General features: G+C 38.7%; 1 protein-coding gene across 9 annotated transcripts; it reads left to right on the top strand.

Annotated features, from left to right (window-relative positions):
• The first annotated feature begins 16,773 nt into the window (after positions 1-16,773).
• On the top strand, positions 16,774-111,195 carry RNF111 (ring finger protein 111). Of its 9 annotated transcripts, none has more exons than XM_036440431.2 (14): positions 16,777-17,176; positions 66,202-67,094; positions 72,692-72,818; positions 73,710-73,873; positions 77,167-77,361; positions 81,413-81,732; positions 86,419-86,674; positions 91,287-91,629; positions 93,502-93,627; positions 94,505-94,631; positions 98,522-98,614; positions 106,202-106,297; positions 107,374-107,477; positions 109,564-111,195. In XM_036440431.2, exons 2-14 carry the CDS (start codon positions 66,221-66,223, stop codon positions 109,679-109,681), a joined length of 2,943 nt encoding a protein of 980 aa, XP_036296324.1. In that variant the 5' UTR covers positions 16,777-17,176; positions 66,202-66,220; the 3' UTR covers positions 109,682-111,195. The 9 variants fall into 9 exon arrangements, with proteins under 9 accessions (XP_036296342.1, XP_036296324.1, XP_036296288.1 ...); XM_036440395.2 differs by having other exon boundaries at positions 93,475-93,627; positions 107,350-107,477; XM_036440423.2 differs by having other exon boundaries at positions 16,779-17,176; positions 86,416-86,674.
• Positions 111,196-113,252: the final 2,057 nt, after the last annotated feature.

The following is a 113,252-nucleotide window of genomic DNA, read 5'->3' as shown; positions in this document are numbered from 1 at the left end:
CTGTGGTGGGTGGGCAGGGCCTTTCCTCTGCAGAGTAGGGGGGGAGGTGCGGGTAGATGGCAGGGCTTGGGACTGTGAGAGGGCACACCCCCCACCCCCCCAGTGCACAAATTGTCATACACTGGGCCTCTCTAGTCAGTGTTTCCCAAACTTTTGACATGTGTACCCCTTCTATAGTTTTCATAATGCTGAGTACCCCTCGTACTCATGAGAACGTAGAATTAGGCACAGCTAAGCATGATGCAGTGCATATCCCCACCAAACTCTTCCCGTACCCCTGGGGGCATGCGTACCACAGTTTGGGAAACACTGGTCTATATTAATAAAAGAGAGATGCAAATTGACCATATATTCATGACATCTATCAGCCAATCAGGAGTGAGTATGAAAATCAACCCAACAACAAAAAAAAACTGGTGGGTTGATTTGAATACACAGAAGTAGAGCTGCCAGGGGTGGGACACTTGCCATGGCAATAACGCAGGTGTTACACACACACACACACACACACACACACACACACACAGCCACTGCAGGCCTCTGGGCAGTGTGGGGTGGAGGAAAAGCAGGCAAACAAGGTGCCAGCAGCTAGGGGAAGGAAGGCATCAGGCCTCTAGTAAGAACATAAAAATCATAAAAGGGTTATAAGAAAATTAAGGGCTGGCTGGTGTGAATTGCTCCACCAACTGTCTCAGGGAATGCATGCCTTCACTCGCAAGGAGGCATAGTTTATTCTACAGCTGCCCTGCTCACTGAAGAACAGGATCACGTTCCTGTGTGCTGGCTCAGTTTGCCATCCTCTTTGGCAGACCTGATGGCTCAAAACGAATGAGGAAATTATTGTTGGTGTGTGCTGTGTTCACTGTTTTGCCCTCCCAAAGTTTGGGATACCAAGAACAACCATCTTCTTACAGGCCACTGGCCTATGCAAGTGGGTACTTATTTGTAACTTTAGCCAGTATTATTAATCACCAAAGCATAAGCATTTATAGAATGAAACTAGAAATTCCATAAACTGAGTATACTGGCACTTTCCTGGTTTTATAAAATTTAAATTGCTGAGTCTCACTTGAGAATGCTTTTTCTGATTAACTAATTAGATCAAAATAATAGAAACTGGACATTATAACCTGAGGTAGTTTTTTGAAGTTTATACTGCACTTTGACATACAACTCACTTAATCCTTCCGGACTCTGTGAGGTCAAGTTCTGTGAAGCTTAGAGAGATTAAATAGCTTGTTCACGTAGCTGGTATGTAGCCAAACTGGTACTCAAATCCAGTTCTCTTGATCGCAAATCTAGCTTTGTCTCAACTACAACATTATTCACAGTCATAGACTTTTAGAATTCAAAGGATCTTCAGAAATTTTCTGACCCAATCCTCCTTTTAAAAAAAAATTAATAAGATTTTAATAAATTAATCTAGGGATCCACAACTTGTCACTAAATCTCATATCATTTATCTTATTTCAATGTCTTTTCCACTGAGCCATGGTCCTACCTCCTATGGAGCTTGTAAAGAAAGGTTATAAAAAGCTAATGTTGCCCTAGCTTGTTGATAGAGTGTTGGCTTGGGGACTGATGCGTCCCAGGTTTGATTCCAGTCAAGGGCATATGATTCTCTCTCATCATTGATGTTTCTATTTCTCTTTCTCCCCTTCCTCTCTGGAATCAATAAAAGTATATTTTTTAAAAGCTAATGTTATACTTAAAGTGAATGAGTTTTTGTTTCTCTAAAAATAATCTACTAATGGAATTACATCAAAATGAAGATCTGTGCCTTCTGATCTGGTGTGCTGACAAAGAACTCATCACCTACCAAAAATGCCAAGAATGTTTACCCTGAATCTCATGAGCAAATAGTCAGACAAGTCCAATCGTAGAACATTCTACAAAATAACTGCTCTGGATTCTTTAAAAATAAAAAAGTGTTAAAGAACAAAAATTCAATCAAGTAATTGAAGATCTGATTGGCTTTATTGTTCGATCACAAATCTGGCAGCATCCCATCTAGCACGTAGAGATGTGCTGAGAAACTGTGCAAATGGAAGGATTTTGTAGGCAGAAACAGGGTGAAACTAGAAAGCTATTAGCAGAAGAAAAGAAAGGATTGTTTCCACAAGATTGCCTTCCCGAAAGGTGGCTTTATCAAACAGATTACCTCAGCTTCCTTGAGGGATGAAAAGAGCCCATATGACAGATTACCTCATTGCCACTGAGCAGAAAATCCAGATTTACCAATTAAGATTACATTCCCAGAGAAGGTTGAAACTGCAATTAGGTCAGGTATCAAGCCTAGGTTTGCACTTTAGCATAAGTGACTCCATTTTGGACCTGGGTTTTGCAGACTTAAGTCATTTTTCTTGGACAAATACCCAGGAGTGTGAATGCTTTGTGAAAAACAAAAGTTTAATATCCCTAATATAAAAAGAGGGATATTAAATAGAGGAGAAAAAGTGGCATGTATATTTTATTTTTTAATAAACTGCCAAACTTTCCCAGTGTGGCTGTACCATTTTATATTCCCAGTAGCAATTTCTAAGCTATCTAGCTTTGCTACATTCTAACCAGCTGTTGGTATTGTCTATTTTTAAAATTTCAGCTGTCTTAACAGGCATGTTATGGTATCTCATCAAAAGTTGGGATTTTTTTTTGTTTTGTTAGTTTGTTTTTTTAGAGAGAGGGAGGGAAGGAGGAAGGTGTGTGTGTGGGGAGAGAGAGAGAGAGAGAGAGAGAGAGAGAGAGAGAGAGAGAGAAAGAGAGTCATAGATGTAAAAGAGAAACATGGGTCTGCTGTTTCATCTACTGAGGATGTGCCCTGACGGGGAATTGAACCAACTGAGCCATTGAGCCATACTGGCCAGCTCAAAAAAAAAATTTTTTTAATGTCTTTTTATTGCTTTCAGGGAGGACGGGAGAGGGAGAAAGAGATAAAATCATTGATTGGCTTCCTCCTGCACACCTTCTACTGGGATTGAGGCACAACCTGGGGACGGGGACGTGCCCTGACCAGGAATCAAAGTGGAAACCACTTGATCCATGGGTGGAAGCTCAACCACTGAATCACTCCAGCTGGGCAAGGATTTCTTAATCTATGTTTATAGGGCATTAATTTTTCGTTTTTTTTTTTTTTAAGATGCATTTTTATTTATTTCAGAGAGGAAGGGAGAGAGAGAGAGAGAGAGAGAGAGAGAGAGAGAGAGAGAGAGAGAGAGAGAAGGGACGGTCAGCTGTGCCGCGGGATTGCCCTGACGGGAAGGAGACTGGGGCTCCAGACTGCTCTGAACACCACCTCCAACTCCACTTCCAACTGAACTGAACCCCAATACCGGGCTCATTGGGGGAGAGCATAGACTGTTTGGCAGCAGGCGAAAATCGAGGGCACCTTTCTCTCAGAGGTGCCGGCAGTGAGCACTGAAGGACCCGTATAGGGTGGGGCTGATGGAAGCCAAAGCTGCAGGCTCCACCCTGAAACCCCGCCCCATCTGTAACTGCGAAATGCGACAACAAAATAGATCACAAACGAAAGAAATGGAGGACAAAAAGCGTCTGGATATAGAGTTCAAATCTACGCTTATAAGGTTTTTTCAAGAATTTCCTAGAAAAGATGGATAAGGCCTATGAGGATATGAAAAGAGATCAACTAGAATTAATGAGTCATCGAGAAATGATAAGGGATCAACAAGAAATAAAGAATACATTGTCTGAAATAAAAAATATTTTACAGAGTCCTAAAAACAGAAGGGAAGATCACAAGAATCAAGTCAAAGATTTGGAACATAAAGAGCCAGAAGACACTCCTCCACAGAAGCTAGAAGGCAAGAGAATCCAGAAAATTGAAGATAATGTAAGAAACCTCTGAGACAACTTCAAGCAAACCAACATCAGAATTATGGGGGTCCCAGAAGATGAGAGAGAGCAAGATATCGAAAACATACTGACAGAAATAGTGACAGAAAACTTCCCCCACCTGGTGAAAGAATTAGACTTACAAGACCAGGAAGCGCGCAGAACTCCAAACAAAAGGAATCCAAAGAGGACCACCCCAAGACACATCATAATTAAAATTCCAAGAGCAAAAGACAAAGAGAGAATATTAAAAGAAGCAAGAGCAAAGAAGGTAGTAATCTATTGGGTCGGCAGCTAAGTAATTGCGGGTTTCACACATATATGGCTTCAGTTGAATTTTTAGGTTTGCAGACGTAGTACAAATGTAAAACACATTTTGTTATTTGATAGTTGGCTATTCAGCTGTTAATCAGTAAAAAAAGTTTTTTGATCTGTTTTGTAGTTTTTGTTTGGCGTTCGTTGAAAAATGGAAAATCAAAAGGAACATTTTCGTCATATTTTGCTTTTTTATTTCCTCAAAGGGAAAAACGCATCGCAAGCTCATAAAAAGTTATGTGCTGTTTATGGTGACGAAGCCTTAAAAGAACGGCAGTGTCAAAATTGGTTTGCCAAATTTCGTTCTGGTGATTTTTCACTCAAAGATGAAAAACGCTCTGGTCGTCCAGTTGAAGTTGATGACTCCCTAATCAAAGCAATAATCAATTTGGACTGTCACAGTACAACACGTGAGATTGCAGAGAAGCTTCATGTATCACATACATGCATTGAAAATCACTTAAAACAACTTGGCTATGTTCAAAACCTCGATACATGGGTTCCTCACGAACTGAAAGAATCACAGTTAACGCAACGCATTAGCAGCTGCGATTTGCTAAAGAAACCTAATGAAAATGATCCATTTTTAAAACGATTGATAACTGGCGATGAAAAATGGGTTGTTTACAACAATATCAAGCGGAAAAGATCGTGGAGCAGGCCAGGTGAACCAACTCAAACAACATCAAAAGCTGATATTCATCAAAAGAAGGTTTTGTTATCAGTTTGGTGGGATTACAAAGGAATTGTCTACTTTGAACTCTTACCACCCAACCGAACGATCAATTCTGATGTCTACATTGAACAACTAACGAAATTAAACAATGCACTTGAAGAAAAGCGGCCCGAATTGACAAATCGAAAAGGTGTTGTATTCCATCATGACAATGCAAGGCCACACACATCTTTGGTCACTTGGCAAAAATTAATGGAGCTTGGTTGGGATGTTTTGCCACATCCACCATATAGTCCTGACCTTGCACCATCTGATTACTTTTTGTTTCAATCTTTACAAAACTCCTTGAATGGTAAAAATTTCAATAATGATGATGATGTCAAATCGTACCTGATTCAGTTTTTTGCTAATAAAAACCAGAAGTTTTTTGAACGTGTGATTATGATGCTGCCTGAAAGATGGCAAAAGGTCATTGATCAAAATGGGCAATACATTACAGAATAAAGTTATTTAGTTCCATGAAAAAATTGTCTTTGATTTTCTTTAAAAAATCCGCAATTACTTAGCTGCCGACCCAATATAAAGGAGCACCTATACGATTGTCAGCTGACTTCTCAACAGAAACCATGCAGGCCAGAAGGGAATGGCAAGAAATATTCAAGGTGATGAATAGCAAGAACCTACAGCCAAAAATAATCTACCCAGCAAAGCTATCACTCAGAATCGAAGGCCAGTTAAAGAGCTTCACTAATAAAAAAAAGCTAAAGGAGTTTATCACCGCCAAACCAGAATTATATGAATTGCTGAAGGGGGTTCTTTCAGAAGAGAAAGTAAACAAAGATAAAAATTATGAACAACAAATACATAACTATCAACAAGTGAATCTAAAAACCAAGGAAATTAAAAAATCTGACGAACAATATTAACTGTTGAATATAATAGAATCAGAGGTATGGAAGGGGAGTGAACTGATGATCCTTGGGGAAAAGGGGAGAGGGGGGTGTGGGAAGAGACTGAACATAAACTGTGCACCTATGGATGAGGACAATGGGGAGAGGGGAAAGGGCTGAGGGTGGGGTGGGAACCTGGTGGAGGAGAGCAATGGTGGGGGGAAAAAAAGGAACATTTGTAATAATATGAACAATAAAAACTTATTATTAAAAAAAAATAGATCACAAACGAAAGAAATGGAGGACAAAAAGCGTCTGGATATAGAGTTCAAATCTACACTTATAAGGTTTTTCAAGAATTTCCTAGAAAAGATGGATAAGACCTCTGAGGATATGAAAAGAGATCAACTAGAATTAATAAGGAGTCATCAAGAAATGATAAGGGATCAACAAGAAATAAAGAATACATTGTCTGAAATAAAAAATATTTTACAGAGTCCTAAAAACAGAAGGGAAGATCACAAGAATCAAGTCAAAGATTTGGAACATAAAGAGCCAGAGGACACTCCTCCACAGAAGCTAGAAGGCAAGAGAATCCAGAAAATTGAAGATAATGTAAGAAACCTCTGAGACAACTTCAAGCGAACCAACATCAGAATTATGGGAGTCCCAGAAGATGAGAGAGAGCAAGATATTGAAAACATACTGAAAGAAATAGTGACAGAAAACTTACCCCACCTGGTGAAAGAATTAGACTTACAAGTCCAGGAAGCGCGCAGAACTCCAAACAAAAGAAATCCAAAGAGGACCACCCCAAGACACATCATAATTAAAATTCCAAGAGCAAAAGACAAAGAGAGAATATTAAAAGAAGCAAGAGCAAAGAAGGTAGTTACCTATAAAGAAGCACCTATATGATTGTCAGCTGACTTCTCAACAGAAACCATGCAGGCCAGATGGGAATGGCAAGAAATATTCAAGGTGATGAATAGTAAGAACCTACAGCCAAAGATTATCTATCCAGCAAAGCTATCACTCAGAATTGAAGGTCAGATAAAGAGCTTCACTAATAAAAAAAAGCTAAAGGAGTTCATCAACACCAAACCAGAATTATATGAACTGCTGAAGGGGGTTCTTTCAGAAGAGAAAGTAAACAAAGATAAAAATTATGAACAACAAATATGTAACTATCAACAAGTGAATCTAAAAACCAAGGAAATTAAAAAAAAATCTGATGAACAATAGTAACTGTTGAATATAATAGAATCTGAGGTATGGAAGGGGAGTGAATTGATGATTCTTGGGGAAAAGGGGAAAGGGGGGCGTGGGAAGAGACTGAACATATACTGTGCACCTATGGATGAGGACAATGGGGAGTGGGGAAAGGGCAGAGGGTGGGGTGGGAACCTGGTGGAGGAGAGCAATGGTGTGGGGGGGAGAGGAACATGTGTAATAATATGAACAATAAAAACTTATTTAAAAAATAATAAAATAAAATATTTTTTCCTGTTTACTAAATTATCTCTACTCTTTATAGTAATTTTAAAATGTTCATCTTTGTCTCTTTCACATTACAGGTTTTCCTCAAATATCTGGCATATCTCTTTAGTCAATAAGTATTTTCATTTTTAAACAGACTGGATTTTTAAAAGTTTATTTCATAGAGGTAGAGAGAGGAATAGAGAGATAGAAACATCAATGATGAGAGAGAATCATTGATTGGCTGCCTCCTGCACACCCCAAACTGGAAATCAAGCCCACAACCTGGGCATGTGGCTGACCAGGAATTGAACCATGACATCCTGGTTCATAGGCCAATGCTTAAACACTGAGCCACACCAGCCAGGCTCAATAAATATTTATAAATGATGTAATGTAAAACTAAATGTAAAGTCTGTGTAAAAGGGTTTAGGCAGGTGGAGCCTATAAGTATTCAAATATGAAATTTTTAGTGTAGGTTGTCACACCAGCTGCTCTAGTCTGGAAAACTATTGTAGTTCAGTGTTTCTTTTCAGAACTCCCTGGCCTTGTCTGTAGCCCAGGACTTCAAAGCCTATTTGTCATATGTTCTTTACATGCTAAAGACAGGTATGCAGAGGTCTGACAATGCCACATATAGACTTACAGTTGCACAAATCTCTTCCTTTTTTATTTCTACATCAGAGGCCTGGTGCGTGAAATTGGTGCATGGGGTGGTGGTCCCCTTCGCTCAGTCTCATCCCTCTCCACTCTGGGACCCTTCAGGGGATGTTCCAAACTGGCAATCGGACATTCCTCTCACAATCCTGGACCGCTGGCTCCTAATTGCTCACCTGCCTGCTTGCCTGGTGCCCCTTACTGCCTCTGTGTGCCAACCTAATCGCCCCCAACTGCCCCCCTGCCAACCAGGTTGCCCCTAACTGTCCCCCCCATGATGACCTGGTCACCCCTTACAGCCCTCCCTCCCCACTGGCCTGGTCACACCATGTAACCTGCTGTTCAGTTGTTCATCCCACACCAACACCCCTGCCAGCCTGGTTGTAACGCCATCTTGTGAGGGTGTGATGGTCAGTTTGCATATCACTTCTTTACTACATAGGATTTTTTTTCTTGGCCTTCCTTGTCTTTGGTCCAAGTTCCTAGACTTTGGGGCATATTCCATAAGGCCTATGGGCTCCTTCATTGGTACAGCCCTTTTGGTAGTAATTTTTTTTTACTCTGCAACAACAATCACTAGTTCTCTATCTGATTTCTACCTTTCAGATATTTGGTGGAATAACTTCCTTGTTGACGATATCCCATTTTCTTGTTGTTTTGCGTTTGTACCTTTTTTTATTCTTTTATCATTTGTTGCAGTGGCTTTAGGGATGATAAACATATATGACCAGACTGCTGTCTTCTCCCAGATGGGAACATTTAGTGGAATACTTTTTAAAGAATATTAAATGTGCATCTTTGAAAAAATAATGCTAGAACTTTAGATGTTCTGAAACACTAACCTAATGTTGAGAGGTTTAAGTAATTTTGATTCAGTAGGTGGCACTCTTTCCTAGTTTAACTCAGTCCTAAATTAATGTTTGATCGATTCACGGTAGAAAGGCTTTGTTTATTCATATAACCCAAATAAATAAGGTTTCAGAGTTTGGTCATCATCAGCTTTGACCTATTTATATTTTTAGTACTTAAAAATTTGCCCTAGTTACGGGACCGGTTTGGCACAGTGGATAGAGTGTCGGCCTGCGGACTGAAAGGTCCTGGGTTCGATTCTGGGCAAGGGCCTGTACCTTGGTTGCGGGCACACCCCCTACTGCAAGAGGCAGCTGATTGATGATTCTCTCTCGTCGATGTTTCTAACTCTCTATCCTTCTCTCTTCCTCTCTGTGAAAAATCAATAAAATATATTTTAAAAAAAAAAATTTGCCCTAGTTGGTTAGAGCATTATCTCGATACATCAAGCTGCGGGTTTGATCTCCAGTCAGGGCACATATGAAAAGCAACCAATTACTGCATCTATAAGTGGCACAAACAATCATTGTTTCTCTCTCTCTCTCTCTCTCTCGATCTCTTTTTCTCTCTCATTTCCTCTCTCAAATTAATAAAAACAAAATTAAAAAAAACAATTTGAGCATATTTTAAAATAAAGATTAAATTAAAATCTCTAAATAATCTCTACAAATTTCTGAAACAGTAATACAATAGTGACTTATGCTCTCTCAAAAGTTAAAAATAATTAAAGTTTTACCAGAAGCCCTGAGTAAAAAGCATTCATAGTCGAGTTATTAAATATTTTTAAGGTTTTTTAATAAATATATTTTATTGATTTTTTTTATAGAGAAGAAGAGAGAAGGATAGAGAGTTAGAAACATCGATGAGAGAGAATCATTGATCAGCTGCCTCTTGCACACCCCCTACTGGGGATGTGCCCGCAACCAAGGTACATGCCCTTGACCAGAATCGAACCCAGGACCCTTCAGTCCTCAGGCCGACACTCTATCCGCTGAGCCAAACTGGTTTTGGTGAGTTATTAAATATTTTTAAAATATCCTTTTATGACGGGCAATTTAATTTTATTCCTTTTTTTTCTTCTTCCATAGCCTTACATCTAAATATTCCCCAAAAGCCAAGACCAGTTTGGCTCAGTGGATAGAGCGTCGGTCTGCGGGCTGAAAGGTCCCAGGTTTGATTCCGGTCAAGGGCATGTACATTGGTTGCAGGCACATCCCCGGTGGGGGGTGTGCAGGAAGCAGCTGGTCCATGTTTCTCTCTCATAGACATTTCTAGCTCTCTATCCCTCTCCCTTCCTCTCTGTGGAAAATCAATAAAATATATATTTTTAAAAAATAATAAAAATAAATAAATAAATATTCCCCAAATATATCAGTATTTTATTTATTAAAATATTTTCATTGATTTCAGAGAAAGGAAGAGAGAAGCGAGAGATAGAAACACCAATGTTGAGAAAGAATCATTGATCAGCTGCCCCCTGCACGCCCCCTACTGGGGATCGAGCCCATAACCCGGGCAATCTCTTGACTGGAATCGAACCTGGCCAATGCTCTATCCATTGAGCCAAACCAGCTAGGGCTCAGTATTTTAAATGTACTTTGAAATCTATAAACTAAACAAAGCACAGTATCTGTTTGCAACTCTGTAACGCAAAATTATCATCAAGATACATTTTAGGCAATTAGAGAAATACTAATATAATTTAAAGAAACAATATTTTGGGAACCTTTACATGATTTATAAATAATAAACAAGTACATAGAAATCCCTCTACTTCATGTTATGAATTTGCAAATAATTTACCAATATGTGAATCACAATTAAAATTGTAATATTCACAGGGTTTGCATTGAGCCCACAACCCAGGCATGTACCCTAACCAGGAATTAGACCTTGTCCTCTCGGTTCATAGGCACAACCGCTGAGCCACACCAGTCGGGCCTCTGCTATATTCTGCTAGTGGTTAAGGTTGACTTGGGGACGGTATGTTGATAGTGTTGGGAGCAGAAGCATAGAAATCAGGAAACTATTGTATGTAATTCAGGTAAAAGATATCTCCCAGCTGAATAATCTATCCTTGTTCCCCTAAATGCAACCTTGTAGCACCTGTTTTCTCAGTCTCACGCCTTTTCTGCACTGGAATTCCTGCCTTTGATTTGTTGCTCATCTAATATCCACCCTGCCATCATGTTAGTGACTGTTCTGATTTTTTTCAATCCCTCTCTCCTAATTACTTTCCAAACAGCCATGTCAAAAACCAGTATCTTAGTCAATGGCCTTACCTCACGCTTCACAGAGAAATCAAGGTCATTGATTTAGCAAGCCCTCAATATTCCCTCTGAAGCTAATAAACTTAATTCATTTGTTTGAATTAAATCACTTCCAAGTCAGCATCATGTGTTTCTGTGAAAGGACTTTCCTTCTGTCCAAGGCTAATTCTTCTATCTGAGCTTTGAATCCCATTCCCTCTGTCTCCATTGAGCACTCCTTTATTTCCACTACCTTTCACCTCTTTCTTTTTCTGCTAGCTCTTTTCCCTTCAGCATAACTTGTTGGACTCTATAAACTTGTAGATATGTGTCTATCTTTCTTTTTACATTTACTACTAGTTTCATTGAAAAATATATATTGTTTTTTCTCCCTCTGAGGACAGCTTTCCCACCCAGCCCCAACTCTTCCCTTCTATCTCTGTGTCTCTCTCTTCCTTTCATTTTCTCAATCCCCAGAAGTCCCTACTCAGGAACCAGACCACTGTCTAGCTGTACCGGCCACAGAAAAGAGAAATATTTACAACTTTCAAAAACTTCCATGTGCTAATGTGCACCAGTGGAAAAGTGGTGATGAAAGAATCCACCATATCGCCAGGACCGGTTTGGCTCAATGGATAGAGCGTCCACTTGGGGACTGAAAGGTCCCGGGTTCAATTCCGGTCAAGGGCATGTACCTTGGTTTCGGGCATATCCCCAGTAGGGGATGTGCAAGAGGCAGCTGATCGATAACTCTCTCTCTCATCGATGTTTCTAACTATCTCTCCCTTCCTCTCTGTATAAAATCAATAAAATATATTTAAAAAAGAAAAAAATATATATATTGTTTTTTTAAATCTAATTTCATTGTTCATTCCTTTCTATTTTTAAAAAAATACATTTTATTGATTTTTTACACAGAAAGGAATTGAGAGGGATAGAGAGTTAGAAACGTTGATGAGAGAGAAACATCAACTAGATGCCTCTTGCACACCCCACACTGGGGATGTGCCTGCAACCAAGGTATGTCCCCTTGACCGGAATTGAACCCTGGACCCTTCAGTCCGCAGGCCGATGCTCTATCCACTGAGCCAAACCGGTTTCGGCTCATTCCTTTCTAAACCAGATTCCTCAATTGGAATGTTATTGGCATTTTGGGCCGGCCGGACTATTCTTTCTGGTGGAGGCTGTTCTGTTCACTGTAGGATGGTTAGCAGCATCTCTGGCCTTTATCCACTAGATGCCAGTAGCATCTCCCCAGATGTAGCAACACAAAGTACCTCCAGACATTGTCAAATAACCCCTGCTGGTCAAAGTCAACCCCATACAAGAGCCTTTAGCATTTGCTAAAGCTGCTCTTACTCACAGATCTTATTGCCAAACTAACAGACATTTCATATTCTTGATTACCCATTTTGATACTGAAACTTTTTCTTACTTGTCCTGTTACCTACCTCTCTAGTTTTCTTTTCTCCTTTGCTCTGGCCCATCAGTATCTTTTTGGAACTTTGTTTCATTCTTCAACTCTTAAAATATCACACATCCCCAGTTGTCTGTCTCTTCTCACTTATGCTCTGGGTGAACTCATTCAAAATTTTTGTGTCAGCTATCACATTTAAGTTAATGAGTCCAAATCTCTGCCTTCAGTCCAGATCTCTCTTATGAACTCCAGACCCATATATCCAACAGTTTACTGGAATTTCCACTTTAGGTAAATGCTAGACACCTCAAACGCAACTTGCCCAATAAAGAAGTAATCATTTCCTTTCTTTCAACTTCCTCCCTCATGCTGCCCTAACCAAAAGTCCCAAACCAAAAAAGTTGGGTTTTGCAAAATATCTTTTTTCTTGAATGGCACCAACACCCCCTCTATCCAATTAGTTATTCAATTTTCTTATCTTTGGAATCCATCCCTTCTCATTTCTATTCTTGCCCCTCTACATTCCACCCTCCGTTTTGCTTATATAATGGGATCTCTAATAATCAAATCTGATTGTTAGTTTCCTGATTGGTCTCAGTATAAAATAGGCCAAACTCCTTATCCTAGCAAAAGCAATCTTACTTAATGCTTTCTGTCTACTTTTCTTCCCTTGTTTCTTGATAATTTCCCTGCATGACACGTTCAGTAGCTTCCAGTAGAGAGTTTGCTTCATGCTGTTTCAAGTACAGGATTCTGTACCTTAGCATGTGCTGATACTACTGCCTGGAATGCCCTCTCCTTTTGCTTTATTTAACGGTGTTTGTTAATGTTGCTAAATTTAGTTTAAATATCACCTACTCTTGGCTTGACTACAGTATTCCATCTTTGTGTTCTCAGCACACTAGTACACCATCCTACCCCTCCCATATTATAGAGTAAATAATGAATTTGCTTTCTTCGTCTCATAAAGCACTGCCAGTAAGGCAATGATTATATATTTAGTACTCACAGTGCCCAACACAACATCTAGCATATTGTAACTATTTGATAAGTGTTTGTTGTTAAACAAATGAATACTAAAGACACTTGAGATATTTGAGATTTTCAATATTTTAGATATTTCAGAGATTTATAGATTGATTAGAGATAGGGAATGAGGAAGAGGGAGTAGTCAAAGATGACCTTTAGGTTTCTAGTTAGATAACTTGGTCCTATTGACTGAGGCAGAACAGACTGAGTTGAATTGGGTGTAAATACAATCCCTCCTTTCCTCCTTCCCTCCCTCTCCTCTTCTCCCCAAAGACTGAGATGAATTGGGTATAAATACAACCTCTTCCTCCCTCTCTCCCTTCCTCCCTCCCTCCCTTCCTTCCTTCTTTTCAGACATTTTGGGTTAGAGATGCCTGGCAGGATTAAAGTGGAAGTGACATATATAATATGAGCCAATAGATATATTATGTGAGCTACAAAAGTAATTTCTAGTATATATATATATATGTGTGTGTGTGTGTGTGTGTGTGTATATATATATATATATATATATATATATATATATATATATATATATATAATTGATTTTTTACAGAGAGGAAGGGAGAGATATAGAAAGCCAGAAACATCGATGAGAAAGAAACATCGACCAGCTGCCTCTTGCACATCCCCTACTGGGGATGTATCTGCAACCCAGGTACATGCCCTTGACCGGAATCGAACCTGGGACCTTTCAGTCCGCAGACCTACGCTCTACCACTGAGCCAAACCGGTTTCGGCTATAAGTATATTTTTTGTTTATTTACATTTTTATTTTTGTTAATCCTCATATGAGGTTTTTTTTTTCCTATTGCTTTTCAGAGATAGTGGAAGTGAGGGAGGAGAGAGAGAATCATCATGTGATTGCCTCCCTCACACACCTCCACTCAGGGGAGAGAGCAAACCTGAAACTTGGAATAGAACTGTATGTATGTGTGTTTGGGAGTGGGGTGGGGGAATAACCAATGAGACACTGGCCAAGGCTCTACTAGCAATATTTTAAAAAGTAAAAGAAATAGTTAAAATTAATTTTAATAGTATATATATATATGTTTTTTTTAAAGTATATTTTATTGATATTTTACAGAGAGGGAGGAAGAGATAGAGAGTTACATTGATGAGAGAGAATTATCGATCAGCTGCCTCTTGCACACCCTCTACTGGAATCGAATGGGAATCGAACATGGGACCTTTTAGTCCACAGGTCGATGCTCTCTATCCACTGAGCCAAACCGGTTTCGGCTTAATAGTATATTTTATTTAACATTTTACCTCAAGCTTTCTCAACTGTATTATTAATATTTGGGGCTGGGCAATACTTCGTTGTGTTGTGGAGGGCTATCATGAGCATTGTAAAATGTTTAGCAACATCCTTGGCCTCTTTGTTAGTAAATGCCAGTAGCTACACACACCCTGATCCAAACTGTGACAACCAAAATATCTGTAGAATTTGCTGAATGTCCTGAGGTAGAGGGATGGGGGAGCAAAATCATCCCTGCTTGAGAACCACTGATTTAACTCAATATAGCCAAGATATTATTTCCATATCTAATCAATATTGGAAATAATTGAGATTTTTGACAATTTTTTGTATTATATCTTTGAAATTGAGTGTACATTTTTCACTTACAGCATTTTTGTTTTTATTTATTTATTTATTTTTGTTTTTATTTTTTAAAAGAATTTTAAATTTATTTTTGAGAGAGAGCAGAGGGAGTGTGAGAGAAACATCAATTGACTGTATTCTGCATGTCCCCCCAATGGGGATGGAGCCTGCAATCAGAGCATGTGCCCTGACCAGAATTGAACTTGTTTCCTTTAGGTGCATGGGACAATGTTCAACCAACTGAGCCACAGTGGACGGGGCTTCAGTTACAGTATTTTTCATTTTACTAGCTACATTTCAAGCACTCAATAGCTACATGTATCTAGTGCCTATCCTGTTAAGGAGGACTGGTCAAGAGCTTTTGAAAAGGTTAGGTCTAGAAATATAGAAAAAGTAAGTCTGGAAATATATGACTTAGAAAATTATGAGCAGATAACAGTTAAAGCATGGCAGTAAATAAGACAGTCCGGGCAGAACTTTATATTCAGAGGGAGAAAGAAGAATGGAGGAAAAATCTTAGTCTAATGCTCTTCCAATTTCCCCATATGATCTGATACTCATTTTATTATTTTTATTTATTTATTTATTTATTTATTTTATAAAATATATCTTTATTGATTTCAGAAAGAAAAGGAGAGGGAGAGAGAGATAGAAACATCAATGATGAGACTCATTGATCGGCAGCCTCCTGCACACCCCGTACTGGGGATCAAGCCAGTAACCTGGGCATGTGCCCTTGATTGGAATTGAACCTGGGACCCTTCAGTCAAAGGTCTCTCTCTCTACTGAGCCAAACTTCATCTTATTATTTTTAAATATTTTCTTTACTGAACAAAAAGGAGAGTATGAGTGAACAAAAGAAAGGGAATTGAGGAAAATTTGATGACAAAAGGAAGGAATTAATGTTTATTGAACACTTCATTGATAAGTAATGTTCAAAGCATTAAACTGTCTTATTTAATCTCATAAGAACCTTTTGAGATAAATAATGTTATGTCTATTTATTGGGAAGGACACAGATCTTTTATTCTAGATATGCTTTTATTTTTTTAAAACATATAATCGACATTTTATTTATTTTAAACAGATTTATAAACGTGTAATATATCAGACAGCTACAATAGTTGGCATCACTGGGATTTGAAAAGAAGTTTGATCCTGAAGCCTACATCCTCCTAATATACATAATGAAGCATTTGCTATCTACTCATCTTTAGAAAATAACTACGAAGGAGTGTATGATTGTACAGCCAGCTCCCAGGATATCTATGACTGCTTCTGATCTGATCTGGATGCAAATTCGTCTTAATAGTGAGGTGCCACGATCTTTGTCATTAGCGGGTGTAACTTGGGTTATCATTTGTTGTGAAAGACACTAAAACTAAACCCCATTTTTTTTTTTTTGTTGTTAAACCCTATTTTTTTTTTTAATTGTGCCGTAAATATGGTCAATAATTCCGTGGTCAGTTGTCATTTTTAGTTACGAAAAACTAGCTACGATGGAGTCAGTATGTTGCTTAGGCATTGCACAAGCACCAAGGAAAATGAACTACTAGTGTAAGGAGCTTCCCGACACCGCTCGGCTTCAGGGACAGACTGGTAAAGCGAGTACAAAGGGGAGGGCCGGGGAGGCAGGGGCGGGACCAGGAGAAGCCAGACTCTGAGCATGCGCAGAAACAAACCGAAGCTAAGAGAGGCGTGAAGGCTACAGCGACCTCACTTTCCGAACTGTCGTAAAGCCGCGGAGTGTCGCGCTCGTCGGGCAGAGGAGGGATTGGTAAGGCGGCGGCGGCGGCGGCGGCGGCGGCAGCGGCAGCGGCAGTAGCAGCAGAACAGCAGCAGTGGTGGCGGCGGCGGCGAGGTGTGAGGTCGGTGCAGCCTAGAAACGCCCACAGCTTGTGCGAAGGAGTTCCCGTGAGTCCCCATTAGGCACTCTGAACCCGGACTGGGTGAGCTGGGCCGAACCAGGCGTTGCCGCTCGTCCAGTTTTGGTGGCGGTGACAGACGCTGCTCCTGACCATAGGGGGCCTATTTAAGGCCGAGATCTGAATCGCAGACTGCTGGACTCTCGACCTAGCCGCCTCCGCCCGGGTATCCCCCGTCTTCCTTCCCGGGCCGGCGGTCCCAGGGACCCTGGGAAGAGGGTGGCTAATGACTAAGGTGAGGGGCCCGGGGGGAGGGGATCCGCGGAGGCCGCGCGTGCGCAGCGGGGGAGGGGCCGGCCCGGAGGGGAGAAAGAGGAAGGGCTGCGGCCGCGGAAGGCCGGGGTCGGCGGCCGCCGGCTCGCGGCTGGCTGGCTGGCTGGCTGGCGGCGTCGTGACTTGGGGGTCCGGGTCTCCTTGTAGATTTGTGTTGGAGCGGGGCGTTCTGTCTGCAGACACACCCACACTCCGCACAGCGAGGAAGTGTGGGTGAGGGGGTTTCTTCTCTGACTCTCCCTGGAGTCTTAGGATGGGGGCTGTGGACCCAGGCGTGGGAGCGCGATGTGACAATGGAGGGATGAGGAAGGTAACCCGCACCCGGGCTGTCGGAGGGCGCCGAGTCGGCCCTGGCGGTTGGGGAGTTGCCTTCTTCTGGATCAAGGAAACGCCGTCCGCGGGGCCGCAGAAATACAGACGCGTCCGATTTTGTAGAGAGTTGGCTTGTTCATGAAAAGAAAAAAAAGAAAAAAAGAAAGGAGAAGCTTGATATTTTTGTTGTCCTTAGATAATTTGTCAGTGGCATTTGCCATAGTGGAAGTAGCTGCTCTCTGCTGCAGAAATGGAAGGTTTTTCACCATAGTCGTTAAGTAGGTTACAGTAAACCTTTACGGATACTTTTTAACGCGTCTTAAGTTTTAACGTTTAAAAACATACCAGGAAGTGTAGGGTATTCATTGACTGTGTTTTTCTGTTCCTAGTGTGGAATGACTTAGTTGTATTTTATGCTCTCCTGTTTCTTGATTTATATATGCAGTATGAATTGAGGACCCTGAAGGGTTAAAGATGCCAGCTGACATAGACTTCATAGTTCCTGTCCTTTATGAATTTGTCAATCCAAACTTAATTCCATTGGTACTATATGTCTAATTTTCTTGTGTTAGGGAACTCTGAAACCAAAAAAAGAACAGACTGGGGAAAATAGTTTCATTTTCTTTCCCATTTTTGTTTGTCATTGCTTTTTCAAATAATAGAAGGTAATGTCATTATTACATAGGAGTCCTATAGTAATGGTTTTAACTTAGTTTTATTAGGGTAATCTACATTTTGATAGTTTGTTACTGTATTTTTTAGAAAAAATTTCATATAATTATAAACCATGTTGTTTTTCCATACTAAACAGTAGTTGGTTTTTGTTGGACAAAACAGGTGAGAAAGGAGCCCTTTTACTCTGAAAATAATTTTAAATCTTTTTTTTTTTAAAGCCTTGAATTATTTTACTTTAGTTTGTTTCTTGTCATTTAACCTTGGACAAATGACATCTCTCTTCTGCTTGTTTTGTTTGTTATCTAAGATTTAATAGTTTTTAAAGAACTAGTGAGGGTATTTGTGAATTTGTCTGATAAGTATTATATGAAAAACTACTAAAATCTCTCCCTATTCTTCAGAGCTGCTATATCTTGTGTGTGTGTATTTTCCTATCACTTTTTTCCTTTTGTTCGGTGTCTTTTGGTCACTTTCATGTTAGATCTTTCACTAGACCTGGTTTTTAAAGAAAGATAAAATCAAAATTCCATTTTGGTGAAAAATACATTATGGTGGAGCTTATATCTTAACAGATTTCACTGCAGTACTTTATTTCCATGGGTAATTGAAAAATATCTATACAGGTGTTTAAAATAAGAGATCAGCAACTTTACATGTGTAAAGCAAGGATTACACATCAATAAATATTCCTAAATAGTTATTTTGTACTTTAAAATGTGGAGTAAAAATAATTGAATTAAACAAGTTGGATTTTTAAGTTTATTTTATTTAAAAAATATATTTTATTGATTTTTTTTACAGAGAGGAAGGGAGAGGGTTAGAGAGTTAGAAACATTGATGAGAGAGAAACATCCATCAGCTGCCTCCTGCACACCCCTTACTGGAGATGTACCAGTAACCTAGGTACATCCCCTTGACTGGAATCGAACCTGAGACCCTTCAGTGTGTAGGCTGCGTTTTATTCACTGAGCCAAACTGGCCAAATCTAGTTGGATTTTTTTTTTAGATGTTTCTTTTATTATTTTGCCAAAGAAGTGTTTCTGTAACATGCTTTATTTAGAAAATAATTATATGTGCTGATGACATTTTCCCCCCTATGAGCCAGGACTTCAAATAGGGGGCGGAAATGACAGTACTAAAAAATGATAGTAATTAAAGTATGTTATAACACAACATTAACATTTTATGCGGGAACATTATCTTATGAAAGAATGCTGGGCTAGCGACAGGAGATCCGGATTTAAGATCTAGCTTTGCTTGCTATTCATTAGATCTGTGACTTTATTGATAACCACTCTAGACTTCAGATTTCTCAACTGTTAAAGAACTAGTGTGGGATAGATAAGTTTTGTCTAGGTCCCAAATTTAATGGTTTTTGGTATTCACTGTGATCCAGTCTCCAGAAAGAACGCTATACTGAGACTATGAATACATTCATGATACAAACTGGTACTGTATCTTAGAAAAAATCTGGTGAGGAAGCCATGTTTATTTTTCTAGGTAATGCTTCTGTCACATTGTAGCTATTTCTCATGATTTAAGAGCTCTCATGTGATACTAAAAATGGAACTTTGTTTTAAATCCTGGTAATGCTTTTGAAATCATCCTGAATAATTTTTCTTTCAGGAAACTATGATCACAATTCACTAAAAGTCCAGTATTAAAATGGCATACCCCTCTGTTCTTTCTTTCCTGTATGCCACAGATTCTTGGTAACAGCTGGCCCAGGTTTCTACAGATACTCGATTTAAACCATTACACAAGGAGTGAGCGACAAATGTTTAAAAACAAATACTACTGAGCTTACATTTTAAAATATATATTTTATTGATTTTTTACAGAGAGGAAGAGAGGGATAGAGAATTAAAAACATCCATGAGAGAGAATCATCGACCAGCTGCCTCTTGCACACCCCCCACTGGGGATGTGCCTGCAACCAAGGTACATGCCCTTGACCTGAATCGAACCTGGGACCTTTCAGTCCGCAGGCTGACGCTCTATCCACTGAGCCAAACTGGTTTTGGCTGAGCTTACGTTTTAAATAGAGGTACTTGCCTTATTACTTGGTCATTTGGTAAGTATTTATTGAATGCCTCATATTTTTGGCATTGTTCTTGGTCTTCAGTGAAGAAGGCACTTTGCTCTCATGGGGTTGACAATCTGTGGGGAAAACATCTAATAAACAGAATAGTTTTAGCCGGGACCGGTTTGGCTCAGTGGATAGAGCGTCGGCCTGCGGACTGAAAAGTCCTGGGTTCGATTCTGGTCAAGGGCATGTACCTTGGTTGCGGGCACATCCCAAGTGGGGAATGTGCAAGAGGCAGCTGGTCGATGTTTCTCTCTCATCGACGTTTCTAACTCTGTCCCTCTCAATTCCTCTCTGTCTAAAATCAATAAAATATATTAAAAAAACCAAAAAAAACCCCCAAAACAGAATAGTTTTAGGTAGTTGTGAGTGCCATGAATAAAATAGGACCATGTAATGGAGAATGAATGGAAGTGGAGCCCTACTATGGGTCGAGTGGTTAAAGAGGGCCTCTCTCTTTTTTTATATATATAATTGATTTTTTACAGAGAGTGAGGGAGAGGGATAGAGAGCTAGAAACATTGATAAGAGAGAAACATCAACTAGCTGCCTCCAGCACACCCCCTACTGGGGATGTGCCAGCAACCAATGTACATGCCCTTGACCGGAATTAAACCTGGGATCCTTCAGTCCACAGACCGACACTCTATCCACTGATCCAAACTGGTTTCAGCGAAGAGGACCTCTTTTTATTTGATTTCTGATCAATGACTGGAAAGAATCAGCCATAGTGACAATCTGGAGGAAGAGTACTGTAGAGAAAGAACAGCAAAAGCATTATATTGGGTTTGATTCTGGAGAATCTATAAGTGAAAACTGGTTTGTCTGTTAGGCTTTTTCATAATTGCTGAAAAACAATTTAAAAAAGAAGGTTGGAGATATTTTATGTGTAACAATTAAATGTAATATGTTGACATTGTTTAAATCCTGACTCAAATCAATAAAAATATTTTTAAAACACTTCGAAAGAAACTTGAATGGGAATGAGTATTAGATGATATTAAGGAATTGCTAATTTTGTTAGGGATGATAATGGAATTATGTTTATGTAAGAATATACCCATATTTTTCAGAGATGGAAACTGAAGAATGAGGAGGACAAATAAGATGTCTGGTATTTGTTTAAAAATATTTCCAAGCTTAACTGGCATTGCTCAGTAGTTGATCTTACATCTGTGAACCAGGAGGTCATGGTCCATTTCTGGTCAAGGCACATACCTGAATTGTTGGCTTGATCCCCAGTAGGGGGCATGCAGGAGGCAGCCCATCAGTGATTCTCATCATTGTTGTTTCTATCTCTCTTCCTCTCCCTTCCTCTCTGAAGTCAATAAAAAATTTAAAAAAAAAAATACTTCCAAGCAGACAAGGGGAAGAGAAGAGCTAAATGAAGCAAGTATGGTGTAATTTTGACATTTGTTGGGTTGGAGTATATATAATAGGTATGTGGATATTAATAATATCCTCTGCTTTTGTGATTTTTGAAAATGTCTACGTTTAGCAATGTATTTAAAATAATTTATACCAGCATTTATTCAACAAATATGACTGCTATATTTCAGACACTGTGTCAGTGCTTGAGTTAAAACAAAGAGCCAGGACCTTTAGGCCTCTGCCTCTGAGGAGTTTCTGGTTTGCTGGAGGAAAGAAAAGCCCCTCAGTGTGTACTGTGTTAGCGTGAAATCATAGATTTTTGTGGAGGTATACAGGATCAGCATCTTAGTGTTTATGTGGTTCCTTGAAAAGTCTTTCTCTTTATTTAGAAAATTAAAAATTTAAGAAATTCTATATGGAACTAGCTATATGCCAGTCTGAGTCACTGTTGTAGTCATTTCCCTTATTTGTATGTATTGATACTATATAGGACATCAGAATAAATTACTTCATTTCACTATCTCTTCATATCCTAATTTGCCTTTATTAAAATTTTTTATTTTGAAATAATTTCATAAGTACAGAAAAATATAAAATAGTACTGAAAACTCTTAAATACCCTGTACTCAGATTTACCAATTTTTAACACTTGTCACATTTGCTTTCTAATTCTCTTTTCTGACCATTTATCTCTAAACTAGAGGCCTGGTGTATGAAAATTCATGCCCTGGAATGGGGTGAGTCCCTCAGCCTGGCCTGCCCTCTTCTCCCCCAGTCCAGGAGCCCTCAGGGGCAGGAGGTGACCCAGCAATCAAGGGAAGGTGATGCCCCATCACACCTCTACTGCTGCCACTGCCAGCTGTGCAAGCCTTGGGTGGTCCTTGGGGGCTGGGCAGCTGCCATCTGAGTGTTGTCTGCACCTCGGGCTGGCCCTGGGTGGCTGGGGAGCTTAGGAAATTGGGGGGCTACGGAGGTAGGCCTTGCCTTTTTTCTGCTGCCCAGCAGGGCTGAGGGGACTGGACGCTGCCATCTTGTGGGCTCTGCCATCTTTGAGGGTGGGGAAGTCAATTAGCATATTCCCTCTTTATTAGATAGGACTAGTGGCCCAGTGCACAAAATTGGTGCACTCGTTGGGGGGGGATTCCCTCAGCCGAGCCTGTGCCCTTTTTAAGAAAATATTTTATTTTATTGATTTTAGAGAGGAAGGGAGAGGAACAGATAGAAACATCAATGATGAGAGAGAATCATTGATGGGCTGCCTCCTGCATGCCCCTTACTGGGGATTGAGCCTGCAACCCAACCCAGGCATGTGCTGAAATCGAACCTGAGATTGAAGGAGTCTGCAGGCCGACATTCTATCCACTGAGCCAAACCAGCTAGGGCCCAGCCTGTGCCCTCTTGCAGTATTGTAGCTCTTGGGAGATGTTTGACTGACAGCTAGCGGGCCTAAGGTGCTGCCACAGAAGCGGGAGTTGTGAGCCTGGCTTCTGACGCACTGACCACCAGGGGGCAGCTCCTGTGTTGATTGTCAGCCCCCTGGTGGTCAGTGCATGTCCTAGCCACCAGTTGTTCCACAGTCTGGTCGATTTGCATATTAGCCTTTTATTATATAGGAATAATCACTGTATGTTGCATCCTCTTGCATTATTACAGTAGTTACTAAACTCAGGAAATTTAACATTGATAATATAAAACCTTTTTCTTTTTTTAAATATATTTTATTGATTTTGTACAGAGAGGAAGGGAGGGAGATAGAGAGTCAGAAACATCGATGAGAGAGAGTCATCGATCAGCTGCCTCTTGCACACCCCCTACTGGGGATATGCCCGCAACCAAGGTACATGCCCTTAACTGGAATTGAACCCGGGACCTTTCAGTCCCCAAGCCGACGCTCTATCCATTGAGCCAAACCGGTTTCGGCTGATAATATAAAACCTTTATCTAATCTATATACCCTATTCCAGTTTAGTCAATTTGTCCCAATAATAGGATTAAAAAAAAATGTTTTATTGATTTTTTAGAGAGGAAGGAAGAGGGATAGCTAGCTAGAAACATCAATGAGAGAGAATCATCGACCAGCTGCCTCCTGCACACCCCCTACTGGGATGTGCTTGCAACCAATGTACATGCCCTTGACCAGAATCGAACCTGGGACCTTTCCCAGGCCAACGCTCTATCCACTGAGCCAAACTGGTTTCGGCATCCCAACTTTTAAAAAAAATTTTTTTAATTGAATTTGTTGGGTGTCGTTGGTTAATAAAATTATATAGGTTTCATGTATACAATTCTATAATACATCTGTATATTGTATTGTGTGTTCACCATCTCAAGTCAAGTCTCTTTTAGAAAGCAACTATTCTTTTCAAGTTCAGTGTTTCCCAAACTTTTGACATATATGTATCCCTTCTATAATTTTCGTAACGCTGAGTACCCTTCGTACTCATGAGAACATAGAATTAGGTGCAGCTAAGCACGGTGCAGTGCATATCCCCACCAAACTCCAGTGCAACGCGTACCCCCACCAAACTTCCTGTATCCCTGGGGGTATGCGTACCGCACTTTGGGAAACACTGAAGTAAGTGATTGATTTGATCTTAATTGTGATAAAATGAAATAGAAGGAATAAAATAAAAGATTATCTTTACTTTGTGTATGTGTGGAGGTGTGTGTATAGGGGAGGGTTTAAACACTTGACTTTAAAAAAAAAAGACTTAAGCCGGAACCGGTTTGGCTCAGTGGATAGAGCGTTGGCTTGGGGACTGAAGGGTCCCGGGTTCGATTCCGGTCAAGGGCATGTACCTTGGCTGCGGGCATATCCCCAGTGGGGGGTGTGCAAGAGGCAGCTGATTGATGACTCTCATCGATGTTTCTAGCTCTCTCTCTCTCTCCCTTCCTCTCTGTACAAAATCAATAAAATATATATTTTTTAAAAAATAAAAAAAAATAAAAATAAAAAATAAAAAATAAAGACTTAAGATTTATATACTGCCCAAACCGGTTTGGCTCAGTGGATAGAGATCGGCCTGCGGACTTCGGTCAAAGCCATGAACCTTGGTTGCAGGCACATCCCCAGTAGGGAGTGTGCAAGAGGCAGCTGATCGTTGTCTCTCTCTCATCGATGTTTCTAACTCTCTATCCCTCTGTCTTCCTCTCTGTAAAAAAATAAGTAAAATATATTAAAAAAAGATTTATATACTTTAAACTTTATAAGTTATAAGACCTTCTGGTCTGAAGGCAATTGTTTTTTGTTTTTTGTTTTTTAAATGAAAATGCTTATTATAATCCTATATAATAGAAGGCTAATATGCAAATTTTTCCCTCCACTGGGATTTTGACCAGGGGGTGGGGCTGGCTGACCAACTGCTTGTGGATGAATTTGTGCACAGGTGGGGTCTGGTCGGTCTGCCCTGTTCGGGGCCAGTTGTGCCAAGCCAGCCTGGGGGAGAGGCCACAGGTGGTTGGTTGGCTGGCGTCCCCCCACCCCCATCAGGGTGGTGGGGGCTAATCGGAGGCAGGGCTGGCCAGGGTGAGGGGCTGCAGGTGGTTGGCCAGCCGGCCATGCCCCCTGGTCAAAATCCCGGTTGAGGAGACAATTTGCATATTAGTCTTTTATTATATAGGATCTTGTCAAAGTTTACATATCTTCTCTCCTCTATGCATGAGTATGCCCCTGGTTTATTTATCTTTTAAATCTAACATGTTTTTCCAGATAATATTTTGAATGATTTTTATTGTTGAACCAGTTAATCTGCACATGGTTTAAAAAGTTGATTCGAAAAGGCTTATACTGAAAAACAGCAGTCCTACTTCATTGCCCCCTAGTTCTACTTTCTAAGCAGAAACATTCAGCTCTTAAAATTTTTTTTCTGGTATTTACTTCCATATTTCTGAGTAGTATATATCTAGCCAGTTTTGATGTTTTTGTTTTTTAAAAATTATTTACTTTTTTTAAATACATAAGTAATACATGCAAATATTACCAACTTCAGAAGGTATAAAGGGTGTACAAGGATAAATAAGTAGTCTTGCTATCCCTGTCTTCCTACTATCCAGTCCTTTTTCTTGGAGATATATCTTCTTTTACTATTTTATATGTACAGCAGTTTTCAGTGTGCTGTCCAGATTCTTAAGGGTGACTTCAAATGTTTTAGAAGGTCTGCTAGGTTGAAACTACTTAATAATACAGTAATATTAAGTTCTTCTTTGCTGCTTAACTATGTTGACATTTGCATTGATGGTGCAAATACAGTGGTGGTAAAACTGCTGGACTGCAGTGTATATCAGGACAGTGGTAAAATTGTACTTGTAATCATTATATTCTTTTTTTTAAAAAATATATTTTATTGATTTCTTACAGAGAGGAAGGGAGATAGAGAGCTAGAAATGTTGATGAGAGAGAAACATCGACCAGCTGCCTCTTGCACACCCCCTACCGGGGATGTGCCCGCAACCGCTATACATGCCCTTAACCGGAATCGAACCTGGGACCTTTCAGTCTGCAGACCGACGCTCTACCACTGAGCCAAACCAGTTTCGGCATAATCATTATATTCTTCACCTCCACACATTTACGGGAGGAAAAAGGTTTCATTTAAGAATGACCTTTAAGCAGTCAAACTTGTTAATTTGATTAATCTTGGCACTTTAATACATGCCTTTTTAATATTTCATGTGACAAAATAGGAAGAATGTTATAAAGTGCTACGGCTACATACCAAAGTATGATCCTTGTCTCGAAGAAAAATACTTGTGTGATTGACTTGTGAGCTGGACTAGCAAACTATTGTAGTTGCTTTTTCATGAAACACTATTTTTACTTGAAAGAATGATAACTATAGTCATTTAAATGGGTATTTGTACATATTTTCTCAAAAACAAATGAAGTGAGCCTGTCACTTCAGGGAAAACAACTGTCAATTTATTGCCAAGATAAAATTCAGGCTTTCAAGCAAAAATTAGAATTTTGGAAAACATATCTGCCTCTTTGAGCTTGGCAGCTTCTCAGCACCTTTCTGATGATAATGATGGTGATATTAAACAATGAGATTTTTTTTTTTTTTTTTTTGCTATTGTATAATGAAATGTTTCCGTTTTTGGAAAGATGTATAAAACTTGGTGGGCCCACTTTTTTCAAATGACCAATGTATGATATTACAAAATTATTCTGTGGGTGAAAGGAAGATCTACTTAAGTAAATATATTTTTAATGAATGGTATAAAACATTTCATTGATAAGGTTTCCGATTCCATATTTATAAAATTACACTTTGTTAAAATTTGACATAGTGTCAAAGAAGAGTAATATCCACATTTATCTGAAAGGTTATTAAAAATATTCCTTCCTTTTTCAACTACATATTTGTATGGAGCTGGGTTTCCTTATTAGATTGAATACAGAAGCAGATATAAGAATCCAGTTTTCTCTTAGTAAGTCAGACAATAAAGAATAAAACTTTATAGCAATGCCATGTTCTCAATCTTGGGGGGAAAGTATATTCATAAATGTTACTTATATTAACATGTTTGGTTTACTGTAGCTGCTCAATTTTCCTAATTTTAAAAAAATATTTTTTATTAATTTTTTACAGAGAGGAAGGGAGAGGGATAGAGAGTTAGAAACATCGATGAGAGAGAATCATCAATCAGCTGCCTCCTGCACTCCTCCCACTGGGGATGTGCCTGCAACCAAGGTACATGCCCTTGACCGGAATCGAACCCGGGACCTTTCAGTTCACAGGCCGATGCTCTATTCACTGAGCCAAACCGGTTTCGGCTAATTTTCCTAATTTTTAATGGTAAAATATTTAAATAGTACACTTATATGTGCGGTGAATAGGTTCACTTTATAAATTCTAAGTTTTGTTAAGAAAATCACATGATACAGCATTTTTAGTACAAAACATCTATAGAACGTGATTTATAATCATGGATTAGATTGTATTTTCTATGAAGTCACATTTCTTTAAAGAACTACATATAGTACTGGATAAAACTTGCCATTTTATTTTCATAACTGTTGTCCTGCCTTTCATTCCTCTGATAGGCCTTTATTCTTTTTTTTTTTTTTAATTCTTTATTGTTGAAAGTTTTACATATGTCTCCTTTTTCTACCTACTCCAGCCCCTGCCCCCCAGCACGTGCCCCCAAACCCCCTGCTGTCTATGTCAATTGGTCATGCTGATATGCCTTTATTCTTTTTTTTTTTCTAATATATTTTATTGATTTTGTACCGAGAGGAAGGGAGAGAGATAGAGAGTTAGAAACATCGATGAGAGAGAGTCATCGATCAGCTGCCTCTTGCACACCCCCCACTGGGGATATGCCCGCAACCAAGGTACATGCCCTTGACCGGAATCGAACCCGGGACCTTTCAGTCCCCAAGTCGACGCTCTATCCATTGAGCCAAACCTGTCTTGGCTTTTCTTAAACTCACTTTTAAGCACTAACTTAGAACTTCTGTGAGGTTTCTTCTCCATAATCAGTTCTTCTGTTTAGTATTTGGTTCTTATCTTGTTGTAGTTATTACATTTTATTAGAACTTGAGCATTCTCCCACTGTGGCGGTTAAGTTCTGAAAATTTCCATGGTAAATAGAAGAAATTTTATGTAAAAATAAGATCATGGGAACTGAAGTCATGACTGAACAGATGAACAGTCTTTTCATTTAGTTTTAAAAAAAGAGATCAAAACCAACAATTTATATGGGAATTAAGATTTAGATGTTTGTGCCAGACCTTAGTCAAGTCACTAAACTTCTATAAATCTCAGTTCTGTGGAGATAATAGTTTTTGGTGAGGATAAGATTGCCTGATCTGGCCCTTGACCACCTTTTCTCCCACTCTCCTTTTTCTGTTCTTTGCACATGTTAGGCCTATTCCTGTTTCATGATCTTTCCTTACTGCTTCCTTTACCAGGAATTCTCTTCCTCTTAGAACTGTGTGGCTTGGCTGACTGGTGACTGGTTCCTTCTTATGATTCAGGACTTTAGTTTCTTAGCAAAGAACTTGTTGATGGTCAGCCTTTACCATTTGCTTTATTTCCTTGATATCACATATTTCTCCCTAAAATTAACTTCATTGTCTGTGTATGCCTTGTTTGACCTCATTTACATGTAATTTCAATGAGAGCAAGGAAATTACATATTTCTTGTTCATGGCTGATCCCAGTGTCTACAAATAGTACCTAGCTTGTCATAGGCTCACAATAAATATTGAGTGAAAATAATAAGTAATAAATGTTAGCTAATATATTATCAGTGATATTGTATTTTCTAAAATATTAATAAGCTGCCCTGCCTGGTGTGGCTTGGTTGGAGCGTTGTCCTGTGCACTTTTTGGTCCTTTTGGTTTGCAGGTTTGATTTTGGTCAGAGCGCATATGTAGGTTGCAAGTTCAATTCCGAGTCGGGGTGCATACAGGAGGCAATTGATAGGTGTATTTCTCTCACTTCAATGTTTCTCTCTTTCTTCCTCTCCCCCTTCCTCCCTCTTTAAAATAAAAAACTATAAATAAATAAATAACTAAAAGTAAAATATTAATGAGCTACTATAAAATTAACTTCTGCTACCTGGGTGACATTTTCAGATTCTGGTTTGATTCCAGATGCTTGGCATAGAGGAAGTTTGGATAACCTAACTTGGCTTTATTCTGTTTACCATAACTGAGTTGATCTTTCTCTTGGACTTACCCATTTTATTCTAGTGTGAATGAATGTTTTTCTTCAGATAGCAGTTCTGAGTAGCAGTTCTAAGGCCTGGACTTATTTTTCACTAGTCTTCCTTGGTCTTGAACAAGCTTCAGTTTAAAATATTTTTTCTTTTTTACTCATCATCTTTACTAACCCTGATTTGCCTCTTTTTCGGATTATTTGGAAGAACTCACAGTTTATGTATATCAAATTCTGAAGATTGCCCAAAAAAGTTTTTGAGTAAATGCATGCATCACATTATTAGGGTTGGGATTACGGTCATTTTCTAGAGTCTAGAATCTAGAATCTAGACTATGACATTTTTGGGGGCAGTATGGCATATTACTTACCTTAATTATCACCATGAGCAATGACTGGTAGCCAAGAAAAACAACCCCCCCCCCACAAGAAAAGTTTGAATAAACCGATGATATTAGCATTTAGAATAATAAATCCTTGACTTCCCCAATCCAGTATCCTAGAATTGTTTAATAGCTTTGCTGTTTTTTGTTTTCTTGCCACAAAGATTTAAAAAAATATATATATATATTTTATTGATTTTTACAGAGAGGAAGAGAGAAGGATAGAGAGTTAGAAACATCGATGAAAGAGAATCATCGATCAGCTGCCTCTTGCACACCCCACTGGGGATGTGCCCGTAACCAAGGTACATGCCCCCGGCTGGAATCGAACCCGGGACCTTTCATTCCACAGGCTGACGCTCTATCCACTGAGCCAAACCGGTTTCAGCGCCACAAAGATTTTAACTTTGCTATTTGAATACACAGTTCTACAGAAGAAAAAAATATTATTTAGTCAGAATAATCTTGGAAGTCTCTAAAGTTGCCCATAAAAATATATACATAATATCTCTCAAAATCCAACATACTGTTGTTTCTTTAGTATTGTAAGAAATCACATTTTATTGTTAAACACCAGATGAAGTAGTAGTTTGTTTATGGTCCATTTTGTGGGAAGAATAAATGGCTCTAACCATTTGGATCTGACAGAACAGCAAGATGCTCATATCTTGAGAGGCACATGGGAAGTGAGATCAACTACAGAACAGTAAAATTTTGTCATTTTGTGTTAATTCTGGGCATATAATCATTGAGCAGAATATCAAGCATAATCTGTCTGGTTTAACTTAAATATATTTTATTGATTTTATTTTGTTTTATTTTTTTACAGAGAGGAAGGGAGAGGGATAGAGAGTTAGAAACATCAATGAGAGAGAAACATTTATTCAGCTGCCTCCTGCACACTCCCTACTGGGGATATACCCGCAACCAAGGTACATGCCCCTTTACTGGATTCGAACCTGGAGGCTATCTACTGAGCCAAACCTGTTAGGGCTGGTTTAACTTCTTTTTTTCTTGACTTCATATAGTTAAATTCACATTGTGGGTGTGCTCTCTTTCCAGAAGTGTTTTATTTAATTTAGTTTTCAGTATGCCTTTGCCTTTAATCTTTAAAATGTCAGTCACTCTTCCTGGCTTTTCTCTTATGACTCTTATTCTCATTCTTTCGAACAGACTCTTCAGCTGATGCTCTTAGGTTACATATTTTGACCTAAATCATATAGGTTGAGCAAAAACAACTTCTATCTAAAACTTGTTGGACTTCATTCAAGGAGAAATTGTTTCCCTGGGCTCTTAGGCTCACCATGTTAGATTCTCCATTCTCAGGGCAGCTGCCAGCTTTCCAAACTAGTTTTATGTTTCATTTTTATTTATTTTGTTCTTTCAACCTTTGCTTTGGGTCTTTAACAATTCAGGGTCAAGAAGTTCACTCAAATAAGATAGACTAGCTTGAGGTACATGTACCTAGAGAATTGAAGGCCTGTTTAAAAAAAATAAATTCAAAGGAGAGCCAGTGGGCTGCTTCCCCCCCACCCCCCCGGATGATTTTTAAAAGCTAGTTGACACTTCAACTTTAAAAATAATAATAAAAGCTAGAATCTACATACATTATTTTTGCTTAAAATATTTAACAACCCTTTGAGGTACTAAAGATTTTTCAGATGAGTACATTTAGGTACATAATGGTTAATAACTTGCTAAAGACTTAGCACTGATGGGTTAAAGAGATTTACATTAGTAGGCTTTGAGTCACCTAAGAAAGGAAGTCCAAAATTTAGGGGCTTAACCAGTATTTCTGCACTGCCTTTAAGAAAAACAGTAAGGTGTAATTTAAAAATATATATATATCTATTTTATTGACTTTTTTTACAGAGAGGATAGAGAGTCAGAAACACATCGAGGGAAACATCGACCAGCTGCCTCCTGCACCCCCCACACTGGGGATGTGCCCGCAACCAAGGCACATGCCCTTGACCAGAATCGAACCTGGGACCTTTCAGTCTGCAGGCTGATGTTCTATCTACTTGAGCCAAACTGGTCTTGGCAGTAAGGTGTAATTTTTTAAAATACACATTTTATTGATTTCAGTAAGGAAGAGAGAGAGATAGAAACATCAGTGATGAGAGAGAATCATTGATCAGTTACCTCCTACATGCCCCCTACTGAGGATTGAGCCTGCAATTTGGCATGTGCCCTCATCTGGAATTGAACTGTAACCACATGTGTATATCTCAGTAGGCATTGCCTTTGTCAAAAGAGAGGAAAGGATGGTGATGTTTTATTTGGATGGCATGATTAGGCATAGGGGATCACAATTTCTCTGTGTATTCCAGATTTTCTATAGTGAACATTTTATTTTTAAATTTATATATTTTTTAAAATATATTTTTGACTTTTTACAGAGGGAGATATAGTGAATATATATATATATATATATATATATATTTTTTTTTTTTTTTTTGTACGGAGAGGAAGGGAGAGAGATAGAGAGTTAGAAACATCGATGAGAGAGAGTCATCGATTAGCTGCCTCTTGCCCGCAACCAAGGTACATGCCCTTGACCGGAATCGAACCCGGGACCCTTCAGTCCCCAAGCCGACGCTCTATCCATTGAGCCAAACCGGTTTCAGCATAGTGAACATATTTTAAAAAGCAATTTAATTGAGGTATAATTTATATACAATTGAAGCCACACATTTTACTGTACAGTTAAATGAGTTTGGGCAAAAGTATATATTCATGTAGCTAATACCCCAATCAGGATAGGAAAATTCCACACCCTAGAAAGTTCTTTCTTGTTCCTTTGCTGCAAGTTGCCGCATCTCCTTCCCCAGGCAAACACTGATCTGATTTTTAACCTTATGGATTAGTTTTATTTGTTCTAGAACTTCTTATATTATAAATAGAATTATATAGCATCATTCTTTTGTATACAACTTCTTCTGGTCTGCAAATATTTTCCGTCTAGCATTTTAATTTTTATTTAGTATTAAAGTATTGTTGGAAGCTGCCCATTGCCTTCACTAGCATAAAGGGGTGGACAAGGAGTTAGAAAGGCTGGTCAACCTTGAGGCTCTGGCAAGGGTCAGAGTCATACACCCTCTGTCAAGTTGAGACAGAGGTAGCTGAAGCAACTTCCACCTTTTAGTCTTATGTAAATCCTTGCTGATCACCGAGTCATTACTGGAATTGCCTGCCTAAGGGTTATGGCTGTATTCCAAACCTGAATAAAAGGGATGGCAATGCCAGAGCAAAGCAGAGTCCTCCCTTGGGCTTCCTCCTGGCCCCCAATTCTCAAATTAGCATTTCTTGTCTCCTTCATTTAGTGCGGCCTCCTTCAGACCTGAACCCTGAACCCTGAACCCAAACCCCAAACCATGCTGGATGAAGGACACTCGAAAAGTATAGTTGGCATACCATAGTATATTAGTTTCAGGTGTAAATTTATATATCTTATGACGTGATCTCAAACATATAAAAGTTAAGGGAATTGCACAGTGAACACCCATCTCCCTAGCACCTAGATTCTGCAATTAACAATTTGCTATTTTTGCTTGATCACATGTCTTTTCATATATTTGTTTCTTTAACCATCCATCAGTCAAGCTTATTGGTGTTTTTGTTTGCATTTTATTTATTTATTTTTAATTATTTATTGCATAAAGCATTACATATGTCTCCTTTCCCCCCATTGACCTCTCCCTGGCCACCCAACCCTCCAGCACATCCCCCCCCCCCCCGCCTCCCCCCCCCCTGTTTGTGTGTCTTGGTTATGTTTACATGCACACATACAAGTCTTTTGGTTGATCTCTTATCCTCCCCCCCGCCCCCCCTGCCTTCCCACTGAAGTTTGACAGTCTGTTTGATGCTTCTGTCTCTATATCTATTTTTGTTCATCAGTTTTATGTTGTTCATTATATTCCACACATTTCTCAGACTGGCTTATTTTGCTAAGCATAATGCTCTCCAGGTCCATCCATGTGATGTGAATGGTAAGATTTCTCTATTTTTTACAGCAGTGTTCCATTATGTAGATGTACCACAGTTTTTTAATCCACTCATCTGCTGATGGGCACTTAGGCTGTTTCCAAATCTTAGCTATGGTAAATTGTGCTGCTATGAATATAGGGGTGCATATATCCTTTCTGATCGGTGTTTCTGGTTTCTTGGGATAGGGGAAGTTTTCAGTCATTATTTCTTCAAATAAGTTTTTATTATCTTGCTCTCTTCTTCTGGCACCCCTATAATTTTTTTTAAAAATATATTTTTTTATTGACTTTTTACAGAGAGGAAGGGAAGAGTGATAGAGAGAGAAACATCGATCAGCTGCCTCTTGCACACCTCCTCCTGGGGATGTGCCCGCAACCAAGGTACATGCCCTTGACCGGAATCGAACCTGGGACTTTTCAATCCACAGGCTGATGCCAAACTGGTCAGGGCAACCCCTATAATTCTGATGTTGTTAGGCTTGAAGTCCCAGAGGCTCCTTATGCTATCTTCATATTTTTGGATTCTTTTTGCTTTTTGCTTTGCGGTTGAGTGTTTTTTGCTTCTTTGTATTTCAAATCTTTGACTTGATTCTTGGGGACCTGTAGTCCAGTTGTTGGCAAACTCATTAGTCAGCAGAGTGGCAAACCATGGCTCCTGAGCCAGTTTGCCAACCACTGCTCGAGTCTGCTGTTGTATCTCTGTATATTATTCTTTTTTTTTTTAAATAAATTTTTATTCATATTATTACACATGTTCCTCTCCCCCCCCACCATTGCTCTCCTCCACCAGGTTCCCACCCCACCTTCTGCCCTTTCCCCACCCTCCATTGTCCTCATCCATAGGTGCACAGTTTATGTTCAGACTCTTCCCACATCCCCCTCTCCCCTTTTCCCCAAGTATCGTCAGTTCACTCCCCTTCCATACCACTGATTCTATTATATTCAACAGTTACTATTGTTCATCAGATTTTTAAAAAAAATTTCCTTGGTTTTTAGATTCACTTGTTGATAGTTACGTATTTGTTGTTCATAATTTTTATCTTTATTTACTTTCTCTTCTGAAAGAACCCCCTTCAGCAATTCATATAATTCTGGTTTGGTGGTGATGAACTCCTTTAGCTTTTTTTTTTTTTTATCAGCGAAGCTCTTTATCTGACCTTCGATTCTGAGTGATAGCTTTGCTGGATAGATAATCTTTGGCTGTAGGTTCTTACTATTCATCACCTTGAATATTTCTTGCCATTCCCTTCTGGCCTGCATGGTTTCTGTTGAGAAATCAGCTGACAATTGTATAGGTGCTCCTTTATAGGTAACTACCTTCTTTTCTCTTGCTGCTTTTAATATTCTCTCTTTGTCTTTTACTCTTGGAATTTTAATTATGATATGTCTTGGTGTGGTCCTCTTTAGATTCCTTTTGTTTGGAGTTCTGTGCGCTTCCTGGACTTGTAAGTCTAATTCTTTCACCAGGTGGGGGAAGTTTTCTGTAACTATTTCTTTCAGTATGTTTTCGATATCTTGCTCTCTCTCATCTTCTGGGACCCCCATAATTCTGATGTTGGTTTGCTTGAAGTTGTCCCAGAGGTTTCTTACATTATCTTCAATTTTCTGGATTCTCTTGCCTTCTACAATAGCTTCTGTGGAGGAGTGTTTTCTGGCTCTTTATGTTCCAAATCTTTGACTTGATTCTTGTGATCTTCCATTCTGTTTTTAGGACTCTGTATAATATTTTTTAATTCAGACAATGTATTCTTTATTTCTTGTTGATTCCTCATTAATTCTAGTTGATATTATCTCTATATTCTTTTTAAAAAAATAAATTTTTATTCATATTATTACAAATGTTCAAAACCCCCCCCCCCATTGCTCTCCTCCACCAGGTTCCCACCCCACCCTCTGCCCTTTCTTTTCATATCCTCATAAGTCTTATCGATCTTTTTTTTTTTTTAATATATTTTATTGATTTTTCACAGAGAGGAAGAGAGTGGGATAGAGAGTTAGAAACATCGATGAGAGAGAATCATCGATCAGCTGCCTCTTGCACACCCCCCACTGGGGATGTGCCCGCAACCAAGGTACATGCCCTTAACCGGGATCGAACCCGGGACCTTTTGGTCCGCAGGCCGACGCTCTTATCCACTGAGCCAAACCGGTCCCGGCTTATCGGTCTTTTTTAGGAAATTCTTGAAAAACCTTATAAGCGTAGATTTGAACTCTATATCCAGTCGCTTTTTGTCCTCCATTTCTTTCGTTTATGATCTATTTAGTTGTCGCATTTCGCAGCTACAGATGGGGCAGGGTTTCAGGGTGGAGCCTACAGCCTTGGCTTTCGTCAGCCCTGCCCTATGCGGCTCCTGGGTCTCAGGGTCCTTCAGTACTCGCTGCAAGCTCCTCTAAGAGAAAGGTGCCCTCGATTTTCGCCTGCTACCAAACAGTCTAGGCTTTCCCCCATTGAGCCAGGTATTGGGGTTCGGTTCAGTTGGAAGTGGAGTTGGAGGTGGCCTTCAGAGCAGTCTGGAGCCCCCGTCTCCTTCCTACCAGGGCAATCCCACGGCACAGCCAACCGTCCCTTCTCTGCGTGCAATGTGCGCGCCTCCGGGACCTCCTTTCGCCGCTCCCCCGGGGTTCCGCTTTACAGCCCAGCTCCCTATGGATGAGCCTGGGTCCCCGGGGTCTGGCCTAGAACTGGGGTTCAGAGCAGTCGGAACTAGGGCCCAGCACAGTCTGAGCTTTTATCTCCTTCCCGCTAGGGAATGTCAGCTAGGCACTCAGCCCCTCCTCTCTGGCTCTGTCCTCTCCGAGTGTCGCGTGTCTCCGTACCTTAAGCTTTTACACCCCCGCGCTTCCTTCTGGTTTTCTCCTTGCTTCTCGTTGTAGAATTTCCAGTCAGTCAACTTTCCTGTAGTTCTGGGTAATGTCCATTTTATATTTTAGTTGTATTTTATTGAAATTGTTGTGTGCGGCTGTGACTAGGTGTTTACCTGGGCAGCCATCTTGGATTCTCTCTCCTGTATATTATTCTTTATTTCAGTCTGTGTATGCTTAATTTCTAATTGGTCCTTTTGCATATCCTTAAAGGTCTTACTGAGTACCTCAGAAGTTTCTAGAAGATTCTTGAATAACCTTGTAACTGTGGTTTTGAACTTATATCCAGTAGCTTGCTTTTCTCAATTTCTTTCATTTGTGACTTTGTCTCTGCATTTTTTGCTGCTTCCCTGTGTTGATAGGGTGGCTTTGTGTGCTCGGTGTCCTATAGGGCTCAGTGCCTCAGCCTTCCTAATTACCTTTTGGTGCACTCCTTTGTGGGCTGTGTGCACAGTCTTGTTGCAGTTAAGCCTTGATTGCTGTTGGTACCACTGGGAGGAATTGACCTCCAGACCGATTGGCTGTGAGGATCAAATATGTCTACAATGGGAGAACCTTTGTGCTGGAAACACCATTATAGGGCAGGACTTGCTTCAGTGGAGCTTTGGCACTCACTGAATCTGCTCCCTGAGTGTGTGTCTCATGGATCTGAAGAGTTATAATCTGGTGTGGTCTCACTCTGACCACTGGATATACTGGCTCTTAGATCTCCAAGGAGGTGCAAAATCAGCCACTGCCTGAGGCCACCCAGCCGAGCTCCAGAGAGATTTGCAGATTCCTCTTCTTTGGGGTTGGGAGGTGCCCAGATGAGGCCCAGCTGTGAAGCTATGCAGGACTTTGGAGCTTCAGGACTTTTGGAAGCTTTGGGGCTCTTTGACCCAACTGCAGTTTGTTACTGTTTTAAATCACAAAGGGCCAGGCCATTTATATGCAAAAGTCTCCTGTAAATTGGGTGGGGCAGGATCTGAGGGGAAGGGGGAATCTTGGGGCAGAGCAAATAGCAATGGTTGCCTGTCAGACCTGCCCTGGAGAGGTCCCTGGGTCTCTGTGTCCCGTGGCTCTGTGCAGGAACAGTGATTGCTGTGAGCAACTCACAGAAGTAGCCCTCGTGTTTTGGCCCAATGCCAGATAGTCCAGTTTCACCCTGTATGAGTCTGAACCTGAGGCTGTGCCCTTCCCTGTCCCATAGGGCTTGACAGGGGACCTCAGGCTGTGTCCCCCAGCCGGCAGGGCTTGACAGGACACCTCAAGTTGTGCTTCCTGTCCTGGTGCTGAGCTAGGAGATCTCAGGCTACTCCCCCTGCTCCAGCACCAGGCCAGGGGACTTCAAGTCACCCGCCCCACCTGGTGGGATTTGTCAGGGGACCTCAAGGTGTGCTTCCCGTCATGGTACTTGGCTAGGGGACCTCAGGCTCCCCCCCCCCCCCCCCCCTCCAGGCTGGGGGACCTCAGACCGCATCCTTCCCCCCACCTGGGTAGGGTTTGATGGGACCTCAGGCCTCGCCCCCCACCCGCTTCCTGGCCAGGCTTGATGGGGGCCCTGAAAGTGCGCTTCCTGTCCTGGTGCTGAGCTAGGGGTCCTCAGGCTGCTCCCTTCATCCCAGTGCCAGGCCAGGGGACCTGAAGCTGTGCACCCCTGCCTGGCTGGGCTTGACACGGTACCTCAGGCTGTGCCCTTCCACTCAGTGGGGTTTGATGGGTGCACCCCCCAGTGCAGGGTTGGGGGAACTCAGGTTGTGCTCCCGCCCAGTGGGGCTTGACAAGGGATCTGAGGCTGCACCCCCCCATCCCCCCGCCTTGGTGCTGGGCTGGGTTACCTGAGGGTGCACCCCAGCCCCCCCCCCCACACCCACATCCCCGGGGATCCTCAGGCCATGCCCCCCACCCAGAGGGGCTTGACAGGGGATCTCAGGCTGTGTCCCCTACCTGGCAAGGCTTGGCTGAGGATCTCAAGGCATGGTCCCCTCCCTCCCCCCTTGCCCTGGAGGACCTCAGGCCACGCCTCCCGTCCTGGTGCCAGGCCATGGGACCCGAAGCTACACCCACTGCCTGAAGCACACCCACTGCTTGACATGGGTGGGACTGGCTGGGTCTAGATCTAGCCCAATGCGGGAGTGGGGAGATACGGGGGTGGGGGAGTCGGCCGGGTCTGGATCTCAGTGATTTTGAGGTGCATGTGGGTGGGCGGAGACTTGACTCTGGGTCCCATGGTGAGCCCCAGACTCTGACAGGAGGAAGATTTTCATATACATTTTACTAATTTTCTTTCATCTCTGACACTTCTATTATAAAGGATAAAAAGCAATATTAAATTATTTTCTCTAATTAATCCCCTTTTAATGTGCACAAAATTCGTGCACCAGGTCACTAGTAGATTCATATTTTGCAAGATCTGTATAGTATTTTAAATTTTTTTCTTCTACAGTTTTTTAAGAATTTTAATTCAGTTTTCTTGTACTATTGAAATTTTTTATTTTGTACATTTTCAATGAAAACATATTGTTTGTCACAACTGGCATGTTACCATTTTAAGCTGGTAAGCAATTAAAAATTATTATCCATATGTTACATGCCTACACATGCTGTATTCATGTTTTTGTTACGGTGGTTTTGTTTTGTTTTTACCTGAGAACAGTGTGTTTTTTGGATGTCTCAGAATTATGATTCTGAACATAAGCTTTAATTCTGTGCTATATTACAGTGGTGCCCTTAGAATATGTTCATGTAAATTATGGATTTTAATCTAGATAAATGGTTGACTTTTTAGTTATTGGGACAAGTGCCTTAGTTCTTCTGACTCTTATTTGTTAAGTGCTGTCTGTTGTGCCTAGAATCCAGACAACTAAACTTACTAGAATTACATATAAAATAAAATAGTCTCTGAGTATTGAACTGCATGTGGCCTTTCTGACAATTATTTTGACCTTCAGAGAATCATTTTCCTTTAGGCTGTGTTCCCAAGAGTTGAAGTTGCTGGAAATCTGACTTCCAAATAAACGAAGTATTTATTACTGCCTTACAGAAGGAGAAAATGGGAGTTACTTGAACATGATAAGACCAAAGAGTACTTTATGCAAGGAAATTAGAAGTAACTGAATTATGACTATATATGTATTTTTAAAATATATTGATTTTTTTTTTTTTTTTTTACAGAGAGGAAAAAAGAGGGGGAGAGAGCTAGAAACATGGGTGAGAGAGAAACATCGATCAGCTGCCTCCTGCAAACCCCCTACTGGGGATGTGCCCGCAACCAAGGTACATGCCCTTGACTGGAATCGAACCCAGGACCTTTCAGTCTGCAGGCCGACACTCTATCCACTGAGCCACACCAGCCAGGGCTATGACTATATTTTAACATGAATACTTACTTGGGTGGGAGAATGAGGTTTAAGTCCAAGGATGGTATCAACAACAACAAAAAACTAAACAAAAAACACCTAGCATTTATTCCAAAATAACATAATTCTGTAATGTTTTGCAGGTTGTAGTTCTAGCTTACTTGTTGAGGTTGTTTTGAAAAAATGTTGAAGACTTCAAGGTTATATTTTGGCATTTTGGCTTGTTTGGTCAATTCTAAGGATGCAGACCTTGATTTAGTAAATCAGCTTACTTCCCCTCCCTCTTTTCCTCTCATGGGAGACTATGAAATTTATGTCAATCTACTTAATAGCACATTGTTGGTTTTGGTTTGGCTGCTTTCACAGTCTAAAGTTGCCAGTTCGAGTTCTTTTTTGAGTAGAGAAGCTTTTATCTAACATGTGGCATATTTGATATGGATGAATCCTGATATAAATTGAAAAGTTAGTGATTGGGTAAAGAGAAGAAAGATGTTGGGGTTTATTTTTGATAGCCTGTATTTTCTTTGCCATAAGAGGCAGAGTTAGTCATTTACTTAAGGTGAGGGGATGTAAAAAGATGTTGAGGTCTTGAAGAAATAAAAAAATATTTGGGCCGAAACCGGTTTGACTCAGTGGTAGAGCGTCGTAGGTTTGATTCTGGTCAGGGGCATGTACGTTGGTTGCGGGCACATCCCCCGGTAGGGGGTGTGCAAGAGGCAGCTGGTCGATGTTTCTCTCTCATTGATGTTTCTAGCTCTCTATCTCTTTCCCTTCCTCTCTGTAAAAAATCAATAAAGCATATTTAAAAATATATATTTGGGTTCTGTACTAGGAGGAATGGGCAGATAGATATAAGAAAGAATTGCCAGGTAGTTATTATTGGCCTAGTTGAGATTAAAGAAAAAAATTTTTCAATAAGAAATATTTGGAACTGGTCAGATGATTTAAAGAGCATAGCAGTGGTCTTAAAGCAAGGCAGGTGGTTTGATTGGTATAAAGGTATTTATTGTTTGAAAGAGTACAGAAGAAAGTGATGAGGAATTGAGAGCAGAACTGTTCAGCTAGTGTACCTTGTTAGGGTTGAAGGTATGTGGAGCTATAGATCCCCTTATTCCCGAAGGATCAAGGGAGAATTCTGGGGTAGCTAGAGCAGCCCCAGGGCTATGCCATCCTATAGAGAGCCACTTTATCCTAAATGCACAACAAATATAAGATTCTATTTGTATCACAACAAATATAAGATTCTATTTGTACCATGATACCAGAGTTGTTGGGAAGCACTTATTCATAGAGCTGGTAACAATAGTACTGATAGGTTTTACTGGTTAGTCAAAATGTGAAAAAAGGAGGGAGAATGGCTTCCAGGACTTTGCCTTCTCAGATTTCCTCCTCTCAGACTTTGTTATACTGTTTCCTAGTGTGTTTTTTTTCTTTTTTCTTTTTTTTTTTTTTCTTTTCTTTTCTTATTGTGTTACTTATGGTCAATATCCTCCAATATGCTTTTAGCTATTTATTCTCTATATTCAAAACTTCACTTTGATGAAAGTAGATAACTTACTGACTCTAGTGATTTTGTTTTCCTCTAAGTATAGATAATGCTAAAATCTATTGTTTAAAATCTGATATTATAGGCATATTTCCATCTGTTTATCTTTTTTTAAAAATTTTTTTAAATTTTATTTTTTTAAATCAATCTTTATTGTTCATATTGTTACAAAGCTTCCTCATTTCTTCCCCCCTCCACCAGGTTCCCACCCCACCCTCTGCCCCCTCCCCATCCCCCATTGTCCTCATTTATAGGTGCACAGTTTATGTTCAGTTTCTTCCTCCCTCCCTTTCCCCGATAGTAAATCCCTTTTCTGATAGTAAATCTGTTACTTAGCATTTTCTCATTAATAATACCACCACATGCCCAGTGATACATTTCACACAAAAGACATTTCCAAATAGGTCAACCAGCCTCATCCAGGCCCCACCCATGGCACTCACAGATCAAAACCCCAGCCCTAAACTAACTCAACACATCCAGATCTAAGCCTTCATCACTTGATTCAGCAGACCCTCAAGTTCCCACAAAAGTTTCCAGCCATGTCTGAGAGGCCGCCGTGGGGCAGGGGCAGGCGAGAAGCGAGCTGTTCCGGGCCTGGCTGCTTCGGGCCTGGCCTCTGTTGCTCTGGTTCATTCCACAACCAGCTGCTCCAGGTCTGGTCACCGCCGCTCCCGACCTAGTTGCTCTGGACCTGGCTGCTGCTGCTCTGGGCCTGGCCGCACCCGACCTGGCTGCTCTGGGCCCGGCTGCTCTGGGCCTGGCCGCTCCCAGCCTGGCAGCCGCTGCTCCGGGCCCGGCCGCACCAGACCCGGCTGCTCCGGGCCTGGCCGCTCCCAGCCTGGCAGCCGCTGCTCCGGGCCCGGCCGCACCAGACCCGGCTGCTCCGGGCCTGGCCGCTCCCAGCCTGGCAGCCGCTGCTCCGGGCCCGGCCGCACCAGACCCGGCTGCTCCGGGCCTGGCCGCTCCCAGCCTGGCAGCTGCTGCTCCGGGCCTGGCTGCACCAGACCCGGCTGCTCTGGGCCCGGCTGCCGCGGGCCCGGCCGCTCCAAGTCTGGCCGCTCCCAGCCTGGATGCTCTGGGCTTGGCTACTGCTCTTCTGGACCTGGCTGCTCCCAACCTGGCTGCTCTGGGCCCGGCTTCTCCGGGTCCGGCCACTCCGGTTCTGGGTATTCCTGGACTGGCCACCCTGGTCTTGGCTGCCTCCGCCTCAGGTCTGGCTGCTCTAGTGCTGGCTGTTGTTGCTCTGGTTCTGGCTGCTGCTGCTCTGGGGCCTGGCCGTTGCTGCTCCAGGCCTGGTTGCCATTGCTTTGTGCCTGGGCACTCTAGGCCTGGCCGCCACTGTTCCAACATTCTGTCCTTTTTTTTTTTTTTTTAAACGCATTTATGTTGCAATGTTGGCTGGTGAGTTGAGTTCTGACTTAGTCTTTGATTTTTCAAGATCATCTTTGCATTCTTTCTTAAGTAATTTTACTATCTTTTGCTCTCACTTGATTTCTTCACATTGAGAACTTTGGTTTCTTCCTCCTTGCCCTGAGAGCTCAGCAGGTTGGCCTGTGGCACCCCTTTGTTCTCCGCGGGCTCCCGCGCTGCTCCAGCCTGTTGCCGGGGTTGGCGCCGCCCAGGAAGCAGCCCCCGGCCTTGGCTCCGTTGCCCGCGCTCAGAGGTCGATGGCTCGGGGGCACCCCCCCCTGGTGGCCCCATCGCCTGGCTCCCTGCCGGCGCCCGGCTGGCTGGTGTCCTGGCTGGTGTCCGGCAGGGGCTCCTGCTCCCTGTCGCATTCCTCCAGTCTGGAGCTTTTTTTTTTTTCTCCTTCCCGATAGGGGAGTTTAGGATCAGAGTCAACAGACTGTCCTCTGCGCGCAGTGCGTGCGACTCTGGGGGCTCCGCTTTTTGCCACTCCCCTGGGATTCCGCCTCACAGCCCTGTCTCCCCCTGCCTGAGCCTGGGTCCCCAGGGTCTGGTCCAGGACTGGGGTTCAGGCTCAGCGCCGCCGGAGGCTTTGTTTCTTCACGTTAGGGTAATCCAGCATCAGAGTCAACATTCAGTCCTCTGCGCGCAAAGTGCGCGCGACTCCGGGGGCCCTGCTTTTCGCTGCTCGCTTGGGATTCCGCCTCACAGCCCCGTCTCCCCCGCCAGAGCCTGGGTCCCCAGGGTCTGGCTCATAACTGGGGCTCAGCGCTGCTGGTTTGGGGGTTTAGCCCAGGCTGGGGGTTTTATTTCCTTCCTGTTAGGGAACGCCAGGCAGCACCCAGCCCTCTCCTCCTCTCCGGCTGCGACCTCTCCGCGCGCGCGCACCATGTCTCCGTACCTTAGGCTGTTTTTCAGCCTCTCTGATTTTCCTTCTGGTTTTCTCTTTCCTTCTTATTGTGGAATTTTCAGTCAGTCGACTACCTGTAGCTCTGGGCGATGTCCACTCTACATTTTAGTTGTATTCCATTGAAATTGTTGTGTGCTGCTGCGGTTAGGTGTCTACCCGAGCAGCCATCTTGGATCCTCTCCATCTGTTTATCTTAATATTATTTCAAAATCAAAATATCCAAAACTGAAAGTCTATATTCTCTTTTTGATTAGGTAACCTTATTTCTGACAAGTGACTTCGTTTTTTTCAGATACCCAATCAAGAGGCCTCAGACTAGTCATTGGCTTTTTTCTTCATTCCTGTTTTTGTTTTCTTTCTTTCTCTTAAATAACTCACACATTTGCTTATCCTGCCTCATACTTTGCTCCACCATTCGTCCTTAAAACTGTCCTTTGCCTCCACCCCACCCTGCAACACTGGAAAGCTTTTTGGTTTCTCTGACTGTCCATCCAGTCTATTCCTGTCAACAGCTGCTCAGTTAAATCTTTCTACACTGTGTTAAGCAGAAACATAGAACTCCTCACTTCATGTTTATTTGACTCTAGCTTATTTTCTTTCACTAAAAAAATAAAAACAAAACCCCATACTCAACACATGAGCCTGCCATTCCTTTTTTTTTTTCCTTTGAAAATATGTTTTTACTGAATTTTTTAGAGAGAGGGGAAGAGAGAGAAATAGGAACATCACCGTTGTTTGGAAACCTGTGCATGTGCTCTGATTAGGAATCCAACTGGCGACCTCCTGGTGCATGGTCAGTGCTCAACCATCGAACCAAACCAGCTAAGCAAGTCTGCCAATTGCTTTATCTTGCCATTATAATGTTTAGCTTCTTGTAGATTAGGATCCTATATCTTATTTGTCTCTGCTCACAGATCCAGCATACAAATAGTTATTTTGTAATTATTTGAATAACCGGGCATATACCATATCAATCAAAATTTGTCATCTTGACTTTGCCTGTCATAATTTGATTCCACTCTACTTATTTCAAATAGTATTTCCTGCTTTATATGCTCATTAAAGTGATTCTCTTCAACTAGTCTTGTGTAAGACACAATATTTTTTAATTTTGTATTTTTTATTTTGATTTCTCTTTTAGCATCATTCAACATATCTGAGTGCTTGTTCAGAAGAAAAAGACCAAGTTACTTAAAATTATTGACAAAAATTAGTTCAAAATATGAATTGTGCTGCTGTAAAGATTTAAGATGGTTTAATTCTACATTAAGCTTGTGCAGATTATTAAATTTTGATAACATAATGAACATGTTAAAGCAGATACCTTTCCCAATTTAAAAATATTAATCATGTTTAAGTTGGCTTCTGTCACTTTAAAAAAAAGAGAACTCAATTCATGGAGTTCCAATTTCCAAGGAAACCTGGAGACTTCTTAAAGCTCAGTTTTGGAAACTGGATGTTTAAACAACAATCTCTAAGACTAATTTGTAAACTTGAAGCCTTGAAAGTTGGGCAGATTGTTTGAAGGAGTATCAACAGTGAAAGATTGTGGAGGTTTGTTTACCTTGCACATTATTTTTTTGCTTATTGACAATTTTTAGTTAACACAACAATACTTAACATACTTTTTAAAAGTCATCATTTATTAGTTGTCATATATTATTAATTTCAGGTGTATACCCCAGTGATTAGACATTACACAACTTACTAAGTGATCATCTCTATAAATCCCACACTCATTTGATATCATATGAAGTTATTCAGATATTGTTGACTTTATTCCCAATGCTGTACTTTACATCCCATGACTGTTCTATAAAATATCTGTATTACTTAATCCTGTCACCTTTTTCACCCATTCCCTAACCTCCCTTCCATCTGTGTTTGTTTCTGTTCTCCTTGTTAGTAACATGTACACTCTCCTGTTGTAGTTGAGCCCTGATTGCTGTTGGCACATCACTGGGAGGGATTTACCCCTAGGCTGATCAGCTGAGACCATGGACCTCTAGACCTCTGACAACTGTGGAGGATCAGCTGTGCAGGGGCCTATTGCACAGAGCAGGACTTAACTTCAGTGGGGCTCTGTTACCTGTTGAATCCACTCCTTGAATGTGTTGCTTGTGTAGTGGTGCTTTGACATAGTCTGAAGCTGTCCACTGGATGCACTGGGACCTCCCAGGAGGTTTAGGCAAAGTTCAGCCACTGCCTGCTCTTCCACCCAGCATGAACTACAGAGCAGTCTGCAGTGACTGTTACTTGTGCTGCGCTAGGAGGTGACCAGGAGAGGCCAAGCTGCAAAGCAAGGCTGACTGCTGCTAGTGGGGGCCCTGGGACCACTTAATGAGAGGTACAGGGTCTAGCAAAGGTCAGATGCTGCTTGTTTGAGAGATTTTAGGAAAATCTGAAGCATGAGCTAAGAGAGGCCATTCATACGGAAAAACCACTGGAAATCACTTGGTTGGACCCCAAAGTTGGGTAGAGCAGGGCTTCAGAATCGCCAGGGTGGGGCAAACAGTGTAAACCAGATTGATGGAATCTCAGATATGTTGCCTACTTGCTGGCTCTGTGGGGGAATGGTTCATCTTTTATTAATTCTGTCTGGGGGAAGCTGCTCCCCCTAGCTCTCTCCCTAATGTCAAGTAACTTAGTCCTTCCCATATGTCTATGGTGCCTTTCAAGCTGCTGCTCAGTTCTGGAGCATAGAGCAAGTGAGCCCAAGTAAATTTGTGTGTGGACCCTTTAAGAGGAATATCTGGGACTTGAACAGGCCCCCACCTCACTCAGCCACAATCCCTGTTAGTTTTTACCACCATAAGTTAAGGGGATTTCTCTTCTTGGCACAGGAACCCTGGGCTTGTGTGGGCCTGGGACCATTCTTTCCTCAGGGGTGACGTCTGCAACAGAGATATCCCTCCCTATTTTTTTAAAAAAATTCTTTATTGATTAAGGTATTACATATGTGACCTTATTTCCCCATTACCCCCACCTCCCATTCATGTCCCCATCCTCCTGTTGTCTGTGTCCATTGATTAGGCTTACATGCATGCATTATAATGATTTATTCTGCCATTATAATGATTAGCTTCTTGTAGATTAGAATCCTATATCTTATTTGTCTCTGCTTATATAAGTCCTTTGATTGATCTCTCCCCTTTAGCTCCACTGTCTGCTATCTTCCTGAGGTTTGATGTTTTGATTGATGTTTCTCTGGCACTAGATCTTTTTTTGTTCATAAGTTTATGTTGTTCATTATATTCCACAAATGAGTGAGACCATGTGATATTAATCTTTTTCTGCCTGGCTTATTTTAGCATAATGCTCTCCATCTCTATCCATGTTGTTGCAAATGGTAATAACTCCTTTTTTACTGCAGCATAGTATTCCATTGTGTAGATGTATCACAGTTTTTTAATCCACTCATCTGCTGATGGGCACTTAGGCTGTTTCCAAATCTTATCTATGGTGAATTGTGCTGCTATGAACAGAGGGGTGCATATATCCTTTCTGGTTGTTTCTAATTTCTTGCTATATATTCCTAGAAGTGGGATTATTGGGTCAAATGGGAGTTCCATTTTTAATTTTTGAGGAAACTTCATACTATTCTCCTCAATGGTTGCACCAGTCTGCATTCCCACCAGCAGTACACGAGGGTTCCTTTTACTCCTCATCCTCCCCAGGAATTGTGATTTGTTGACTTGTTGATAATAACCATTCTGACAGGTGTGAAATGGTCCTGCATTGTTGTTTTGATTTGCATCTCCCTGATGATTAGTGACTGAGCATGTTTTCATATGTCTCTTGGCCTTCTGTCTTCTTTTGAAAATTGTCTATTTTGATCAGTTGCCCATTTTTTGATTGGGTTGTTAATCTTTTTATTTATTTTTTATTTTATTTTATTTTTTAAAAATATATATATTTTATTGATTTTGTACAGAGAGGAAGGGAGAGAGACAGAGAGTTAGAAATATCGATGAGAGAGAGTCATCAATCAGCTGCCTCTTGCACACCCCCTACTGGGGATATGCCTGCAACCAAGGTACATGCCCTTGACCGGAATCGAACCTGGGACCCTTCAATCCCCAAGCCTACGCTCTATCCATTGAGCCAAACTGGTCTCTGCTGTTAATCTTTTTATTAAGCTGCATCAGTTCCCTGTAAATGTTGGAGATTAAACCCCTACTTTTTTTAAATTTTTATTAATTTCTTCATTGATTAAGGTATCACATATTTGTTCTCAACCCCCCATTTTAATTCCACCCCCACTGATGCTTCCACCCCCCTATTGTCCTTAACCACTGGTTAGCCCCATATGTGTGCATATAAGTTTTTTGGTTGATCTCCTGTTGTTGATATTATTGGCAAATATGTTCTCTCATGCAGTGGCTTTCTTGTTGTTTTATTGTTTCCTTTGCAAAAGCTTTTTATTCTGAGGTAGTCCCATTTGTTTATTTTCTCTTTAGTTTCCATTCCCTCCCTATTTTTATCTGCCACAGGTGGGCGTGTAATCAGCCCAAGGGTCTCCACACCTCCTTCCAGCCTCCCTATGTCTTCTTTAATTCTCTAGTTTAGGGGTGTCGAACTCAATCAGAGAAGGGGCCAAAATCTAAAATCCAGCCTAAATCGCGGGCCGAATGGTTTACTGAACAGTCATAAACTGTCATTGTGATGGAAACGCAGCGGAGTGCAGTGATGACAGCAGGTGCGGGCCACATTGCAAGGCCTGGCGGGACGGATTTGGCCCACGGGCCTTGTGTTTGACACGTGTGCTCTAGTTGTAGGACTTCCATTCAGTCAGATTTCTGAATGATGGTTGTTCTACAGTTTAGTTGTAATTTTGATGTCTAATTAACTATACTTTAATGATGAAAGATTTTGTGAAATAGTTTGATGATAAATTATTACTTTTCAAGCATTAACATAAATATATATATTTATTTTTAAAAAATATATTTTATTGATTTTTTACAGAGAAGAAGGGAGAGGGATAGAGAGTGAGAAACATCGATGAGAGAGAATCATCAATCAATTGCCTCCTGCACACCCCCCACTGGGGATGTGCCCGCAACCAAGGTACATGCCCTTGACCAGAATCGAACCTGGGACCCTTCAGTCCGCAGGCCGACGCTCTATCCACTGAGCCACACCAGTTTCCGCTCAATAAAATATATTTAAAAAAAAAACCCAAAAACATAATCAACTTTCACCTTTGACAACTCCATTCAACTTTGATAACAATCAGATGTCATTTTTTAGTTCTGTCCAGTCATTAAGCTTTCTAGGATTGGTGGTCATTTCTGGTTACTAAGGAGACAGGGAGGAATTTTATCCCTAGTCAAGATTTCCATAAAAATCATAGGCATATATTTGATTTATTTTGTTGTTATTGTTGTTAATTCTCACTGGACAACATTTTCTCCATTAATTTTTTTTTTTTTAAAGAGAATGGGAGGCAGGGAGGGAGGGAAGGAGAGAACAGAAGGAGAGAGAGAAACTGAGATGTTTAGAAATACATCATTTGGTTGCCTTCCACATAGGCCTCAACTGGGGCCAGGAATCAAACCTGCAATTTGGGTGCATGCCCTTGACTGGATATTTAACCCATGACCATTCAGTGTACCAGCCAGCATAACTACTGAGCCAGGGCCATGAATTTGCTTTTTATTGCAATCTGCTTTTAACAAAGTTAAGTCCTCCTCCAGTGAAAAGAAACTATATTATCTTCTAATTATTCTTTTAAAAATCCTTATACTTTGATTTCAGAAGTGGCAAATAGTTTATAAAATACTCAAACCATATAGAAAAATTTTAAAAAATATATGTATTTTTTATTTTTTACAGAGAGAAAGAGAGGAGGACAGAGAGTTACAAACATCTTTCCCATGGGTCTGGTTGATAAGACAGTTTGTCCTTTAGTTGTAGTTTTGAAATTGTTGTGTGAGGCAGCAGATTAGTTTACCTACGCCGCCATCTTGGTTTTTCTGTATGTTTATATTTTTAAAAAGGATGGCTTTCTTCTAATTTTTAATCAGAGCTAATTTGGAGTCTTTGCTCATTCAGAAATGAGGTGTCTTTCTCTCTTTTTAAAAAAATTCTCACCTGGGGATACGTTTTCACTGATTTTAGAGAGGAAGTGATCAAACCCACATGTGATTTGATTGGGAATTGAATCCACCACCCTTTGGTGTATGGGTCGATGCCCCAATCAATTGAGCTACTGGGCCCCAGCACAAATTAAGTGTCTTTTAATGTATGCGGATTGTACAGTTTTATAGTTTTTGCATATTGGTGGGGTTTTTTTTGTTGATTCTTTTTTTTCTTCATTTTTTTTATTAAGATATATGTGTACATATCTTACCATTGCCCCCTCCCAACCCACTCCCATACATGCCCTCGCCCCCCTTTGTTGATTGTTTTAGATTTTCTTTATAGACTATATTTTATGATAATTAGCAATATCTTTATATCTCATATTTCACATTGCAGTATACATTTCAGAGTCCAGAAATATTTTCATACCAGAAATATTAGACATTTTTAGGACTGTCTTTCTAACTAGTTGTAACTGATTCCCAGTTACTCTTCAGGCTTGCCAGGATAGATACACCCTTCATTTTGCTACTGGCCCTGATAATAACAAACATGGCCAGGGCAGTACACAGTGTAATAAATTGAACTCCACCCAGTTTGTACTGATAGAAGACCTAAATAGATGTTAGATATGCTTTTCTTTGATGACTAATACTTAGTAGGAACTTTAAAATATTTTTAAACAAGATAATTAAGTTCATTGAGCAATAAAACCTGTTATTTGAGATGTATTTATCTTTTTCTAAAAGTAGACTGTCTAGTATTAGAAATTAAGGAGCTGAAACGTCTACCTCCTCAAACTTGAATCCTCTATAGTATTGTAGAAGAGAATCTGTAAGAATGATTTGCTTTCACGGGTTTTATACCAAAGAACTTAGCCCTTTATTTCTGTACTTTAAGGTTTGGTAGGAGCATTGTATTTTATGCCCCTCTTTGACTCTAAGGATTTCATTTATTACTTGATATAAAGGAAGATCTTAAACATTCTATGTTTTACGTACGTAACTGCTCCTCTAGAAAAGACAATAATAGGCATTTTACTAGGTGCTCTCATTAATCCATTTAAGCAATTGTACAGGTAGATACTATTATCATCCCTATTTTATAGATGAGAAATAGTTATTAGAGACTTTAAGTACTCTGTCCAAGGTTATACAGCTAGTCAGGGTCAGAGTTAAGACTTGAACCCAGATCTTTTTAGTGTACAAATGATTGGCACTTAACTTTGCTTGACTATTTTTACTCCTTTTTGTCAGTGATCCTGCTTGAACATGGAAAATCACCATCCCTGTTTATGGTGCAATATCCTTTGAATGTTTTATTTTCCATAATGTTTTCCCATAGTTCTTAGATTTGCACTAGCCATTTTTGGTTCATTTCTTCTAGCTTCCTAGAATATTTTGAAATTATCTTATAAGATTTTTTAGGCTTTAAATCTCCCTCTTGGTTTGGTTAATCAACTAGTTTTTTTACCCTAAGTTATTTGAGGTCAAATTTGTACACAGCCCGGACAAAAACTCTTTATTTGCAAAGTACCAGGTATACCGGTTAAAATTGTGGATTGTTTTCAATAGATGGAGTTACACATATATTGATATACACGTGATTTGTTACATATTGTATTGACAGCAAGCTTCAAAACTTCATATGTCAAATTTGGTGAAGGTGTTAATATCAGGTTTTTTTACCCTTAAAAATGTCGAATTGTGTGCCAAAAAAAAGAGCATTTGAGAGAAGTTTTAATTCATTATTTTATTTTGAAGAAAAGTGCCACTGAAAGTTATTGTATACTTTGGGAAGCTATCGTGAACATTCTCCATCTAAAGATACTTGTGAATGCTGGTTTAAATGCTTCAAAAGTGATGATTTTGATGTGAAAGACAAAGAACGTTTAGGTCAATAGAAAAAGTTTGAAGACCAATAATTACAAGCATTATTGAATGAATATGCATGTCAAACTCAAAAACAACTTGCAGAAAGATTAAAAGTTGCGCAGCAAACAATTTCCAATTGTTTACAAACAATGGGAAAGATTTTAAAGGACGGAAATGGGTGCCACATCAACTGAAAAAAAGACAAATGGAAAACCAAAAAGTCATCATCAAAATGTTGCTTCAACGTCATGAAAGGTCTTTTTTTTCTTTTTAAAAAAATATATTTTTTATTGATTTTGTACAGAGAGGAAGGGAGAGAGAGAGTTAGAAACATCGATGAGAGAGAGTCATCGATCAGCTGCCTCCTGCACACCCCCTATTGGGGATATGCCCGCAACCAAGGTACATGCCTTTGACCGGAATCGAACCTGGGACCCTTCAGTCCCCAAGCCGACGCTCTATCGGTTGAGCAAAACCGGTTTCGGCAAGAAGGTGTTTTTTTTTTGCATTGAATTGTGGATGGTGATGAAAAGTGGATTTATTTTGAGAATCCCAAATGCACAAAATCATGGGTTGGTCCAGGTCAACCATCAATATTCAATGCAAGGCCACATCCATTAGAAATGAAGACAATGCTCTGCATTTGGTGGGATCGGGAAGGTGTGGTGTATTATGAGCGTCTAAAACCAGTTGAAATCGTTAATACTGATCACTACTGACAACAAATAATCAATTTGAACCACGCTTTGTAAAATGACCAGAATGTGATAGAAGTCATGGCAACGTAATTTTGCTTCATGATGATAGAACATCACACACTTTAAAACCAGTTAAAGACACGTTAAAAGATCTTGCCTGGGAAGTATTAACCCACCTGCAGTATTCACCAGACATTGCTCCTTCAGATTACCACTTGATTTTTGTTCCAATAGATGGCACACACATTTTCTGAGCAGCAATTCAAAATGTACAAAGTGGAAAATTGGGTCTCTGAATGGTTTGTCTCAAAACAAGGAAAGTTCTATTGGGGCAGTATCCACAAATTACCTGAAAGATGGGGGAAATGTGTAGCTAGCAATGGACATTACTTTGAATAAAGCACTTTTGATGTTTCTCTTTACTGTGTTTTCTTTGATTACAAAATCTGCATTATTAACCGGTACACCTGTTTAGCCTTAGCTGAGGATAGACAACCCATGTGAAAGTCTCAGAATGTAAACATGGTCCTCTCTTTGCTCTTTAGTTCTCCTATATCTTCTCAGAGGAGATAATGATCCTGGCCAGACCTCTCGTAAGGCAACTTTCAGAGTTGGACAGTTTTAAGCTCTATTGAACTATATACCATTATTCCTTTTAATACTATAAGCCAGGGGTGTCGAACTCAATCAGAGAAGGGGCCAAAATCTAAAATCCAGCCTAAATCGTGGGCCGAATGGTTTACTGAACAGTCATAAACTGACAATGTTAACCAGAAATGTGAATTTAAAATGAGTGGAACAATCTTTTCCTTAACAGTGCTGTTAACCAACTCACATGCTATCAAGCAAAACAGTAATATTGGTATCAAGCAAAACAGTAATATTGGAATGTACCTAAAATGCTCATTGTTTTGTTTTCTGGCTAGATGTCTGACACCGTTTTCTCCGGATCAATGAGTCAATGTTCGGTTTTATTTCTTGGGCTGTAGCAACCCGCAAAACAGCATGGAGGTTGTCATCGGTAATGCGTGATCTGTGCTTGTTTTTGTTCAGATTCATTATTGAAAACATCTGTTCACAAAGATAGGCGCTCCCGAACATGGATAGAATACGGGCAGCATGAAGTCGGAGCTCTGGCATTGAGTCAGGGGGCAGTAGAGGGTAGAAGTCCTCAATTTCAACATCCTGAAACCTTGATTTCAGGCCACTGTCAGACTGAAGCTCGATTATCTCCATCTGAAGGTGATGGGGCACATTGTTGACATCAACTGTAAAAGGATTGGCAAAGATGTCAACGCCTGAGTGCTGTGTTCTAAAGTCAGAGAAGCGCCGCTCAAATTCACTTAGTAAACGGCTAACTTTGGTAGCCAGCCGACTGCAAGGAAAAGTACCAGAAATAGTGGTTGAGATACTCAAACAAACGGGAAAGTGGGCAAGATTGTCCTGTTCCAGTTGGGACTTCCATAGTTGAAGTTTTCGCTGGAATGCTGTGATCATGTCAGACATCTTCGTGATGACTTGTTTGCGTCCCTGCAGCTTCAGATTCAGTTGGGCGAGATGCTCGCATATGTCACACATCATAGCAAAATCACATAGCCAGGCGGGATCCGACAGTTCAGGCAAGGGCTTTCCTTTACTTTCCATGAAAAGAGCAATTTGTTCTCTGAGCTCAAAAAATCTTTTGAGGACTGCGTTCTTGCTCGGCCATCTTACTTCTGTGTGGTATGGCACGTCTCCATGCTCTGCACCCACCTCCTGTAAAAACTGCTGGAACTGGCGATGATTCAGGCCACGTGCCCGTATAAAGTTAATAGTTTTAATGACTGTGGTCATTATGTCATTCATGTCCAGAACTTTTCCACACATAGCCTCTTGGTGGATAATGCAATGACAAGTAATCAAGGGTGTGTGGCAGTGACTTTTTTGCATTCTTTCCTTCATTAGTCCAACCAAGCCTTTCTTTTCTCCGCACATTGAAGGTGCGCTATCGGTAGTTAGCCCCACCAACTTTTCCCAGGGTAATTTAAAATTATTTATAGATTTCTCCACAGCCTCAAATATATCTCTACCAGTCGTCGTCCCATGCATGGCAGCTACATCCAAAAGTTCCTCAGTGACAGAGAGGTCGGTCTTCGTAGCACGTATAAAGATGGACAGCTGTGCTGTATCAGTGTTGTCTGTGCTTTCATCAATAGCAAGTGAAAAAGTCTGTGCTTTCATCGATAGCATGCCTGTTCGGCCAGCTGTGATGATAGATTTCCTGAGAGTTCTTGAACTCTATCTGCAATGGTGTTTCTTGACAAACTGACATTTTGAAAACTCTGTATCTGGTCTGGGCATACTTGCTCACACACTTTTAGCATGCATTGCTTCAAAAAGGCACCCTCTGAAAAACACCTTGAAGTACGGGCAATTTCTTCAGCCACTATAAAGCTTGCTTTCACTGCAGCATCATTTTTCGCTGTAGCCTTTGTAAACATTTGCTGCTGTGATTGTAGTTTGCCTTTTAGTTCTTTAACAATTTTATGCTTTTCTTCCAAAGTATATTTGCCATACTTAACATTATGTTTGGTGTCAAAATGACGTATATTGTACTATTTCATCACCGACACTGTCTCATAACACAATATACACACTGGTTTGCCCTCTCTAAGCACAAACATGTATTCATTTTCCCATTTGTCATTAAATTGTCTGCCTTCACCGTCAACTTTTCTTTTCCTGGACATTTTGGGATCAATATTGGCAGTAAAAGATGTAGTTTATTGGAAATCTGCGTTAGAAGGAAAAAGTTGAAAACTGCACAGGGATAGCTTGATTTGGCAGATGGAGTGGAGAAAAAAAAAAGTCAGTCAATAAATGCCTGGCTGGGTACAGATAGCAGATTCTGTTGCGATTTTTTTTTTTTAAATATATTTTATTGATTTTTATACAGAGAGAAAGGGAGAGAGATAGAGAGTTAGAAACATCGATGAGAGTCATCGATCAGCTGCCTCCTGCACACCCCCTACCGGGGATATGCCCGCAACCAAGGTACATGCCCTTGACCGGAATCGAACCCGGGACCCTTCAGTTCCCAAGCCGACGCTCTATCCATTGAGCCAAACCGGTCCCGGCTCTGTTGCGATTTTTATGCCTGCACTTTATGCCAGGAACTGGCAGCTTCTTCTGTGTATTTTTTATGCCTGCACACTCACTCTCTCCTCTGCTCTGCCACCCGCACAACCACACCGGATGCCGTACTATAGGTCACGCCTCCTGAATCTCGCGTGACTTGTTATCTATGCGCATGCGTAGATAGCAAGTACATACGGCGCGCCAGCGAGATCACAAGCCTCCTATGTCACCGCGCGCGTCATTTTGATGGAACGCAGCGGAGTGCAGTGATGACAGCGCGGTGCGGGCCACATTGCATGGCCTGGAGGGCCGGATTTGGCCCGCGGGCCTTGTGTTTGACATGTGTGCTATAAGCAGTAATATCCAGAGCAATGTGGATTGGAGAATGTCCCTAAAATGTGAATATCTCATGTCTACTTCCTCTAAAGTCATTGTCTTTTTGGATATCTGTTTAGGTTAAAGAGTAGAATGAACATCTTTGGGTTTAGGTCTCTTAATTTCTTTGCTCTCCATATAAATGATTCTTCATTCACTAACTTTTATTTGTTTCAATATATATTTTTATTTTGACAGTGTTACAGATGTCCCCCAATTCTCATTCTCCTCCCCAACTCTGCCTACACCCAGCCCCTACTTTCCACCTCCATAACTTTTTTTTCCCAGCATATGTGTTGCTAAAACAAGCACACCACCTCAGTAACTTAAAGGGAACCATAAGATTGACCTCACGACTCTAGCAAACAATAGGTTATTCACCATTCTATCAACATAGAACCCTCCAGTGAGACTCCCTGTCAGTGCAAAAGGGTATCAGGATTTTATCTTGGTTCTAAGAAAAGTAAAGGAAATTCTGAGCTATTTAATATAGAAAGAACTATAGTGTTCTGGAGGACTATGGATGACAGAATTTTTGAAGGTGAAGAAAAATAGAATGCTAGTTTCTTTATAATTGAAAAATTTTCTGGTATTTTGGGGTCACATTAAATTTCTCATTAATTTTTGCATAATTGAAATAATGTTTTTAAGTCTGTACACCTTGTTAAATTTGGTATCCAATCAATGTTTCACTTTCACATCAATGTTTTTCTTTTTCTCTCTTTCTCCCCTGTCCCTCTCTTTCTAAAAATTAATCTTTTCATCCATATTGTGAGTGGCATGGTTGTTTTTTTTTTTAATTCTGTAATATTTTCTAACTAGATACTGTTTTAATATTTGTGGTTTTCCAGATATTTTTGTTAATCCTCATCTGAGAATATTTTCCCATTTTATGTTGATAAAACTTTTTGGTGTTGATTTTAATGAGGATGTCTAAAGTGTTTCACCATTAACCATCAGTTTTTTGGGGGGATAGGATTTTTGGTTGTTTTTTCCCCCTGAATTGTTCAGTACAAACGAAATGTGTATATGAGCAAGAATCTAGTCAATGTTTTTCATTTGAAGATTGACCTTGAAACTTCCTAAGACTTCACCCAAACTTTCTTTCCTCTCATTCTCTATGGGTCAGATCTGCATCACAGTCATTGGAGTCCTAGATCCAGTCAGTCATTGAAGGAGTCCTGTGTCTCCAAGTATAGGCCTAACTTAGTATCTTTGCCACCCTCAGTCATTGGCTAGGTGCAGTCTGTGAGAAGTGAAACTTTGAGCAAATGTAATGGATTTCAGAATATAGCAGATAGGGCTCTTGATCAATTAAGCTCTCTGTATTTGGAAGTTTATAAGCTACATTCCCACAGAGCAGTTAGAGATCTCTCCAGAGAGGTAGCATTTAAACCAAGACCTGAGTGGTGACCAGAGGTTACTTAGCCTTTCAAAAATCTTTGAAAACTGCAATCAAGGCAGTTTCAAAAATCTTTGAAAACGGCAACACAAGTGCAAAGGCTCTGAGGCAGAGAAGTCTTACCGTGTTCAAGAATGGAATGAAGGCCAGTTTGACTGCAATCTAGTGAATAAAGAGGTGAAGAGTTAAGAGACAGATGAGCATTAAAAAAAAAAAAAGAGTTTCGATTTTATTTTTGTGTCGTTTGGAGACTACTGGAAAATTTTTAGCAGGATTATACTCTCTGGTTGTACTAGTCTTAGGGTATTCTCAAGTTTCTGAATAGTATTGAATTGTTGGTAAAAATAAGAAAATTAGGGATCTGTTTCAGTAGTGTAAAGTAAAAGATTATGGTAGTTTGGACTAGATGGTAGCTGTAGGTATTTCCTACCCAAAGTTTAATACAATCCTAATAATTTTGTCTTTAATTATCTCCGGATTTGTGCTTTCCCTGTTCCAGTCACTAGTCTGTTGTTGTCTATTCTTTTTTTTATTTTTTTATTTTTTTAGTATATTTTGATTTTTTTACAGAAAGGAAAGGAGAGGGATAGAGAGTTAGAAACATTGATAGAGAGAATCATCGATCAGCTGCCTCTTGCACACCTCCTACTGGGGATGTGCCTGCAACCAAGGCACATGCCCCTGACAGAATCGAACCCGGGACCCTCCAGTCCTCCGGCCAATGCTCCATCCACTCAGCCAAACCTGTTTCAGTGGCAATAACATCTTAACTGGTTTTGTTTAATACAATCCTAGTAATTCTGTCTTTAATTATCTCTGGATTTTGTGCTTTCCCTGTTCCAGTCACTAGTCTGTTGTTGTCTCTTCTTATATTATCTTATATGGCAATAACCTCTTAACTGGTCTGCATACTGTTTTGGCCCATCTCAATTCATTTTCACACAATAGTATTAGATGATCCAACTAAAGTGCAACTAGAATGATGTAACTGTCTAGCTTAAGAGTTTTTCAAGGTGTTATTATTGTCTGATATTTCACAAAGTCTTGCCTCTTTGTTTCATCTATCCCCCACCTGTACTATTATCCTACTGTCTGACACTTATTTATCCCACAAATGATTTATTCCTTCTTGAAACCTCCCCCATTCACGATGCCTGATATTTTAGTTATCGATAAGTGTCTTTCCTTTGGTGTTTTGTAATATGTACTTGTCTCTTTCCTCAATCTATGAATTCTCTGAGGGTTAGCACTTGAGGATCTTTTGCGATTTTGCTTTTAGAATGTTAGTGTGCTGATCCAATATCTTCTACAGTCCCTGATAATGCACCGTAGACCTGTTGGAACTCCTGGTTCAGTAAGTGCAGCGTTTAGTGTTCTGTGATTTTAATCCTGAAGCCTTATTTTCTCTGGTGCTCTGATAACATATCTATACTTTCCTCTTTTAGAACTTACAGTGAATTATCTGTAATTATTTATTTCATTTTGATTTCCTTGATCAACAAGAATTTAAATATATCTTTAGGTAATAGCTAATAGTCTATCTTCTGAATTTTATTTTCTACTCGGTAGGTTGTCCTGACTAGTTTTTTTTCCACAGTTTTATTTTACATCTAGCCTCCTAAAAGAAGTTGAGTTTACGACTTGGCAGTTTCACAATAGTTATTCAAAGTATAACTTCCTCCTTTTTACCAGGTATCAGTCTGTAAATTAATTACTATCTGCTAATAAGTTTTATCAAATTATCTCCTTTTTATTAGAGTATGTGCTCCTACACCTATAGGAGAAAAATAAACTCTAACAAGTTTAGTTTATTTTGGATACTTTATTAATATAGTTATGAGCCCAGAATGATGCTTTTTTTTTGGAAATATCTTTCTTGCTAACGAAATTTTGACTACTTGGAATATGTAATAAAGTATATTGTCCATTTGTCTACCTATAAGTAGAGTTGGTTATAAAGCCTTTAGGTAGCAGGAGAGAGTATTCTGTCAGGCACTTAAACTGGCACATAGTAAAATAAATACCAGTAAAAGGTAATTAAAATTTTAAAATATGCCCTAAGATTCCTGTGGTATAAATATTATTTTCCACTTAATTATATAAAAAAACATAAACAGTGCACATATGTTCAGTTCATTTTCTGATAATATCAAACTTTTGAAGAAAAATGCAAAGCTAGCTTATGGATTTCTTTTAAAATATTTTTCCTTTAGCGTTCTATAAAAATAATCATCAAATTTTTATTAAGTATTTATATTTATCATTGGTAGTGAAGGTTCAATAATCACTGTTTTTAAACCAGTTTAGAAGTGAGTTTATCAAAGTTGTATTGGTAGTCTTAGTGGGATTTTACCCACCTAATGCTAACATAAATTTAATTTATAATGCAATTCTTCAAATCCTAACCCTAGTTTTTAGTTCTGAAAATTAGCATGTTTATTGTGCTTTTTTCATGAAAGGTTTACTAGTGGTTAGCCTACACTAGGGGTGTCGAACTCAATCAGAGAAGGGGCCAAAATCTAAAATCCAGCCTAAATCGCGGGCCGAATGGTTTACTGAACAGTCATAAACTGTCATTGTGATGGAAACGCAGCGGAGTGCAGTGATGACAGCGCGGTGCAGGCCACATTGCAAGGCCTGGCGGGACGGATTTGGCCCGCGGGCCTTGTGTTTGACACATGTGTCCTTTTTTCATGAAAGGTTTACTAGTGGTACACTAATATCAGGAGTAATTAGTATGATTCCATCATACCAATAGCAAAAAACAGTTGATTTAAACTAGTACCAAGAGGGACTAGTATTAGGGCTCCTCCAGTATTGAACCAATGTATAGTAGAAACTAGTCATACTATGGTCAAGGAGATACATATATCTAGTATACACTTGCCTCCTTTGTAAATTACATCAGCCAATAAATTTTTTAGAAATCAAAGACTAGATTATGATTTTGTCAAATAGCAAATAGTTCAGAATGTTCTTTATTGATTCTTTGTTTTAGTTTTGCTGCCTTTTTAGTTAAAAAATGTAGTAATGATAATTTTCTTCTTCTTTTTTCTCTCATGAACATATTTTCTTTTTCTCAGTTCAAAATAGAACATGAAGTTGTATTCCCTTGGTGGGAACAGCTCATATAAAATGGGATGTTAATTTGCATTTAATGATTGTGTAACATAACTCAGAACAGTTATTATTGTATAGACAAACATACCAGACCATACACCACCTCTCTCCCTTCTTCTCCAATCCTCCAAATAAGCGGGGTTGGAAAAAGAAACTCACCAAAAAGCAGAGCAGAGTTAACCATAAAGAGTTCATTATTTTGGCTTTGCGCACAAACTGATGGGAAAGAAATTGAATTTAGTAAATTATGCTATGAATCATGTCTTTGAAAATTCACTTATGAATTTCTGTTCTCAGAATTTATCTGTCCTTTTGGCAAGATACTCTCAGAATCTCTATTTCCAAGACCCAGTGGGTTACTTAGTAATTAATTAAGGATGAGGAGTCTAAAACAATTTTTTTTCTTTAGCATATAAAGACTTTTCTCAGAGATCCAACTCAACACAACTCCTGGGAGTAATGGACTTCTGGAAGAATACCAGTTCTTTCAGAATGACATGACTCTTTTGATGCTGTTCAAAAGAAGGATTCATCATTATATGATACCCAGAACACTTGATATTTGCCCTCTTGATCTTTTTGGCAACTGTTTTCTTGAGATATAATGCACATACCATACAATTCTCCCCTTTTCAGGGTACAATTCAGTGGTTTTTACAGTAGTCACAGTTTAACAACCATCACCACAATCAATTTTATTTATTTATAAATTTTTATTGATTTCAGAGAAAGAAAGGAACATCAATGATGAGAGATTGATCAGCTGCTTCATTTACATATTCTACTGGGGATTGAGCCACAACCCAGGCATGACCTCTTGACTAGATTAGAACCCGTGACTTTTCAGTCCCCAGGCTGACCACAAAGCCAATCTGGCTCGGTCACCACAATCAATTTTAAAACATTCTCAAGGAACCAAGATATTGGTGTAGGTAAACTCAGGTACTTGCCACTTCCCACAACCACATTAAGATTACAATTAAGCTGAAACCAGTTTGGCTCGTCGGCAAAATACAGAACAACAGAACCACCTGAAATCTGGCTGAATCGAAGTCTACATTTAGAGAGTTAAATTGATACTGGTAGGGGAGGTGGAGGCACAGAACAGGTTGGTTCCTACACTTCATGTGTGGTGTGTATTTTTTTTTTCTTTTTTCTTTTGAGATATATCATTGCTGCCAAGGCCTCCTGTGAGAAGCAAGGGATCCCAGTCCCACACCAGACCCCTAGCCCAAGGGTCTCCATAACTTTGGGCTGTAAAAGCCAGTAGGGATTGTGGCTGAATGACGAGGCTGCTGGAGTCCCAGGCAGTTCCTCTTAAAGGCCTGGTGCACAAACCTACAAGATCCTGCTCCCTCTGAGCTCCGTTGGAGAAACCAGGGATATACAGGGAGGAACTGAATTATCTGGCATCGGGGCAAGAACTCGGGAGTAGCTTTCTCGGGATCATTGTTCCTGTGCTGGGACCTCCCCAATCTCAGAACTGACTGGCAGCCATATCTGAAGTTTCTATCAGCATGGTTCAAACTGTTCGCTTAATCCTAGTGATTCCCTGAGACCCCACCAAATCCAACTTGCAGCCTCATTCAAGCTGTTTGCAGTGGTTTCTCCATATAAATGGCTTGTCCTGGCTCAGGCTTCAGACTTTCCTAAAATCTCTAAAACAAGCAATTGGCCTCAGCGTGCCCCATACCTATAAGTAAGAGGTCCAATATCTGGCATAGCACCAGCCTGCCTTGCTTTACAGCTTGGACTCACCTGGGTGCTTCCAAGCCAACACAAATAAAGGCCATCTGAAGATCACTGTAGCTCCTGCTGGGTGGCCCTAGGCAGGGTCTGACTTTGCACTTCCGGGGAGGCCCCAGAGCTAGTGCACCTGGTGAACAGCTTCAGACAATACCAGATTACAACTCTACACATCCACAAGTGACACACTCAAGGGGCAGACTCAGCACCAAAGCCCCACTGAAGCAAGTTCTGCTCCATAGGAGTATCTCTTGCACAGCAGCGCTTCCACTGTAGTTGTAGCAGGTCCTCACTAACCAATTGGCCTAATGGTCAATTCCTCCCAGTGATACCAACAGCAATCAAGGCTCAACTACAGCAAGCCTGTGCACACAGCCCACACATGGGTGCACCTAGAGTGCCCAGCTCAGGTGACTGGTAAGGCTGAGCCATTGCGCCACTATACCAGTTTCAGGAGACATAACAGCTCTACCTAATACATAGACACAAACACAGGGAAGCAGCCAAAATACAGAGACAAAGAAACATGCCACAAGTGAAAGAACTAAAGAAATCTTTAGGAAAAGAATTTAATGAAATGGAAGCAAGCAAACTACTGGATATAGAGTTCAAAACAATGGTATAAAGTTACTCAAGGATCTTAATGAGAGCTTTAGGGGAATTTACTAAATTTCTTACTTTTCAAGGTTCTTAGTGAGAATGTCAAAGACATGAAAAAGGACCAGTCAAAATTAAGCGTACATTAATTGAAATGAATAATTTACGGGAAATCAACAGTAGAGTAGAGGATACTGATAAAGCAGTGATTTGGAATATATGAGGAAGCAGAAAAACACCCAATCAGGAGAGCAAAAAGAAAAAAAATCTAAAAATATGAAGAGAATGAAAGGACTCTCTGGGACAACTTCTGGAGTACCAATATTTGCATTATGCTGGGGTCAGAAGGAGGAGAGAGAGAGAGAGAGCAAGAAATGGAAAGCCTATTTGAAGAAATAATGATAGAAAGCTTCCCTTACCTGGTGAAAGAAATTGATTTACAAGTCCAGGAAGTCCAGAGAGTTCCAAATAAGAGGAACCTAAAGAGGCTCACACCAAGATACATCATAATTAAAATGCCAGTAGTTAAAGACAGAGAAATTTTTTTTAAAGTATGGTTAATTCTTTTATTTATTTTTTAAATTTTTTTTGGTGTGTTTTTACAGAGGGGAAGAGAGAGGGATAGAGAGTTAGAAACATCGATGAGAGTCATCGATCAGCTGCCTTTTGCACACCCCCTACTGGGAATATGTCTGCAACCAAGGTACATGCCCTTGACTGGAATCGAACCCGGGACCCTTCAGTCCTCAAGCCGACGCTTTATCCATTGAGCCAAACTGGTGGTTTCGGCAAGACAGAGAATCTTAAAATCAGCAAGAAAAAAACAGTTACTTACAAGGGAATGCCCATATGACTATCAGCTGATTTCTCAACAGAAACTATGTAGGCCAGAGGGAGTGGCAAGAAATATTCAAAGTGATAAATAGCCAGAACTTGCGATGAAGATTACTCTACATAGCAAAGCTATTATTTAGAATTGAAGGTCAGATAAAGAAAAAGCTAAAGGTGTTCATCACCACCAAAACTGTAGTATTGATAGATGAACTGTTGAAGAGTATTCTTAAGAAGAGGAAAGGGAAAAAAAGATAAAAAATATGAACAATAAAATGACAATAAGTACATATCTATCAACAATTGAATCTAAAAACAAAATTTAATGAATAAGGAAGCTAATGAACAACAACAACAACAACAAAAACACCTGATAGATAAAATAGAACCGGAGGCATGGAAACATGAAACAGACTGATGAATCCTAGTAGGAAGAGTGCATTGGGAAGAGATTAACCAAAGATCTTAATGGGCATATATGCAATACTTATGGATACAGATAATAGGGTGTTGGAGGCCTGGGGTGGGGCAGAAACTGGGTAGAGGGTACCAATGTGAGTGAGGGAAGGAATGGTATCATCTGCAATACCTTCAAAGATTTAAAAGAACATTTTCAGTGTGCCAAAAATGAACATTATGCTCTTTGGCCTTCATACCTCATTCCTTCTAATATCCCCAGCCCTAGACAATCAATAATCTATTTTCTATCTTTATACAGTTGCATATTCTGGACATTTCTTATAAAAGAATCTTACCTTATGCAGTCTTTTGTGACTGGTTTCTTTTGCTTAGATTGGTGTTTTTGAGGTTCTGGTCATATTGCAGCATGAATCAGTACTTCATTTCTTTTGATTATCTGTAATATAAAAGCATAATATGCAAATCAACCTAACAGCTAAACAGCAGAACGACCATCCAGATGATCTTCTGGATGACCACGCTATGACATGAACTAACGCCAAGGCAGGTGTGATGCAATTGGTCGGGCGGCCTGCCATCGCCCCATGATCATCCCGTAGCAGGGGTCTTCAAACTACGGCCCGCGGGCCACATGCGGCCCGCAGAGGAGTCTGATCCGGCCCGCCAGGTTTTTTGGGCAGTGAGCGCAGCTGAGGTGTTACAGTAGGAATTAGTAGTTCATATAGTCCGGCCCTCCAGCTCTCTGAGGGACCGTGATCTGGCCCCCACTTTAAAAAGTTTGAGGATGCCTGCCGTAGAGGGAGGCCCAGGCCACTGGCCAGTGGGGCAGTCAATTGGGGGGCTCTGCGATTGCCCCAAAGAAGGCCCAGGCCAGTGTCTGCTGGGTGATCGATGGAGGGCTTTGGGGAATTGGGGCTGTGTGGCAGTGGATGCGGGCAGTGCTGAGGGTGTATGTGTGTGGGGGGGGGGCGGGCTGGGAGGCAGATGGGGCTGTGAAAGCCCCAACAGCTGGGGCTGCGAGGCAGCTGGGGCAGCGAAGGCCTATCCTTACACAAATTTCATGCATCGGACCTCTAGTCAAGTAATAATCCATTATATCCATCATTTGTATTCTTCACTCTTTTTAGCTATTATGACTAATGGTGCTATGAATATTTGTGTGTACATTTTTTTGTGGATGTATGTTTTCATTTCCCTTTGGTGTACACTTAGGAGTGGAATTGGAAGATTAAGTGGTAACTCTGTGTTTAATGTTTTTTTTAATTTTTTGTTTTATTTTTTTATTGTTTGAAGCATTACAAATAGTAGTATAATACATATGTCCCCGCTGCCATGTGTTTAATCTTTTGAGGAACTTGCAAACTGCTTTCCAAAATGCCTATACCATTTTACATTCCTACCAGCCATGTATGTATGAGGGTTCCTTGCCAATACTGGTTATCTGTATTTTTTTGTTATAGCCATTCTAGTAGGCCCCTTTGAATCTTAAATCACATGTATTTCTGCCTTATCATTGCAACTTGTGTTTTCTTGCATTTAATTACGGTGATTCTGGTCTAACTGACTGCCTTTTCTTTTTCTTTTTAAAAAATATATTTTATAGATTTTTTACAGAGAGGAAGGGAGAGAGATAGAGAGTTAGAAACATTGATGAGAGAGAATCATCAATCAGCTGCCTCTTGCACACCCTCTACTGGGGATGTGCCCGTAACCAAGGTACATGCCCTTGACTGGAATCGAACCTGGGACCTTTCAGTCCGTAGGCCGACGCTCTATCCACTGAGCCAAACCGGTCTCGGCTGAATTCTAATTTTTAAATCCATTTTTACTATATTAGGTTTTGAAAAAATTGTTTGATTTTAACAAAATATGTTACATTCCTAAAGGTAGGAAAAGATACAGTAAGATCAGTTTTTAGTTAAAAGAAGTTGTCGAGTAGGCTTATGTTCGGTGATTTTTATTTCTAAAAATTGGGTATATGGGTAGAGGTAACAGAGGAAAATGTTTTATAAGAATAGTAAAATGACGTATTACAACTGTTTTACATTTTGCTGAGGAAAAGGCAATCCTGCCCTGTTACAGAGCTGTTTTCAGTGGAATCTGAGTACTCTTTTAATTAAGTAGTATAATATAACACATTAACAATCTTTTTAATATCTAATTTTGTCTTCTAGGCCTTCCTTATCGTTTCCCATGTCTCAATGGACTCCTGAATATAGCAAGCTCTATACCTTAGAAGTGGATATGAAGAGTGAGATTCCTTCTGATGCACCAAAGACACAGGAGAGTCTGAAAGGGATCCTCTTGCATCCAGAGCCCATTGGGGCAGCCAAAAGTTTTCCTGCGGGAGTTGAGATGATTAATAGTAAAGTGGGGAATGAATTCTCTCATTTGTGTGATGATTCTCAAAAACAAGAGAAGGACATGAATGGTAACCAACAAGAGCAAGAAAAAAGTGTTGTGAGGAAAAAACGCAAAAGCCAGCAGGCTGGCCCTTCATACATGCAAAATTGTGTTAAAGAAAACCAGGGAGTATTAGGATTGAGGCAACACCTAGAAGCACCAAGTGATAAAGACAATGATTCCTCTTTTAGTGATTGTCTTTCTTCTCCTTCATCTAGTCTGCATTTTGGAGATTCTGATACTGTGACTTCAGATGAGGATAAAGGACTTTCTGTAAGACATTCCCAGTCAATTTTGAATGCTAAAAGTAGAACTCATAGTGCACGGTCCCAAAAGTGGCCTCCCACTGAGACAGAGTCTGTTTCAGGATTGTTAATGAAAAGACCCTGTTTTCATAGCAGTTCATTAAGGAGACTTCCATGCAGAAAGAGATTTGTAAAAAACAGCTCCTCACAGAGGACACAGAAACAAAAAGAGAGGATATTGATGCAGAGGAAAAAACGAGAAGTGTTAGCCCGAAGAAAGTATGCATTGCTCCCCAGTTCCAGTAGTTCCAGTGAAAATGACCTCAGCAGTGAATCCTCTTCAAGCTCATCAACTGAAGGAGATGATTTGTTTGTTTCTACCAGTGAAAACCACCAAAACAATGCAGCTGTCCCCTCAGGTAAAAATGTTGCTTATGTAAACATGGAAGCTATTACATTGTATTTGTGCTTATTTCCTTCTACATGATTTAGTGATTTTATTGTATTTAAATGGAGTATGAGGCTCTGTTAACTTTTATTTTTAAGCCATATAAGTAAATTATCAACTATAGTATTAAACCATGACTCCAATTTTAAGTACAAAGTATGATTTAAAAAAAATTGATTTTAGCTGAAACCAGTTTGGCTCAGTGGATAAGAGCGTTGGCCTACGGACTGGAGGGTCCCGGGTTCGATTCTAGTCAGGAGCATGTGCCTTGGTTGCGGGCACATCCCCAGTGGGGTGTGTGCAAGAGGCAGCTGATCGATGATTCTCTCTCATCGATGTTTCTAGCTCTCTGTCTCTCTCTCTTTCTCTCTGTGGAAAATCAATAAAATATATTAAAAAAAATTGATTTTAGAGAGGAAGGTAGAGAGGGAGTGGGGGAGAGAGAGAAGCATAGTGTGAGAGCGAAACACCTCTCAGTTGCATTCCATACGAATTTCTCATACGCACCCTGACCAGAGGTTGAACATGAGACGTGAGTATGTCCCTGACCAGGAACCAAACCCTTGATTTTTCAGTGTATAGGTCAACCCTCCAACCAACTGAGGCACACTGCCCAGGGTTAGTATATTTATATTTTGTGAATACTTTTTCAATAGCTGTGTGATGGATTCCTTTCACATTTAACCACAGTAAAAGCAATTCTAGTCACTAAGAAAGACAAGTTAGCCGAAACTGGTTTGGCTCAGCGGTAGAGCGTCGGTCTGCGGACTGAAAGGTCCCAGGTTCTATTCCGGTCAAGGGCATGTACCGTGGTTGCGGGCACATCCCCGGTAGTGGGTATGCAAGAGGCAGCTGGTCAATGTTTCTCTCTCTCTCTCTCTCTCTCTCTCCCCCTTCCTCTCTGTAAAAAAATCAATAAAATATATATATTTTTAAAAAGTTATTTTTCTTTTAAGTATTCTATTCTTATTGGTTACTATTAACTTGTCATGTTCTTTATAACTGAAAAATAATTTCAAGTATTTGAGAGGTAACTTTTATTCTAATATTGGAACACAAACATTAATCCTGACAGTGCTCAGTAGAGCATATGACCAATCAGTTAAAATGGAATTTAGAGATTAGCTCGCATGTGCTCTCTCCCTCCCCTCAGTAATGTTATATTTAACTAGAATAAGTTTATGTACAGTCTGAAGTATGTGTTCCATGTATATCATTTTTACAGTTTGTTGTAATTTAAAAGAAGTTGATGAAAACATCTTTAGGAGTAAAGTTTGAGCTGAAGAAAAAGGTTAATTTTTTGTGAACGTATAGGAAAATAGGGGGTAGGTAGAGCTTTTTTAATGGGCTAAGATTATGGGTTTTTTTTTTGTTTGTATTTTCAAATTATAAGAGAAAGTGTTTTTAGAAAGTTACAGAACTAGTAGAAGTGAGCCAGCTGGGCTTGTGCAGGCTCAGGAAACAAGTTAAAGAGGCAGAAGAAGGGTCCTTTGGAGTTCAGGAGAAAGGCAAAGGTATTGCACCTTGGGGGGAAATAAAGGGAAATTCGATGTGTGCTCACAAGAGGGAGAGTACAGGTTATGGTTTTTAATACTGGCACAACGTTTTCTCAGTCTTTGCCTGATGTCCTGCTTTTTAAAGGTAGAGCCTGTTTTAATACTTTGCAAATATGCCATTACTCCCTCTTTTTCTTTTTCATTGGTTACTTCATTTTCAAAGACTTCCTTTCCATACCCTGACTAGTAATTTTGTTTTTAATTTTACTCTTAGCCATGTTCAGTTCTTTTTTAAACCTACTCATATACTTGTTTTGAAAAGAGTTTATTGAGATCACACTGCAGCTGGGAAAGGGTTACAGCAACCATTAAGAAAGAGGGAAATGAGAATGGGAATTGTCTTGCTTAATTGTCACATTTCACATTTTTCTCATTTGGGTAGAATGTGAAGTGTGGGGAGAGGGAGCAGCAGAGCCCAGTTTCTACTTGAAATTAGTGAGGCAAGGTGGTTGGTGATGTGGTGTAGAAGTTCCAAGGAGCTGAAGTTTATAGGAGACACGAGAGGAGAGTAAATCTAGGTCAGTATCATTGTTACTAGGAAGAAAGTAGTTCATATATTCTCAGGTATTCAAGATAAATGAAAACTCTGTTATTTATTTTTAAATCCTGTTTAATTCTTATAGCATGTGGTGTTTTACTTTCTTGGAAGAATTACATTATTTTCAGACATTATCCTTAAATGCTTGTCTCTGGAAATCTAAATCCAGAAGTTGAAACCAAGGACTCCTGATATTTTCTGGTTTCTAGATCAGTGTTTTGTATTTTAAAAAAATAGTAATTATTTAATAACATTCAAATGGTGTAGAATTTTTAAAGTACCAAGAAATGATAAAATGAGAAATAAAACTTTACCTCTTTTTCTTAGATCCCAGTCTTATTTCCCAGAAGTAAAGTTAGTTTCTTTTTGTTAATCCTCACCTGAGGATATTTTTTCATTTATTTTTAGAGTAGAAGGGAGAGAAAGAGAAAGAGAAAGAGAAAGAAAAAGACAAAGACAAAGAGGAAGAAAAAGAGAAAGAGAAAGAGAGAGAAAGAGAGAATCTACATGGATGTGAGAGAGACACATTTAGTGGTTGTTTTGCACACACCCCGGACAGGGCTGGGGTTTGAGCCTGCAACTGAGGTACATTTCTTGGCCAAAATCGAACCTAGGACCTTTCAGGCTGCAGGCTGACACTTTCTACTGAGCCAAACTGGAGAGAGCATGGTAGCAGTTTATCTCCTGAAGTTATGCTTATAAATGTCAGTTTTAGAAAAAGTAATTATTTAAGCAATAGGACAAAAAGTGTCTTAAGTGAGTTACTTATATAATCTTTAGTTACACAATCTCTCTGTTCATAAAAAGTTATATAAACTGAGATTTAATGCATTAGCTAGCTTTGTATCATTTATCATTGGAACTTCAAAACATTACATTTGTAGTTGACTTTGCTTAACTATATAAATGATGTTTAATAATGTTAAGCTATTTTTTATAGGCTTTTAAAGAAACTTCATGTACACACATGCAGAAAAATCACTAATAGAGCTGATATATAGATGTAGATTTTTTTTCCATTATAGAATGGTAATCTCCTGTTGGTGAGTTAAAATAAGGGAAGTTTAAAAAAATTAATAGTGTTTTATTTATAAATATATGATTCTCTTTGTACTCCTACCTTAAACTGCATCATGTACATGATTATGAAGCAAGAATTGAGAAGGTAATTTGGAAATTGAATCTAGAATATTATTTTAAATAGCCACTGAGTGCTGCTATTCTGTTTTCTCTGCTTATAAGATATATTTATGCTATTAAAATATATCCTACCTCAATACTAGTATGTTTCAGTATGTCTATGTGTATAATCTTTAGAACTTTGAAACTACTTCAAAAATGTGCATATCTCATAATTATTAAATCTTAATTATCCTATTTAATTGATAGTGGTTTGTAAATATTTCAGATATGATATTTGTAAATATATTATGAAATATTCAAAATTAACTTTCTCTAAATCAGAACATCTTTCATTACCTCTATGATTTATCATGCCTGTTTTGGTCTACTCTTTGAAGTACCAGAGAATATGTTGTAGAATCTTGTCATGCACTTACTTGTATCTCCTCCACATACTGGCCAGCTTTTGAAGTAGTACAGATGTGTAGTGATGTATTAGAGGTGAAATTCCAGGTTGCCAAGGAATAGTACCTTTGGTGAAGGAATGTAGACTGCATAAATTTCAATGACAAGAGTGTTGAACCCTTTTTTGTCATTGTGGTAAGCAAGAGTCCAATGAGTTGAATAAAAATGAATATAAAATATCAGTGGATTACATACTAGTAGAAAATATGAAAAACAGAGCTCGTTTACAAAAGCAGCAAGGAGAATAAAGTATATGAATAATCTTAGTATATTTGAACTCCAAATGAAATTATTTAGCTTTATAAAGAGTTATCTTTAAAATCAAACCAAACCCTACTGGTTTTCTAGAGATTTATAAAAGATGACTTTAGTAGATGACAAGAAATATTCTAGGATGAGAAAAACAAATATATATATTTTGTATATTTAGATAGCATATATACATATATTAATATGTTTATATAAATGAATAAATGAATGAAGGAATGAGTGTTAGACATGTTGGGACTTCATTATTGTTGCTTAATGCTACTCTAGTCCAAACATCAGAATTTTTTCTTTTCTCCTTGATTTTCTAATTGTGTATAATAATTAGGAAAACCTGAGTCTACCAGGTATCAAAATAGAATTATTCTAGTCTTTTTAACTACTGGTGTTGGGACAGTTGTACATTCATTTGCAAGAAAGATGAGTTTAGACCTTTTGCAATCATGTAAGACACGAAAGTTATGGATCATGGAATGATCTATGATCCTAGCCGGTTTGGCTCAGTGGATAGAGCATTGGCCTTCTGACTGAAGAGTCCCAGGTTCAATTCCAGTAAAGGGCACATTGTTGTGGGCTCGATCCACAGTAGGGGTGTGCTGGAGGCAGCTGGTTGATGTTTCTCTCTCATCAATGTTTCTAACTCTCTATCCCTCTCTCTTCCTCTCAGTAAAAAACCAATAAAATATATTTTTTAAAAAAGATTAAAAAAAAAAAAGAAAGAAATGGTTTGGTAATGGCAGGGAGGGTAAGGGCCAGTTGTATTTATAATCTTATCTAATACTATAAACAAAAATTAGTTCTACATGAAATAATTAAGGAAATACCTTGAACCAAATATAATATATATCCATCCTCCAAATAAGGAAACACTTTTCAAACAGAATAATTTTGGGGAAAAAACAAGTACAAAAACGATACATTTTATTGCATGTAAAACTCAAAAACTAATAAGTGTGTTTTTTAAAAGAATGCTGTATCACAGAAAATTACCACCTTGTAGAAAATATGTAGCAAATGTATTTTTATTTTAAAATATATTTTATCTATTTTTTACAGAGAGGAAGGGAGAGAGATAGAGAGCTAGAAACGTGGATGAGAGAGAAATATCGACCAGCTGCCTCTTGCACAACCCTACCAGGGATGTGCCCGCAACCAATGTACATGCCCTTGACCAGAATCGAACCTGGGACCTTGCAGTCCGCAGACCAACGCTCTACCACTGAGCCAAACCGGTTTTGGCTGTATTTTTATTTTAGGGAGTAAAAGGTAAATACGTTTTATAAAATCTTAAAATCAGTTCTTTAGATATAACAGTGTTGATATCTCTATATAATATACAAATTCATATGGAGACCACTAAAATTTTTTAGAGAACAAACAGAAGTTATAAAAGAGGAAATAAATGTGAAGACATACAGATCAAGAGAATAGGTACTACTGTTTTTGAGCTAAACACTCATAGCTTTCGTTAGCTTTCATTTTGACAGATAATATTTTTATTTTTGTAATGAATTTTATAGTCAAAGTCAAAATAAAAGTTTTTGTACCTCGATTAACAAGATGGCAAATGCCCTTCAAATGTTTTTTTTTTTCCTTTCCCCCCCCCCGTTTTGTTTCCAGGAAGTATTGATGAAGATGTTGTGGTGATAGAAGCTTCCTCTACTCCCCAAGTAGCTGCCAATGAAGAAATTAATGTTACCTCAACTGATAGTGAAGTGGAGATTGTAACAGTTGGAGAAAGCTATCGGTAAGAGTTTAATTGCTAGTTTGTATATTTGAAATTTTAAGTAGAAGTATTTAAACATTTATACTGCAGATATTTGCATTTTTTTAGAGACCTAGTTTGAGTATGTATATACCAGATTAGTGCTTTTCTTTTTTTAAAATATTTTTAAATTTATTTTTTAGAGAGAGAAGAAGGGAGAAGGATAGAGAGAAAGAATATTGATGAGAGAGAAACATTATCAGTCAGCTACCTCTTTCATGCCCCTGACAGGGGATTGAGCCCATGACCCGGGCATGTGCCCTAGCCAAGAATCCTACTGGGATCGGGCCTAAACAAGCAGTAAGACATCGCTCTAGGGGTCCCAGATTCAAGAGGGTGCAGGCTGGGCTGAAGGACACTCCCCCTCCTTGTTCACAAATTTTGTACACCAGAGCTCCAGTTGTTATATAAGGTATTAAGTTTGTCACTGTTTAGCTGGCTCTTGGCCTTTTCTCTTTAAGATAATGCATCTGTATTTCAGATTCTTTTGTATCAGGATGTAATAGTTGCCACATGCACCAACTGTCCATATATCAACTTTTTTGTTGATTCTCCACTCAGCATAATATTTGAGTTAAGGCATCCTATATATATCCTATATTTTATACCCATGACTGGTGTAAAATGATAACAGCATTTCTCATATTCTTAGGTCAGTTGGTTGGTGAATATTTCATTCAGAAATATTTATTGAGTGCCAGACAGACACTGTACTAGTCATAACTGTGCATTCTGTGACCATTATTTCTTTGGAAAAGTCTTACATGAAGTATTTCCCAACTTATTCTGTAAAGAAAGGCTTATTATTTCTTGGTAACTAAAGTTTTGTGTATTTTTTTATGTTTACTAATTTAAATATTGATATCATTTAAGGTCTCGTTCAACCCTTGGACACTCCAGATCTCATTGGAGCCAAGGTTCAAGTTCTCATACAAGTCGACCACAGGAGCCACGGAACCGCAGTAGGATTTCTACTGTGATACAGCCCTTGAGGCAGAATGCAGCAGAAGTTGTGGACCTTACTGTTGATGAAGATGGTAAGGTGGAGTAGTAACAGTGTATAATTATGAAGAAAATATGATAAAATGAAATATCTTACTGTGCTATTAAACTAAAGAGAAGTTTTCAGATTTTTAAATCTTATTTTTCAATTTGCAGTGATGACCTTGGTTATAATATAGTAATTTTGCATAACTTTTCTTTTAAAATATATTTTATTGATTTTGTACAGAGAGGAAGGGAGAGAGATAGAGACTTAGAAACATCGATGAGAGAGAGTCATCGATCAGCTGCCTCTTGCACACCCCCTACTGGGGATATGCCCGCAACCAAGGTACATACCCTTGACCGGAATCGAACCCGGGACCCTTCAATCCCCAAGCCGACGCTCTATCCATTGAGCCAAACCGGTTTCAGCTTGCCTAAAATTTTTTTCTGGTTATTGTTTTATGCTTGGTAGTTCTTTTCTTTTTTTAATATATTTTATTGATTTTTAACAGAGAGAAAGGGAGAGAGATAGAGAGCTAGAAACGTCAGTGAGAGAGAAACATCGACCAGCTGCCTCTTGCACACCCCCTACCGGGGATGTGCCTGCAACCAACTTACATGCCCTTGACCGGAATCGAACCTGGGACCTTTTAGTCTGCAGACCGACGCTCTACCACTGAGCCAAACAGGCTTCGGTGATAGTTATTTTCTTAGAAAAGATATGATTGAGAAGCTTCAATTGGCTGCCACCTATATGTGCTCGACTGGTAATGTGAACTCGAAACCTAGGTATGTGCCCTAATCAGGAATCAAACCTGCAACTTTCAGTGTATGGAATGACATTCAACCTAGCCACTTTGGCTGACAAGGGCAGAAATGACACTTTTTAATTATGGACAACAGTGAAGCGCTATAACTGAATTCAAATGGTTTAATACTGGTTATTTATAATGTCATTTACTTTTTTAAAGTATGTGATTCTTTAATGTAATAAGTATGTGCCTTTTGTGCTGCTTAATTTTAGTGTTTTGTTTTGGTTTATAACTGCTCCGAGAAAGCAAAGCTAGAGTTGCTAAACAGGGATTAGAGAAGATGGTAGCATGTTTGAATATATGACTACATATATGAATTTTCCTACATGTTGAGAATTATCTTCAGGTATTATTAGTTTCATCTTACAAGGAAGTGGTCAGTCATAATTTTCTTAGTGAGGTAGTCAACCGTATATAAATTTGTTAACTTTGGGAGTTAGCTATAAATTGGAGAAAAGATACATTAAATAGGTAGAAATAGAGGCCTTGGGCAATCAGACAGTTCTTTAGATAGGCTGTTTGCAGTTTGGATGATCATAGTTTACAGATTACTATTACTTCAGAATTAAGATGCTTATTAAAAGATAATTTATTTCCATAGCTTGCATTCATTCAACAGTGCCTTGGTTTTTATTTTAAAGCATTGTAAGTTACCTGTAAGTCAGATGTTAATATAATAGGGATTAATTAAAGGTCAATTGGAGTTATTTAAATATAGAATGACTAGTTTGAAAACTTTCTGTGTGTTTAGTATTATGTGACACCTATTATCCAGTAAGTAAGAAAAGGTGACAGTAGCCTTTTAACCCATTAGAATTAGTCTAACCAGACTATTTCAACTACGTTAATAGTATTTTAATGATCAGTAGATGCCCTCTTCTCCCAAATAATTTCTTTCAGTGGAAAGTTTCTCTCTTATTAAAAATAAACCAAAAACTTAACTATATCAATTAGACCAATGAATCTTAACTGGCTGTCATTTTGTGTCCCTGGAGATATTTGTCAATATCTGCAGACGTTTTTGGTTCTCAAAGTTGTGAGGAGAGTGCTAATGACATGTAATGAGTAGAGGCCAGGGTTGCTGCTAAACATACTGTACAGGACAGCCACCCTCAGTCCCCACTCCCCCAAACAACAAAGAATTGTCTAGCTCAAAATGTCAGTACTGCCAAGGTTGAGAAGCTGTTAAAAAGCATTTGCAAATAAACATAGGTTCCTCCCTTCACTTTTTAGTTACAAGCAAATGCATTTGTTTAAGCAACTTGGTCTATTTGTTCTATATAGACCAAGCAGGTACTATTTGTGCTTCAAGAGTCTGCATTCCATACTGCATTATATAAAATAGTTGTCTTCTCATTCTACATCACATTGAGAGAGTCCCTCTTTTTAAACAACCATTTTAAGTTGGTCCGAAGGTTGTGGGTTATTGTTAAGCTGACTAAACAACCATTTTAGAATCAGTTTAAAATATAAATCATTTGTAAGTTAAAATCTGCTTGAAATTTCTTTTATATTCCACTACAAAATTAAAAAAATTTTTTTTTAAAGTACTGCTGAATATTTACAAAAGGGTTTTGTAAAACATACATGTAAGAAGAGATTAAAATATATTAAACATCATAGATAATGTTAATTATGTGATTACTATATGTAAAACATTATACAAGATGATGTTTATTACATTATAGGTATATGTAAAGCATTGTACAAAGTGCTTTATATGTGTGATCTCAGTTCATCCTAGCAATAGTTCTATGAAGAAAGTTCTATGAACAATACTTTCCTAATTCTATAGGTGAGAAAATGAAAAGTGGTTATGTAGCCGGGACCGGTTTGGCTCAGTGGATAGAGCGTTGGCCTGCGGACTGAAAGGTCCCAGGTTCGATTCCAGTCAAGGGCATGTACCTTGGTTGCCGGCACATCCCCAGTAGGGGGTGTGCAAGAGGCAGCTGATTGATGATTCTCTCTCATCGATGTTTCTAACTCTCTATCTCTCTCTTCCTCTCTGTGAAAAATCAATAAAATATATTAAAAAAAAGAAAAAGAAAAGAAAAGTGGTTATGTAACCTACACAGGATTATACTGTCAGTGGTGAAATCAGACTTACTTTCCAAGAATCTAGTTCTGTATTATATACTGTGAAGGGGAAAGTACTCTTTGTAACACCTTCCGACAGCTTATAATAATTATGTATGAATATAGCAGAGAGATTTTTACTTTCATTATCCTCCTTTTTTATGATAGATCAGAAAACTTATATAATCATTATTTTTTAAAAACTTAATCATCTGAATTATTAGAATATGCATTTGTTGGATTTTTAAAAATGCAGTTTTTAAAATGTTACATTTTAATGTTAACAGTTTAACTTCATGAAAGCTTTTTTTTTTAACTATATATTGTACTTCCTACAGAGTTCATATCATTAAAGTTTGCTTTAACATTTATTATAACAATATTAGCTTGGATTACAATATAACCCATTACCTAATTTGTATTGAAATGCTGACTAAACATTTTGCATTTTATAGAACCTACTGTAGTACCAACCACTTCTGCAAGAATGGAATCACAAACCACAAGCGCTTCCACTAGTAATTCTAATCCATCTACCTCTGAGCAGGCCTCTGATACTGCTTCAGCTGTCACTAGTAGCCAATCCTCCACAGTGTCAGAGACTTCAACTACTCTTACAAGCAATAGTATGACTGGTACTTCTATAGGAGGTATGTAAAAATCAGGGGGAGGAGGGACTTTTTATTTTTATAACATTTGTTAGAAAAATGATTTATTTTCAAATTTTAGCTGTATTCACAAGAACATAGTCTTAGAGTCAATATCATATGTGAACTAAGTAGTCTCAATTAGAATTAGACTAGGATTTCTTATTTGAGTTTGGGTGCTATATGTTGGCAAAGTATCATAGCTCAACTGAAAGAAATTGGAAAGAATTAAATGTCTGATACCAAAAATGTGAGCAACAAAAGAAAAAATAAGTAAGTTAAACTTCATCAAAATTGAAAATTTGTATATATCAAAGGACATCAAGAAAGTGAAAAGAAAACTTACAGATGGGAGAAAAAAACTTGAAAATTATACATTTGATAAGGGTCTAATATACAGAATATATAAAGAACTCACACAACTCACCAATAAAAAGGATAACAACTCTGTTTAAAATTGGTTGAAGGATGCGCTAGCTTTTTGGTTTAGTGGATAGGGCATCAGCCTGAGAACTAAAGGGCCCTGGGTTCCATTCTGGTCAATGGCACATGCCCGGGTTGGAGGCTCTATCCCCAGTAGAAGGCGTGCAGGAGGCAGCAAATGAATGATTCTCATCATTGATGTTTCTCTGTCTTCCTTTCTCTCTGAATCCAAGAAAAATAAATAAATAGAATCATAAATAAATAGGTAAAGGATTTGTATAGATATTTTTCCATAGAAGACATATAAATGAACAAGAACTACATGAAAACACCATTAGCTTGTAGAGAAATACTAATAAAAATCACAGTGAATTACCACTTTACACCCAATATGATTTTTATACTTAAAAAAAACAACAACAATAAATCATACAATAACTAGTGTAAAGTAGAATGTGGAGAAATTGGAACCTTTATGAATAATCTGGTGGGAATGTAAAATGGCATTGCCACTGTGAAAACACTGGTAATTCCTCAAAAAGTTAAACATGCCAAAACCAGTTTGGCTCAATGGATAGAGCGTCGGCTTGGGGACTGAAAGGTCCCGGGTTCGATTCTGGTCAAGGGCATGTACCTTGGTTGCGGGCATATCCCCAGTAGGGGGTGTGCAAGAGGCAGCTGATCGATGACTCTCTCTCATTGATGTTTCTAAGTCTCTATCTCTCTCCCTTCCTCTCTGTACAAAATCAATAAAATATATTAAAAAAAAAAAAAAAAAAAGTTAAACATAACTTCCGGTCAAGATGGTGGAGTAGATAAATGTGGTACTTATATCTTTCCACAACCACATTAAAATGACATCTAAACTACAGAACAACCACCATGCAGAACTGTCTGAAATCTATAACTAAGGACCTAGAGAGAAAGCCATATCAAGACTGGTAGTAGGACAGAGACATGGAATGAGCTAGTCCTATACTCACAAGTGATGGTTAAAAATTGAGAGGGATATTTCAGCTGTAGAGGACCTTTTTTTTTTAAAAAAAAAATTATTTTATTGAGTTTTTATCGAGAGAAAGGGAGAGGGATAGAGAGTTAGAAACATGATGAGAGAGAAACCTCGATCAGCTGCCTCCTGCACACTCCCCACTGGGTATGTGCCTGTAATTGAGGTACATGCCCTGACTAAAATTGAACCTGGGACTTCTGAGTCCCCAGGCCGACGCTCTATCCTCTGAGCCAAATCAGCTGGGGCTAGAGGTCCTTCTTAAGAGTGAAGGGCCCCCACCAAGTCCTTTCAGCCCAGGGTTCCAATCTTGGGAAGAGAAGTCCCTAAACTTGTGGCTGTGAACACCGGCAGGGATAGTGGCAGAGTATGATGGGAGAGTTGCTGGAGATAGGTGTTCCTCTTAAAGGGCAGGCACACGGCCTTACTCAGACTCACAACTATAATCTCCAGCGCTGGGGCAGCAGCTCAAAAGGCATCAGGGACATGGGGAGGAACTGAATTGTCTGGCTTTGGGGCAAGGGTTGGAGGGGCAGCTTTCTCCCAGTTAGAAGTGCTGGCCAATTCCATCAGAGAAGTACTGAGCCCTATCCCCACAAAACCAGATTGTGGATGCTATATTTGAGTCTTTCAACCTGACTTCCCACTATCCATCCTATACTGGTGATTCTCCGCAATTCCCTCCCACCCAAGGGAAGGCCAACCCAAAGTTTGGGTCCACTCAAGCCCTTTTCAGTGGCTTTTCCATAAACCTAACCTAACCTAACCTGGTGAAGAAAATAGACATACAAGTCCAAGAAACACAGAATTCCAAACAATGAACCCAAAGAGGCCACACCAAGACATATAATTAAAATGGCAAAGATTAAACTCAAAGAGAATTTTAAGAGCAGCAAGAGGAAAGCAGTTTGTTACCTACAAGTGAGATCCCATAGGACTCAGCTGATTTCTCAACACAAACTTTGTAGGCCTGAGGGGATTTGCAAGAAATATTAAAAGTGATGAAAAACAAGGACCTATAACCAAGATTACTCTAACAGCAAAGTATCATTTAGAACAATAAAAGGGTAATCTGCTATTTAGACCAGACGTCCTTCCGTAGCAAGTGGGAGGGGGGATGCTAAGCAGAGGCCCTGATTGCTGTGGAGCCTGGGGCCAAGACCCTTGCACGAATTTCAGGTCTGTAGTTTAGAATAGAAAACTTCCTAGACAAGATAAAGCTAAAGAAGTTCATCTGCACCAAACCAGTGCTAAATGAAATGTTAAAAGGATTTCTTTAGGAAGAAGAAGAGAATCAAAGATATGAATAATAAAATGACAAATATATATCTTTCTATAATTACTTCAAATGCAAATGGATTAAATGCTCCAACCAAAAGACATGTTGGCTGAATGGATAATATAATAAGACCCTTACATATGCTGTGTCTGGGAGATTTACTTCAGATTGAAAGACACACAGAGAGATTAACAGTAAGGGATGGAAAAAGATACTTCATTAAAAAAAAGGAAAGGTAGTCTAGTAACACTTATACTAGAATTAATATATTCTAAAACAAAAACTATGTAACAAGAGATTAAGAAGGACCCAGCAATTTTACTTCTGGGTATTTCTCTGAAGAAATCCAAAACACTAAAGGGAAAGATATGTACATCCTTATGTTCATCGCAGCATTTGTTACAATAGTTAAGATACGGAAGCAACCTAAGTGTTATGTATAGATGAATGGGTAAAGAAGAAGGTGTGTGTGTGTGTGTGTGTGTGTGTGTGTGTGTGTGTGTGTGTGTTTCTATCCAATTTTATAGACTCCTGAATTCTAGTCTCCAGCTTAAGAACCTTTACAAAAGGATTCAGGAAATTTCCTCAAATTGGCCAGACTAGGAGCTTGGAAAGAAAACAGTGCACAGATACTACAGAACAGGGGTTAGATCCAGAAGGGAACCAGTGAAGGCAGGGTAGGACATGGATGGGAGGGCAGACCCGGGAGAATTACAGGAAGGTTTGCTGTTTGCAGCAGTCAAACCTATCAACTAGAGCTTAAAGTACCACCACCCAGATTCATTTATGAGAGCTCATAAATTCCCTTACTTGTTTTCACCAGTTTTTGTTGTATTTTTGTACTATTTGTTAGGAACCAGAAGACTCTTAATTGGTACATTGACCCAAAGAGATCAGCTATGTACTATGAGCCAAATGGGAGGAGAATATTCCGGTATCAGTTACTCTAATAAGGCTAGAACAATGGTACTCCAGAATCTTAATGGTTCTGAGGAGATGCCTCAGGGGTTATGTGGATGATGCGATAGGAAAAGACAGCTCAATTCTTCACTCTTTTGATTTTATACATTTTAAGTAAAAAAATTTATCTCCATATTTATGTTTTATATTGTTTTCACATAATATGTAATTTGAGGAGAGGCTGTATGTTAATATGTATGTTATAACTTAGTTTCTTTTACAGAAGTTATATGTATGTTAAAACTGTGGCACTATCATCTTTTTTTTTACAGATTTGAACTTACTAAATATTTCTTAATTATTTACTTATTTATACACAGTATCTATTTATTACACAGTGATATTTGATCATTTGATTTTTCTATGCATTTTTTTTCGGTTACAAGATGACTTGAGGAGAGCTCCATCTAGTGCTGTAACAGAAAATGGCCCTCCTGCAATGCCAAGGTTACCTTCCTGCTGTCCCCAGCACTCGCCATGTGGAGGGTCGTCACAGAATCACCATGCATTAGGACATCCACACACAAGTTGCTTTCAGCAGCATGGCCACCATTTTCAACATCACCATCACCACCATCATACTCCCCACCCAGCTGTCCCAGTTTCTCCCTCCTATAGTGATCCTACATGCCCTGTGGAAAGACCTCCACAAATACAAACATCTTGTCGAGCAAATAGTAGTTCTGGTACCAGCTACCATGACCAGGTAAGTGGAATTTATGACTTTTTCTTTCTTTTCTAAAAATTTAAAATAGTGGGTATTTAGTTTGTTTTTTTCAGGAAAAAACCCCACATACCTAATAATAAATTTTATATGCTAAATAAGTCATTATTCTATTGACCATGCAAAAGTGGCCTAATTTAGTGGTCTGTAATTTTTTCTTTTACTTAAGTATCTAGGATTTTTTGATGGTCTAAATCAGGGATTGGGCACATCTGGCCACGGGCCATATAAGGCCCAAGACATAATTTGGTCTGGCCCTCCCAAGGAATTAGGGGTGAGTTTGACCAAATATAGCAGCCTAATTCTGTATGGCCCTTGAATTATGTTATAAATATACAAAGGGTCCTTGGCAGAAAAGAGGTTCTCCACCCCTGCTCTAAATTATTGCAGTTAATTGAGGGGGCCAGGGATGTAGAAAATCAGAAATGAAATATTTTTTATTCTAGAATGGTTTTGCTTTTTTTTTAGTTAAATACAGGTAAATCTGATCTTTGGCATTGTATTTCAAAGTGTTTAAACTGCATTGTCAAGCTACTTAATGAAAAATTGGGAAATTTTCCCGGTTTTTATTTCTCTAACTCCTATTTTGGAGCTCCCTATACTCTCCATGAATCTCTAGAGATAACCTCTTAGATGCAAACCTGTGATATAGTTTCTCAGGAGCAGATGAGATTTTTAGTTTATGGGGAATTGAAATATCAACAAAAAATTATAATTCAGTAAATTAGTTGCTTATAGTGAATGCTCAGAATGTCAAATAATACTGCATTAGTATTGGTGGTCACATGTAGTTAATGAAGTCAAGTTCTATGTGCTATTTTAACTTTTACTATGATATAAACTTGGGTGGTGTATACTTTAGAAAACAAAGCATGTTATTTCAAAGTAAAGTGGTAGCTGACCTATATCTTAGAAAAAAGACTGGGGGAAAAAAGTTAAAAAAAGAAAAAGATAAGGGGTTTAAGCACAAGAAGAAAAGAAAAGGAAAGAAAAGAAAAAAGAAAAGAAAGAGCACTTCATAGACACAGACAACAGTATGGTGATTACCGGAGGGAAAGGAGGTTGGGGGAGGTAGAAAAGGGTAAAGGGGAGATAAATGGTGAAGGAAGGAGACTTGATATGGGATATTGGACACAATATAGTATACAGATGATGTGTTATAGAATTGTACACCTGAAACCTATATAATTTTATTAACCAATGTCACTCCAATACGTTCAATTTAAAAACTAAAGAAAATTTAGAGCAACTGTTGTTGTTTTCTTGTATCCCTTGACCTTTCCTAAAGTACTTGTTTCATCTTTAAATTTTGATGGTTATCTCTTCTGCATCTGACAAATTAAAATATAATTAATAAAGAGGGTGTTCCCTTAAAAAATAAAACAAATAACTAGGTGCTGTTATCCAGAAGAAATGTTAAAGTGTTTCATTGAAAATTTGATTTTAAAGATTATAGGTGATGGTTTGGTAACAGTTCTAAGTATTAATATCTGCTAATCGTCTAGACTCGTGGTTGGCAAACTGCAGCTCTTGAGCCACATGCAGATCTTTGCCCCCTTGATTGTGGCTCTTCCACAAAATACCGTGGCCTGGATGTGTCTATTTTGAAGAAGTGGTGTTAGAAGTTTAAGTTTAAAAAATTTGACTCTCAAAAGAAATTTCAGTTGTTGTACTGTTGATATTTGGCTCTGTTGACTAATGAGTTTGCTGACCACTGGTCTAGATCTTTTTGCTTCTTGGGAATGAAGACGCAAAAGGAAACCTTTTCAGTGAATTAAATGAAATGCATTGTTTAAAATCAAAATTTCCTTTTACTAGAAATTTGGGCTGAAGAGGGCTTTATAATTATAGTAGGAAAATGATGAAAAAGTAAATCTACCAACTTCCACATTCACTCAAGAGCTGCCAAAAGGTGGACCTTTTGTTCATAGAATATTATCCTATCTAATAAAAGAGTAATATGCAAATTGACCATCACTCCCAACACCCAGCATGGCTGCTCTTTGTGGTCAAAAATAGCTGCCCCCATGTGGACACAAGATGCTACCACAAGATGGCCAGAAGGGGAGGGCAGATGGGAGGGACCAGGCCTGCAAGGACAGATTGGTTGCTATGATGTGCACTGACCTCCAAGGGCCAGATGCTCAACATAGGAGCTTCCCCTTGGTGGTCAGTGCACTCCCACAGGGGAGCACCACTCAGCTAGAAGCCCTGAGCCAGGCTCATGGCTGTTGAGTGCAGCAGCAGTGGCTGGAGCCTCTCCTGACTCTGGCAGCACTAAGTGTTAGTCAGACATCCCCAAGGGCTCCTGGACTGTGAGAGAGTGCAGGACAGGCTGAAAGACCTGCCTCCCCTTCTCCCCCAGTGCACAAATTTTGTGCACCAGGCCTCTAATTAAAGTAATAAAATCATACAGCTGGTTTGAGAGATCAGTTGTGTATGGCACATTTTCTTTTTTTTTATTCTTTTTTTTTAAATATATATTTTATTGATTTTGTACAGAGAGGAAGGGAGAGAGATAGAGAGCTAGAAACATCGATGATAGAGAGTCATCGATCAGCTGCCTCTTGCACACCCCCTACTGGGGATATGCCCGCAACCAAGGTACATGCCCTTGACCGGAATCGAACCCGGGACCTTTCAGTCCCCAAGCCGACGCTCTATCCATTGAGCCAAACTGGTCCCGGCAGGCACATTTTCTTTCAACCTGACTGACTTAATTATAGGGAGAGTCTCTTACACTTCTATTCAGTGGAAAATAGATATAACCTATACTGTCTCTTAAGTGGATGTATTTGGACTACATACAAAACTTGAGGAAAACCAGCAGGATCAGGAATTCCGTGGTGACAGCAGATATGATGGAGACTAGAGTGAGGTTTTGAAGATACAAACAGTTGAGACTCATATAAACATTTGGAGTACTCTAATTAGGCACATGCTCATGAGATAACCTCCAGTTGAGACCTATGTGGCTACAATAGAAAGTGAAGAATGAGAGACATAAGCTGATCTGAAGATTTGTGATAGTGTAAGTCTTATGATTGAGTGCCAGATGATGGATAGGCAGAGAAAGATCAGTATTAGGCCTGATAGCAAAGAAGTTGCGGTAGTTACTTGACTCTCTGTAGTCCTTACTACTCCTTTGTGTGAAGCTGCTTTCTCTTTTGAAAGAGTAGTTCAGTATTATGCATTGCTTATAATCTATATAAAGTAATATTTGCCATTTTTGTACCAATCTTGATTATCCTTCCTTCCCCCTAGAATAGAATTAAATGAACTGTTGGAATTGTGAAAAAATGGTTTTCCCCTTTGTTGGTTTTTCCCCCCTTTCTTTTTATTCTTTACTTGTAACTTTCCCTTCGGTTCCTTCCAGGAGGACCTTCACCCTACTTTACTCACTCTCTGGGAGTGTTCTTAATCAGTGACTGGAGAAAGAAGATAGGAAATTTGCTCACCTTCATAGTATGTTGATACTCCAGTGCATTTGCCAAATTTTAGCCTAAATAGGAAAATAGGGAAAGGATAAATAAAAATTCATGATCTCACAATATTATTCTTTAACCTTATTTACTCAATTTGAGGGCATACATTATATTTTCCAACTCAAAAGAAAGAGGCCAGCCATTAATTTAATTAGTTGTAGACACATAACATAGAGGAAGAAAGGATCTATTGTATTCCTTTTCACCTTCCCACAGCTTCTCCTAACCATTCTCTTCCTTTCCTTTTAGTATCCACTGAAAGCACAGAGATCACTGTTCTTCCTCACTGGGTCCTTGGATGGCCTGGGCCTCTCATATTACCCGAGTCTTCTTTACCTCCAGCCCTCAGCTTCCAGTGTTGAATAGTTCCTATATATAATTCCATATATAACACCAAATCTTTACTAGTATATTCTTTAATCACATTTTAAAAATTACAGCTGTTGTAAACACTAAGCAAAAGATTTTGTATTTAAATTAAGAAAACAAATAAGCAATTCTGTTTCTGTAATCTGTTTTAGATTAGAAGATAAAGTGTTTTACATAGGAGTTTTTAGTACTTGGTGGGGAGGGAACTAAATTACTGATGGGTAGACTCTTGGGTTTATTTTCCAACTTAGTATATGGACCTTCCCCTAAGTCATGTTTCTAATAAAAGGAATTTTATTCCCTTTGCTATCTTGGGTAATGTTTGCACTATTTAAGATTCATTTGAATACGTGCTATATACAGTTTAGAAATAGAACAGATCTTTACCTAGAACTTAATGTTTTCAGTAATGTGATTATATGTTATTCAAAGAAGTCCTAAATTACTAATCAGAATTTTGGGATAAAGGAAAATATGGAAGTATGATTGAAAAGTTTTCTTTTTCTCTAATATCTAGATAATGGAGGAGGAATAGACCTGAAAGTAATAATTGACTTTGTTCATTGGGTAGCACGATCTTATAAAAATTGCTTATAGATTTTAAGTATATAGTTACTACAATTTTTACAGTCCCAGCTACAGAGTATTTTCTTGGTGGTCAGTAGGTTTAACACTAAAAGTTTTATCATTTTCAAATTCTTAATTCAACGATTCTATTTTCTAGATTACATTAGAAGTACTTTTATAACATAACATGAAACAATGTTTTGACAAACTTTAGAAAAATAAAATATGATTCCTCTTTATGCAGCAGGCGTTGCCAGTGGACCTGAGCAGCAATGCTATCAGAAGTCATGGAAGTGCTGGCTTTCACGGAGCATCTGCATTTGATCCCTGCTGCCCTGTTTCTTCTTCCCGAGCTGCCATCTTTGGCCATCAGGCTGCTGCTGCTGTCCCGAGCCAGCCATTATCACTAGATGGTTATGGGTCAAGCATGGTTGCACAGCCCCAGCCCCAGCCTCCTGCACAAGCCTCACTCTCATCATGTCGACACTATATGCCACCTCCTTGTAAGTATAAATTTTACAGGTAGAAACCTTAGGGGCATATAAATGAAGCTTTTACATTCCTCTATGAGATTACCTTTCAGTCATCTTAATTTATAGATTTTTAGTATTTGCTTGCTCTAAGGAAATATTAAATGGGGTGTATTTTTCCCATTTCATCTTTCCTTTACCCCATATCCTCAAAACAGCTTTTTAAAAAAATATATATTTTATTGATTTTTTTACAGAGAGGAAGAGAGAGGGATAGAGAGTTAGAAACAGCTATGAGAGAGAATCATCTATCAGCTGCCTCTTGCACAACCCCTACTGGGAGATGTGCCCTTGACTGGAATCGAACCTGAGACCTTTCAGTCTGCAGGCAGACGCTCTATCCACTGAGCCAAACCGGTTTTGGCAAAAACAGTCTTCTAAGGCAAAAAGATCAGATGTTATTTAAAAGGGTCAGGATAATAAAAAGTATATTTTATTTTACATTTTAACATTTTAATGTCTGTGAAATTGAAATACATTTAATGGCATACTAGACTCCTGTAAAAGTAAGTTTTAGGGAACTTGAATTTATCCTTTAAGATTAATAGAAAATTTGGGAGTTTAGTAGTTGTTTCTATACAAAGGAAAGTAAATTTTGAATAAGAATTCTGAAGCTTAACTGAGGCATTAGAATTCCTTGACAAAAGCTTTACTAATTGCAAAAAGGTTTCCATATTCAGTAATACAGGTAGTTAAAGTAGAATCAGACATGACTTTTTAAAAGAAATGGAAATCTATTAGCTATCACAATAAATGAGAAATAATCTAAGACTATGTAACATATATTTATTACTTTGTTAAATCATAAGCTAATAATCATAGAAACTTAATAAATACTTTGATTTAAAAACTACAAATTCATGCCAGGAATAAACCAGGCTTTTGTTCTGATTACTTGGAAAGAATCATTTCCAGTTATGTATCTCCTTAGATTTCTTCTTTCATTTCTCTAATTTTTTAAGTTTGTATTCTATAGATATAACTAGAGTCAAACCAGGATTTGTACAGTGAAACCTGGTGACAAGACTTATTTTTACAATAATGCAACTTAACATTTAAAATGTAAGCGAGCAAACAGGTTTCGAAACAGATTTTGCAAAGCATTGACAAATGGATAGATTCTGTATATGAACACTGGTATGAAATTATACAGGCTGATTTGTAATATTTGTTGATATTCATCTTCAACTGATCATCTTTTATTAAATACTCAAAATGTGTGCTTTTATGCCCACCTCCTTCAAATAATATAGTCAGGCAATTTATAGTGAATTCATTCATTTTTAATGTCCTAATGAAATAAATGTTTTAGACCAACTTGATTTATTATAAAAATAACATATACATTCTAAGAAGTTCAAACTGCAGAATGATATTAAATGAGAAGTTAAAAGCCCTTCTCCCCACATCCTACTAGTCTTAACACCTTAGAGGTAACAACTGTTTATAGCCTATTATAAAACCTTTTAAAAGTTTTATTTGAACATACAAGTGTATATATTAAAATGGGATCATATTAAACATTATTTGCCTCTTGCTTTTGGATTCTTGATTTTTTAAAATTTAACAGTGGCTTGATTTTTTTTTTTTATATTAGCAAATAAAAACCTAGTATATTGTTGTTAATACCTTTATAATATTGCATTTTCAATTCCTCTGTTGATGGACATTTAAATTGCTTGTAGTTTTTTAATCTATCTGTAGGATAACTTCCTAAGAGAGGGATTGCTGAGTCAAAGTGACATATTGAACTTTTAGGATTGATAAAAAGTTGAATATTAGTACTTTTTTAATTTTTTTATTTTTTTTAACTTGCAAGAACACATAAAATAGAGAAGGAAGAGAAATAATCTGTGGGAATGCAGAATGGTATTTTTCCACAATGGTTAGCTATCTGTTTTGTTTAGATATTTATTGATTATAATGATGGCTTATATTCTCACTACACACAAAAGGTGGTAACTATGTGAGGTGATTGGATGTGTTAATTAACCTATTGATATCATTATTTCATAAAGTATATGTATGCTGAATCATATTGTGTACCTTAAATATATACAGTTGTATTTGTTAACCACAGACCTGGTGCACGAGTTTGTTCACCAGTGGGGTCCCTCAGCCTGGCCTGTGGGATCAGGTTGAAACCAGCTTTCTGATGTCCCCTGAGGGGTCCTGGATTATAAGAGGGCACAGGCCAGGCTATGGGACCCCACCGGTGTATGATCAGGGCTGGGGAGAGATGTGGGAAGTTGGCCAGCCAGAGAGGGACTGCGGGAGGGTTCCAGGGCGTGTCCAGTCCTCTGGCTCAGTCCCAATTGGCTGGACCCAAGCAGCAAGCTAACCTACCAGTCTGCGCGTCTGCCCCCTGGTGGTCAGTGTATATTATTGTGAGCAGTTGAGCATCCTTAGCATATCATTGACATATTATACTACGCTTTGATTGGCGGAAAAGCTGACTGGTCAACCGGACACTTAGCATATTAGGCTTTTATTGTATAGGATTATACCTCAATATAGCTGAAAAGTAAAATGATTGTTGAAGAGTTTAACTTAAATAAATTCATTATGAAGCAAAACTTTAAAATTTTATAATATTTGTAAATGTTATTATTATTTTTAAAAATATATATTTTATTTATTTTTTACAGAGAGGAAGGGAGAAGGATAGAGAGCTAGAAACATCGATGAGAGAGAAACATCGATCAGCTGCCTCCTGCACACCCCACACCAATGTGCCCGCAACTAATGTATATACATGCCCTTGACTAGAATCGAATCTGGGACCCTTCAGTCCGCAGGCTGACGCTCTATCCACTGAGCCAAACTGGTTTTAGCTGAATATTATTTTTTTTTGCATAATGATTATAGAAATAGAAAACTTTGAGATGAAACTGGAAAAATGTTCTGAAACCGAGAAAAGGTAGTTAACTATGATAAAACAGTTACTTCTTTTTTTATGATCAAGAAGTACTGAGTTTGGTAACTTCCTAAAGCATTAATTTGACAACATAACTTTTTACAAATATCAGTATAAAAATTTGTCTTATAACCCTGTTGAGCTACTGAAAGTTTCTTTTAAATACATGCTAGCAAGGTTTCATTTGAAAATATAGCTGAATGAGTATTCATGGCTACCTACTGTCTGAATCAAAAGAATTAAAAATTGAAGGAAGTTCTTCATAAATGAAACTAGAGAATGGTCATAGCTTCATACCAGACAACTGAGAAAATCTTCCAAATTCAAACTGAAATTGATGGAGGAGACAAACAAATTTTTAGACCTAATCAGATTTATATCTTTTAGAGTAAGAGAGATATAAACTCTTCAAAAAGACTTTTCACCAGTCACTTTGAAACACAAATATTCAGAATAAAGATATGGGGGAAGTTAACTGTATGAAGGGCTGATTTCCATGGCATGCTGTCTCCTTCATTTTCTTACATAGCACAGGAAAAATGGCATGGGGCTGGGAAAGAGAAGAGCAGCAATTAAAGAATGTCTTTACGATCTTGTCTAGAGGACTCCTGAGTTCCTTGCCTTTCTTTAGTGCTCTATAACCAGTAAATCCTAAAACAAAACAAGGTTCATATGTTTAGAAATATATAACTTATGCATTTGACTTTACAAAGTAAAAAAACTTGCGAGTGGCAAAATATAATTAACAGAAGACAATTCGGAAAAATGTTTATATCTCATTATGAGAAAGTTTCCATGTATATAAAGAATATTTACAGATCAACAAGAAAAGGTAAACAGTAGGCTAAGAATATGAATAGATAGTTCTGTGAAGAAATATAACTGGCTAATAAATAGAAGATTTTTCTCAGATTGGCATCTTAAAGATTTAGAGATAATATATTTATAATCAGGCACACTCTTGTACTGTTAGTGGAAATATTAATTTCAGTAACCTTTTGGCAAGAGTATTTTGTCAACTGGTATCTATATTATTCTCTTAGACTCAGAAATGCTTATAGGAATTTATGATACAGTAATTGTCCATGAATAAGTGCATGTGAAAGAGTGAGTAACCCAGGAGGGTCACACACACAGATGTTTATTACAGCATTTGGGTTGCTTTCAAGTTTTATAAAATATAGACTTTATTTTTTAGAACAGTTTTAGATTCACAGAAAAATTGAGACAATAGCTCAGAGAGTTTGTATATACTCCATGTCTAGTTCCCCTATTACTAATATCATATATTATTAAACAATTGTTAAAATTAATTAAACGATATGGATACATTATTTTTTTTATACATTATTATCAACTACAGTCCATGGTTTACTCGGACTTGTTAGTTTTAGCTAGCTTTTAATTTTTATCAATAGCGGTTTCTTTACTAAATCTTATTACGTTCCTATAATAGAATGCTGTGAGACTGTGAATAAAAGCAAGATATAAGTATTGACATGAGAAGATATCTAAGATTATTCCAAGAAAGGATGCAGAGCAAAAATGAACAGACTTGATAAAGTATTCATTAAAATTAAGTATGTGCTAATACATTTGTAAAATCCAGTAGGGATGTGTAATTGCAGTGTATGCTTAACTGCATGGTGCCCGTGTGTTTCTTTACAGATGCTTCTTTAACAAGACCACTTCATCATCAAGCCTCTGTTTGCCCCCACTCTCATGGAAACCCTCCTCCTCAGACGCAGCCTCCACCTGATTACGTTATTCCTCATCCTGTACATGCTTTCCACTCTCAGATGTCTTCTCATACAACATCTCACCCAGTGGCACCCCCACCCCCAACTCATTTAGCCAGTACAGCTGCACCAATCCCTCAACATCTTCCTCCCTCACACCAGCCGATTTCACACCATATTCCAGCCACTGCGCCTCCAGCACAGAGACTGCATCCTCATGAAGTAATGCAGAGGATGGAAGTTCAAAGGAGGAGGATGATGCAGCATCCAACGTAGGTTTTATGCTTTTACAAAGTTAATCACACTATTCCGCTCCCTTCTGTTTCCACTCGTCTTTAAAATTATAAAACCTGTAGAAGTAATAGAACTGTATTAAATCCTTAGTTTAAAAGGAAATTAATTCTTTACCAACTAGAATCTTCCTCTTATCCTGAGTTGTAGGGATTGACAAAACAATTGTATATCAGGTTATCTAACAAATCAAACCATTTTCAGGATAGTGTCCGGGTCATTTACTTTTGCAAACCAATCCCTTTGCCTGTTTCATCATTATTTCATAGTAAAGATAAATGTTAGAATGGATGGTCCAGGGAAACAAAACATAATGTTATAGATATAATTTGACTTAAATATTATCAACCAGAGGGAAGAAGAGTATTAGCATTATCAATCGGTATTGAAAAAATAGTCTTCTTTAGTTTTTAAAAAAAAAAAATATTTTATTGATTTTTTAGAGAGAGGGATAGAGAGTTAGAAACAACGATGAGAGAGAATCATCGATCAGCTGCCTCCTGCACACCCCCTACAGGGGATGTGCCTGCAACCAAAGTACATGCCCTGGACCAGAATCAAACCCTGGACCCTTGAGTCCGCAGGCCGACGCTCTATTCACTGAACCAAACCGGTTTCAGCCTTCTTTAGTTTTTATTTACAAATTTAAATGTTAAAATATTATACTCCACAAACATACAAAAACTATAATTGAACTTTTTTTCTTTTGAAAATTCAGGATCTAATTTTCTAATTCAGTGCAGTAAACTCTGTTGGTCTAATTCTGCATATCTGTTTTTGTGAATAAAGTTTTATAGAAAAACATCTACACCTGTTCATTTTTGTATTGTTTGGCTTTTTTCACACTGCAAAGACTAAGTTGAGTACTTGAGACAGAGACCAGGTGGCCTAATGAGCCAACAATATGTATTACTTGTATTAGCAAACTGTTGATCTAATTGATGACTTGGCGCTTGTGTAACTTTTTGCTTTAGTTACATAATTTAAGATTATATATCCAGAACCTCTGACTGCTATTGCCATTCTAATATAGTAACCTTTTATATAGGAATTTGCCAATTTAACATCCAGGTTATCTAGTATTTAGAAAATTACTTTTTGTAATAATTAAAGATTCAAAATCTGTAATTGTGAGAAACAAATAGAAAATAAGAATTAGAATAAAAATTACTACCTGGCACTCTTTTTTTAATAAGTATTTAGAACTTTGTGGTCATTTATAATTGTACATTTGACTGACTTAAGACTAGAAAGAGAAAATATAATAAGCTGGGATACAGAATAAAAATTGTGAATGGAGTAGTAACACTTTTTCAGATGTTAATTCAAATGATACTAACATGTACTTGGCGTGTGTTAGACAAAAATGAACAAGGTCAAAATGTTTTTCTCTTAAAAGTTTATCCATTAAAATGAATGTTGTTATAATATAAAAGTGAAACAAGAAAAATATTTTCTTGCCCTATATGTTTACGTAGAAATAACCTCTTTGTGCCTGCAGCATTTGCTGGGGTATTTAATTTTTAAAATTATGTTTTTTATTCAATTTCTACTATTCTGTTTAAAATATCTACTGTAAAGAAGGTATAGCAGTTAATGTTAAAATTGCCTTTATTTTTTTATGATATTTGAATTGGAGGCATTATAATAAATGGGCAGTAAGAGTTTTGTTGTTAGGGTTTCTTGATTTATTATGAATCATTAATTTTGTTTTATATTCCTATAATTTATTGTTACAGTTAATTTTATGACTAATCTATAGATGTTTGTACTATACCAGATTGTTTTCTACATTAAGAAATAACCAATTATTCAATTATTTCCAGTGGTCTTTTTGTGTTCTGTGTTTCCAGGCGGGCACATGAACGCCCCCCACCCCATCCACATAGGATGCACCCAAACTATGGTCATGGGCATCATATTCACGTGCCTCAGACTATGTCCTCACATCCTCGACAGGCTCCAGAGAGATCCGCCTGGTCAGTATCTTGTTTATTTTAAAGTTCTGCTCAGCATCTTGTGGTAAAACTGCTGGAAGAGATGCTTTGTAGTGGAATGCCATACAGAAGGATGATGTGGAAAAACTGAATTGCAGCTTAGCTTTGAGGCACTGACTATGGGTGAGTTAAAGAGACTTTGAAAGAGTAGGAGCTTGAGTTCTGGATCAGGGAACCATGTTAAACAAGAGTAGAGCTTTTTTGATTGTTGTTTTCAGGGGTGTCATCATCAAAGTTAACTCCATAAGTGAATCCTACTTCTCACATTTTTATCTGGCTTTGTGCTCAAATTTGCTTTATGCCCCTAAACCCCTGCCATTGACAAAGTAAATCCAACCTCCTAGGTTTCTGTTCTTTTCCTGGAGAAATGGAAGCAGATTTGCTTTAAATTTTTTTCTGAAACAGTTATCTGTAGGCAGTTGATACCAACAAACAAAAGCCATGGGAGCATCTGTAACATTCATGTAAACAAAAAAGTCAACTCTGCTTTGCATGCTCCTCAAGTAGAATCAGACTTTTAGTTTGGAAGGAACCTTAGGGACCATTCATTATACAGTTGACCCTTGAACAAAACAGGTGTAGATTCATGCAGTTCAAACCCATGTTGTTCAAGTGTCAACTGTATTACTTTTCTTTGTAAGTTTTGAAACCATGTCCAAATTGCGTTGGGCCTGATGGTCATAAAATTGTATTTTTGAATTTTAATTTCTGCAATGAATTTGAAATTATGAGTTAAATCTTTTGGGCTAAATTATCTTTTTCTCATCTTATATACATTGGATTACTTTCTCCCTCATTTACATTGATAATAAAGCCACTAAGGATGTCTAAAAGTTAAACTCTTCTCATCCTTTGCCAGGGAATTGGGAATTGAAGCTGGAGTGACTGCAACTACTTACACACCTGGAGCATTGCATCCTCACTTGGCCCATTACCATGCACCACCTCGACTTCATCACTTACAATTAGGAGCACTTCCTTTAATGGTAAAATAGAAAATTTCAAAGTTCTGATATATTCTCCTAAAAATATTCTTTCTTTTCTAAGTTAAATATTTTATTGGAAATGTGTTTTAATGTATTAGTTGTTGTGGGTGTCCTAATAGAATTTGAGAATTGTTAGAGAAAATTTGCTATAAAAAGATATTGGATACATTTAAGTCTGTATACAAATAAGTCTGTATTTGTATTGTAAAATGAACTCTTCTTAATGTAAAAATGACTACGTTTTTTCTTTTATACAAAGATAATAATCTTGATCCATTGTCATTAAAATGTGGTTTATTTTTCATAGTAGTAATTTGTTCTGATGTATTTGTACTTTATTCTCTCTTTTTTTTCTTTTTTGTACTTTATTCTCTTATCTGTAGGACTATTAATTCTCTATATCTGATTTAAGTAGATTCAGATTTTGTTGATTCCAGTTTGAGTTCCAAAGAACAAGTTCAAAAATTTACAGAGTTTGCTATTTATAATACATACTAATTATAAAAGTGGTACAGAGAAGGGAGTAGTTTGGTTTTGTGCAGGTAAAGACACTGTGGGGAAGGGTTTCCAAGATGCTTTATTATGCATGTAGCTTCTGATTACACTTTGGAATTGAAAATGGTGATCTTGCCAAAATTGGTTTGGCTCAGTGGATAGAGCTTCGGCTTATGGATTGAAGATTCCCAGGTTTGATTCCGGTCAAGGGCATGTACCTTGGTTGCAGCACATCCCCAGTAGAGGGTATTCAGGAGGCAGCTGATCGATGTTTCTTTCACAATGACGTTTCTAACTCTTTATCCCTCTCCCTTCCTCCCTTTAAAAAATCAATAAAATATATAAAAAAAAGAAAAAAAGAAAGAAAATGGTGCTCTTACAGTGGCCACAGCATATAAAGAACTGTCAAATAGCATAAGTACAAGCAATTCCAAGTAAATTGGAATTTTTCAATCTTAAAGGGGAGGGAAACTTAGCAATACAAAATAATGTTGCCCTGCCAAGAAACTTGGACTCAATGAACCATTGGAAAAGGGAATATCTTGATGGTATTTATGTTTTAGAGTGATTAAATCAGCTTGTAATTAGAAAGGCCACCTTCTCAGTTGTTTGGAAAATAGATTTCAGGGTGGACGGAACTAGTTAAGATTTATAGTGTAAGAGTTTATTAAAGTGATGAATCCCTGAACAAAGGCAATAGCAGTTGCTATAAACATGATGGGACACATTTTAATAATATTTAGGATGATTTCTAGCTTGGATTATTATATTATAGTGATGCCATTCACTTAGTTGGAGAATATTAGATGAGGGTTTCATTAAGGGGTTAAGTGTGTTAGGTTTTGGACATATTGAATCTGAAATGACTGTGTGTATTAAGATGGAATATCCAGTAGAGAGTTAGGTTTATGGTCTGAACTTGCAAACCATAGACATATCTGAGTTAGAAATAATAACCAGGATTGTGAGAGGGTGCAGGCCAGGCTGAACTCCCCCCCCCCCCCCCCCCCCCCCCCCGCACACCAACCTTCCTCTCTCCCTTCCTCTGGGCCTCATGCACTGGCCTTCTAGTGTGTGTGTGTGTGTGTGTGTGTGTGTGTGTGTGTGTGTATCTATATCTATATCTATCTATCTATATCTATATATCTGTATCTATAGATAGATAGATATTAGTCTAAGCAACCATTACAACTGAACTGGTCACTGTCCACCAGGGGGCAGACACTCAACACAGGAGCTGCCCCTTGGTTGTCAGTGCGCTCCCATAGACAACCTCCCACACTCCCTCCAGCCCCCCTGTTAGCCCTTGATTGCTGGTCAGGCTAGGGGACCTCACCTGTGCACGAATTCATGCACCAGACCTCTAGTTATATATAGAGAGGGAAGAATGGTGCTCTATTCCAGAATTTCCCTTTCTTAATAAAGTGGACCCCTGTTTTTCATGGCAAATATGTTTTGTAACATTGTTGCCAATGCTAAGTGAATACTGAACCATTATTCCGGGGATAAATACAGGGTTAGTTTACTGCAAGCCTTTGACCACAAAAGCCATCAATACATAACTTTGGTTTAATGTATATTTCTGTTTAAAGATACCTTATTTGATACATATTGTTGATTCATTAACATTGAACTCAAAGCCAGTGCCTGAATGAAACTTGTCTACATTTTTTTTTTTTTCAGTAAGGCACATCACAGTCCTTTTGCCCTTAAGAACAACAGTCAGCACTTGAGCATTATGCTTGGGGCCATTTTAAACAATGAAACACAAATAGAAAGCACAGCCGAACCCGGTTTGGCTCAGTGGTAGAGCATCTGTCGGTCTGCGGACTGAAAGGTCTCAGGTTTGATTCTGGTCAAGGGCATGTACATTGGTTGCGGGCACATCCCCGGTAGGGGGTATGCAAGAGGCAGCTGGTCGATGTTTCTCTCTCATTGACGTTTCTAGCTCTCTATCCCTCTCTTTCTCTCTGTAAAAAATCAATAAAATATATTTTAAAACAAATAGAAAGCACAAAAATGTGAGAAACATGGTACTAAAGAGGCAGCAAAAAGACATTTTCTAATCTACTGTATGCTAGTATATATAAAAGCCTAAGTGACCAAACAACCGGTCAACATAATATGTACTGACCACCAGGGGGCAAACGCAGAATGCAGGAGCTGCCCCCTGGTGGTCATTGCACTCCCACAATGGCAGTGCCACTCATCTGACAGATGGGCACTAGAGGCTGGCTGGGCTCACGGCTGGCAAGTGCAGTTGTTGCGGCACAAGCCTCTTTGCTTCTGTGGCAGCACTACCAAGCAGCGGTGGCAGATGTAGCGGGGCCAGGATGAGCAGCAGTGGCGCGGCACCTGGCCTGGCTCGGCTCCTCCTTGGCTGCCTGTCGCTTTGCACACTACTAGATCCCCCTATGGGTCCTGGATTTCCAGAGGGTGTGGGCCAGGCTGAGGGACCCCTCCAGTGCTGAATCCGTGTCTTGGGTTTCTAGTAGTATATATAAGAGCTGAAAAAAGCCCTTGTTTCTACCTGTGCTGCGACACGGGTCAGGCATCTTATATTTTTTGTGCATGCTTTGTGCATGTCCATGAAAGTTTATGAAAGCACAAGTATTGGTTTTGGAGTTAGAAATAAATTTTATTAAGTAGGCAAATTCACAAATAAAGGATCTGTGAATAATGAGGATTAGCTACACTTAAAAAATTAGAAAACGCTGTTACTACTTCACTACCAGAACCAAACACAAAAAGGAGTGGGGCCCTGGTTAGTGGTTCAGTTGGTCGGACCGTCATCTTGTGCACCAAAAGGTTGCAGGTTTGTTCCCCCAGGAAGGCAACTAAATGGTGTTTCTCTTTCTCTCTCTCCCCCTTCCCTTCTCTCAAAAATCAATAAGCATGTTCTTGGGTGAGGATTAACAACAACAACAACAACAACAACAAAAGAATAGAGTATTTTAGAAGACTGAAAATAAAGTTTTGTTTGAAAATTTGCTGCATTTTTGTTCCTTAATACTGTTTAATAAAGCTCTGATAAGATCTTATGAAAATATTACTCTATATGTTTAGGCTATTATCAGTCTTAAGTTTGGGTATTTTCTACTTAGGATTCCTTATGCAAAATAAATCAAATATAAGAAACCAGTTATTTTATGGGACAGCTATTTCTTCTTTTTTATCTAATTACATTTTAAGAGCTATTATATACAAGATTATGTTTGAAGAGGAACCTAACTCTGTTATAGAATGTTTAGTTGGAATTATATAGATTTACTGAAGTTGAATTTAAGTGCGTGAGTAGATGAATGAAGAGAATTGAGTGTCTGAATTATTTAATGTTAATAAAAGAATTCAAGCCTGTGCTTGATGGGTTTAACTTATCTCTTCTGTTAAAATAGGTTCCTGACATGGCAGGCTACCCTCATATCCGTTACATTTCATCAGGATTGGATGGAACGTCATTTAGAGGTCCTTTCAGGGGCAATTTTGAGGTATGTAATAAAATTAATTTATCTGCCATACTATTGTTAATGCAGTGAGAAAATATATGTATTATTAGTATTCACAATTGTATAGGATTGCCTCTGTGACTGGGCAATAAAGCAGAAGGCAGTAAAATGTCTGAATTTCTGATATTGCTTTTATGGATTGTGGTTTATTAATCTTAGTTTAAAAATTAGGGATCCAAGATGGCTGCACAGGTATACACCTATCCACAGCCGCACACAACAATTCCAATAAAATACAATTAAAATATAAAATGGACATTGCCCAGAGCTACAGGAAGTTGACTGACTGAAAATTCTACAACAAGAAGGAAAGAGAAAACCAGAAAGAAAATCAGGAGCTGTAAAAGCCTAAGGTACGGAGACATGCTGCACGTGCATGGAGAGGACGGAGCTGGAGAGGAGGGGGAGGCTGAGTTCCTTGCTGGCGTTTCCTAGCAGGAAGGAAATAAAAGCCCCGGACTGGGCTGAACCACAGAACCGACAGCGCTGAACCCCAGTTCTAGGCCAGACCCTGGGGACCCAGGCTCAAACAGAGGGAGACGGAGCTGTGAGGTGGAACCCCAGGGGACCGGCGAAAAGCAGAGCCCCCGGAGTCGCGCACATTGCGCGCAGAGGACGGTCTGTTGGCTCTGATGCTAGACTGCCCTAGTGGGAAGGAGACAAAAGCTCCGGTCTGGGAAGAACGCGATGAGGAGCAAGAGCTGCTGCCGGGCACCAGCAAGCTGGGCATCAACAAGGAGCCGGGCGACAGGGCCCTGGTGGGGAGGTGCTACTGGCCCCTCGACCGCTGATCGTGGTCCACAGAGCCGAGGCCGGGGGCTGCTTCCTGGGCAGCGCCAACCCCGGCAACAGGCTGAAGCCGCGCAGAAGGCCGCCGAGAACAAAGGGGCGCTGCAGATCAGCCTGCTGAGCTTCCAGGACGAGGAGGAAGAAACCGAAGAAGTTTTCAATGTGAAGAAATCAAGTTATAGCAAAAGAGAGTAAAATTACTTAAGAAAGAATAAAAAGAAGTACTTGAAAAATCGAAGAATAAGACAGAACTCAACTTAGCAGCCAACATTGCAACATAAATGCGTTAAAAAAAAAAAAAAAAGACAGAATGTTGGAGCAGCGGTGGCAAGGCCCAAAGTGGCCAGGCCCAGGGCAGTGGCAGACGGGCCCGGAGCAGCAGCAGCCAGAACCAGAACAGCAGCAGCCAGGCCCGGAGCAGCCAGGCCTGGGGCAGCAGCAGCCAAGCCCAGAGCAGCCAGGCCTGGAGCCGCCAGGCCCAGAGCAGCAGCAGCCAAGCCGTGAGCGGCCAGGCCCGGAGCAGCAGCATCCAGGTCCGGAGCGGCAGCGACCAGACCTGGAGCAGCTGATTGTGGAGCGGACCAGAGCAACAGTGGCCAGGCCCGAAGCAACCGGGCCCGGAACAGCTCCCTCCTCGCCTGTCCATGCGTCAGCACTGCTCCAGACATGGCTGGAAACTTTTGGGGGAACTTGAGGGTCTGCTGAATCAAGTGATGAAGGCTTAGATCTGGATGTGTTGAGTTAGTATAGCGCTGGGGTGTTTATCTGTGAGCGCCTTGTGTGGGGTATGGAAGAGGTTGGTTGATCTATTTGGAATTGTCTTTTGTGTGAAGTGTATCCTTGGGCATGTGGAGGTATTATTGATTTGAGAAAATACTAAGTAATTGATTTACTACCTGAAAAATTTAAAGTTATGAAAGTTTAAGGTCTCTTGCCAAAAAGAGGTTTTAAAGCTAACACCTTAATTTTAATGGAGAAAGGGGAGGACAAGCCCTTCCCACCCAGAACAGGTAATTCATTTCCAGCCAGCAGCTATCTTTAAACAATGTGTCCATTTACATTTGAATGGCTATGCCTTTTGATAGCCTAAGGGCAAGTTTACATGTAAACAAGTTTGCTTCTCAGTTCCCAGGGCAGAAAAAACAAGGTTTAAAATTATTAGATTTTAAAATTTATTCTTAAAAATATAAAAGTTCATTAATAAAAAAAAAACAACACAGGGAGATTAAAAAACCTGATAAACAGTGTTAACTGTTGATTGTAGTAGAATCAGAGATACGGGAGGGGAGTGGACTGACAATTCTCGGGGGAAACGAGGAGTGGTGGATGCGGGAAGAGACTGAACATGAACTGTGCACCGATGGATGGGTACAATGGGGGTTGTGGAAAGGGCAGAGGGTGGGGTGGGAACCTGGTGGAGGGAGGAAGAAGTGAGGAACCTTTGTAATAATATGAACAATAGAGATTGATTTAAAAAAAAATAATAATAAAAGAAAATTACCCAAGGAGCCCCAGCCAGTTTTGCTCAATGGATAGAGCATCAGCCCAAGTCCTGATCAGGGCCCATGTAGGAGGCACTCAATTGATGTGTTTCTCTCACATTGATGCTCCTCTCTGTCTTCTCCTCTCTCTTCCACTCTCCCTAAAAAAATCAATGTAAAAATATCCTCCAGTGAGGATTAACAAAACAAAACAAAAATTACCCAAGGATTTAAAGAAGAGTAAATGAAAATAACCTAATATAAAGAAATATAGAAATGGCCGAAATCGGTTTGGCTCAGTGGTAGAGCGTCGGCCTGCGGACTGAAAGGTCCCAGGTTTGATTCCAATCAAGGGCATGTACCTTGGTTGCAGTTTCGGGCACATCCCCAGCAGCTGATTGATGTCTCTCTCTCTCATTGATGTTTCTAACTCTCTACCTCTCTCCCTTCCTCTCTGTAAAAAATTAATAAAATATATTAAAAAAAAAAAGAAATATAGAAATGTGTAAATCATTGTTAATATCAGATAAAGAACCAAACTGAAATGTTGGAGGTGGGGGGGCTTAATGCTTTTGACTAAGTTTAATTTTTATTAAAATATTGCAGGAAGAAAAGTATCCTAAGTGATTCAGTTTATAACTGAATATCTCCTTTTTTGAATTTTCAGAAGAACAAATCATTTAAATATGGTTTAAAGTTTTGTTTCTTCTTGTCAATTTGTAACTTAGAGGAAGTAGGACTTAGAAATATTGCTTGATTTGTTTCCCTCTTTTTAAAAAAAAATATTTTTTTTTTGATTAAGGTATCACATATTTGTCCTCAATCCCCCACCTCTCCTCACTCATGCCCCCACCCCTCTATTATCCTTGACCACTGGTATTACTCATATGTATGCACTCAAGTCCTTTGGTTTATCTCTTCTTTTTATCCCCATCTTCCCTCTGAGGTTCAACAGTCTGACCCATGGCTCTTTATCTCTGGGTCTGTTCTTGTTCATCAGTCTATGTTGTTCATCATTTCCCCTAGATTAGTGAGATCACGTCCTACTGGAAATATACTTATAAGAATCAAAAATGACACAAGCAATAATGGTTATGCTTTCCCATGTTTCTGGATGATAGACGTTTTATCTTTTAGTTGTAGTTTTGAAATTGTTGTGCACTGTAGCAGTTTAGGTGTGTTTACCTAAGCCACCATCTTGGATCTTTCACTTGATTTTTAGATTCACTTGTTGATAGTTAGGTATTTGTTGTTCATAATTTTTTTCTTTACCTTTTTCTTCTCCTTCCTCTTTAAAAAAATATATATATTTTATTGATTTTTTTACAGAGAGGAAGGAGAGAGGGATAGAGAGTTAGAAACATCGTTGAGAGAGAGACAGTGATCAGTTGCCTCCTTCACACCTCCTACTGGGGATGTGCCCACAATCAAGGTACGTGCCCTTGATGGGAATCGAACCTTGAGTCCACAGGCCGACGCTCTGTCCACTGAGCCAAACCTGTTTTGGCTTCTTCCTCTTCTTAAAGAATACCTTTTAACACTTCATATAATATTGGTTTGGTGGTGGTAAACTCCTTTAACTTTTTCCTAATCTGTAAAGCTCTTTATCTGACCTTTATTTCTGAATGAGTGCTTTGCTGGATAGAGTAATCTTGGTTGTAGGCTCTTGCTATTCATCACTTTGAATATTTCTTGTCACTTCCTTCTGGCCTACATAATTTCTGTTGAGAAATCAGCTGACAATCCTATCTGTACTCCCTTGTAGGTAACTAACTGGTTTTCTCTTTCTGCCTTTAATATTCTCTCTTTGTCTTTTGCCCTTGGCATTGTAATTATGATGTGTCTTGGTGTAGTCCTCTTTGGATTTCTCTTGTTTGGAGTTTTCTCTGCTTCCTGGACTTGTAAGTCTATTTCACCAGGTAGGGGAAGTTTTCTGTCATTATTTCTTCAAATAAGTTTTCAATATCTTCTTCTCTCTTTTTCTGGCACCCCCCTAGTTCTGATGTTGATATGCTTGAAGTTGTCTCAGAGGCTTCATACATTATCTTCAACTTTTTGGATTCTTTTTTCTTTTTTCTTTCCCAGTTGGGTGTTTTTTGCTTTTTTGTATTTCAACTCTTTGACTTGATTCTTACGATCCTCTAGTCTGCTGTTTTATCTCTGTATATTATTCTTTATTTCAGTCAGTGTATGCTTAATTTCTAGTTGGTTCTTTTTCATATCCTCTAGGGCAGTGTTTCCCAACCTTCTCTCATGATGAGAATCACCTGGTGGAGTTGTTAAAACACAGATTCCCGGATCCCAACTAAGAAGTGCTAAACTAGAATTTTTGGGAACATATAGGTAAAATTGTATACTTAACTAGTGCTCTAAGACAGATTTTATATACAGAGCACTAAGTTAGGTATGCAATTTTACCTATATGTTCTCAAAAATTCTAGTTTAGCACTTCTTAGTTGGGATCCGGGAATCTGTGTTTTAACAACTCCACCAGGTGATTCTCATCATGAGAGAAGGTTGGGAAACACTGCTCTAGGGTCTCAGTAAATTTATCGGTGGTTTCTAGAAGATTCTTGAAAAACCTTATAACCGTGGTTTTGAACTCGTAGTTTGCTTTCCTCCATTCCTGTCATTTGTGACCTGTTCTTTACCTCTGCATTTTGGCTGCTTCCCTGTGTTGATAGAGTGGCTTTGTGTGTTAGGTGTCCTATAGGCCCCAGTGGCTCAGCCTCCTCAATTACCTGAGGTGGACATTCTTAGTGCATCCCTTTGTGGGCTGTGTACACAGTCTTGCTGTAGTTAAGCATTGATTGTTGTTGGTATCATTGGGAAGAATTGACCTCCAGGTCAATTGGCTTTGAGGATCAGCTGTGCCTACGATGGGAGAACTTTCGTGCTTTTAAGGAAAGACTTGCTGTAATGGGGCTTTAGTATTCAGAGTCTGCCCCTTGAGGTGTCCTACATGGATCCAAGGAGTTGTAATCTGGATGCCCCCACTCTGGCCACTGGGTACACTGGCTCTTGGATCTCTAAGGAGGTGAAAATTTAGCCTCTGCCTTAGGCTACCCTGCAGGAGCTACAGAGAGATCTGCAGATTCCTCTTCTTTGTTTGGGGTTTGGATGTGCCCAGATGAGGCCCAGCTGTGAAGCAATGCAAGTTGCTGTGGGGCCTGGGCCTTCTTTTGGATGTTCTGGGGCTCTCTGACCCAGCTGCAGTTTGTTTGGTAATTTTAGATTGCAAAGGGTCAGAATATTCATATGCAAAAGTATGCATACATCTTGGATGGGGTTGGGTCTCAGGGAATTAACAGGGCGGAGCAAACAGCAATGGCTGACCTTCAGCCCTTCCCTAATAGGCTCTTGGTAATTGCTCAGTGTCCCTTGGTAATTGCTGCAAGCACCTCTGAGAGAAGGCTGCCCTCATGTTCCGGCCCGATGCCAGACAGTCCAGTTTCTTCCTGTATGAATCTGGGTCCCCAGAGTTTTACCTGGAACTGGAGTTCAGAGCAGTCAGGAGCTTGTGTCTCCCTCTGAAATGAAAAACACAACTGCATACTCAGTTGCCAGCTCCTTTCCACACACTCTTTTTTTTTTTTTTAATATATATATGTTTTTTAAAATATATATATTTTATTGATTTTTTTACAGAGAGGAAGAGAGAGGGATAGAGAGTTGGAAACATTGATGAGAGAGAATCATCATTCAGCTGCCTCTTGCACGCCCCTCCACTGGGGATGTGCCTGCAACCAAGGTACATGCCCTTGACTGGAATCAAACCTGTGGCCTTTCAGTCCATAGGCCGACGCTCTATCCACTGAGCCAAATTGGTTTTGGATCCACACACTCTTGACTTCATACCTTTGCACTTGACTTCCGCACCTCCCCTGAGTCTCAGTGTGCTTTTGTCTTTCCTTCTAGTTGTGCTTTTCTCTTTCCTTCTAGAATTTCCACTCAGTCCGCCTTCGTGTGGTTTTGGATGATGTCTGTTTTGTCTTTTAGTTGAAGTTTTGAAGTACTTGTGCAAGAGAGCAATTTCAGGTGTTTACCTATGCGACCATCTTGTGTACATATTTTAACATTGGCCCTCTCTTACATACCCTCCCTCCCCAGAGTTTTGTGTCCATTGGTTGTACTTATATGCATGTATACAAGTCCTTCGTTTGATCTCTTATCTGTCCCAGGTCTCCCTACCCTCCCCGCTTAAATCTGACAGTCTGCTTGTTGCTTTACTGTCTTTATATCTGTCTTTTGGTTCATCAATTTATAATGTTCTTTAATATCCATAAATGAGTGAGGTCAAGTGGTATTTCTCTTTCATTGACTGGCTTATTTCACTCAGCATGATGTTCTCTAATTCTTTCCAGGTTGCTGCAAATGATGAGAATTCCTTCTTTGTTATGGCAGCATAGTATTCCATTGTGTAGATGTACCATGGTTTTTGGATCAAATCATCTGCTGACGGGCACCTAGGCTGTTTCCAGATTCTAGCTATTGTAGATTGTGCTGCTATGAACATAAGGGTGCATATATCCTATCTGATTGGTGTTTCTAGTTTCTTGGGATATATTCCTACGAGTGGGATTACTGAGTCAAATGGGAGTTCCATTTTCAGTGTTTTGAGGAAACTCCACACTGTTCTCCACAGTGGTTGCACCAGTCTGCATTCCAACCAGCAGTGCACGAGGGTTCCTTTTTCTCAGCAACATTGGTCATGGTGTATGATCTTTGTGATTATGCGACCATCTTGATTTCTCTCCTAGCAGGCTAATTTTTAAGTTGGTAATTTTGTATGGCCCAAAAATTGTGTTATAAATATCCAAATGGCCCTTGGCAGTAAAAAGATTCCCCACCCTGCTGTTCATACATACTTACTGACTTACATAATACTATGTGGGAATACGTTTCCCTTATCTGTAATAATAACTTTTCCATACCACTTCTTTTTTTTAGTATATATTTTTATTTATTTCAGAGAGGAAGTGAGAGGGTGAGAGGTATAGAAACATCAATAATGAGAGAGAATCACTGATTGGCTGCTTCCTGCATGCCCCCTCCTGGGGATTGAACCCACAACCCAGGCATATGCCCTGACTAGGTATCAAACCATGACCACCTGGTTCATGTGTCGATGCTTCGTCATTAGGTCACACTGCTTAGGCACTATCTACAGCTTTTTGAACACTATTTGCATTGCATTGCAGGTTTGTAAATATGGAACTTTATTTAGTTTATAATATTGGCAGTGCTGTTTAAAGAATAACCATCCTGGTTTTTAATACTAATTATTCTTCATCTTCAGGAACTGATTCATTTGGAAGAAAGATTAGGAAATGTCAATCGTGGAGCATCCCAGGGAACAATTGAAAGATGTACATATCCACATAAATATAAAAAGGTAAGAATTTACTCTGTGAAACACCTACATTATTATTAAAATGGATAAAATTTAATATAGATCTTCTTTTAGTTTGTGCATAACAATTATATTATTTATTATTAAAACAATATATACATATAGTTAAAAATATTCAAAGTATAAAAAAATATATACTCTGATGTTTATTGCCCTGCTGACTGTCCCCAGTCTTCCTTTTCAAAAGAAAAACAATGGTTAAGGATTTTTTAGGTAATTTTTCAAATACTTTTATACATTTGTAATAATGTACATATGTATATGTTTTTTCCACTTTGAAAAATAAAACAAAGGGTTTGCTGTGCACAGAATTTGACACATTCTCTTTTCATTCTGTATCTTCACTCACAGATCATCCATATTTTTTATTTAATAGCATATACAGAATTCCATCATATGACAGTACCATAGTTTAACCAGCCGCTTATTTTGATGGAGATTTAGTTAATGTACATTTCTTATATTCTATCCCCAATTCCTTATGTAGTAATATATCAAGAAGTTGTGAAATAGACATGTTAAATAAGTTTGTTTCAACAAACAACAATGTTCTGTGCTGCATAGAGTAATAAATTGTGAAAATTATTATTTGTATTTTTCATCTGTTTTCTAAGTATATTAACGGGGTATATTACCTTTAAATTTAAGTCCTTCAGCTGACTAAGCAAAATACTGTAATTAGTATTAATTAATTTGAATAGTTTTTTGAAACACTATTAGTAAAATCAAGTTTATTTAGCTATGCTCATGATAGTACAGAGATAGTTTATATTGTGTATCATCCTTTTTATGAATTAAAAATCATAGATTTCAAACTAATGAATTTCTGTTAACTTTGATTTTGCTTTTGATGCTAATTATTTAAGGGTCATAAAGAAACATTTAATTGGTGATAGTACCTTAAGTCCACTAATTCATGATAGTTGAACCTGGGAAATAAGTTATGGGTGAATGTGTGGTTTTGTTTTATTTTTGTATTTCAAATAAACACAGTCTTTACTCAGTTGTTCAATAATGTCATCTCTACTAACAAGGTAACAACTGATTGGTTCTCACAGAGGAAACTGCACTGCAAACAAGATGGGGAAGAAGGGACTGAGGAGGACACAGAGGAAAAATGTACTATCTGTTTGTCTATTTTAGAGGAAGGTGAAGATGTGAGGTAACTAGATACTAATTATATAAAATCTGTTGTCAAAACTATAAGAGATTATATTTATTTAAAAGTAGACCAGAAACTAAAGATTATTCCTGGCATACCCTGTTACCAATCTCTGACATATAGAATTGGCTTCTTATAGTGAGTGAAAGAGTAAAAAGATTAAAGCCTCTATCTTGCCAACAAAGGAATGGGAAATATACTGCCTATTTTTGGGCCACACCATGAGTCGGTCATGGAAATTTTGTGGTCAGCATTGTCTTCTACAAATCTTGGGGAAAGGAGAATTTGAGATGCTTTTGAGGCTGAGATAGGGAGATCCAGTTTAGCTCCATACAATTTGTTTTACAGCATCTTTTTTAAAAGAACATTTTTATTGATTTCAGAAAAGAAAAGGAGAGGAAGAGGGAAACATCAATGATGCGAGAGAATCATTGATTGTCGCCTGTTGCATGCTCCACACTGGGGACGGAGCCCACAAGCTGGGCCTGTGCCCTGACCAGGAATTGAACTGTGACCTCCTGGTTCATAGGTGGACGCTCAACACCGGTTGGGCTAGAGCATCTTTTATAAATGAATTTTATCTTAAAATTTCCTCTCAACTTGTAGGACTACTCTCTTCTTGCAACTCTGTGATTTAGAAAATATTATATTAACTCAATACTAATTTTAGTCATTTTCTTATAATCTCTTAGATATTTGTTTTGTTTCTAGATTTTTGGTTTTGTTTTTTTTTTCCCTAATGTAACATGATCCCATGTGAAACAGGTTCTATATATATGTAACAGAACCATATGGAAATTTTGTTGCCCTAATTTATAAGGATAACCTTGTCATATTTCTTCAGTTGGCTGAGAGAGAAAAATATGAAGTTTTCTTTCGTATCACATAAAAGTTTTTTTGAACATTGTTTTTCTAATGAAGATTTATAAATATGGAAGATAATTGTTTTTACATTGTTGACAATACTATCAAGAATGAATAATTGCAACACTATTATTTAGCTACTATTTTTGCAAACTATTACGAAGTCTGAAAATGTATGACAACTCTTAACAATAGATGGAAGTCGAAATGGGTATTTAAATCAGTAACTAATGTTACCCTGGATTTCCTAGAAGGTTTTTTTTATTTTTCAATTTCTAATTGATAACTTAGTTTAGTGTACATAAGTAAACATCTCCTTTTAACCTACTTTTTATTTTTTTTTATTTTATTTTATTTTTTTTTTTAAAATATATTTTATTGATTTTGTACAGAGAGGAAGGGAGAGAGACAGAGAGTTAGAAACATCGATGAGAGAGAGTCATCGATCAGTTGCCTCTTGCACACCCCCTACCGGGGATATGCCCGCAACCAAGGTACATGCCCTTGACCGGAATCGAACCCGGGTCCCTTCAGTCCCCAAGCCGACGCTCTACCCATTGAGCTAAACCGGTCCCGGCTTAACCTACTTTTTAAAAAGTAGCATAGTATTAAATAAACATAATAATGAATGCAACAGTTATGTTGTAAACAATATAATGTTAACCTTTAATCAATCATGTACTTAAGTTTAATGTATAAAGATCCTCTAGAATGACTCAACACCAGATTTGCTACTAGCGTCTAGATAGAAAACAATATTGATATTAAATTCCTTAATTAGTATGACATGGTTGCTAAATATTTATATGAATTCTGATGTTTTTGAGAGAGAATTAAATTATGTATATTTGAAGCACTTTAATAATGTAAGGATTACATAACAGAGAAGGTACTGCCAACTCCAGTGTATTGGCAGCTCACATATAGAAACAAAAATAGCATTAATTACCAGTGTAATTGTTCTTAAATTTCTTGTGATATTACATGATTTGGTTTAATTGCTCTGACAATTATCTCGTTTATTTATACATTGTATTATTCAGAGAGTTAATTTAATATAGGTGTAACTTTTATTAGAGATGTTTTATTGTTTTGAATAGAATAGGAAGATGTCTAATAACTTAAAAACATTACAATTACACATATCATTTGCTTAAGAGTAAATGCCACATGCAGTTGTCATAATATTAATTTTCCTTTTTGTTTTGTTTGCCTATAACAGACGCCTTCCCTGTATGCACCTTTTCCACCAAGTGTGTGTTGACCAGTGGTTGATTACCAATAAGAAGTGCCCCATATGCAGAGTGGACATTGAGGCCCAGCTGCCAAGTGAAAGTTGACACCATGTTTCAGAACTCTTGCCCTCCCTCTCATTCCCATCCTCCCGGTACTGCAGTTCAACCAAAGATGGCATGACTTACCTGCGCAGATTTGGAAGCCTTGAACTTAGAGTGCTGGCTCTGCTATATGGTACAACTAATGCTAGACCTACAGTTTATGTATACAGTTGATTTTGATGTATTTATAAAAGCTTTTTTTCTAGATTTGACATTTTTCCTGTATCATTTTACTGTATTTTTGCATGGTTTCCTTGTATTGCATTTCTTTGCACATATTATGGGCTTGTGACCCTAAACTTGCAGGCAAGATTAGCTGCTTTAGTAAGTAGAATTTTGTGGTCTTTTTATTTTTTACATAGTATCAGGTCTTAAGATGAATTTTTTTTTTATCCATTACTAACCTTTAATTTAATCAATCATGTACTTTCGTTTGATGTATAAAGATCCTCTAGAAAATGATAATATTGTGTATTAAGACATTCCTTAATTAGGACAAAAATGGCTGCTGTATATTTACAATATGGATTTCTGAGTTAAATACCATCCTTAATACTGAGAACAGAATACAAACCATATTCAGTCAGATGCAGGTGGTATTCACATCACCAGTGATCAATAGAAATTATCTTGGTGTATCCTTTTCCTTTCAACACAATGCAGAGAGTTGATATTGATATTATACATTTAGACTGCTGTTCTGATTATATTTATCTTTTTTTCTACTTTGTTTAAAATTTTATTTCCCTGGTTCAGTTTTTGCTGCTGTGAAACAGCTCTGATAAACACTAAATATTAATTTCAATTAGCTGGATTGTACATACTTGCAGATTTAACAAAATTTTGGGGAAATTGAAGAAGACATGTAGAATTCTTTTAGTCTTCTGCTAAGCACGTATAGTAAAGATAGCTGCTTACACTGATTTTTTACACACATTCAGTCAGGATTTAGAATTGCAGTCATTAGCAGGTATCTATGCATTCATACTAAAGGTCCCAGGATCACTTTTAAGGGATTTTTATTAGTTTAAAGATAAATAAAGTTAGCTGAATCTACATGTCTCTTGTTTTATTTCTCTTTAAACTTGAAAACAATAAATCTGCAGATACTGTGAGGCACAAATTATACTGTCAACCTACTGTTGCTCTGATTTTAGACTCCCACTTCGTACATTAACCAAGAGTCGATCACTGATTTAAAATTTTTAATTTCAATAGTTAAGATTTACTGCATAATATAGAATATAAAGTTAAGTTAACATACTAACATTTCTCCTTTGGAGAAAGTTTTAATCCACTTCAAATGCATATTATCAAGATGCTTTCATATACAGAATAGCCTGATTTTATTTGTTTAAATATGCTTAATATGTCCCAGATTGCAAATGCATCAGTCAGTAACATCACTGTCTGTATGTGGAAGACATGTTCCCATGGATCATATGTGAAGATGTCAATAAGCTTGCATTAAGCCACCTGCTTTGTAAGTGGATTGATTAATAAATAACTTATATTTCTATTGTCTTTGTGTTTTATAATTAGTTTTTGTATAACAGTTTACATTAAACATCTTGGAATTCAAAAATAGTGATCTCTCTGAGGTTGACATTTGCATAATTGACAAGTGCACATTTGCATTTGGTGTTTGTATTCATTTAGTTATGGCTATTTGTCTTTTTTGTATTATTAAATGTTACACTGTAGTAATTGTCAATATCAAACATGCTTCAACATAGTATGTGTAGAGATGGAAGATGGACTGTGGTAAAGAAATTTGGATATAAAATAACATTTTAAAAAATACTTGATTAAGCTGTAAGATGTGAAAGGGTGGAGGGCAGGGGCGGGGAGGCCAGAGAATGGAAGAGTGGTTCATGTCTGCCATCTTACTGGGGAAAGAGCAAGAAGCCTGTCTTCAAGGAGCCTGTGGTGGATGTAGGACTTTGCCACTGGAAAACCCAGGGTCTGTGCCAAGGGATAAGATGGGGAGAATTTTGCATAAAGGACTCCTCTTGGTGTTCCCAAACACAAAAAGTACAGATATATTTCTCTATTTTTTAAGATTACATCAGATTTAGATGCACAACTACCTGTTGACCTGTTCAATAATTGCTACTGAATTTTTATTAGATAAAGCCTTATTATTTTTAAATTTATTTAATGCAAGTATTTGTGGCATAAACCTGAATTGTTAATGCAGGAGCTTATAAGGTACTGTAGTTAGTTACAGGAAAATGTGATTAGTAATGAACAAGTAAGGAAGAAAATTTTTAATATTTTAACTTTTTGTGCTTTGTTTTGGTGTTTTACATATTTTGCTGCATCTTATGTCAAAATGAAAATTTCAGTGAGAGTTGTCCAAATACTTTAAAATTCTTTTGTCAGCAAATCCTTATTTTTATTGTTGTTAATATGCAAGTGATAAACTGATATTTGAAATGTTTTTCTTACTCTGGTGACTTTATTTTAGCTGCAAGCACACTTCATCATTTGAACCATAACACTTTGACATACAAAAACTAGCTCTGTTTTAAAAATGGCATTTGTAACACTGAAATTAAAATATAAACTCTGTGGACATTTTATTATTAGTGTTTCATAAATGGGAATAGTTTAATTCCTTAGAAAAATGCACCCTGATTTTTCACTTAACTTACAAAACCTCTGGACACACAGTAAATTTTCTTGTTTATTCAAGACTTATCCAATATGTGTCATGATATTGGATATATCAAGATTGAAATATCCTCTCGTTATAGATTTCAGTAATTGTCTTCAATTAAGACTTACCGTATTTTTCAGACCATAAGACGCACCAGTTTTTAGAGAAGGGAAATGAAGAAAAAAAGATTCTGAAACAAATAGTGTCCTAAAATATTTTATGTGCATTAAAACCCAACATCACAGTCATAAACACATGTAATCAACCCTGTAAACAGCAGCATTTAGAACCATTTTAGAGCCGGGCAAGCACACACAGACCACACAGCCGGGCAAGTAAAAAAACTTTTTTTAAAGTATATGTGTAGGCTATATTTGGACCATAAGACGCAGGGACTTTTTCCCCCCACTTCTGGGGGAAAAAAGTGCGTCTTATGGTCCGAAAAATACGGTATATCCAAAACAAGCATTTCTTACTGAGAAAGTTAAATGTTACCAATTTTGTGGTTGGGTCTACTAGGGGCAGTCTCTTCTCTCCTGTGTATCCTGTCATGGGCCACACAGATGATTTTTGGGATGCTTTAGTGTCAGACAGATTGGGCTTTGAATTGTGCAGTTTTGAACATCTGAAGCTTTCTGAACCCAATTTTTCAATTTTTATAAAACAAGTTAGATTATCAGAATTAAATGAGATAGTGAGTGTGAAGAGCATATAGTGCATACTTACGAATGTTAAGTTCACTCGATGCTTGCTTCATCCCACCTCACCACCCAAATACTCTTGCCTTTGGTTACAAATTGTAGCCTAGCAAGGTGCTGAACTATAGATCAGGGTTTGTGCTCATCTTCCTCTTATATACAAGCAGCTAGTTACTAAGAAAGCAGTTGGAGTTTTTCTTCTACCAGAGGGTCA

The sequence above is a fragment of the Pipistrellus kuhlii genome, unplaced genomic scaffold, assembly GCF_014108245.1.
Source record: "Pipistrellus kuhlii isolate mPipKuh1 unplaced genomic scaffold, mPipKuh1.p scaffold_m20_p_1, whole genome shotgun sequence".
Taxonomy (NCBI): domain Eukaryota; kingdom Metazoa; phylum Chordata; class Mammalia; order Chiroptera; family Vespertilionidae; genus Pipistrellus; species Pipistrellus kuhlii.
Note: the sequence above shows the minus strand (reverse complement) of the source record. Positions and strands in the feature narration are given on the sequence as shown.

Bases quoted from the DNA above. Each gene is read 5' to 3' on its own strand.
- RNF111 (XM_036440379.2), top strand. From the start codon at position 66,221: ATGTCTCAATGGACTCCTGAATATAGCAAGCTCTATACCTTAGAAGTG. The intron at 86,675-91,286 runs GTAAGTATAAAT...GTTTCTTTACAG, and splicing joins ACACTATATGCCACCTCCTT to ATGCTTCTTTAACAAGACCA. The intron at 107,478-109,563 runs GTAACTAGATAC...TGCCTATAACAG, and splicing joins GAGGAAGGTGAAGATGTGAG to ACGCCTTCCCTGTATGCACC.